The 144179-nt window shown below is 41.1% G+C and overlaps 2 protein-coding genes across 2 annotated transcripts in view; both read left to right on the forward strand.

Moving 5' to 3' along the window:
- Positions 1–49770: 49770 nt before the first annotated feature.
- LOC139691413 (uncharacterized) lies at positions 49771–117994 on the forward strand. The gene is made up of 3 exons (XM_071589211.1): positions 49771–50539; positions 57674–58190; positions 117945–117994. The coding sequence occupies exons 1-3, from the start codon at positions 50270–50272 to the stop codon at positions 117950–117952; spliced, it is 795 nt and encodes a 264-aa protein (XP_071445312.1). The 5' UTR covers positions 49771–50269; the 3' UTR covers positions 117953–117994.
- Positions 117995–143282: 25288 nt separating this feature from the next.
- Positions 143283–144179, forward strand: part of LOC139691411 (TWiK family of potassium channels protein 12-like) — a 39708-nt gene continuing 38811 nt past the window's right edge. The window contains exon 1 of the mRNA XM_071589209.1: positions 143283–144179. This exon is cut by the window's right edge and continues 122 nt beyond it. Coding sequence (XP_071445310.1) covers positions 143308–144179 — 872 coding nt within the window. The 5' untranslated portion in view covers positions 143283–143307.

Consider the following 144179-nt stretch of genomic DNA (forward strand, 5'->3'; position numbering starts at 1 on the left):
TTTGTTTGACATTCAAAAGTAGTTGAAAATGAGACCATCTTGCAAACGAGGAACTGTTAGCCATTAAGGATTGAAGTAACTAATGCCAGATGAGTATGCAGACTGCTAGAATTAGCTTCTCACATAAAAGGCCTCATCTTTGTAACATTGAAAGGAGTGCATCATCTCAAATAGTATTGTTTCACCCCATGGTTAGTGATGTGTGTACAGCATGTGACCACAACTGTTGAAAGTGGTATATTTTTAATACATTTGATGTTTGAAGTCTTCTACCTTTTCTTTCTCATAATAGAAGACTGAATATTTTGGATGATAATTTTACTGGTTTAGGAAGTTGCGTTATCATCAGGCACAATGTATTACATCATGTCCATTTTAATTGCCTGTATGTAGAGGGGATTTACAATGGTCAACTGGTAATGACTAGTCCTCCGTTATCATAACATAGATTATTGCAGTTAATGTTAATTGAATTAGAATATAATGATTTTTTTGGTACTACCTTATATGAAACCCAAAATAAATATCATTTAGGAAGAATAAGTTAAACATATCTTTTAAAGCCTATTTATTCCCATACATTGCATCAAACTCTACCTGACAAAATGTTTCCTTCCCATTGTTGAATATAAAAATTTCCATTTATATTAGGTAGGTTACTGAATAATAAAGCAAATGGGTAGTAAATTCAAAACACAAGATGAACTTTTATAACCTTATCTGATTCCAGTTAATCACATGTTGCAACAAGTGAAAGGACCGATTCACACATGAGCTTCATTGTCAATGAGAACATTTTCTTTTAAGAAATGCTAACAATTGAGCTTTTGAGCATGGGTCCACAGCATTTATATTGGGCAACTGTATTTGTATCATACTTTGTGAGGTGAATATGAATTAGAAGGGTTTTTAATTTAACTTCAGGTGAAGGAAAGTCAACTGCATTTGGAAATTTGAATTTCTGAAGCTGAAAAAGGTGTCCTTTTATCAATTAACCATCTAATGGGGCCTACTTACTGCTATGCAGTACACTATTACTTCATTGTACTTGCATTTTTGATCTAGGAGTGATATTTCTTGGGTAAATTGTTAAATGAATACTCAACTATTGTAATTAATCATAAGGAGTTGGGTGTGTTATTTTAGTAGCTAGGTGAATGAAATCTTGTAAATGTATAGCTCTGCTACCTTTGTAAGTGAATAGTTTGTCAAAAGACTGGGACAGTATGCTCCACCTGTACCTGATGATATTAAAGTTTGTGGAAAGTGATATGGCAACCTTGAATTTGTCATGTAATGTCTGAAGTATGTATATTGTAAATAAGTTCCTGTAACTTATCCAACTTTAATCTGTATACCAGCTAGCAATGCCTAACCAATAGGTAACCAGCTTCTGGGTGTTAAGAATGCATGAAATGCTGTACAAGTTATGAAAAGATGGAAATAAAGTTTAGTGAATAACTTATTGATTTAATTTTTCTACTCTTACGTGTTTCAATTGGATTAACACTGTGATTCATCCCATTCACATTTTTTTCCAATCATATAATATTATTTACCTTGAACTGTTAACATAACCTTCACATAATTGATGCTATTGGTTGGTTATAACTTTCACTACTCTGTACCTATCCATTAACTCCTTTCATTTAAGGCTCTCTGTTTGTTGCATCATTATCATTTTAGAAAACTAATGGAATGAATTTGTTTCTATAGTGGAGGTATAATGTTTATGACTTATTTGCTATGGTTTAGCATTTATTGCTAGAAAGTTACCAATGGAAATATTTTCATCAGCAGTTATCTAATGAAAATACAAGATTTGGAAATGGAAGGTGCGGCAGTTTTTCTTGGGAAAGTTTTTCCTTTCAAATGATCCTCATCTAGCTTGGGGCACCTACTGTCCTTCCAAATTTGATTTCATTGAGAATGCTATTCCCATCCACAGCCATAATTTAAAAATTCAACCGATTTGGAAACCATTATGTCTACTCTAAGTTTAGGGCAGTAATACTGTTAAAATTATGATTTATTGATTATGAATTCAAGATACAAGTGAAATCCATGGAGTCATTTTTATTTGGTGGAAGTATTTATCATATTGGTAGTGTTCCTATTGTGGCTTCATAATTTCTATTTGTATAATGCATGTGGTTTTGGTCATGATTTCAATCAAATTTCCATGTGAAAATTCAGGAATTTCTAAATGGGAGCATCTTATTTAAACTTTTACCGAGAATCCTCTCACTTTCCACCGATATATAGTGGGCAGAGAGGTGTTTGAGAGACAACCAGAGAGAGGAGATGAAGTACAAGACAATTTTGGAGTAATGGATATTTTGTTTATGAAAATATCTGGTAAATAATACTGACAAAGACTCCCCTTTGCCTAATGGGATTCTGTACCCACACTTCTGATTAAACAAAACTTGAGCTTCCCCAGTGTAAACACTCATCATTAACAATTGATTTCTTCTGCGTTTCAATTATAATAGAAGCAATTTAAAGTTATACTGGATGAAGTTAGCCATTTTTTATTCAATCATATGTGATCTTATCAAATAAGAATTAAATCACTATGCAACAATTTCATTGCCATCAAGTGATGGTGTCTCGTTGAAAAGACTACAGAGGCAATGGGAAACCACCTCGATTATTAATCCCAATATTTTAATGATCGACAGTTAAGAGAAAATGAGTCCTGACAACTACGGGAATCTGCCATGTGTCATGGCCGGCAGTGGGAGAGGCAAGGCTTCCACAGTTGTCATATCATGAAAACTTTATAAAAGCAAAATCGACAGCAGTAGAACAATATGCAGAAGAAGAAGGCCTAATGAATTAGAAAAGGAATTTGGAATGTTGAGGATAGGTGAATTAGAGAATATAGAGTGAGAAATGGAAAGAGGAAAGATAGATATTTTAAGTTAATGTGAGGTGAGATAGAAGGATAGCAGGAATTACTGGAGAGATAGTGATAGAGTAATATGCAGCGGAGGGAACCAGAGCCATCAAGGGTTAGCCATACTATTTAATAAAAACGTAGGAAGAAGCATAGTTAACATAGGGCAAGTAACAGATGGAGTATTACTAGTAGAGATAAAAGCAGACCCTACAAACTTTTGTAGTTATGTCATTGTACTGGTATAAATGCCACCAAACAATCATAAGGAGGAAGAAGTCAATAGGATTTATAATCAGTTAGAGGACATAATGGCGTGTGTTCCTACAGGGAAATATTTGATAGTGATGGGGAATTGAAATACGACAGATGGCAAAGGAAGAGAAAGTGATGAGGTGGAGGACTACGGTTTAGGTACAAGGAATGACCACAGGGAGTAAGAATTAGAATTCTGCAGGAGATGGGTTAGTCATCACGAACACTTTGTTTGCACAACAAAAAAGGTGTAGGTGTACACAGAATATGCCAGGTGACTCAAAAAGGTATCAGACTATATTATGGTGAGGCGCAGATTTAGGAACAGCATGATCAATTCCCACAGGTTCCCAGAAGCGGATGTGGACTCTTATCACAATTTAGCACTAATAATAATAATTTTATTGGTCCAGCGATCAAGTACATGATATAGGACAAGTCAGAAGATAGTAGAATAATATACAAATTACTAGAACAGAGCACACTATAACAATATTACACTCCATCATTAATGAAATCCACAACATTGTAATACATTTTCTGGAGTAACATTGCTTTAATTTTGGATTTAAAAACGGAAAAACTATTGATACCCTTTAACTCATTGGGTAATACATTGTAAAGTTTTAAACCCATTGAGTTTGGACCACATAAAGAACTTGTAGTGCGTACATATGGGATATAAAGGTCATTAGAACTTCTTATGAAGTGGCTGTGTACAGCACTGTTTTTATAAAATGTGGTAAAATTATTGTAAGTATACAATAACACACATAAAATATATGCACAAGGAAAAGGTAACAGGCCCAGCTTTCTAAAAATAGGTTAACAAGGGGCAAGATAATGGGAATTAGTTATTAGCCTCACTGCTCTTTTTTGCATTTTAAAAATTCTGGATGCATGGGGTGATGAACCCCAGAACAAGATACCATATATTGAGTGGGAATAAAACTGCCCATAATACAAAGTCAACGGCACATCTTAAGATACCGTGGATCTTAAGGATCGAATTAAAAAGCATTTGGCACTTTGCTTGTTAGACAGATTATTAATATGCAATTCCCAAGTCAATGAAGCATCGAGGTGTAGCCCAAGAAATTTCACCCTACCCACCTGGGGAATTGGCATTTGGTTAACTTGAACACTAATAGAGTTGCTTGTTTTGTTCTTATTATTTAAGTAGACAATTTGGGACTTCTCAAAATTAAGATCAAGGTGGTTGTTGGAGCACCAGTAACTTAAATTATCAGAAACTAAATTGCATTGATTGGAGACAGTGTCTAAGTCAGTTGATGAAACAAGAAAATCAGTATCATCTGCATACAGAACAGAAAGGGCACCAAGAATATTTGAGAGAATATGAGATAAACCATTAACATAGATTAGAAACAAAATGGGCCCCAAAACAGAACCCTGTAGGACACCCTGAGTTACCCGTTTTTTAAGTGAGGGGTAAAAGCAACCATTTAATTTGATAACAACTTGCTGGGATCTATTGCTCAGGTATGATTGAATCCAATTATTAGCTCTACCACGAATACCCAGACAATAAAGTTTTTTTTAAGAGTAGAGGATGATTCACAGAATCAAAAGCCTTGCTGAGGTCGAAGAACATAGCAGCAATTTCTAATTTACTGTCCAAAGCAAACAGAATATGATTAATTACATCAAAAACAGCAGAGATTGTGGACTTCCCTCGATGGAAACCATGTTGATTAGAAGACAAGAGGTTGTTACTTTCCAAGAATGATACGAGTCTATTGTAAAATACCTTTTCAAATATTTTAGAAAAAAACAGATTGGATTGATATTGGGCGATAAGAATTTAGATCTGAAGTATTACCTTTAGACTTGTAAAGAGGATTCACTTTTGATGTTTTAACCGTTCAGGAAATAAACCCATTCTTAATGACTCGTCAATTAGGAATAGAATTATACCTTTAATTACTTCAGTAAAGCATGTTACCAAGAAGTTAGGAATATCATCTATTCCTGAACTCATCTTAGAACCCAGTTGATTAACAATAGACATAAGTTCTTTTTCTGTACAAGGAGACAGGAAAAGGGAATTGCAAATAGAGGCAGATGGTTAGTTGGTACTAGTAGGAATATTTCTACTGCTTAGATCCTTGGCAAAGTGATCGTTGAACCTAGATGCTAAAACGGTCATATCTGTAATTACTTTGCCAGACCCATCCAAAGATGTAAAAGACGAGTTGAGGTGAGAATTACTTTTATAACTATTAATAATCCTCCAAATTTCATGTGACTTGTTGTTGCTATTAAGGACTCTAGAATCATTACACGTGCGTTTCGCTGTATTGATAATCTTACGATGATAAGCTTTCAAGGCATTGTATCTAAGCTTCAGTTCAGGGTTTTGTTTGTGCTGGCAAGAAACAGCTAAGTCTCTTAGGATAGTTGACATTTCACGAATTTCATTGGTAATCCAATTATTGTTAGTTTTATTAGGAGACAGTTTCTTAGACTTTAAAGGAAAAGAAATATCAAAATAATTCATAAATTTATCGTGAAAAAGATTGAATTTGTCATTAAAATCAGGTGCAGACAGAACATCTGTCCAAGACTCAACACTGAGAGAACTGAGAAAACTAGCTAAGTTAGATTCATTAAAATAACGCATGGTGCAAAATTTATCAGTGATATTTTGGATGATGGAAAATTTTGACAGGACTGCATAGTGATCACATATGTCAGAGGAAATAACTTTAGTGGTAATTAACTTTCGATAAATGTTGGAAATAATATCATCTAATAGGTTCCTGGTGTGGTTGGTACACCGAGTTGGTAGTTAACTGAATTTCGCCCACGACTATCTACTGGCCGTTGGAGCTCTGGATTTTTCAGTAACACCAACGTAATATTTTTGCACTAAGTAACTAAGTAAATCCCCTAAACCATTGCAGTAATCTCACTAAAACGGACATATTATACTCAGTGATACACCCTGTAATCACTTGCAATTGTAAGACCGGGATGATTTATGTAGTATATGATATACGGCCCTAGAAAGACGTCTACACTGAAGTAAGCCCAAGCGGTAGGTCGTCTTTTAAAGCAAAAACTAAGAGGTCGTAACGAAAACGTTTTCGACAATATCTGCTCAACTAGAAAAATACTTTTCTTGAAAATCACCAAAAACACTCCCTACTCTATCACGGCGTAGGCATAAAACCCACATCCATAGCCTAATTTAGCATCCAGGGCCCAGTGCAGTCACCAGAGTCGCCCTTTCACACAAAAAATAAGAAATGACTTCACAATATATCCTAAACCAGCACATTTTTTTCTAAAATTTGGCACAAACACTAACCCCTCTTTCCTCTATATTCAACCCTTCGCTTACCCCATGCTCATGGCCTAGGTTGGGACCCAGGGCCCACAATCGTCACCAGAGTCGTCCTTTAACAAGAAAAAAACAAAGTACTTCGCAATATCTCCTGAACTAAAACATATTTTTTCAAAAATTTGGCACAAACAATAACCCTTCTTTCCTATATATTCAGCCTTTCGCTTACCCCATGCTCATGCCCTAGATTAGTAACCAGGGCGCAATAACGTCACCAGGGTCGTCCTCTCACACGAAAAAACACGAAGTACTTCACAAATATCTCCTAAACCAGGACATTTTTTTCTCTAAATTTTACAATACACACTAAGCACAACACATACTTTCGGCAGTATTCGCTTACCCCATACTCATGCCCTAGTTTGGTAACCAGGGCCCAATAACGTCACCAGGGTCGTTATTTCACACGAAAAAAACACAAAGTACTTCACAATATCTCCTAAACCGGAAAATTTTTTCTCTATAAATTTTACAATACAAACTATGTACCACATGCACTTTTGGCAGTCTTTCGCTTACCCCATGCTCATGCCCTACTTTGGTAACCAGGGCCCAATAACGTCACCATGGTCGAAATCTGCAATTCAAGATTGAAATTATTAAATATATTCAGATCCGAATGTTTCAGCACCGAGGTCTCGCAAATTATTCGCACTCCTACATACATTGGTCGCTTGGATCTTGCATATAAAATTCGGGAAATTCGAGAATTCTGATGCCAGAACTAGCCGCCTCAAGGACTCCTTCTTCCCACGGACAACACGGGATAGCAACTGCAGGGTTATAGATAGCAAAAATTCCACTTGCCACCCTCAGCGTCTAGAGAATAATTAGTACTACTTAAATGCATGCTCTTTCACTAACCTTATGTGTTTTGTTATAATAACCCATTCTTTCCGAATGACCTCATTCGTATTCTGTTCATTTGTTTTTAAGTTTCCCTTTCAATCCCTCGTCCCTCTCCGCGGGGGGGAAATTCCTGCTACCTGCAACGCTGGGTCGCATTCCCTGCCTTTTAGAGTCTCCTCGGGGGGTAGAGTGTTTTGTGGTGCATGTTCATGTGGTAGTAGTGTTTCGCATTCTTGCTTGTTGTGTCCTGGCTTGCGTGTTGTTGGATGGCTTTCGTGCTGCATCCTGGGGTGCAGTTTTTTGTTGGTTTGCCGTATATGTGTTTGCATGAGTGTTGGATGAAGGGATTTTTGCATGAGTGCTTGCGCTTCTGTGGGTGTAATTTTCCACGTTGTAGTTTTGCATGTGGTATTGTTCCTTTTTACAGTTGGTAAAACTTTGATATGGAGCGTAGTTAGGTACAGTGTGGAAATGTGGTCACTGAAGAAGGATGATAGAAGTAATTCTTCTTGAGGTGGCTTTTGAAATGTGGCTGTGGAGAAGGATGGAGGAGGTGAAGTGGACCGAAAGGAAAGCAAGGGAGAAGGTGCCAGGTATGGTGAAAGGGGAGAAGAGGGAATGTTGGGAGAAATCCTAAGGAAGCAGGAAAAATGGATGGAGATGGATTGATAGGCAGTGGGATTTTGAAGACTGTAATTGAGGGGAGAATGTTAGGCAAACGAGGAAGGGGCAGAAATAGGGGCCTGTTGTAGAGTAGGATGTTGGGTTGTGTTTTGTTTGGAGGAGAAGTATTTTTATGTAGTTGTGTCCACCCAAAACCTGCCCTAGTGGGTAGATTACATAATAATAGGACCTAGTGTTTGATTTTGCATTAAGGAATGGCACTTTGAATCATCAACAAAAGAATAGAGAACAGGGCAAATGACTAATCAGGATAAGATCAATTTAGGTTTTAAAAAAGGGAGTAATTTGTTTGATACTTTAGCCAAAATGAGGTAATTGATAGAAATGTATACAGAATACAATTACAATATATTTGTTTGTTTCGTGATTTTTGAGATGGCATTCCAGGACAGCATTGTATATATTCAATATTAATTTCTAAGTATTATTTTACATGGATTTCAGGAAAGCACTTGACAGAGAGATTTGGGCACGATTGTTGAACTCTGGAGTGGAAAGAAAGAAGCAGACTGAAGGGATAGGTGGAAGATTAAAATTGGCCATTACCCTAATGGCCAATTACTTTTCAATGTACTTGTAGAAGAAATGATGGGAACGACCAGAAATGGGAATAATAGAAGAGGGAGGGGATTGAATATGTCGTCTACATTTGCGGATGGTCATGCTTTTGATAGCCAGTTAGCAATAGGATTTTAATTATTACTTAGTGATTACAGAACTAATATGCTGGTGGTGGGAGGGAAATCAGTCATTAGAAATAAGATGATAATATTATTTTTTATTTGCCCAGTGGATGATTATTCACAAAAATATACAAGGCAAAAACCACTCAAAAAGGAAAATTATGCTATATAAAATTTATGAAGAGTAAAAGTCATAAAATATAAAGCACATTCATATTCAAATAATTCACCTAGTACCATTAATAGACTTTTCACACATGAACTCATTGACAGAGAAATATATTTTTTCAATTCATCTTGTTTTCAATTTGGGCCTAAAAGAATGAATACTTTTCAACTTTTTCAGTTCAAGAGGTTCAGTAGGAAGTTTATGATACAGGTCCTAATCTGTCCTGACTGACAAGCAATATGAGACATATTTGATTCTTGCAAGGTGAAAATGATCATCTGAATGAAAGAGAATTTACCCTGGATTTTACATTTACAAAAGAGATAGCATACTTATACACAGAGAGAGAAGTGGGAGAATTTTTAATAAATTTTTAAAATATTGGTTTAGATGGTGAGCTGTTATGCTGAAAAAACATATTTTAGGCTATTCTTTCCTCAAATTTAAATATCATATTTAAGAAATGGGATGACCCCCAAAAACATAATGCTGTCTGTAAAGCACTTAAGAATAGAATTTACCATAATAAAGTTTTAGTATGACTTAAATAACTGTTGCCTGTCTTAGCTGTCTCAATGAAAGACATGCTGAGTTGCTAAAGCATGTAGTTGCCTGAGAGCATTTAGTTTTTCAGTTGTAAATCAGATTGCTGTTGTTCCCAGGATATAGTGAAAGAAATATATTTTCCAAGAAACTTACACATTGGCACCTATTTAATAGACACACTATCAGTTCTTACCAGACAGCTTTCATATAGGTAATAAGAATATGAGAACTGAATCATTTGAGTTTTATTCACATTTAAGCTCAAATGAGCAAAACCATTTATTTATTGCATCCCCAGCATGATTACCATTCTCAATAAGGTTAAAATAAGGTAAATCAGTCAAAATAACATTTGTATCACCTGTATTTTTTTCAATGTGGCAGATAGTGAAACTTAAATGGCTAATAAAGTTGATTTCATCTGGCAGTATATAACTTGCATCCTGTGAAACAAAAATAGACCTAGAAAGTGTTCCAATTGAACTAAAACCATTTTTAAATTACTAATTAATGCCTGTGATGCAGACTGGTTCTGTGCAAACTGTGAGATCCCAAAACCTTGAGGTCTGTGCATGGTGAGATACTTGCTCCTGGCTATATGGCTGTTAGTACTGAATTAAAGTTGAAAAAATGTTTGTAAGTTTAAAAAATGAACTTGATCAAATGAAAAGATAACTCACAGCCAAAAATTCTCTCTTGAAATTGGATCTAATATGGAAACTCTAATATCCTAAGTCAATGGAAAGCAGCATTGTGCATTAATCATTATCATTTACAATTGCATCACAGCTAGCAAAGAAGTGGTATAATGAATCATCAAAGATGTTGACCAAATGATTCATACTGAGAATATTAGAATCTATCGTCTGGGAAAATTCCAATACAGTGAAATTTGTCTCATAATGGACTACCTGGCCTCAGCTAGGAAACTATTCTCTCGTCAAACAGCGGCTTCCTCCCCAGATATCAAGATTGTATCAAACAAAACAAGGACCAAAAAGGAATACTTGAATCAATTTCACCAGGCTCTAGATAAGAGGAGAGAGAATAGTAAATCCGATTTAACTGTTAAATATCAACATAACTGTTAAAAAATCGTCAACTCAAAAGAACTCATTAAGCCAGCATCAAAACCAAATTTCTTAGTCCATTACCAAAATGTTAGAGATTTGTGCACAAAGTTACCTAATCTGAAAAATTCGGCTCTTTGCTATGATTTTGAGGTAATTACCCTCACTAAGACATTGCTTACTCCTATGATTTTAAGTAGTGAACTAAGTTTTGGTGACTTTAACATCTACAGGAAAGATTGAAGTGTTTTTAACAGCTCAAAATGCAGTGGTGGAGAAGTCCTGATTGCAGTGAAATCTAAATATCTGTGCAATTTAGTGGGATGTGACCTTAATCTTGAATCCCTTTTTGTTTCCATCATAACCTCTTGATCAAAAATATTGATTGGCATGGTTTACTTGCCTCCATACTCCTCAACCGATGCGTATCACGCTTATTGTGAGGCAATTGAAAATGTCATTGACCCAGATAATTATTCTGAGGTTTTAATAATGGGTGATTTTTATGTGACTCAAGTTTTTTCCGGGGACTTACTGAACTCTGCAGAACAGTCGTCATGTTTAGCCTCCTCTCTGTCTGCTAATTTTGCAGAGTAAAAATCTCATTTCTTAAAATCATCTTTGCACAACATAACATCAATTACCTGAATCGGACATTGCCATTGAAGGGAAACGTTTATGGCAAGATGATGGGGACAATAACAGGACAATACAAAGCATTTATATGCATTATTTAAAATATAATTTTGATTATAGAAAACCTAGAACACTTCTATAAATATTCCATTTATAGCTATTCAATAAGAAAATTGCCCCATTATTGATCACTACTTTATGTTATATGCCTGATATGCTGATAGGTGTTATACCTGTATGTCTTACAGTATGTGCTGATATGTGCTATATGTCTTACATGTTCTGTTTAATGAGGTTGATTGCATGCATATGTAATTACCAATTAAATTATTATTGTTATTTTTAGCTTGCCATAATATATAAATATCATTCTTGATTTTGTATTCAAATTAATAACACTCTACCATCATCCTGATAAATAGTCACTCATGCAAGATCTGTTTCACCCTTCCCTTGGCCTCCAAAATTGATATGGTGGAAGAGTTTGTGTATTCTGATGACCCCTAGAGCTGTGCTGGTGGGAGCCATCATAATTGCTCCAGGTAGGATCAAAGGGACAGGCAAATAAAGCTCGACCTGAACATACCTGAGACTGCCTAAGAGCAAGTGGTGGATTGAAAGTCAGGACGGGTTATGTTAGGAAGAGGGATGTCAATTATCACTGGTGATTTACAGCATATAGGTGGAGAAATAGTTGAAGAGGAATGGCAGGAACTGGAGGAAGTCAGCGGTGAGTTTGTAAAATCTTTAAGACTTTGGAAGACCAAGCTGACCAGTTAGCCAAGGTGTTACAATCATTGCTGGAGGCATCAAAAAATATGACTGATAGGTATGGTGATTAGAATTTATTCAAGTAAAACAAAGTTTATGAGGTTTTTGAGGAAATGGAATAATTAAGTATATGTTAAAATAGAAGAGCAAAACTTAGAGTCATTGGGGTAGTTTACCCGTCTAATCAGTATTTTGTACTGGGGCAGTCAAAGTAGCAAGGATGTAAGAAGAAGCATTGCATTAGGCAAAGAAGCTTTCACAAGGAGAAAGGTATTGAAAGCAGTAAAGTTGGGTAAGGTTGTTAAGAAAAGACTCATCGGAAGTGTGATATAGAGGGTGTTCTTGTACTGAACATAGAAGCAAGATGACAGGCAGTTCTTGGGATGTATGTTTTTGAGAAGGATGTCAAAGGAGAGGAAAAAATGAGGAACTGCTTGGCATGGTGGGAAGCTGAGAGGATTGCTAAGAAAAAACCAAAAGAGGCAGGAAAGTTGGATGCAGAGTGTTTTGATTGGCAGTGGGATTTTAAAGACTGGGATAGACGGGGGACATTGTGAGTCAGGAATGAAAGGGAAAGCCATGTAGGCAGGAAGGAAGGGAGATGGGATTATTGAAGAACAGTTTAATATAGTTTTTGGTGCTGGGATATATTTTTAGATGGATCTGATGATTTAGATGATCTGATGCTATATTCAGTTCTGAAAAGTTACCTTAAAATGTATACAACCAGTAATAATAGTGATAATAATTATATGTTTAAGTACCTGTATCATTTATTATATTCTGAAGGAGAGATCACGGCTAGCTACAATCTGCAGAGTTGGTATCATTATGGTCCCCACTTTACCTTCAGGGTGCTGTATTTGCTTGTATGTAATTTTCTTGGCATAAAGCTAGATCATAAATATAGAAACCTGCTATTTTTCAATCCATAGCTTATCCACTACCAATTTGAATTCAAGATATTAGGTCAGTATCAATTCATGGCCAGATGAGGGAACATAAGATAGTTCTGGCCAGAGTGCAATACATATTGTTCAACCCTGAAATTTTCCTCCATATTATTCAATAATAATTAAACTTAATCAATTTTGATAAATGATACAACCATATTAATTCCCATCCATATAAATATTACTTGAAGCATAAACACAAATTCTTAAATGTGATGATGATTGCCACAAAAGAATTTATTAACTGAGTAAAGTTGGTGAGCAAGTATCCAGGTATGTAACCCATTTTTGAAATTCAGGATGCAGTCCGATTTCAACTGAGTGGTCAGCCAGTGATGCAGCTAAATGTCCACATTATGAAATGAGTTGTAAGTTGTTGAAAGTCTTCAATAAGTAGTATTTAGATTCACTTTTCCCCTGCTGTTGTAATGAGATGTGTAATCATAATTGGTAAGTTTCTAGAATAACTTTCACATGAATCAGAGCCTTAAAAATATATTAACTAAATGCAGTCATGACTCCATGCCTAATAAAAACAAGGCTTGCAGGAATTACGTGATGGTATATTAGCAAGAGAACAAATAACTCCCTTTTGCAGTAACAAAATCTGTTTAGTACATGGGGAATGATCCCATTACTCGACACCGCAATTCAAATGACATTGAAAGAAGGCATGGTAAAGTGTTAAACGATATTAATTTGAAATGAGAAAATTGAGCTTTCTTAGCATATAAACAGCTTTACTCAGTTTATTACAGGTCTGACTGATGTGAGTCTCCCAGGTAAGTTTTGTATCAATATAAATTCCTAGTATGTGAGCAGTTTCAACAGTAGTTATTTTTGATGAAAGAAATGAGTAAGAGAGAAATAAAAAAGTAAAAGAAAAGAAAGAGAAAAAAAGAAGAGAAAACCTTTAGCTCTCACCTTTGTCCTAAAATATTGATTATTAAATTACAGCATATAGGAAATTCTGATATGCATATCATTTGCTTAAACTGAATTAGAAATTATGTTTATGGAAATGGTCTATTGATATATCTGATTAATTGTAGTAAAAGTTTAATTATGCATTTTTTTCCAAAAAGTTTCAGAAACAGGGAACATATTAACAAGTTCAGAAGAAAATGATTTCCTATCAATAAACTGGCTAATCACTAACCACCATTTTATCTTACGAAAAAGATGAATACAAGCTTCGGGATAAAATCTGCTGGTATTTATGGAGAACATTTTTATGAAGTTGTTTGGGCTCCGAGAGTGAATAGGTATATATTTCATCGATGGAGAAAATTAGGCCGGAATGAAGGGAAATGCGTTACCGCATGATGAGTATTTCGTGGAAGAACGGAGATAAATGAAAAGCTCATAAATTGCGAGTGAAACTAGAAGTCTATATGAGACAACTGAAGCCGAGATAACTTAAGTACCTAATTAAATTAGCCATGATAACCAGTTTTATTAAATAATGATGAAGACGAAAGCAGAAATAAGTCCGACATTCAGAAAGTATATAAAGTAGTGTTAGAAGTCAGTCATACACGGTAGTCTCAGATATTTGAAGAAAGACAAACTGGTATCTAGCCAATATTTGCCGAAAATTTGATTTTTAATTGGAAATGGGTGCCTTGAAACAGTACTTTGGCCTATTCCCACGCTCTTGAGCTTCACCTACGTATATAATTACTAAATTATCAACGAGCTAATCAGCACGCGAAACGTTTAAATCTTATCGTAACAGGCGAAATGTGAAGAAACTTCCTGTTTTTATCCTTCAAATCCTCTTATCCATTTCGCGCCCCACATAACGAATTTGGCTACTCGTTTGTTGCGGTTGGCATACCAATTTAAATGATAAAGCATTCGCTCTAGTGCTTGTAGGTCATATATGGTGTTGCGTGGTGATATGTTTAGAAATTGTATGCTTCCAAACTGCTGGAAGAGTTGTTTAAAGGTACTTATTTAGTCTTCTGACCTTGCAATGAAACACTTGCTTGTACTATCGTTTTTAATGTAAAGTGTGACATAACTTTGGGTGAGTATTGTAATGGCATAATTTTAAATTATTAAAATTTTATCTTAAGTTATTGTTGTTAACTTGCGAATCAAATACCGGTATAAAAAGCTCGAGAAATAACATTTTTTTCACATAATTAGGGATAGTGGTCAAGGGGAAAGTCAGTGTGCATCGTATCGTAATAACTATCTTTATTTACAACGAGCAGCACTTGCCAGGATAGATTTCGTCGAAAGAAAAACTTATGAATACACACATTCATTAACGTGGTGTGGAGGTACACATGTATTATAATTTCACTCTTGAGAAGTCCACTTCAAACTATTCACCTAATTATTCACTCGTGGCCTATGTTGTTGCGACTGTATTATGGAAACTGCAATTGGAGCGCTGGAACGCCAAAAATTAAAGAAGTTCCTCCTTTTTCAAAGTATTATTTACATACATGGGTAGGTACGTATCATTGACTTCCAATTTGCATGGAATATGCCGTTTTTAATGTCTAAATTCTTTTAATGTTAACACCTTCAGTTATAATGAAAATTTTATCAGGAAAGAGGAATACAGCTCATTGCGTGTAAGCTTCAGAAATTCGAAGAAATTACGTGTAAAAATTGTACCCAGAGGTTTATGAGGCTTAGGAGACATGTCAGGCACCATTTCTTCGCAATTTGGAACCTTTGGCAATTTTATACCAAAACATTCTCTTAAATAAGAATTCGGCGTTTACCTCCACATGCTACGGATTTAACCTTGTTTCATTTAAACTCTTCCTTTTGAACTGAATTTTTTCCCAGGATATCCAAATTTGCCTTATTATGTACCTGAAGTACTTAAACTAATTTTATATATCTTTGGAATAAAGGTCAAAAATCTTTCTCAATCTCTTGGTGATGTATGATTGGCTACAGGAGGAAATAGAAGGATAGGGCTCGAAACCTAGGTTTAATTGTGGCCCAGGTTAAGCTCTATCATGTAATACGTGGTAAACAGTATTCATACCTTTTTAGACTCAAGTAAACCAAGTATTCAGTCAGAATGTTGCATTTCTTTTAGGCGAAAATCCCTCAAATATCTGCTATGATTGCTGAGGTACTTATTTGAAAGTTATCAGCTTGTTTGTAGCATGGATACATTTGCTTTTTTAATGAGGGGTTTCTTTGACTCATTATTTGGGATTCTTTCTCAGTTTATTCTTACTGATTCCAAGAAACTGCGGGAGATGCCGCGACAGTAGCTTTTAACGTTGTCATCCGCTAATGTGCATTTCAATGCAACAATTTCAGAGTGTAAAAATAATTCGCCCTTACCGGGATTCGAACCCGGATCCCTCGATGCCCGGCCGAGTCCTTTAGCCAGTTAAGCCATCGAGGCGTCCTCTTCAACTATCTTACCGCGTGATCACCTGCATTCCATACATTTCACAGACATACAAAAGACTAAGAGACAATGCCCACATGCTGGTTTTATGTGGAAACGTCTGCAATTTCATGTGTGAAAAATGTTAATAATAATATATCCTTGAGAAGTTTCTTACTTAAATGTTTCCTTAATTTCAATGGTTTGAGGATGATAATTTACATACAGGTTCTTCTTATCTACAAATTTGTCACTTCCTCTGATTGGTAAAAGAGATTAAAAGGGAATATGGTGGTATTGTTTGCCTGTGGTACCGGTAGCCTTAATGTACTCTTTAACATTCCTATCAAGTGAGCATTCTATTTGAAGATTTTTTTACAACCAATTAAGGTGGGGACACTAGCAACATTCGCCGTGAATGTTCTGTGTAAATAGGGTTGTCAGACATAGTTCATTGAATAGAATGGTTTGACACATCACTTTCTTGGCAGCGATTCATATCAGAAAAGAAAATACTTTGTTCTTCCACAAATATATGTGGAAATGTTTTCTTTTCCAATTTTCGATTGATATAACACAGTCTAATTTTTTGTTTTATTTTTACATTGTAATGGAAGTATCTTTTGAACTGTGCAATACATGTGTATTGTGTTTGCATCACCAAAATGGTTGAATAAAAAATAGGCAAAGTGCTTACTTTGTATTTCTGTATGACTTGCTTCGTTTATTCCTTCACTTTATCCATAGGAGCTTCCTCTTTCCCTTCTTAGAGAACCTAAAATGTAACTTAGGTAGCCCTAGCTGATAGGTGGGCATTGTGCAGTGCCAAAACAAAGGAGAGGACAAATTGAGTCCACAGCATTTCCATTGGCTAACTAACCTGAATAAGTTTTTTAGGAATATGTACCAAATCAAAAAAATATTATAGATAATCTATGGCTCCTTAAAATTTATGATTAGCTCTGTCTTCCAAGCACTTTGTAGGCCAATGTTATGTTTTACAAGCACTATATCCTCAATCAGTTTGTTTACTTTCTGCTAGCCTTTATGCTTTTTAAAGTACCTGATGCCTTGATCATTATTCTGTTCATTATTCTGTTCTTCTTTCTTCCCACTATCCCCCAGTAACTTCCCATGCCTCCTTCATTTACTTTTGCTGCTTCCTTCGCATTTCGTCCTGCATCTTCTTCTCTTTCCCCACAATGTTTCTGACTTTAGACTACTCTTTCTTCATCTCTGTGGTCTGTATGGCCATACCATGCTCCGATCCATCTCAGTGTTTACTGGTCTCTTCCTTTTGTCTATACTTAGAATGCTGTCCTTCCTCTTCAAAATGCTTCTTTTGCCCATAAAGTTCTTCTTCCAGTATTTTCAGTAAAGCACCCTTTTCCTACAAAATGCTGGTTCCCCAAATATATGAACTTCTACATATATTCTAATGTTTAATCTTCTCCTATTTTTAAGTCTATATTAGCCTTACTTCTCCTGTAGAATCCAGTTGTCATTTCTGTTTTCTTGAGATTGATATTCATTCCTTTCTTTAAGCATTGATCCAATAATCCATGCAGCATTGATTTGACCACTTTTCTTTCTTTTGTTGAATGAAGCTTGGACACGTGCAATGTAATGTGTACCTTTATTGCAAAAAGAGTTGAAATTGAAGAAACTCTCATTTGACTTGATCAAGATTCAGAATTGGATGTGCACACAGCAGGTTGACTGAATTCAATTGTTGCACCATCATGGAGGAGTGTTTGTAAGGGGATTAATGTTATATAGATGTTTATGCTTGCTGGACACTCCTTAAACAGTACTGAGCGAATTGTGCTCAGGAAATCAGTCGTGGAGGGGAGTGCTAATTATTATGTTCTTGTAATTACTGGTTGGTTACCAAAATGAGAGATCTGGATTCAAATCCTGATCCAATCAAGTAATTCTCATCATCATGGGTATTCATTCATGAGCAGAGAGAGTATGTAATTGCTTGCGGGGTTCATTATGAAGTTAAAGATTTCTTTTTTGGTATTGTTGAAATTAGTGTTTTTTGTTTCATTCATGGTCACCTCCAATTATCTCAAATAGAGCAGCCTACATAAAATCATTTGTAATCCCAGATGCAGATACAAGTATTTGTATCTGCATCTGGGATTTCGGAATATCACCCTCATTTTTTCAAAGTGACCCTCCGCTTTGTCACTCCCCTTGTTGCTCTGCTTGGGTAAATTTGCTCAATTCATGGGGAATCATTGGTATGGAACACGACACGAAAAGGTAGACAATAACTGTTCGTTAATTTTCAAAGACGTGGGACTTGATAATGGAACTTCACGACTATTATCAGCTGTCGTTTTTGTTATTAATGTGATGAAAAATGTTGTCACGGTTCTCATGAATTATGCATCATGGATTGAAACGATATGATTCCTGGTTCTGCCATGAGCGCGGGGTTTAAATCATTTGAAGCCTGGTTCCAAGGTCATCAATCACCAACTGTGTGCACTATTGAGGAAGGTCTTGTTTATGCGTATGTATGAGTGATGATGAGCAAAAAAAGATCCATGTTCTCACACCTGGATTGTTAAAGGCAACATACACTCATAATCAGAATTGCCCTTCGAGCCTTCTAATTTTTTTTGTTGCAATTGCTGTTTTTTAACTTTTTATTTGGGCTTTTACGTGTCTTTTGATCACATAGTGAACACTATGAAATATTGATCCAGCTTCGCTCAATTTTCATATTTTGATTTAAAGTTATAAGCGTTCTCCTCAATATACATGTATAATCTACAGGAGGTAACTGAAATAGGGCACAATTTGTTCATTATGCAATAGCCAGGCCGAAGTCAGACTTTAGTGGCTGCTAAGATTGCAATAGCAAGTACCATTATATTGCTGTACTGATTGTTACTTTTAGGCATACAAGCATAAATTTGTATGCGGTCATCAATACATGTATTGTCCACTGTGGCTTTTGTAACCCATGTGAAAATGATAGTGATATTCCCATAGGGCCGTGGACAAATACTTAGCAATTGGTTTCAACAAATTCGGAGGATATGTTTTATGCTACCCTCTTGTGTTCAACACCTTGTGACGCCATCATTTGTCAAATAAACAAATATTTGGTTATTTCATATTTTATGCTCGCTGCCACTCAGGGTGCTCTGGCTTCTGATGCAGATTTTTGGTCATTGAAATGATGCAATGAGAAATTGTTGCAGTGGTAGCATTTCCAGTTACCAGGAACTGAAAGTAAAACTTGGGTACACTATGGCGGTCAAGTGATTAATAGAACGTGAAACTTGTGTCTTTTTTGCCAATTAGATATTTATCAATTTTCATGCACCTTAATAAATCTGAAGCTCTAGTCTTCGGTGTATGTTGTATGGATAATTTGCGCACCCTTTTTGATGGTCCATTACACCTAGAGCTGGTTGTAAATATGCACTCTCTTCTGTAAATGAATTCATTTCCAGAAAACTATGAACCTAATGAAGGAGTGAACTTCAATTTTCTTTCTCATACATAATCTCCAATCAGTGCATTTATTGTAACTTTATGGTTTCATTTACTAAAATTCCTTGTAAATAAAATTAAAAAGTGTTCAGTTTTCCATTGAATCCTGTAATTATGAGTGTGGCATAATTTGAAAGAAATTCTATGCATACTACCTTGATCAAAAATTTCCCGGAATTTATTCAGAAAATTAAAAATACAAGTTTATTCATCTAAATCTATATTGTCCCCTTCAAAGTAATCCCCATCGACTGCAACACACTTATGCCAGCGCTTGATCCAATCCTCGAAACATTTTTTATATTCGGTTTTCGGTATGTCCATCAGTGCTTCCTGCGATTTTTCCATTACTTCCTCTCGGCTGCTAAAACGCGTTCCCCGTAATGGTTTTTTAACTCGATTGAACAGAAAGAAGTCACAGGGAGCCAAATCAGGTGAATTCGGTGGCTGTTGGATGGTATTTGTTGCATTTTTCGTGAAAAAATTACGAATAATGATAGCACTGTGCGACGGTGCGTTATCATGGTGCAAAATCCACGAGTTTTCTGCCCACATTTCTGGTCTCTTTCGGCGAATTGCTTCACGCAAACGTCTCATAACGCCCAAATAATACTCTTTGTTTACTGTCTGGCCTTCTGGCAAAAATTCATGATGCACTACACCGTTGTAATCCATGAAAACCGTCAGCATTGCCTTCTTTTTTGACTGAAAACGACGTGGTTTTTTTGGTCTCGGCTCATTTGGTGAACGCCATTCACTTGCCTGATGTCTGGATTGCGTGTCGTACTCATAAACCCACGTCTCGTCTCCAGTAATGATCCTTATGATGAATGTGGGATCGGATTCAGCCTCGCAAATCATGTCTTTTGCGACGTCAACACGGTCTCTTTTTTGCATGAAATTGAGGTCTTTTGGCACCAACTTTGTTGCTACGCGACGGAAACCCAAATCATTAACCACAATGTCTTGGGCGGATCCATAGGCAATGTTCAAGTCCTCCGCTATTTCTCTGATGGTTAATTTGCGGTTATTGACCAACATTTCTTTTACTTTATCAATTTTTTCACCGACTTTCGATGTCGATGGTCTGCCACTGCGTTCATCATCTTCGATTGACTCACGACTACTTCTGAACCGCTCGTGCCACTGGTAAACGACCGGTTTTTTTAGAGAATCGTTGCCGAAACACTTTTCCAACATTTCCAACGTCCGTGCGCCACTAAATCCGTTTTTTACGCAAAATTTAATACAAGTTCGTTGTTGCAAATTTAAATCCATTTCTGCAATTGTAAAAAATCGCCAACACACACAGAGATAGATGTACTCTTGGCTACGTAACTTTTGCAAATGTCAAGTTATGACACTAAGATTTAAAGGGAATATCAACAACAGATGTACCAATTTAACAAAAAAAAACAGAACTCAAATCGGAACGATGGGAGCGCCACACGGTGGTTATTCCGGGAACTTTTTGATCAAGGTAGTATGGCAAACTGTTATCCAGATACAATTGGTTAATGTGCCCCCATGGCATGTCACAGTTGACGTAAATTGTTGGTTTCCTCAATATTTGTGGTCTTGATGGGCACTAATTCTGCCTACAAAAGTCAGTAGATCTTTTAACTACAGTCTTGTAACCATATATGCTTCATTGTGAGGAAATAAGTGCTTAAATAAATGCATACGGCATTCGTTGGTAAGGCTTCATTGAGGTTTAAATGGGAAATTAAAGGAAATATTAGTAGAGGTAGAATTAAAAAATAAGATAGAGAATAAAATTTAGTTTTTTAAAATTTATCATTCTTTTAATGTTAACTTTAATGGTTTTTAATTAATATTGGTTTTCTTGTATCATTATCATTAAAAAAAAGCAATAAGGATAGACTGTGATGATCTTCAAATAAAATTTGGCAATTGCAACTATTTTCATTTTTCACACTTTTTAGGAATTTCAACAGTGGGCTTCGCTTATTTTGCTCAACAACAGTCACAAAATTCCAATTTAGAGATAATATGCATGTTTATAACATTCACCAGGATGTCACTATTTTAATGATCTATGTTCTTTTTAATATTAGTCATGGTAATACATGTATGAATAATAATTTGTGGGAGTGGTAAGAGTCAAGAAAAATGTAAAAGGAGTGTGGATATTGATTGGGATGCCTCATCCATTTAAATAGCATGCATTAACTTGCAGTATGCAACATGGGCATATGTTGGAAACATGTTGTAAAATTAGATTAATTTTGTTTTTTATACCTAATTTGAAAAAATTTGATCGCAAGTAATTCTATATATTTTTGTAAAATATGAAAAGGTATTAAAAATTTTCAAATGTGAAACATGGTGCTGAATGTAACTCTGCTGTTATGATTCTCATTTTAAAACTCCAATTTGTGATTATTTTACAAAATCTCCTCCATATTTACCAAGTCATGCGTCATTTCCTGTGGAGGGCCCACTTTAACCTATCTTGTATTAACCCCCTACATTTCTGCAGTATTCCAGGTGTCGCAATGGGTTTCTTCTTGTAGTTGAAGTGTATTCCTCATCAGCCAAGTCTGGGAATTAAGGCACCAGAGGTGGGTCAGAGAAACAATTTTTCTTCTCCTTCTTATCCTTAGATACTCTATGCTTGTGTATCGAATTAATGATATGTATCCATAGCTGTCATGTTGAAGTACTCACCAAGTCCTAAATAAGATGCTTCGTAGTATACTTGGAAGTTAAAATTTTTTATCGGTCCTCCCAAACAAAGAGGCCACGGGGAAAAAGTGTGATGACACATCTTGTTTCTTGCATTGAATGTCTTCTTTAATATGTACATAATATATATAAATTATTAAATATTTGTTTTAGTGACATTTTTTTTCTATTTATTTGACATTGTTTTCTGAGCAATTAAAGTTTGAATTCATGAAGAACTTAGTTTCCCTTGATGAGTCTTTCCAGTATGACGATGGTGATGGTAAATTAATGTGCCAGTTGAATTTAGAAATAAATGGAATCATAGTTTGTAACTCTAATGCCCCTGGCAAAGGAAGGTGTGGTAAAGTTTTAGGTTTTAAGATTTTGAAAAGCTCGAGAATCAAGTCATTCAGCGAGCCTGATACTGATCTTTTCTGATACTCATTTCATTTGAGTTGCATGCTATTTTATCAGGTGTGGTTGATCTAGATTATTTTTACATCTAATCATTAGCAAAACCACATTTTGATTACCAGGGAAAATATTTTTGTGCTTGGATCTTGGGAATGAAAACTGGCCTTTCATTCCGCTCTGTGCCCTATCAAGTACTTCTTATTGCAAGTTGAACACAGTTTTCAAGTACATTTTTTTTAAGGAAGACCACAGCTAAAGCTATGTAGCCCGGCTATAATTTGTTGTGTTAAAATAAAGCTTTCCGTTATTTAATAAATGATGTTTGGTATTGGTGGGATTCAGCCAGTGGGTAATAAGTTCTATTAGTATTCAGAGATCTCAGGTTCAAATCCAGATGATGTTTCTGGACACCCATAGACATACCCTTGCCAAAGGATTTTTTGGATAACAGGCCTTTCTGGGATATCATTGTTGGAACAGTGAAATGAACTGCCCCCCCCCCCCTCTACCATGATTAGTATGTAACGTGCCATAGGGCTAAGAATTAGGTAAGGTCTACCCTCAACTTTCAAACAAAAGTTTGGTACAGTTACTTTGGTTTTTGTTATCTTTATCTTTTTGCATCTACATAACATGGGGGTTATTATCTTGTACCCAAGATAGCTCTGTTTTTGATTTAAAAAATACTTTTGTGCCCTCCCTCATTGTATATATCACTGAATAAGGGAATGGGATGTGGTTCATGTCTGTCGTACTAATATTTTGTTTAAACACCAATACATTAACTCTCAAATGATGTGCACAGCTCAGGATTAGGTAAGCCATATGGGCATAAACCCATAAGCACTTGTTTATTTAAATTTGACTTCATTTCTACGAGGTTTATGCTGCAGGAAATTTCTCTCATTTAAAAGTTTACCCATTGTCCATACTCTGGATGGTATTATTACATTGCATGGAAGAAACTAATGAGGAAGGCAACATGAAACCATCTTATTTATGTATCACATGGTAGTATTGGGGACATCAAGAGAAGAATTCCTTTGGTGAATGTATCATTTGCAAAGAAAAGTAAATCATTTGTAAGGTTGTTTGCAAGCAAGTTAAGTGATCACATAAAATGATTAGGAAAGGCCTTGGAATGGAAACTACAGGCAATACTTGAGTTGTCATTGTTTATGATGAGGATTTAGAACAAATTTGGTTATTCCTTGCAAAATTTGCATGCATTGATTACTGTGGAAATTTGTTGAGGTGAATGGAAATGATTTTCACTATCTCTGGAACAGAAAACTCAAAAAAAATCTGTAAATTGATGGTAAAAAGTGAGAACAGAACAAAGCTAAGCAGTGAGATTAATTCCTTTGAAAGGAAGCTTTCTCAGTTCTGAGATAATTACGAACATTGTCTTTCCTTCAATTTAGATTTTTTCTATGGAATGTATTCTTCCAAACAAAATGCTGGAGAAGATATTTATTCAGTTGCAGTGGCCCCATGTTCAAATTTGCTTCTGCATTGAGGGAGGATTAGATATTTCTTTCACTCCAAAGAACCTGATGAACCAACATTGGCTTCCTCAAGAGCCGAACCAATAATACTTGTGCACTTGAACCTTGGCTCCAACCAGTGAATCTTCCTTGCTCTTGTAGATGGAACTTTCTTTGCCTTCCAGGTCAACTCAGCCCCTTCATGAGATAAAAAGGGCTTCCTTCACAAGATTGAATGAAGGAAGCTCAACGTTTTTTTAAAAACCAGAAGTAGCTAGATTTTAAATGTAGGAGGAACACATTGATGAAAAAAAAAATTGGGAAAAATTTAAGCAAACACATGAGAGTAGATTTATTTTAGGAAAGAAATATAATATAGGCAATAGTAACATATACACTACTGCTTTGTGCATAGTACACTCGTACTTAGGTTTGCCACCATTGAGTCCAATGACACCATTGTTTCACCACCTTCTTGAGAAAGACTAATGATTTCAGAATGTAAGTTCAATATAAACGTGATAAACTTACCAAGAAAATAAGCTAAGTTTTCTACACATTAGAAACATTCCTAATGGCAGAGCCTAGAAAGACTTAGAGATTGCTTTAATTTGTCAGATTGATGAAACTGCTCATGAACTTAACAATTTTGACATTCACCGCCAACTTGGAAATGCGCTCTCTTAAGATGATTGGAAGGATTTTTATCCTTTCATGTGACGGTAAATGCAAGTGATATCATAGAATCTAAATGTCTGATCGGGATTCAAGAAATATCTGGATATCTAATATTAGGCCACATTCAGCATTAATCAATGTTATTGTTGAAAATGCTTCAATGAATAAGAGAGATTTAGTCGTAGTTGAATATTGAAATGGGACTACATAAATTAGAGCAGGTGGAACGAGTAATTTTTATAAAATGAAGGTTTATTAATTTAAACTTGCAATCCTAATTCAAAGATTTAGAATTAAGTTAAATGGTCCATATTGATCTTGCATGTAAAGATCTTCTAACCAGTCACTGACCTCCATTTATGAGAAGGCGAATTCCTTACCACAGGTCTCACTTTTATTGTTATTGGTATTCTGCCATTCAAGGTAGGTTTTGAATGGACACATACCATATGACAATGCATTCCTGTGCCTCTCCTTTCAAAACACAACCCAAAATCCTACTCTGACGACAAACCCCTTTTCATCTCTGCTTACTTCCTTCATTCTGTCCAACATCACTATCTTATTCCTGCCTTTTCCTTGTTCTCCTAACAATCTCCCCCTATTACATTCTTCAGCATCCCACTGCCAATCAATATGCTTTGAATCAATTTTTCTGCCTCCTTATGATTTTTCCCAACAATTCCATCCCCTCCCCTCTCACCAAATGCAGCACTCCCTTGTTTGTTATTCATTCTCTCCACTTCACCTTCCCCAGCCTCCTCCCCCACATTTCCGAAGCCTCTTTCAGTGACCATTTTCCTGCAATGTTCAGATTGACATTAATCGGTATTTGCCACCCGTGACGCCTCGTCGTAATGATAAATAATACAAACGGAATATACCTTTACTCAGAGGAACACAGGTATGGGGGGAAGGTAATGAGGGATGCCCAACATAAAAACCTTTTATCTACTTCTACGCTTGTATACTCTGCAAGTCACCACACTCGGGCATGTGGCGGTAGGTGTTAGGCCAGCTGTCACACATGCACAATTATTACATGTACATTAGTTTGAACGTGCAATCGAGCAAAATTGGCCACCGCCAGCCCCGTCCCATTGCCATCGAGAGGTTGCCCTCCCGCCCAGCGGCGCAAATGGCTCCGGCGGCCCACGCCAACTAATATGAAGATGGAATCATCTGCAGTCGCTTCTTTCCAAGCTTTTTTACGACCGCGCCCCTTGCCACGAAAGGAGCCGTCGATGAAGTTACTCTCCTTCCCCGTGACATCTTAACGCCCGTGTGTCTATACTTAGATAACGCGCAAGGAATGTGTGCATTGCTGAGCATAGTGTCACCTCTCTCAGGCTAACGTTTAGCCCCCGTGTGGGCTCGCCAAGTGGAAGAAAGAGACTGACGGGAAGTGCACCTGTTGCTGCGAAGACCTCAACGGCGTGGAGCTGATGACACCATAGTTCTCATGGATCATTGTCGCTTTGATTCGCACCGCATCGTCTACACTTGTGTTAGTATGGTACTCCACTGTATGCGGTGATACTACTCCAGACAATAAATGTCAACATTTAATGTTGCTTCTTCTGCAGTAACGTCTACAAGCGTTGCGGTAGGCGGTTGGGGGTGGTTCAACGCCATAAAGGGTACCCAACATTTAAAGTCACATTTTTCTTGATTTTAAGTTTCCAATAAGCATACTATATAAAAGAATTTAAATAATTGAGGTAGTTTTAACTAGAGGTGCCTATGCGTGAAATACTTCTCTACGCTCGCAATACGAGCTGCTGGTTCAAGAAACACAAAAAGTAAAGGTTAAATGGAATAAAGACGACATGCCTGGCTTCTTTGAACAAATAATGATAAATGCTTTTATTTTTCCTCCAGCGGGATTGCTTGCAGTTTTTTAGACCTCTAGCGTTCGTAGGGCAAGGGACAACTCAACTCTCTGTTCTGCACTTAATCTCTCTAATTCTGTTGACATCTCTCCTACCGTAGTAAAATGAGGCTACTGACACTTTTTCAGCGTTATTGCTGAAGAGACGTCCTTTCAAATTTTGCAAGAGTTTTAATCTGCAATTTAACCTTGGCTCCGTGAGTGATTCCTCTCCTAGTTTTTTGAAAGCCTTGATATGCTACTCACTGTATCATAACGTATCAGAATCCACCTCAACGCTAAAATGTTTAAATGTAAGGTACTGATTGAAGCGTTGCGTCATTCAAAACATGAGGATAATTTTTACGGTCAGCTTAAGTATAGTATGTCTTACGCACACGAAGACGGGAAAAGTGGGCGGAGGAAATATTGAGAGGTCTTAAAAGAGGCGATGAAGGGGAGAGTGTTTGGTGGGCGGAGTGGATGAAGGAAGAGAATAGGATTTTCATACGTATTGAAGGCAGACAGAATTTAGGATCAAATAATGTCGGGCGAACAGGAGGCAACTGTGCTCAGTTGATGGCAGTTTGTGTTCACGTGATGCACGAAACATATTAGTAATTCAGGACTGCACAGAACCTGCCTTTATTAGGTGACGTACCTTGCACGAACGAATGAACGTAGACTCCGGTGTCTAAGTTAAAAATACTACTCATGCATTGGGATCTGCTAGTTATTATTATTGGTATTGTACCGGTTAAAGCAGTTTGGGGCCCTGGCTATACGTGTATAACGGCACATTGCCTTACCTCCTTGCAAAACAGCCTGGCATCCAACATAAAATAAGCCCATTTTCAATTCCGCAAACTTCCTTCCTCCCTTCATTCCGTACAACAACGTCACTATCCCCATCTCCTACCTCGTTGGCGTAATGCTCTCCCCTCTATCACAGTCTTCAACATCCAATCGCCAATCAAAGTGCTCTGTGCCAAAAAACTTTCGTGATAGGTTAACTATTGGTAAGGGTTACCATGCAATTGTGGAAAATAAGTAAAAGTAGAAAATAGAGAATATATGTAGATATTTAAATAATTCTTGAGCAATAGAGTGAGCATAATCTGGAAGGACAACGCCCGACGTATGATAACGATTCCGTCACATTTCGCGGATATTTTCCCGCTGTACAGAGAGAGGGAGGTGTTTGACAAATGGGGTGTTGGCTTGGCCGACGATTCTTGTGGTGCGATCCAAAAGTAATGCTTTTATTTTTTTTAAGTAATTTATTGAACAGATTTGCACAAACATTTCAAATTCTTCAAAGTACTGTCCTTGGGCCTCTACACATTTTATCCAGCGACTCTGCCATGACCGGTATGCGCCCTCGAAGGCGTCTTCGGGAACCTCTCGCAAGGTCTTCGTCACGGCTGATTGGATCTCTTCTATGGACGAAAACAAGTCTGCTGGGGTGACATCAGGACTATAGGGGGAGGGGCAGCGTTGGCACCTGGTATTTGGCCAGGAACTCGCGGACTCGTAGCGCGTTGTGGCAAGGGACGTTGTCGTGATGGAGTTGTCAGGTAGCGGAGATGTATTTCGCCTTCGCGATGACCCTTTTTTGGAGTCTTTCTAGCACATCCACGTAGTAGGTAGTGTTAAGTGTCTGTCCTTGAGGAACAAACTCATTCTGGACCACATCTTTGCTGTCGAAAAAGACAAAGAGCATTGTTTTCACTTTTGAATTGCACATTCTTGCCTTTTCGGGCGTGGGGGACTGATCGGTGTGCCACTCAGAGCTTTGGCTTTTTGTTTCTGGGTCGTATGAAAAAACAGGTTTCATCACCAGTGATGACGTCCAAATAATCAGGTTCATTTTCAGTACGTTGCGAAAGTTCTTTTGAAAAATTCCGCTCGGTTGGTCTTTTGTGACACGGTCGGCGCGCAGAGGTTTGCAATAGCGGACGCCCTGCCGCTTCCACAGCTTGGAGAGCACTGAGACCGGTTTCGCGGCAAAGCTTAGTGTCCCCCTAACCTACTCCAAGTGGTTCGATCCCACCAATATAAGCGGCGCGAGAAATTCTATTGCATTACTTTTGGAACGCCCCGTGTTTATCACCTTTTGTTGAGGTGCATCTATTCTCACAGGGACGGTGTTAGAGGGTCGCGAGATGTGTATTTTGTAATTTCACTCGCATAAGATATTTCTTTCGCGTTGATCTTTGTTTCCAAATATCCTGTGCGATGCTAGGGTTAAGGCCATTCATGCGCCGAGACACCGGATCAGGGGCGATACCGAAACCAAGAAATGCCATCGGGTCTGAAGAAAGCGACTGCTATGGCGTTAAAACCTGCCACCTAGGGAATGGATCGAATGAGTATCAAAAATGAAATCCGATTGATTCGATATTGCACTCCAGTTTCAAAATGTAATTGTTTGATCAAATCAAAACAAAAAGCAAAACGTGTCGATCATGAAGTAAATTCAATCGCATGTCACTGTTCACCGTACATGGAACACGCACACAACAATGGCACGCCCTATGCTTGTTTGCGGTTAATTTAGTTCCCGCCGGGGATAACCATGTGTTTCAAAGGTAATTCAATAGTGGTTCCCCTTCAGGATTTATTTTGGAGATAAGAGACTTCGCTAACCGGTCCAGCGCACGGGTCGATTCGCGGGGATATTAATCCCACGCCAGGGACCGACTTGGAACACTCGTGCAGGACGAACCCTCAGGCAAGACGTACACTTTGCCTCTGGTGTTTGCGTGAAATTAATAGTATTCTCATGGGGAAGCCGTAATACGCTCCAACAACGCTTTCAGAAAGCACTGAATGATAGTGTGATCGAGCCTTGTGGTCGTTCCTGGATCGAGGTGGTATTTACCCGTGAGCATAGAATTGCGAATAATGTGCGCGAATACCGTGTCTGAGCATCCGTCCGGCCATTCATGTCCCTGCAAACCGCATCGTGTTCTCAGGACCTGTTAGTGGCGTCTTCCTTCATGGGATCCCTAGCAAAGTGAAAGAAAGGCGCTGTGCAATGAATCATCAACATGGAGGTGACTTAGACCTGTTTTTGTCGTGATAAAATTCACATCGGGTCTTCCACCGGATCAGACTCTCCAACTGCTGGTGGATTACTCACAAAGTTAGAAGCCTATGTCATGGATACAAATATCCTGACCTTGATTTAAGACTCTTTGGATGGTTTCGTACAAAGGGTAGTCATGGGGTAGATGGTGTTAGCTCTGATGCAGTAGAATTCACTTCGTGTGGTCTCCAGGGTAGTGTTATCGGGCATATTTAATTCCTATTTAAAGTTAACGACATTAACTCCGTGGTTAATGGTAAGATACGTCTATTAGGTGACGATGCCAGGGTCATCGGCAACCGTGAGGATTAAGCAGATGACCTAAAAGCTATACAACATCAGTGCGAAATTTGGGAATAAGAATGAAACTTAAAAATTTCGTGGTGATGAAATTTTTGGAAAAAGAGTAATTCCTTTCAGAACGCCTACTGCATCAGGAATACCGAAAAAGAAAAGGCAGACTCGATTAAATATCGTACTTAGGCGTTACTCTCACTCACGACCTCTCCTGAGTGAAACATACGCGGGGAATATGCGGACAAGCTAACAAAAAAATAGTATTTATTAGAAGAGTACTGCGGAAATGTGGCAAAAGTTTAAAGGGCAATGTTATCTATCGCTATTTAGGCGTCATCGGGAATTTGCTGCAAGTATATACAGGACAGACTTAACAATGAAAATAAGATATCCACGGGGATCAACCAAAGGGTAAAATGGGGTAACAAGGCATATTTTGCAAATCTAACACTCCTCATAATGAGGTTACTATCAAGGAATCTAAAACTGAAGATCTATAAAATGCTTATTAGACCCGTTGTACTTAACTTATGGAGCTGAGACATGGAAATTAACAAGTCAGGATGAAGAAACGTTTAGAAAATCTGAAAGAAAAATCATAAGGAGAATCTATGGCCCAATCAGAAAAGGAGAGAGATGGAGAATTAGAATGAACATGGAAATAAATGAACTACTAGAAGGAAAGGACATAGTTAGATTTGCCTAGTCACTGCGGCTGGTATGGTTGGGCCATGTAGAAAGGATGGAAAATGACAGAATGCCCAAACTGATGCCTAATAGCAAGGTGGAAGGGGTCAGAAGAAGAGGTAGACCAAGGAAGAGATGGCTACAGGATGTGGAGGATGATTTGAAGGCAATGGGAGTTACAAGATGGAGGCATATCATAGAGGAAGCCACGGCCCACACCAGGCTGTGAAGCTGCAGATGATGATAATGATGTATACAGGATCCTCACGAAGTGGGATTGATTGCCGAATTGGATCACGTGCAGCGTAGAGCAGCTATATTTTTAAAACTTTGTTATAATAAACTGAGTAGTAAAAAATAAAGAGATTTAACATTAACTATGTTTGGACATAATTTAGGGATAAAATTAGAGAAATTAAGGGTAGTACAGATAGATGGAAGCAGCCTAGTATGTTGTCTTTAGGTATCATACTCCTGGCCCAGTGGGCGACCCACGAGGAGGGTCGTGACTTCTAGAAGATACGTCGGGAGAGTGAAAGATCTTTCGTGTTGTTTCCTTGAATTGCATTATCCACTTGTGGATTGCATTGGCCTTAGAGAACTTCCAGTTGCCATTGCCCGTCGTTTTGTTACTGTGTTTGTTTTTAGAGCGACGTGTTACAGTTGTGTCTAACTAACAAACTCTGATTCAGAAACTGAAGCAATGCTCCCTGAGGCTGTTTTACATGAACTATCGAGCCGAACGCGTTATTTTGACCGGTCATCACCCCTTAAAATCGAGAGACATCATTTGATGACGAACAATGTTCCAGACAGTGATCAATTGTTGTGAATCATGGCACCATTGGGAATTTGTAATAAAAAATACACCAAGGTCGATGTGAAACCGGAACGACGTCGCTGGCACCATATAAATCTCTCATGGTCTAGTTGGTCAAGTCCGGTCGTACATTAGGGCATGGCACGCATTTCAGCAACATTTCGTAGACCGAGTCTTGAAAAACGAGCAATAAGAATGCCTATCGCTGTTCCATGGCCTGAAAAACACCCTCAAAGATGGCTCTAGCTCCAAAGAAGATTGATAATATGAATTTATCGATGTAAACCAAAGTGAAGAGCGTGATTTCAATGAAAAATCCTAAAATAGCAAGAGCCAAAACTGAAAGAGAATCGTAATATTTTTGTCATTACGTTTGCAGATTAAGCAACAATGGTAGTAGGAAGTAGTCTCCCGTTATTAGAATTTCTTGGAAAAATAAGTCATTTTACGAAAAGAAGGTGAAGAAAACTTTTTCGTGCTTGGGAATGCCACCCTTCGCCCTTGGCCTTATATTGTCCTTCATATGTGTGCGTGTGTGTGTTTCTGTCTCTTTTCCCTAAATATTTACGTGCCTAAACAATACGTATGCTTTCTCTGTTTGGCGGGTTGTCGTGTTTGAATATGTTAACGTGGACGACGTAGTCTTAGGAAGGTAGTGGAGGCGAGGGCAGTGTCAGAGGACGGAACAACTGAAGAGGAAGACCCCAGATGGAATGGATGGTACAGGTGTAATAATGACCCACGACCCAAAAAGAAGTGATGGAAGTGGGGGAATCAAGGGGCTGCCCGAGTACGGTACTTCAATGCCACCCGCATCGCAGCCACGAGGGCGTTTAGCAGAGCGCGTTTTGTCATCGGTCGTCTGAAGTTAGTGTCAATGGCGACTGTTGCTCATCCGTTAAGTTTTATTTTCAGGGAGTGTGGAATTGGCGTAAGTAATATTCGTAAAAATTGGCGTAAGTAATAATAGTAAAAATTGTCTTAGAGGCAGAACTCAAAAAGTAAAACTAGGGGATACATTTTCAAATGAGGGGAACGTTTTAGCAGGAGTTCCACAAGGCAGTGTTCTAGGGCCATTACCCTTCCTAATTTACGTAAACGATCCACCAAAAAATTTACATTCCCAAATAAGACTCTTTGCTGATGACTGCATTGTATATAGACGGCTAGAGCATGTAAATGACCGTGTAATACTACAAAATGACATCGTTCACCTTGGTGACTGGGTTACAAATAATAATATGGGCATTGTTATAAGTAAGAGTAAGCATATACATTTTTCAAATAAAAAGAATGCAGAAATGGAAATATACACCCTCTTTGGAGAAAGAATCCCATGTAGCAGTCATTGCAAATATTCAGGCGTTTACTTAACTGGGGATCTCGGCTGGGGAGTCCAAGTAGATAATATGGCACGGAAGGCATTGAAAGTACTGCATTGGGTAATGAGAAATTTAAAAGGAAGGAGCGCAGCCACAAAAGAAAAAGCATATAAGGTACTGGTTATCCCTATCCTATAATACTCCTCCATAGTATGGGATCCATATGAGGTGGGGCATATTAAAAATATAGAAAAAGTTCAAAGAAAGGCAGTAAGATATGTACTCGGAAGGTATAAAAGAAGAGATAGTGTCACAGAAATGTTAGATATACTGAAATGAGAGAGTTTGAAAAATAGAAGAAAAAGGAGTAGGCTAGGCGCGATGCATAGAATTGTTAAAAAGGACGAAGCGTGGGAAGATTTATGGAAAGAGATAGAAACGCCTTACTGTGAAGGGAAAAAACGACCATAGTTTCAAAATAAAAATAAGGACGCAAAGAACAAATAAGAAAAAAAACTCTTTTTCAAAGAGAACTATAATTGATTTGAACCAGCTGCCTGGAGGTTTGTTTGAGCCCTTTCCATCCAATTTTAGAAGTTTTAAGTTAAAATGTAAAGCAGCCAGAGGGTAATAAACTTCATTGTAGTTATGAAAATATTTGTAGGTGATGTGGACGGCATTTTGTATTTGATGTGGAAGTTTTTTTGTATGTGATTTGGAAGTGTCATTGTATGTAAAAATATTTTGTTTCTTATCTGTTTTTCTGGTGCGTGTACGTATGTATTTTTCGTTGTAAGAGTTATCTTTCACCAAACTTGACCGTTGCCACCAGGCACCTGATTGCAACGTAATTCTTAAATAAAATAAAATAATAGAGTCGTGGTCACGAATTGTTCGAGGGAATAATGATTGCTCTCGACAGCTCTGGTCGGCAGTCGATTCCCCTTGACATCTTGTTGTGGTCCCGCATGCCAAGGGCTTCAATCAATCTCTATGTGTCAATCGAAGCGAATGATTTGCATTTGTCTCATAGTTTGTCGTGTACGTAATCTGTGTGCTTCCAGTTGCTCACAAACCGGGCCATTCAATGCTGATGTGACGCTTTCTATCCGTTCATAACAATCCATTGGAGAGGTTCATCAAACAAATAGAATTGTGGACCTCCGGGATAAGATGATGGATAGAGAGAGAGAGAGAGAGAGATAGACTAGCAGTTACACCTGTTACACTCATTCGTCCCCCTCATAACAAAATCAAATCTGAGCACCCTCACATTTTTAGTTCAAAAAGCGAAATTCCAAGTTTTGCTCGTACACGCCCACAGTTGCGTGACGTGCGTAGACAGGCGTGCACTCGTGCAATTGTAAGTACGCACGTACTTGAATAAGTATGTCTATGTGTAAGCACATATTAACATTTAGCTCTAACTGCAAGATCTTAATGCAGAGATGATGGCTCGACCCTAACAGCTGAAGAGCTTGCGTTTGTTGTACGAAGGGTACCGTTGAGGGCCTTTATATGTACGTATATCGGGGTGGATCCCTATTCCGATTGGGCGTGGGGCATTCCCGAAAAGTGATCGCAGTTGCCAAGGAAACTTTCTTCGCAATCGCACCGATGTGGCTTTTACTCCCGGCAAAACAAACCCAATAAGCCCTTGGCGACGAGGGCAATCCGTGACTCTTTGTCATTCCACTCGCCTTGTTCTTGTCGCCGACTTTCGCCACGCACCCTGGGGGTGGGGGGGGGGTCCGGCTGGGGTTCTCTCGACTTCCGCATCGGTGGGGGTGGACGCCCCCTCCGTGCCTTCAACACTTACGCCCCCGGATAACCTTTTGAACTCCACGTGAGTATTATGAAGAGTTTATAAATAAAATCTTGGGCATTCAAATAGATTCTCGAGGAGTGCTGTTTGTCTTTCGAGAAGCGGGCAATGGAGGAGTCGATTTGGCAGAGTTTTTCCCTCTCCCCCCCCCCTCTCCCATCCTCACCCCCTTTTCGTAACCCATCTCTCCTCATTCCTTCATTGCTGTCCCTTTTCCAAACCCCCGTCCTCTTTTAAAACTTCCCCCTCGCTTCCTTCCTTCCTTTTGCTCCCTTCCGACCAGAAATAGAACTTCGGAATGACGACGACTCTTTTTCCTCCCCCGAGGCTCCCTTTGCCCTGCGACGCACAAATATTCATTTAAGAGGAGGAGCTACGCATCGGCCTGCGAGTTATTAATTGTCCTCCTTTTTTCCTCCCCTCCCCACATGCCTCCTGGAAACTGCTCCATCGAGGTGCGCCGTAGGACGGTTGTCCACCTTCTCCTCGCCCGAATTCTTCTTCCTTTTTTTTTAAATACGAGATGATCGCATCCCTTCCTCGTTCCCGTTCCTCCCTGTCTAATCATTTTCTGGTCCAAGAAGCTGCCCGCTACTATTTACTCCTCCCCGGCCTCCCCAGTTTCATTCAAAAAGGGATTTCACTCCCTGCACTCTTTTTTTCCAGTTACCCAACTTGACGACTCTTTCCCCTGGTTCGCGCGCACTTTGTTCAGCATCTCTCGGAAATAACTCTTACATCGTGGGCCCGTGTGCGGAGGCTTTTTAGTGAATACCTGTTCCTAAACCAGATCTTCTTGTACGAATAAAATGACGAATTCTTGCTTCCGGAAACTTAGTGTATAGTGCTTCGTTCGCATTTATAATTCACCGGTACTCATCACTTTAAGATGCTCACTAATTTTCGAAGAAGTGGTTGTTGCCTGAGTTGACTGGAGGTAATGAGGGCCATTCGACTTTGCATTCCATCTGGTAATTGAAATCCTCTTCAGTGGATGTACGAGGTAATCCTAGAAGTACCCTAATCAACAAAGAAAACACCAAAGTTTTGGAAGAAATTTATTTATTTTTCAACATAATATCCTTTCAGCTCTATACACTTTTTCCAGCGATGTTCAATATGTTCGATACCCTTTTTATAATAACTGTCTTGCTCCTCAAAAAAGCCATTAACTGCCGGCATCACTTATTCACGGTTGGAAAGTCTTTGACCACCGAGCTATTTTTTCAAGTTTGCGAACAGAAAAAAATCCGAGGGGGCTAAATTTCGCGGAAAGGGTGTATGAGGTCGCAATTCAAAGTTACATTCATGAATTTTGGCCATTGAAATAACTGGTTAGTGAGCTGGTCAATCGTCTTGATGAAACAACACTTTCTTCTTAGCCATATGCGGCCGCTTTTGCTTGATTACTTCGCTCAAACGTTGCAATAAGTTCGCATAATGCTCACCGTCGATAGTTTTTCCTTTTTCAAGATAGTCAATCAAAATTATCCCACGCGCATCCCAATAAAACTACGCCATACACCTTACCTCCAGATGAAACGGTCTTAGCCTTATTTGGAAGTGGTTCTCCCTTTTGAATCCATTGTTCTGATGGTTCTTTTTACGCGGTTCTGAATTAATGGACCTATGTTTCATCCATGGTTATGAAGCGGCGCAAAAACTCTCCTTTGTCGCTGTGAAACTTTGCTAAACACTAAATCGAAACATTTTCACGACACTGGTTTTGCTCGAGCGCGAGGAAACGCGGCACCCATCTTGCACACAACTTTCTCATGTCCAAATTTTCAATTAATATGCAATGTACCGCACTTGTTGGAATGCCTACTATGTCTGCTAGCTCGCGCACTTCGAGTCGACGATCATCCAGTATCACTTTGTGGATTTTTTTCACCGTTTCTGGAGTTTATTTGGTCGACCAATGCGATGCTCGTCTTGGCAGCTCGTACGGCCTCGTTAAACTCTGCTACCCAATATTTTACTGTTGTAAACAAAGGAGCAGACTCACCCAGAGTAGAATCCAGTTCAGTTTTTATATTGGTTGGGCTGAGGTCTTTACAATTAAAGTATTGTATCCCATAAGGATTACCTTTTCTCCATTTTCACAAATTCACTGACAACGTTCACTATTGATGACTGCCAAACAAATACTAAACAACTTAGGGTCTTCAAACTTGAAGCATATGCTTTCTAGATTGCTTACTTTTTAATACGGTGATATTTTTCAAACAACTACCGCCATTTCTAGATCAGGCCGGATACTTCTGGGCCTTCCCACGTAGATGTCATATTATCGAAACTGTTTTTTCTTCGTGCTATAGTAACCAAGACTATACAAGCCTGCGGCTACAGGTATTCCACGACTCGAAGTTTCCCTGGTGGGCGGATTCCAGAAGGTCCATAAGGGCACGCGTGCAAGCTTCTTTGACGGCACTTAAGTCTCATTGGTGGTGTCCTTGGAGGGATAATTTCACTTTTTGGAATAAAAATTAGTCTGCTGGTGCGAAGTCGGGACTGTAAGGGGGCTGGGGAATCGTAGCGATGTCATTTTTAGTCAGGTAGTCCGTTTCCTTGGAGCAGATGTGGCTGAGTGTAATGTCACGATGCAATTTCCAATTTCCGGCGATGGCTGGCCTCACCCGGTTTACCCTTATCTTCAATCTTTTTAGCACGTCAAGATAAAAAACACCATTCGTTGTGTTCTCCTAAGGTACGAATTCGTAGTGGACAACCCTGTCAAAGAAAATGATGAGCATAGCTTTTATTCTCGATTAGCTCATTCGAGCCTTTTTTGGGCGTGGCGTTGCCTCAGTGTGCCATTCGAAACTTTACCGCTTTCTTTCCGGGTCGTATACGCGAATATCCAACATTCGTCTCCTGTGATTCATGTTTCCTAAAAGTCGGGGTCTTTGCAAGTAGACACTCACCTCTGCTCTTGTTAGTCTGTCAAAACCTTCAGGACGAATTTAGCGCAGATCTTTCGCATCGTCAAATTTTCTGTGATAATTGTGGGCACTAACATCTTATCAGTGCCAATATCATCTGCGATCATGCGCACGCTTAACCGACGGTCTAAAATTCAGCACTTGCACGTTGCACGCTGTCGTCGGTTCTTGAAGTCGACGGCCGTCCAGCGCGAGGCTCGTCCTCCACACTCTCTTTGGGCATCTGTGAAGAGCTTGTGCCGCTTGAAAACTGCAGATTGTGAAATAGTTTAAATCCTTAGAAATCTTGGCAAATCATGTCCAACGTCTTTGTGTCCGGTTTCCCAGTCCAGCAAAGACTTTAATGGCATGGCGAAGTTCAATTGTTCGCTGTATTTTGCGATTGCACGGAGTCACTCGACAGGGGTCCACTAAACATACGATCTAGCTTGAACGAACGCTCGCAGGCAATTGGCGCTTGGCGTTAAAGGTCAGACCCCCCACCACCGCACATGTGCGGTGCTATGGCGCTGCAACCTGCAGTCACGTCAGGAAAAAATTGTTTCCGATATTTGTATACACACCTGGTTAAAGGTCTCCACAACACTCGGTAGGTGGCTTGGTCAACTGCAACAAAGATTTTGTAGTCAATGAAACTCTGCTCCCGAAGGGATTTGAAACTGAGGTGAATAAAATAAATTGGATCAAACAGTAGGGAGATTGCAATGCGACGGTAGGCGAAGGAAGAGATAGTGATGAGGTGGGGGACTACGGTTTGGGTTTGAGGATCGACTGCTAGGAGAAAGCAATTGAGTTCTGAAGGAGGCAGGGATTAGTCATCACCAACACTTGGTTTAGGCACAACAAAAGGCGTAGGTATGCAAGGAAAATGCCAGGTGACTCAGGAATGTATCAGTTAGATTATATTATGGTTAGGCAGATATTTAGTAGCAGTGTGATCAATTCGTCCAGCTTCCCGGGAGCGGATGCGGTCTCCTACCACAATTTAGGAGTTATAGTATCGTCCATTTCAAAAAGATAAGGTAGAGGCGGCGGGCTGGGAAATGGAATGTAGAAGCATTAAATGAATTGATAGGGAAGGAGTATTAGCTGGCTGTGTAGAAAATCATGGAGGACAGTAAAGAGGTGAGTACGTGCCGATTTCACCGTCTTCGCCTTCTTCGGAGCCGGATCACCTTTAGAAACCCACTACTTTGACTGTTCCTATGTCTTGGAGTGTAGTAGTGTGCATGTCAATGTTTCCTCCAAACTTACTAATATACGCAGAAACTCGTCTGGATTGCTAGCGACGGTATAGTGCCAAAACAGCCCCCGAATCGCCCGCACGATTTCGTTTATTCTCCGCTGAGAGCAGTGCGGAACTCATCGTGCCGAAGTTTTTTTCACACCCAATTTTTCTTGCAACATTGACAACACTGTACCTTTTTATATGCCTGTAGCATTTACTATTTCGCGAACTTTGATTCATCGGTCACTCTACACCATATCGTGGATTTTGTCACTTATTTCGGAGGCTTTTCTTTGTTCATCCAACGATAAACAAATTCTAGGAAGAAAGTCTTAAGATTATCAGCATCAATATCTGATAAACATTTTCCATTACTGCCACAAGGATTAACTGCGAATTCGGAATAAATGGACAGCAGCCATACCTATCCCCATCTAATCCCACCTATCTTATGCATAGATAAGACCTTTCTCTTAATTTATTTTGCCAACGGAACGTAGCCTTCTTGGCTAAGTTCTCCAAACTTTAGATTAATGGTAAAAATAATGCCTTATGCAAGCGGATTTACGCATCAATCGACAGCTCCAGCATTAACTCTTCCCGCTTAATGTGTTCGCCTTCAAATCGTCGCCGACATTAATGCACACGTCTGCAGGTTCGATGCTCTGAAAATCGACTCGATGGCGATTCGAGGGATCGCCTGACGCGTTCATCTCGTGGGTTCATCTCCAAGTCGGCCTGCTCCATCGTCACTTCCTTGAAGTTGAGGTCGTCGTTGGGGAGATTGCTCTCCTCCCAACTGGGCGTCAGGCGCACCGGCTCGGCCGCCGCCGATGACCGCTTGGACACGGACGACTAGGGCATGTTGGACATGGCCACCACGGACGGCGTCGCTCCTTCGGGAGAAAGAAGAGAGAAGAGTTGAGGTCGCGGAGGAACACACACGCACGGACACAAAGACCAAACAAATAAATGAGCGACCCTCCACACTCCTCCGTTAAGTCCCCCAGTTAATTATTGAAAGGGCGTCGGAGGTGGAGAGGGCAACTGCGGAAACAGAAAAGCACTCGCACCATCGCCGTGTTCTATGCTCCCATCCAGGTTGGCCTCGAAGACAGTCACACGAGAGGGAAAGAGCACCAACACCAAGGGCACACTCCAACTCCCTTCGTTGCGCACCCTCTATCTAAGAGGAAGAAGGAATTCGACTGGCTGCGGTCTTTACATCGGATGATTTCATGCACTGAGGAAGACTCATTCAAGGCGGGGTTGAGGAGGAGCAGGAGTGTAGGGAGAGGAGATGAGAGGGAAGACAGTCCGCGCAGTCTAGGTCTCGTGACCAGATGCCTACTAAGAGAGGTCCCGCAGACAGCCTCAGATAAAAAAGAATGTGGTTACCAGGATGGTGGTGGGTGCGAAAAGGCGATAAGCAACTGCAAACGTCGCCCTCCTCTCGCCCCCTCCATTCTGCCCCTTGAGGATGGTCGATGCCACGATCTGTTATCAGCGATTCCATGATCTTTGATCATAATGACCAGGGGTCGTTTTTCAAAGATGTAAGTTAGTGCTTGTGATTGGCGCATCATATGGAGGTGGTTGAGGGTAATTACATTGGGCATTCTGATCTAATCTAACATCTTAATTGACTTTTCGAATGGTCGGGTACAATGAGCAGTCATTGATGGACTTAACTCTAATGCAATGTAAGTTACTTCAGGTGTTCCCCAGGGAGGTTTTATCGGACCTCTTTTATTTCTGCTTCACGTTAGCGACATTGACTCCGTGGTCACTAGTAAGATACGGTTATTTTAGACGATGAATTTGTTTACAGAGATATTTGCAATCCTTAAGACACAGCAACTGTATCAGATAACCTAAATGCTATACAACGCTGGTGTAACACTTGGCAATTAAAATTAAACTTTAAAAAGTGCGTAGTAATGAATTTTTGGAAAAAGGGCTATTCCCTCCCGAAAATCTACTGTATGCATACGGAACACCGAAATGTAATGTGTAGACTCAATTAAATACCTAGGCTTTGTCCTCACTCACGACCTCTCATGGGTGAAACACATGCGGGAAATATGTGGATAAGCTAACAAAAAATTAGGATTTATTAGAAGAGTATTGGGTTAATGTGATGAAAAGATCGAAGAGAAATGTTATCTTTTGCTGCTTAGGCCTTATTTAGAAAACTAATTTGATGTATATATAACTCCAGGAGTACCACAGGGAAGTGTTATGGGGACATTGCTCTTCTTAATTTGCATGGGAGACCTAAATTCCCATGTTAGGAGCAAGCTTAGAATATTTTTTGGCGGTACGTTGATTTACGGAGAAGTAAGGATGCCGGAGGATTGACGGCCACTCCGTAGTGATTTGTAAAAAAAATCGTCATAGATTTTAGGAATAAAACAGTGAGACGAAACAAAACTTATGAAATGGATGGTATCATATCGTATGCAGTAAGTCAGAACCGTTTAAGTACTTAGGGCCACATTTGAAATACGCGGCAGGTATTTCGGTTCCATGGGAGGATAAATATAAATTACCAGGGGTTCAGCCGATGACATTAATTATTCATTTCCCTAATATAATTAATATTGAATTAATAATTCTAAATAATGCCTTGATGGAACTAGCATGAGAGCAAGAGGATTAGAACCATCAATACGTAGGTTTCTACTCTGCGTAGAAAAAGAGTTCGGTGTTTGTGGAAGCTGTGTGTGTAACGCAATGAAATAATGCGCATGACATATAGGGTTCGTCCGGAAAATAAGTGTACTGAGCTCAGGAAAAAAAAATTATAATACTTTTACATATCTTAAGCTAATATTCCTCAAAATAGGACCCTTGTGAGTCGATACACTTGTTCCAGCGGCGTTCCCATTCCTGGAACGCTCCCGCGAAGGCATCATCGGGAACCTCTCGAAGACTCGTCGTCGACCTCTTCTCTGCCCTCCACGAACATCTTGTGCCACCGAAAGATCATGTTTCTGGACATGGCTGACTCCCCGTAAGCCTGGTTAATCATACCGACAGTTTCGGTAGACGATTTCCCAAGCTTTTCCGCAAATTTGATGGAATCCAAAAACTTCGGCATCGCGTTCCGTGACGTGGGTCGAGCGTGGAGGTTCGCGTTAACAGAGCTCCTCACTACACCACAGCTCAGAGCCGACTGCCTTTTTCAGCGTCGCTTGCCAACATACCCCCCTCCAATCGCAGCCCGTCAGAGCGGTGCTGGGCGCGCCTGGAGCGGCGCGCCCAGCCCAGGAGTCAGTACACTTATTTTCCGGACGAACCCTGTACTATTGTATGCCGGCATCTATTTCTAAATCTAGTTCATTCGAATGTATACGTAAAACGAAACGTACCTTGATGTTGACCGAGTTTGCATGGCCTTATTGGCGAAGTTCAAAATCATTTCACCATTAATATCATGTCTCTACTTTGTCTTCACATTTAATTGGAAATTTTACTTGTTAACTTATTTTTATTTTAAGATGTTATTATTTTTAAATCTCCTTGTTTTTAAAATAATTTATTTATTTACAATTTTAGATTTATTTCACCCTGCTTTCAAAAAATGATTTTTCTTTTTTACTTTGCCTGTTCAGTATTGCTTGGAGTTGAATGCTTATTCGGAAGTCGAGTGCACGGGTCAGGAATGGAGGGGCAGGAGGCGGAGAATGAAGAGACTCTCGCAAACCTGTTGGAAGTGAAGCTCCGGCGGCCCGCGAAATTGCGGAAACAGGTGACAGTCATCCGGGTACGGACACTGGGGCTTGTTGCTTTTCTTTAAATTAACCCACTTTGTTTCTCCCTTGGCTCCTGTGCTCATCCCGCATCCTCCCACTGATTTTTATTCATTTACTGGCTAGGGGTTCCTTGAGAAGAATCCTAAACTGCCATAGAATACGACCGAAACAGCATTAATTGATGCGTGCGTCTACGTGATACCCTGCAACAATCGCTAGGGTTTGGGACGGGTGATTTGACACGAAATTTGGAGAACCAAAATCATATTTCGCTTTTGTTTCTAATGGAAATATTAAATGAAGGATGGAGTTTACTTTAACAACAGCTTACAAACACGCTGGGGCCTAAGTTTAAAAACGCTTTACTACGCCAGCGAGACATTGTGCTGGTCAAGAGAACAATTTAAGTACGTTAGATAAAGAAATGACCACGTACTTACGCTACTTGGTGCAAAAACAGACGGTGGCGACAGACCCTGGTAATCAGTGAATCGGGAAAATATTGGAGAATTCTTGAAACCAGGGCAAAGTCTGGGAAATGAGTGAAAATCGGGGACCGAACCGATCATCATCCGTAATTTAAAAAGAAGAATCATTTTTTACTATTCTCCACATTGCTGAGCTTGTTTTATTTAGTCAACAGATTTTGATTGAATGCATTGATATTTTATGCATAGTGTTGAGATTTTTCCGTGGGTCCTAGGTCTATTATTGCTGAAAATTATCAAAGCATTGGCGTACTTTTTGTAATGAATCCCTGTACATGGTTCAATAGATTGTGGTTTATTACTTTTAGTTTTTAATGAACCCAACCATGATTTGCTCTTATTTAAATGAATTCACTCAATTAATGCTTATTCATAGCAAGCATGCTTATTAAACTTCGACAGGTATTTGACGGGTGCAAAATGTCAACTTAAGCCTAGAGACTTGGGCATGTTTATATTTACATGTTATCCTGCAAGCCGAGCGTTGTGACGGGAGTTTTAGATGGCCTAAAAATGTTCCTGGAACGCCAATCACATTTCCTTCCCTCCGAGTCGGTAGCTGGAAGGGTTTCTTTTGCCAGAATTCCACTGCCGTATCTTTCTCAAATGTGATTGGATACTCCGCTTCTGGTACCAAGCAAAAATAATGCGGGGCATACAATGGAGTTTAGCTTAAGGCGTGAATAATATATTGAAATAATGTTAGATATGACGACAATATTCACATCGATTTATGATAAATGTTCTTCGGAATTTTTAAGGAAGAAAGGCAGGAATATATTTGTGTATAGAGCAGGTGGGGTTGGCATAAAAATGGTTGATTCTGTTAAGTAGCTATCACTGGGTTCAGTCACTGAGAGCTTATGAGGAACTACCAAGTTATGGAATACATTGAATACAGAATCTAGTTTAAAAATATGGATTTACTAAAGCGTATTAATGGAAGACGTTATCTGCAAACGGTGCTATCTGGATCAGTGTAAGAATAGCAAAGGCCAAGTAAAATATCTAGGAGTCACTCCATCGTTGGGCCTATTTGGGGTATTCAGGTGAACATTTGTTAATATCTGAGCGGAAAGGTTAGGAGGGACATTCTTTCGCGTAGGTTAGAATGCACGTCAAGGGTTTATGATTCTGCTCAAGATTCAATTTTCATGATCAGGATATAGGTAAAAGTTGCTCGTTTTGTGAATAATCGTAATGCACAGATAGAAAGCCTTATAATATCATTGAATAGTCTGGGTCGGGAAATACTGAAAGCGCAAAGATTACTTGCATGCACGTTTAAATAGATACAATTGATATGAGATTGACGCCGACCCATGAGAAATAATTTCAATTCCGCGATGAATTGTTATTCGAGACCTCGGCGTCACGGCACTGGAACATTAGTTCCCAACCGTTCCATATGGCATCTCCTCTTATCGCTCGCACAGTTCGACACCTCAACTGCAGGAAACATCACGTACGAGCAATCGAACTTCTCGTACGCCGTTAATCATCAATCACCGAATACTCTAATGGGTGGCGACCCCTGGTACATGCCCCTATTACGGATCGAAAGGTGAGATGAACGATGCCTTTAGGCTGAGCTGGATTAATGATTAGACGAAATATTTAATTCCAGCGTGAAGTAATTGAAAATATGGGGAGGTTCACTTATGAATTACAAGAAACTGCGGGAGATTAAGCCAGAGTAACTTTTCCGCGAATATGCATTTCAATGCAACAATTTCAGAGTGTAAGAATCATTCGCCCTGACAGGGATTCGAACCCGGATCCCTCGATGTCCGGCCGAGTGCTTCAGCCAGTTAAGCTTTCGAGGCGTCCTCTAACACTCCGAAAATGTTTCACTTACTCCCTTATGAAATTCAATTCATGGCGAAACTTTGATTTTCCAAAGGAACTAATTCTAAACCAGGAGAAACATAGCAGAGTAAATAGATTAAATAGATCCACTTTTCTCTCGAACGCAGTAAACGTTAAGAGAAACAACTTGAGGAAAAACCGAAATGAATCGAACTCGTTGGTGTTTACACCATGCGCACGACGTACTTCATGTTCCCCATTGCAGTGATGCATCCCTCTCCATGCACGTTTGGGTTCTCGCGTGGTGCAAATGGACCTGCATCCTATTTATTGACGTCTCTTCTCATCGCAGAGTAACCGCCGAGTTAACCAAAGATAACCCTCTGCCTTCTAAAGCTAGAAAATCCTCGTTCATTTCGGGACTGCTCAGAATGGGCGACTTTGAAACCAGCGGGATGTACTCTAAGGCATTTTTTCCAACTTTTTTTATTTTCATTCAGTTTCAGAAGACTCTTTGCAGAACACACACGATGTTCACTGCCGAAGTTGAAGGTTGGAGACGAATATGAGGACCTTAGTGTAAGAGTGACACCCGGTTTTAATGATTCGCTAAAAATGAAACATCACTTTGAAGTTGTAATCGGGTTAGAATTTGGTGAGAGGCCTCGAATCGGAAATAGAATTCACGATGCTGCCGTGCCTCTGCAATTAATGCGTCGGTCGTTTCTTTTATATTTTGAATGGAGATGCCTCCGCGAAGGAAGGCATTTTGCTTTTCAATGAGAGAGAGCGAGAGAGGAGTGCCAGTGTGCCTATTATTCCCCTTCAAAGTGGTCCGAGCGAATCTAATCATTTCCACACTCCGACTTTCACGGGCTGCTAAGTGAGTGCGAGCGCGACGCCCCGAGTTCCTTGGCCTGCCTGCGATGCCCGTGCGGCGGGTTAGGGAGAGAGATTGCCGAATGCATTCGGGAAAGAAATAGAGATGATCCAACAGTGCAGTCAACTCGTTAGCTAAGTACTATTTGGTACCACTAATTGGCGGTCATTATCTGTGACAACTGTGTCAAATTTTGGGCTAAATATACCCATAAACAACCGTCATTTCTTCGTGGATTTTGCCGGGCGGTGTAACATTTCAAATAAAGGAACTGAATCACACTGCTAGGCTCTCTTCTCCATACTGCGTGTTACTCCTCACTTCGGCTTCCTGAGAAAAATGAATCAACGTCAATAGCTGTAATTTGCAACATTATGTACGTAAGGATCGAGTAATATTCAGAAGAAATTTCATCCTTGCATGTGTTTCTCGGTTATTTCTTAGTAATAATTACTTAAGAAACGATTCCCCTAGGTTTAAACCGTCCTGTAAATGATAGGCGTATTCTCTCGAGGAGGTGTGATTGTCCCAAATGAAACAGGAGCAGGAATCCGGGGTCTATCCGTTCTTTTTGCCGTTCAGAAAATAATGGTGTCAAAGAATCAGCTAGAGAATCGATTTAAGTGGTCTATTTGAGGGAAGGGAGGAGGGTAACTGAGCGACCCGCTAGATAAATTATCATCCTTAGGGAAAACTGGGAGCATGGGTGGGTGGCTGCGACGGACCCCTAGGACCTACGGACTGAGGCAATAGTAGGGGCTCGGCCGGCCCTCGCTTCGTAATTTCGAGTCGGAGGTGAATTGCTCCTCGTAATAGACTGCACGTGCTAGTGTCGAGTGCTGCAAAGTTTTTCCTCTTCTCTCTCCGAAGGGGAGAATCCGATTAACCCCATGAGATACTAGTGCGGCAAACTGAATTGCAGCACCAATTAAGGGGGGAACAGAATGGGCGCCGAGGCGAGGTACGTATTAGCCTAGATTTAAGCGATGTAATTATTTGAACCGGGGCCAGCGACCGTTAAGACTTTTGGGCAAACCCTAAAGAAAATAATGAACGACAAGCTACAAATAATAAAATTGAGGAAACATGGGCTGCTCTTAAAATTTAGATTAGCCATTTGAATTATTATAATTATCATAATTAGGAGGGAGTGACGTAATTACGTACACATGTACTCAGTTTGAAGAACATTTCCGTGAACAAATGCTATGCTAATGGTCACCGCCCAATACGCTTCATAAGGGCTTTGCTTGCAATAACATGTCGGCTTGTATTTTGTAAATGTTTTGCAATTAATATATTTATTTACGCCTCTAGCTTCTGTCTTGTTACTTTTGCTGCTTCACCTTTCTGTCCTTAGATTTTTCGATGTGGAATTCTTACTTTTTAGTATGTTTTTGGTGGTTGTCATTTAAATAGCGTTTCTTCTCTTTCGTGTGCATACGTAATAGCAGAATCTTTTAACTATCAAAGAAAATGCGACGTATTTTTCTAGAAGTTTTCCAGATGTACATTTATGTTCGTATTCATAGGGTAATTCTATCGTCGCCTACGCCACATTTGCGCTACGTTTCCGAAATTGTATCGAGCACAAAAAATCAAAACAGGTCTAAATCCAATATTTGTTCGTTTCATAAAATGCAATAACTAATTATGATTTTTATGCAGAAAATTTTTTACCAAAATATTTAATAATATTTATTTTTTTAAGTACCTTCAAAAATGCAGAAATTACATGTCACGTCTGGGATTCGCCTTAAAATTTTTGCTTCTGTTAAGGAATCCACCTGGACTGTTGAAAATATAGTATGTAGTAAAAATGCTTTTCTTTGAGTGAATATTTTAGTTGGACGCAGTGGTTTGCATTCTGATCCGAATTGTGCTCCAGCAACAGTCGGCCAGCCTCTTGGTACGTTGCCCATCGGAATAAACAAGACCCATATTTTGCAGATCACCGCTGCATCACGAGGTCTGACCAATAAATACGCGAACTGAGGCCACACAAACTTTATTTTGCAAAATTTAGTCTGCATCAATTTTGTCCCCTTCAAAGTACTCTCTAAGTCTAAGTATTTTTCTCGTCGTTTCTTGCTTTATTGTGTCCACATCTACCCAGTGTTGTCCCCTCATCATATTTTTGCATTTTGGGAATAGGAAAAGGTTGCAGGGGGCGAGATCTGGTGAATACAGATGATGATCAAGGATGGTAATTGAATTTTTTGCCAGGAAGTGGCGAACAATGAATGCTGAATGTGCAGGTGCATTGTCACGGTGAAGGATCCATCCATCGCCTTGAGTCAAATTTGGTCACATACGACGCACGCGATCTCTCAAACGCTTTAGAACAGAAAGGCAGAACTCAGCATTTACTGTTTGTGCTCCAGGAAGAAATTCATGATGAGCTACACCTTCCACATCAAAGAAAACCAAGAGCATGACTTCGATTTTCGATCTCCTTTTTCTTGTTTTTTTTTGTTTTATTGAATACGGTTGAAAACGGATGTTTTATTCGGGGCATTATCACCCTAAACAGCTGTCAACATTTCAGTAATTTCTTGATAACTTTTTCCACCCTTCTTTAAAAACTTGATGTTGATTCTTTGCTCCTTGATTTCGTCAATTTCCATTTTCGGCAGACAGTGAAAACAAGAACAACATAAACTATCATAACTGGCACCATACGCACAGCTCGACGATCCGCCAAGCATAGACGGCTCATTGGGTCTCATGCAACAGGCGCCGCTAGTGGGCGGGGCTTTAGTCATCGTCATGGCCCCCAGATTGCACCAGTTCGCGTATTTATTGGATAGACCTCGTATAATGCAGGTCATCTCATAAGTTTTTCATTCCCCTTTATTAATATTTGGCAGGAATAGTTTCTGATTAAGTAATACGTATTTGAGACACACCTCCATAGAGACAATCACTGTCGCGGCTCAAAAGGCACAGAATTCCCCTGCAGGAGGCGCGCAGGCAGCTCCGCCCACCCCTCCATCACCACCACCATCTCCGCCAAAATATGCTCCTCTCCATAGTCATCGAGTGGGAGGGAAAAGGTAATTTAAACCGCGTATGTAAAAGTGGCCGGCGTCGTCACCCAAGTCCAGCGGTTTGAAGGTTGTGCCTGAAGGCTTGTGATTCCGGTGAGGCCCCGGCTTAACCCAATCCGCGTGATTTCCTGGCCCTGCCAAAGGAGCGCTGCCCCGCGAGGGTGCGGATTTCGCGCGCTCGGGATCAGCCAGTGTGAGGTGATCTCTGTGCCATCGCCGATCAAACCAACCATCAGGCTGATTGCTGATTGGCGTGGCTCTTAGAAGGAGTGACGGATGGGTTCGATTGAACAACGGAGGTGTGCGGCGGGGGAGGAGGTAGGGGAGTGGGATTCGGCGTGACTCAGCGGGGAGGGGGGCCAGGAGTCGTGGCAAGGCGAGGGGAACGCGGTGGAGGGCGGAATGGTTGTCGTAACGTGCCGTGTGCGTGGGCGGAGGGGAGACGTCTTGGTGGCCGTGCGGAGGGGCGAGGAGTGGGGTGGGGGTCACGGCATTTTGGAGGGCGCTCGGGGGGGGGGGAGGTGGGAGGAGAAGTCGTCACTCGGCTCTCCTCGGAGCTCTTCGATAGCGAGGCGGGAGGGGGCGAGAGGGGTGTGTGTGGGGCATCTCCGGCCGCGGGCGGCGGGGTTCAGATGCCCTGCGGTTGCCGTCGGGTTCGCTGCGACAGCCGATCTCCAAGTCGTGGGTCCGAGAGAAGGGAGAGAACCCACCTTTAAGAGGGATCGTTGCACATCGCCGGTTCTGCTCTCTCCTCCGTTCGCGCGAGATCCCCGTCGCTGACCCCTGACGTCATGCGACCACAGAGGGTGACTTCTTGAAGGATATCCCATCCGCTCGTGTGCGGTGCCGGCGTGGGACTGCTGAGTCCCCGGGGGTCAGGCTGGTCTCTCCTCGCGCTCGCCTCCTCCACCGTTCGCGTCTCCCTCCGGGTCTTCCCTCGTGCCCCAGCCGCCAATCGATAGGTCTCGGCCGTGGGACGACCGTGACTCTCGCCGCCGGGCACAGCCGAAAAGGCAAGGGGGCACGCTTTCGACGAGGGGCGAGAGAGAGGAGCGAGGGCCGGGAGAGGCGGTCAGTGTGAGTGTCCGCCGCATGTGGTGCCCTCGAGGGGGTGGTGCTCTTGGCTCCGGTTGATAGGGCGCGCGGGAGGGGATGGATGTCCCCGGGTCGGACCAGCCCCCTCCGCCCCGGCGGTCGAGGCTCCGCGTGCAGATCCCCTCGGGGGTGGACGGGGGTGGGAGTGCCGTGGGCGGCGGTAGGCCCTCCTCCTTCATCAGTTTTCCCATAGTCACCCCTGGACCGAGGACACCCATCACTCCGGGGGTGGCCGTGACGGGACCCGACGGGGGCCCTCTGGGAACTTTACAGTTTTACCCCGGCAAAGCTTCTGGATATGTCTTTCAGCAGTTCAAAGGTTTCAAGGTGAGAGCTTGTTGGTGTCCGCCGCTACGGTGGGTGCTTGCTTTCTTGTCTTTCCTCGTCGGTATGCTTACGTATTACCGCAAAGGGCAGCTTTACCTACAGTTATGTCTCTGGCGCTTCGGTTTAGATATTTTGCATAAGCTTTGAGGAAAAACGATGAGGCAACTGACACTAATGCCATTTATTCTGAATGTAAGACGCCCGTTCACCGCGAGCCGTACTTGGATTCATTTTTAAGGGATCGAGCTATGAAATGTCTTTAATGCCATCGTCATGGGATAGTTGCGGTGAATGAAAATCCATGACAAACACATAGACGTCCCTCTTGCAGCTCACAGCAACAGCGCACGCATGAGGCAGTGTGCCATGTGTGTTCCACCCTTCTGAGCGTGTTTTGGCAAGGCACGACTCGCAAGTCATGAGTTGCTCAGTGTAGGGTTCCGCAACGGTCGAAATGAAGGGAAGTTGAGGACAGAGGGACAAGGGGCACGTGAAGTGGTAGTGATATTCTCAAAGAAATGTTAACGGGATATGCGCCCGAACTGCAGAGGGGAAACGGATGCCCTCGATTTGGTGCGCTTGGAAATAATCTGTGAGCGGCCGTTGTCATCCAGATTGAGCACCAACCTTGGGGATCTGGGGCTCCAGACACCAAACGCTCTCGTCAAGATTCCAATGGGCGCTTTCTTTTCTCTTGGCTGGGTTAAAGATAGTCCGGGATAAACAGTTGTAAATATAACGTCTTTTTAATCGTTCGGTTTATTGTACTTTAGTGGGCGGGTCTCGTTGAGTTAAAAAAAATACTTAGATAAAGAATGAAAAAGATAAAGAAGTCATAAATCTGCTTTCTTAATATTCTCCGAGTACATTGCCGCAACCCTATAATAATATACCCTACGGTAAGAAAATGTGTGTGGAGTCATGGAATATCATCCGGGGTGCAATGAACAATTAAAAGGAAAAACTCCAAGAAACTTGTCGATAAACGTCGAGAAGATACCCATTCGGATGTATTCGTCGTTAGCTTAGTTTTCGCTTGTGTTTGGTGTGTTCTCATTCCTATCCCTTCTGACTCGACATTTTAATTTCAGAAGATCATTATTTTTCACTCTAGACGACTTGTTATTCTCGCCTCGTTCCAAGTCCCCTGGTTTTTTATGCGATGCTGCTTGAAATTATTCATTCCGCTCAGGACAACAGGATGGAAGTGGCGAAACATCGAGGCTCTTTTCTCTCCCAGAATTCTTTGCTTCCGTCCTTCGCTGCTGCTTTGGGGGGGGGGGGGCGTTCGCCCGCCCTCCTTCACTTATCCCTCCGCCCACTGCACACAGATATTCCCCCATTGCAATTCGACAGCGACGTTCCGCTTATCTTGAACGACAGCCAATTCCAAAAATGTCCATTGAAACAGTATACACGAGTCTTAATGCACGAGAATTTTTCATTGCTCGCGTAACGCTTTCTCCAGCAATTGAGCATTTCGATCCGTACGTAGTTTATTTTACCAAAGCGAATCATTTTATGATGGATTTATTACATTTAAAGTCAGTTGTTACACTTGAATACGTGGTCTGTTCAGAAGGTTCCCGAAATTTTTGAATAGCGCGCCTCCAGTTGTTTTTTTAAATTAATTTATTTTTAAATTGGAGGCGTTGTGTCCGCGCAAACCTCTTAAATAACCACCTTCGACCACTTTGTTTTGTTTATTAGTCACTGCCGTTTATGTGAGGGGTGTTCGTGGAATGGGGCGAGAAATCGGATCCGCAGAAATGAGGTCCCTAAAGGAGCAGCGTTGTTCTGTAAAATTCTGCGTGAAACTCTGGAAATCCTTCACGGAAACTTTTCAGTTGATCACCAAGGTTAAAGGTGAGGATGCTATGAAATGTACCGCATGTTATGAGTGATTTATTTGCTTCAAAAAGGGGCGGCATTCTGTGGAACACGACGAGCGTTCCTTTCCACGAACACCTACCTAAGGACCAGGCAATCAACATGAAGTACTACCTGGGGGTTATGAAATGCCTAGGAGAGAGGATCAGGCGAAAATGACCCGAACTTCGGAGTGGCGAGTGGTTTCTTCACCAGGACGACGCGACGGCTCATTCGTCTCTCAGAACTAGTTAGTTTTGAGCCAAAACAACACTGCTGTGCTTCTCCACTCACCAGACCTGGCTCCATGTGACTTTTTTCTCTTTCCCAAACTTAAAATCCTGCTCAAAGGAAAAATATTTGCCACCATTCTAGAGATAGAGGACGATGCGACGGAGGAGCTTGCGAGCATTGCGGAAGAAGCGTCCCAGGACTGTATCAAAAAGTGGAAACACCGTTGGGATAAGTGTGTACGTTGGGAACGAGACTACTTTCAAAGGGACCCTGACCAATAATTTGTTAGTGAAGTATTTTTAGTGTAATAAATAAAGTTTGGGAAATTATGGAACAGACTTCGTATACTTTTTTCCTTACTTAAGAAAAATTATACGAATGTTTGTGACCACTGAAATTTGAGGGTTCAGTGATTAAGGTCGATATTATTTCTTCTGCAAATAATTTATGTCCGATCCGATGATTTTTTTCAATCCACCAATGAACCGTTTAAGCATTTGGTGCATGCAAAAACTCATGCGTGTTGACACTTTTAACTTGAAACTAGTAAATGTCAGTACTTTAAAAGGAGAGGTAACATTTCTTTGTGTGTGTGTTTCCTTTTGAAGGTTTTAATAGCTTTTGTGGGCGTCTTAGGAAGACATTTTACTTCAAACTTTATTTATTACGTTTCCATAATTAGAAACAGTGTTGCTGAATTGTTTTTAAGAAATTACATTTTTCTTATTTTCCTTATAAATGTGTTGGTATTCCATCTTGAGATGTCTCTGCCTTCGAAACACTTTTTTGTCGTAGGTCTATCCCTTTAGGAGTTTATTAGTAATGATACGAACTCGCTCAAATAAAATAATTATATATTATATAATATATATAATTAATAATTATAATTTATGCAATACATATACACATACATACATGGGTGGCCTGAAACGTTTCAGACCTAACAAAGATACAAGACATTTTTTCTAAAATTTTTGAGGTCGGAAACTTTTCATACCACCCTCGTATATATTCATTGAAAGATCGCGTCAATGTCTTTCTTTAATTGTGAGACAGAACTGAAACAGCAACTCATGCATATTAATTACGAAGCTTTTAGCGCCGCTAAACATGAATCAATTCACTCCTGACAGTGTGCCAGCATATATATTGGTCCAACTTGGATAAATATTGATAATTCCTCTGTTTATCAATAATTAGACCATTTCTTTTTGTATGGTTGAGATAGACAGTATATTTTATCGGAATAAAAATAATTTTTTTTCTACTTCATTAAGATTATGAATTTATTGAAAGGTACGTATTTTATTATAATTTTCAGTATTAATAAAAATACTGTTTCAAGTTAATGTTGAACAGTGTGACAATGATACGAGAACAAATACAAGTTTCAATATTTACTATGGTAAATTTTGGCTGCATGTCTATTTATGCTTATTTTTCCATGCCCAATTTCTTTCTCGTTTTCATCGTCAGTATGATATAATTGTTTAATAATGTTAAGTTTGTTTTGCACTATGATTTTTTCTTCAAACTGGTTGCATTCTTTCATTCAAGAATATTCCATAGAAAAGTGTTAATTTTTATTTCAAATTTTTCTTTAATTTCGCCGATCCGTAGTTGTATAAGTTATGTACTGATTTAAGTATTTGGTTTTATGTGGCAAATATTTCTTACGGTCCGTCATAGCTTTAACTAACCCATCTTCGAATCTTGGAGTGGATATATCGCTAGACTGAGAGGAGGCAAAGCGGAGGGAAGTGGCGGGGAATGGATGGCACTGTTTTCGAAATTGATAGCTTTCCGCTGCTCTAAATTTTGTTCAACTTCGAGGTACTGCCTGCAAAAGTTTCTTGTACGCCGTTTTGTTCTCCCAACCTTATGATTTCTTTTGGTTCTAGTCGGAGCGTTCACGCGAGGGCCTCGTAATCTGAAGCGGTCATCTCCCAACTTCGGCAGGATAATTTTTCTGAACCCGCTAACTACAGGGAAAAATACATTTGCAATTTTTTCGCAACCATAATGGGAATTTTTGGGAAAATGTTTTAGTTTTCCACTATTTCATTTTTCTAAGGTAAGTGCGTGAGTAATAAACTTGCAAATGGGTTCAATTCTCTTACGTATAGCCATTAACAACACGCGCTGGGTATTGAGTAGCGCTGGATCATGGCGTCTTATCTATTGCAACACGCGAGGTTTCAACGACTTTAATGTGAGCGGAGGCAATTCACTGCAGTCGGATCCTCTTGAAAGCCATTTTAAGGAATCAGAAGTGGAGAGATACACATTTCAACGTTTCAGTAGTTTTATGATCGCATTAGATAAACACAACGGGGGGCAATATACTTTTTCTTCGTTTTTTTCCGCAACTTTGTCGTTAAAATTAAAAAAAAACGGCGAATTAACTTTTTGCTTTAATTTTTTCTAAAGCTTTATTTTAGTAATTTTTATATTTGATTTTTTTGTTGTTTATGGAAGTTATCATGGGATTTTTCCGACTTAGTTGTTTACGCAGGGAAGATGAATATCGCTGTCTCGAGTATGGGATATTTTCCTTCTTGTGTCTTACCCAGTGGGAAATGGTGCTCCTCTCTCTCTCTCGTGGCGAAGGCCCTAATGCAAGAACTTAAGCCAGATGACAAGTAATATTTGGAGTAGGAAGTGCACATTCGATTATCGAAATAGATACGCGGCCTTCTATTGTGGATGAAAAATCATCTTTTGGCGACTTTCCTACGTTGCTCTTGCCATAATTACTCTTGAATAGTGCAATAAAAACGCCAATGGAAATATTTTTATATTGGGCTAATCGTTACTGAAAGTAGTAGCCTCGGCAAAAAGGGTTCCGAAGCTTATTTGACCGTTGATCCTAGATGTTTTTTGGTAATTCTGTGGCAGTGTGTTCAACCCTGAGATTCACTCCTTATGGCAGAATCAAAGTGGAAGGGTGAAGACGCTATTGAAATGCCATTAAAATTCAATGACATATTATTCGTATTCTTTTCCTCGTGAATCGTAATAATCTTCGGTGTAATTAGACGTCTCTGTGCATTATGGCATGTGATAACTATAGAGTCTACTTTTTTTGAATATCCTATCCTAAAAGTTTTTGAATATTTCCCAATGCGCTGCACTTACCCTGGGATTATGCGCAGGGTATGGACTCGCGACCGATCAAAGTGACTGCACAATTATACACATTTCAAACTTCATTTTAACATCGAAATAATTTCTTCTCATTGCGTGATTTCAATGCTTTAATGCTTGGTTTCGGTCCTATGACTTTTTTTCAGAGTTGGCTCAATTTGAATCGAAAATTGCTGGAGAAATGAGATTTGTTCCGTCTTTCTAGCTTCCTTTATCTCATAATACTCTTCTTTACTCGCATGATTTGTTGTGGTGGCATTAGCGTTAGCAACGGGAATACTAATGCTGGATTCTTATTTGGAATATTTATTCCAAAAATATTTTCCCGTTTTGGCTAAATCCAAAAATAAAATACATAAAAATAGTACATTTTAAAATCCTGTGTTTGTGTTTTTGTTGAGTGATTGAAACTTACGGTAATCTGATGGCAGATACTGAGAATAATGCCTATTTGGAAACCAATGTTAATATCAACAGTTAACTTTTATTCGCGTTTTAGGGTTCGCTGTCGTAATCTCTCCAATTGAATCGACGGATCGCGGTCGAGAGAATAAATTACATACTGTATCTTTGATATCCATCCATCACTCTCAAAATCATTATTTTCATCGCCAACGTTTCTTGCACCTATTGCAGTAACTCGAAAACAGCTCTATTTATTTCGTTGGAAGAATCACGGATAGAAGTCACTTGGAAGCTCTTGTATAACATTTCATTGGTCTAAATTTCTCTTTTTCCAAAATATAATATTTTCGTCCTGATAATGTATGCATTTTGATTTGCGATGGGCATGGCGACGAAGGGAATGATATATTTTTTAGAATTTTTCGCATTAGGCGTTTTTTAAAAGTGAGATCAATGTTAATTGAATGAACATTGATAGTTATTGTTGGGTATTTTGAAAAGTAGTTTAGGGAAAGCCAGGGTAAATTAGATTTCCCTGGGTACCGTAATCGAAGGTTGTGTTGAACGGATTAGGTTTCGCTGAATGATGTTAAAAGGTGTATTGAAGTTACTTACCCGCTCTCCCTCCCTCCCTCCCTCCCCCTCCAGCGGCATCCCTCCCTCCCTCTCGCACTACGCGGACACCCACACGAATCGTCATACCCGTCAGCAAGCGTACTTTCTCCCCCCTCAAACTGTACCGTCGTCATCATGCAAAAGCTTTTAACGGCAAAACTTTCCCACTGGACTTCCTCAACACCGATCGTCATTGACTGACCTGTTAAACGTCTGAACGTATGATGAATTGATTCCAATGATAATCGTCATCAAGGGGTAATTAGTGTCCCTTGGTGTCCTTATATCTCCACCGTCTTTCCCAAGTTATCGTTTCCCGTCTTCCTTATTTCCTCAAGTGATCATCACCAACACATGATTCACAAGTCTCTAATTTGTAAGGTCAATTGATAATAAAGCTTCTTAATCTTGCCTCGAAATTACGCTAAGTGCTCAACCAAATGTTATTTTTTTCTATACAAAATACTTACAACTGTTATTTTGAGATGAAAAATTAACAATGATATAAAAATGAAATTGACTTTACACAGTTTTAAAGAAATTATTTAAACGTATCTTGATATCAAGGGCTAGCAATTATCTTCTCATCGTTGGGAAAGCAGCTAATAATCCTAGAATAATTACATTCTAATGATTTTTGAGCCTATTGTATTTCTCGTCGTTAATGAGGCATGGCTTCACCATGGCTTTGAGGTTATTGCGTAAAATTTTCATATCCTGAGATTCAAAGTGAGTGATCCGCTCGAGACGGGTGAATCCCCTTCGACGAGGCCCCAATCCATGCAACCGCACCTTTGTGCCCCTCCCCCCCTCCTCCCTTGGGCACTGATCTTGATATTCATTACCGCCGCCTCCGCTCCGAAGGACTTCACGCTGAACACGGCCAAGTCGGGGCTGTCGGTGGGCGAGAAGACGGCGTTCTGGTGCTACGGCCGCGTCCGCGACTGGTCCACGCGGTGGTTCACGCACATCTTCCTGCTCACCGTCGTGATGGCGTACAGCGTGCTGGGGGCGGCGATATTCGTGGCAGTGGAGGGCCCTCACGAGGACAAGCAGCGGGAGGACATCTTCCGCGAGAGGAAGGCCTTCCTGCACAAGATCCGCGACCTCAGCCGGGGCGTGGTGACGGAGCCGCTGGGCCTGGGGCCCGCGGGTGGGGGCCGCGGGGGCCCCAGCGTCGTCGCGGACTTCTCACCCGGCGAGGTCAACGTGGGCGCGTTCCCCGACAACGAGGAGTGGGAGGTGAAGGCCACGGCCAGCCTGAGGGCCTTCGAGGAGCAACTCTACGCCTCGTACACCCTCGGGGTCAAAGACAGCGACAAGAAAGTGTGGGGCTTCTGGAACGCCGTCTTCTTCTGCGGAACTGTGTTCACCACGATCGGTGAGTAAATGCGTCATGCTTTTCAGGTCATCCGAGGGACGGTGCATGCACTGCGCTATTAACAATGATAGCCGTAGGTGACTATGGTGTTCTGATATCCGTGACTCTAGTTCTATGTTACGCCAGTGTTTGCGTCCTTACCGCAAGGGTGCCGGCAGTTCCAGTGCACCGCGGCCCCTGGGACCAATCGCCTTCTCCTCCGCTCGAAGCACTCTCCTTTGTCCATTACTTTTGACATTTTCCCTACACCATTAAAAATGGGCTGGGGAGCATCTTCTCACTGGAATTATACGAAAATCCCGTTTCGATGGGTGAATATCTCCAAGTGTATCGTATAACGATCGACAACTACAAAGGCTTGATCATTGAACTGATCAGCTGAACGAGAACGGTTACTGTGATATGCTTGCCTTACTTTTACGTGTTGAGCGAATATTTGTTCGCCATTAAACACTGATACTCTTCATTCGAAATCTCACGTGGATCAAAAGTGGAAGGAATCACAGTTTCTTATGGGTTAACAAAATAAGAACCTAAAATGAGTAATCCTGGATGCATGCGTATTTCGTCGTAATTTGGCTCTATCGCTAATTGCAAACTATGCAGTTATTTTTTAAGTCTCAGATGTACTTCGGTTCTTGTCTCTTTGCCAACTGCTAGTTCTGAATCAATGCTCGTGAAATTCTTCATGGACGAAAAGAAGATAGTCATAAATTCATAATGGAAAACCTTATGACGAAAGATGAGCGTTTGCCAAGTCGTGCGAAAATAAAGTAGCTCCCCAGTGTATTGATCGACATTTTCATATCAAGTTTTGCCGACGCCACTTTAAAATTAATAAATTTTATAAAAACTCGTAAAACTATTAATAAATTTTGACGTAGCATACAGGGACCTTCAAATTTCTGTATTTTCTAGAATTCTGAAGAAAACACATTATGTGTTTGAAATATTTGTTCGCGAAAAATCTTTCTGTGGCTGCATGAAATGTGAGCCGGTACGTTATTGCAATGGTTTAAATGTTGAATTCATTGGTTTCTTTGAGTTCGTAAGTGTATTTATTTTTTCTTCATATTTATTTTTATGCGTATCTAGGAGTATGTCTGTGCGATCTGAGATATATATTGTGAAGTTTAACAAAATAAAAATTATAATACATGCAAAGTAGGTTAAATATCATATGAAGTAAAATAAAAGTTGGTATAATTACGTTAGGGATAATACCTGATTTGGTATGATATTTACGTAATGACAAGAAACAAGGTTGTCCATAAATACATTACTCCATTTTCAAGCAAAAATTCTTATATTATTTAGATGATAACGAAACTAATGTACAAAACACCGTATTTCCTGGAAAGCTTCGAGCTTATTTCTTATCGCAATGTATCTAACCTCTGGTTACAAGAAAGAAGCGATTTCTTAGAATGGACTGACAAAATCAGGAGATCATGGCCCGCCAAAGGATTAGCGTCAACAAAGAATCTCTCGGGGCGCTCCCTGCGGTTGCCATGCAATTTCGCCCGCTAGCAATTTGTTTCCCATCAGGAGATGTAAATTACAACCTGATGCGGCTTCTTACACTTTCTTCTCAGCGGAACGGCTAACTAATGGCATACTATAAATATATTAACGAGAGAATTCCTCTTCTGTCGCCTGCTTTGTTTATCACTTCAGTAGGAAGCGCGAGGGGGGAAGATCAGTCGCAGGAGATGGAAATGAAACCTGGGAAGCCTTTTTTTGACTTCTAGACTTTTAATTTCTTGGGAGAGCCTGCGAGACCTTCGAGTTTGGTAAACATAATGGCTGCCTAAGTTTCTCATTAACAGTCTTTCGTCATTACATGTGATTCCAATGCCAAAAAAAAATCTGCATGCCAAAGGAAATACGCGGCTCTACATTTGATTTGTATTGATTTGAAGCGAAATTGTGCCCTGAGTGAAGACTTTTTTCACCACGACAGTCTTCCAGGGATCGATTGATTCATCTGTATTTCCACGAATTACGTATACCCGGAGGATCTCATTTTATTTCATATAATATTTTTTTGCATACTTCTCTGAAAATACGTGCATTCAACGACGATGATAAGCGTCTAAAATTAGGGATTGATTCAATCACGGAAGAGTGAACTGAAAAACATCCATCACTGAAGATGAATCAAGGAGTCCAAAACCGTTTTGTCTTTACCTTTTCCAATATGGGAAATGTATCCAGCATAATGTTCGATTTGTATAAAAAAACATTTTTTTTGCCAATTTGTATCGAATCATCTCCGACTTCGTAGTACTCTTCGAAAATAAAACTGCTAGCTCACTGGACGAATTCCGCAATTGAGCTCAGTATTAAGCATGGGAAAAGGCTCATTGTTCAACTACCCGGAATATTCTCGAGAATATTACTCTAAATTTACCAAAGTTGGCTGGACTGCGAATTTTGTTTTTTTAGGTTTTATAAATTTTCCAAGTCATTTACTCGTGAAACGCGTTAAATGTATGTAACAGAATAAAAAACAGAATAAATTTCGTTAATGATGACTTCGCGGTTATGCTCAACAGTTGCCTTTCAAACCGATGGTAAATTCCATTACGCAAGTACGCATTGCTCACGCAAAGTGAGGCGAATGGTGCAGTTGAACTACCACATTATCTAATCTCCGAACGAACCCAAATTTTGATCTCTCGGAGTCACGTGACACGCGAACTATTGAAGCAGCAGACTTCCGAGTTTTTTTCATTCGAGGAGCTTTTATGAGAACTACAGCTTTCAGCGAAAGAAATTAAAGTCCTTTCTCTTTAATTATGCAATTCTGGATCCGTTGGCGTGCTTGGAACGACTTGTGTTAGCATCTTATATCGAGGGCATTTGTCTGGGATGATTCCACTCGCTACTAGCAAATGATGCGGCACACATCGATTGAACTCTCAGGAAAACTAATGTTACGTTACATCCTAATTACTTTTATATTTGCCTTTGTTAATCAGGTCATTTGGAGTTCCTTTGGTTTTTATGATCATCAATTGTAGTGAATTTTTATTTTAAAGCGTGTTTGCCGATTACTTTTTAGCAATAATCTATAAAACTTATTCAGATAGAACGTTGCGAGCTGTAATGGTTTAAAAAAGAATATTTTTTCCTATAGGCCTAGTATTTCTAATAGGGAGTCATTTAGAAATTTCGATGAGGGTTCATTTATTTCCAACTTTTAGCAACAATTTGGAACGGCAGAGATGGAAGAGTGGTATGTTACACTCAAGTAGATACTTCTTTGAAAGGATGACAGGTCTTTCGAGAAGTATTGGCCATTTCGAGCTAATCGTAAGAATGTTTAAAATGAATCCAATGTTAAAAACGCGCTTCTGTTGACATATCGGTTTCACAGAACTCTTCATTTCGAGACAAATGTGTCAAGAAATAAATCAGTTGCTTAATATTTTGGAAATAAAAAAAACATGAATTGCAAAAAATACCATTCGTAATGGGAAATAAGTTCTTTGGAGAAAAAAAACATTTCGTACGGCGGGGGTTGCAATGCATTGTATTGAAATCATTTGAATCCCCCCCTCCCCCCGTTTTTGGGAGTACCCCTTCTTCTCATTGTATTTCTTTATACGCAAGTGTGCTTTATTTCAAAATTTGAATTAAATATTTTCACGTATTTTATTGTGGACATTAGTTACTGAAACACATTGATTTTATACACTTTTATCAGTTTACGCCTTTGTTTGTTCCCTAGCAAATGAGATAGAGAAACTCATGTTTCCATAAGAGTAATCATTCTTTTCTTTTATTAGATCTCGCATAAATGTTTTTAAAATTGATATTGAATTATTTCACTCAATTATTTCAACCATTGGAAATATCTTCCAAATTATTCCTTGTAACATTCACGTTAGTTGGTCAATAATTAATGAAAACTAATACTTGTTGACGTTTAAAATATCGCCCTTCCATAAAAATGTACCATATGAGTAAAGTAAAAGTTAAAACTCTCTTTACTCATGTCCATCTATTATTTTTACATTTTTGTCTGATCTGCTTCGCTTTGTGTCTCTTTCACAAGGCATAAAAATATGTGGACCGCTATCAGCGCGCATAAACTAATCCACTCTAATGTTTACTTGTAATCGGGACGAACCAAGAATGTCTTACGGTTGGTATTCTGCCCTTAAGAAGGGTTGGAAATGTTATACTGCCAGAATTTGTCTCATGTATTCTGCCTGCGATCGTACTCATTGGTGCGAACTTCTTAACATTGGGGTGGTATCTAGTTACCTTACAAATTTCACTAATTTGTTTTATAAACCATTTAGCAACGTTCGCTAATAGGTGTTTGAGGTTCTATATTCTTCTCTCTTGCCTGTTAATTGACCTTCCCAGGTTCTAAGCCACACTTGACCATTTCCAGCATTAAACATTTGGTTGTCTCTGCGATGTCCTTCAGGATGAGTTCCTCCTTTAAAATCGTATTTGGATGGTGATTTAATTGTCGAAAAATTGAGTATCACGTACAAAATATATGTTTAAATAGTATTGCCAAAAAACAGGTCAAAATTTAACATTTGTAAAAGAATGAATGAGACTGACAACACCATAATTAATGGAAATTAATTCTATGGAAATAGTTTAGTTCTTAATTATCAGATACTCCAAGATTTTTGCCAATACTCAACTATACCCTGTCCCATCCTCAAACGGTTAAATTTTTCACTTGCGACTGCAAGGAGTTTGTCTTATTGATCCCCAGCGAAACATATCCCAATTACAAAGACAACTCCTCCTCCCAAGTCATTTTCTCCACTTCATCTTTAATTAATTAACCGCGTGAAATGCAATTAATACAAAGTTATATTTCAAACGAAATGTTATTCATACAATCTTGTAATAATGATAAGGGCTCTTATTAATATTAATTAAGCACATTGTCATGAGTGTAGTCAATATTATTTGCAAAACAAAACATCTTAATGACAATAATAATAGCACATCACAAAGCATTTAAACATTTCAATATTTAAATGTTTTCAATTTCTTACTTATACTTCCACTGAACGACAAATACATATTACTGATAAGTATGGTAAAAATACAGCTTTATTAATTCCACTTAGTTTTTCAAACTAACGACCTGGATTTCAATACATAGTATCATCATCAGGTACTTTTTTAAGTTTTACCTGCCATATACGAGTATGTAAATACTTTTGGTCATGGTTCACCCCTCAATACTTTTTTGGTAATGGGGAAAAAGTGTTTGGGGGTGAACCATGACCAAAGTTACGTATGTATAATTCAGGTAAAACTTAAAAAAGTACCTGATCATGAAACTTTGTATTGAAACTCAGGTCATAAGATTGAAACATTAAGTGGAACTAACATACCTGCAATTTTTATTTCCGTAATGGATAAGTTACAAAACGTCAAGCCAAAAACTACGAAGTTTATTAAATGGCACAGTTATAGGCATAACATGGCGGACGTCCTTCATAATGAAAGAAGCATTTTGCTTTTCCACGTAGAATTTTTTTTATTACGACTTAGGTTTCGTTACAGCGTTGCATCTTCAGGTCCTGACGATGTTACGCCGTAACGAAACCTTGGTCGTAATAAAACAAATTCTATGTGGAAAAGCAAAGTCTCTTCTTTCAGTGCGAAGTTTATTGCTAATTATGATTAAATAGTATTTACAACCTTTAGTGTAATGGATAACCTTTCTTCTGATGACATCGACAGACCTAAGTATTTTCCCTAATCACACCCCGACGAAGATTAATTAGCCAACTGTTATTCATGAAAAATATATTTAGTTCTTCCTCAGCATGTGGGAAGCGACGTAGAAATGGCCTTCGAGTATTAGTTAGCAAGTAAGTATCAGTATTAGCGTTTATGACGTGGGCACAATTCCTTCGGAAATATGGATATTGTCACAAAATAATTTAATTCCTCTTAGTACCAAAATAGCACTCACTTTTCATTTAATTCTTTTTAAAAACAAACTGTTCAGGTGAAAATTTACCCATTTGTAAACGTATTCAGTTTACGTACTCCTTTCGTGCAGCTTTGCTATAACGCTGTAGGCCATGTACCGAAGGTCTGGTTCACGCAAGCCGTGCGTTCTCTCCACTTGGAAGACGACGGTCAACTGTGCTCGGATTAGCATCGCGTGTCTCCTCGCCGCTCTCTTGCGAGCAAAGGATTCACCAGACTCTGGCGTCGACCGCCTCACCACCGATCACCCTAAAGGTACCTCTGGACTGTCACTAGCGACTATTGATTCTAAACTGGACTTCCACCAATCTATATCTCGTTTTCCCCTCAATATTTTCCTTTCCAGTCCTTCGTATGGTCTTCCAGTTTTCCATGTGCTCCATAAATCCTCTTTTTTCCTCTCCCTTCGGTTCTCTCCACTGCCGCCAAGCATCTCCTGCAGCTCAACCTAATCCGTCTGTTGAAGTTCACCTTCCTCTCTTTCTCTCTCTATTTCGAACTTCGTCGTTTCTCTCCAGACGACTAGTTTCTGTAGTTTACTTCGCAGGAACTTTTAGAATATAGAGCTCACGCTTTAGTTTTCCGTACAATACGGTTCCTCAGTCTATTTTAAACACGTCATTAATTCTTTCAGAGCATCCATACGCACACCTCCTGGCTTGCTCACCGGCAGTTCCCTCGGCTGAGTGGGTGCTTCCCTTGCCAACGTAATTCTTCCCGTCATATTCCTGCTGCTTTACCCATTTCCTTCCAAAGTTCCCCCCCGATACAGTTAATTCCCTCCTACTTGAACGCTTCGGTTAGCTTAACCACGCGATGAACCTGACTATCTAAGGCCTTTAAGTCTTCCTTAAATTTCGAAGGCTACTGATACTCTCTCTTGTATCGCAGTTAATGTGACTAATTAATGAAAATATTATAACTGGTACATGGGAAGGCCGATGTTCGACATGGGAATTATTCAGCGTAAGGTCTTAAGTATTTAAGCCTTGGGTGGTTTCGCATGTTTCCCTTAATCGCTTCTTAATCTGGTGGAACATCTTCGCACTCGCGCGGTTAGTCTCAGCTGTCGGCTGGTGTAACTGGCCCGTGAGGCCGACTCGGGGAGTTGATGGGGCATTCACTCCCGGGGAAATACTTTTGGAAAGTTACCCGGGGAGGATAATAATAAAAGAATTCGAGGAGAATCGTTGGCGGTGTCCGTTCGGAGCAAAGAGCAAGAGTACTCGGCGGGCACTCGGCATTCAGCGCAAGGTGGGCTCCCCCCCCTCCCCCTTCCTTCCCCCCACCCACCCACACCCCCGCTCCCCCCGAGCACGTCTATTAATGACTCCTGTCCTAACGACTTCTCCCTCAACGCCGCCTTCCCCCCCCTCTCCTCGCCACGACCTCTTTTGTGGACGCTTGACGAATGCTCTCTGCCTGTCTTTTCCTCTCCCCCCGACCACTTGTCACTCCCTTCTCAACGGATGATCTGACGCAGGTGTCAAATTGCTTTGAAAAGAGGAGGGAGTAAAGAGAATTCGATGGAAATACTATTTCGAGCTCAAGGAGAAGAACCTATGTTCAGAGAAGAACCTATGCCATGAGAATACCCATGCTCTGTGTGAGCATAGGTATTTCACTTTTACTTGCCAAACTAACGTCCAGCCGAGCAAAGGATTCCAAATTGAAAGGTTAGTTTCATTCATTTCATTTTATTTGCATTCGTGCAAAAAAATGACTATTCGAAGGAAGTGAACTATGCTGTAAATACTAAAATGCTAGTAAATACTATTTTATTTTCCCTGAGTGATATTCATGGATAGACCTCATATAAATCCATATGTAGCCGCTTTGATACGAAAAAGAAATCGTAAAGAACATTTTAAGCATCCATTTAAGAGAAAATTTTGAGAGTAAGTGTATATTCCGTTAGTAAGTGTATGTAAATTGATTTTTTACATTTGGAAATGCATGGAAGAAGTGCCTTGAGAGAGTAATAATTTTTCCACGAAGAGCGCACCTTTACAAATCGAAGTGATCATATTTTGGCCAGTAAACTTAGTGAATAGAATTAATTAGTATTAATATTATTTAAGCACTTAAACAGTGGAGGATTTCACCTCGTCTCCTCTCTGCTTCGTAAAGCTGTGTTGCATGCTCCCCTGCGCTCCTTGCCTATCGTACCATTCACTCTTTGCTCGCCCCCCCCCCCCTAGGGTCTCCCCCCCAGGGTCTCCCCCTTCCCTGTCCATTCTTCCTACAGTGGGCACCGCAATCCTCCGAGGATACGATGCTACTCTACCGTTTTCCCTCTCTCAGCTCTACCTAATCAAGTCTCAAGTTGGAATGATGATGTCGTTTCTTATGCGCTGTTTTCAGACAGTATGGAAGAATAACATACAAGAAGTTATCAGTGTCTTAAAAATAAACAGTAGCCACCAGGAATCTGGGACTCAGTTCCGTAGAAATACATCATATAGTCGTTAATGTATTTTTGAACTAACAACCTTGCCAGGACACGTCCAACGGATATTCCACCTAACTGACATTTCATCCCTTCAGCATGTTCCTGTCACCTCTTGGGACTTCGGGAAACATTTTATGTTTTAAGAAACAACTTAAAAAACAGTCGTTAAAGTTCATTCTTACGAATAATAGACAAGCATTATTTTTCCTAGAAACAATATTTAGAGAAGAAAAAAGTGTGTGGATCTTGTATTTAGCGCTCGGTGATATAAAAAAAGTCCACGATGACTTTACCATGATTGTCTCTTTCTTTTATTGTATATTTCTATTCAATAATTAATTTTTTAAGGTGTCTTTTTAGCTAGTTTTTGAATATTTTCTGTTGATTTAGTTATGTTCGATTATATTGAGGTTAATTTAGACTATGGAACTGTGCGACAGTGCGAAATTATTGCTTTGGACTAAAAAGGAACAGATTTATTCATTGTTTTTTTTCAATTTATTTCTTATAATATCTATAATTGTGTCCTTACCTACCAACATTTTCCATTTGGCAGCTAACTAGCTTTGTTTGTCCAAAAGGAGTATCATCTGTGTGGCCGTTGTTCAATCCTCTCTCCTGTCTGCTTTTTTTTGAACAATTTTCTTATAATTATAGCCCAGGTCTTTGCCGGAATGAAATTATTTGACGTAGTCATTCGCGACTGCATTATGCTATCTTTTTCCGTCCAAAATTACTAGAGGCATAATGCGATGGTTAACTTCTGCCTTATCTCTCGTCAATCGTCTTCTAGGTGCATTTTCAACAATGCTGGGTAATAACTGAAGTATGGCGCTCATTTATATCATGGCCTTCCAAATTTCAAGAGATATCGGTAAAGACATTTAACAATGTACTCTATGGTCGACTCGCAGCCCCTTAAAATTGTGATCATGGATAAATACGGCTTGAATTAAAATTTAATAAACAAAATTTCTAGCTGATGTGGCAAGAAAGAGCCATTTCCATTACTTCGGGAAAAATTCTATTTCAGTACAGTTAGGACGGAGATATTTTTGGGGAAGCATCTATTTATATGTGACAACCGAATGTGTCGCACAGGAGAGATTTTTCGTCGGTAGGCTATTTATTTAAAGATTGCGAGAAGCAGTGCATCTTCCTCAGAAGCATTCCGGGTGTTTCATTGAGCTCATTAGGTGTAAAGTTGTCAAGAGATTTGGTTATGATCAAGCGTCATGCTTCCAACTTTAAAGAGAAGCTCTTTCGCAGATAAGCTTCCTCCAAGCCGTAAAATCTTTTCAAAAGCGCTTGTAAACATTTTCCACCCTCCCATCACTTCCCGGCTCACGAGACGGTGGCGATTCCTGATTTAAGTACGGTTAACGAGCCTCCTTCTGAGAAAAAGAATTCAAGTGATAAATTGGTGACAGATGTACGAGATTTCTTGTTTTCTCTCGGATAATTTATGCTGTGCATCATATTTTGAAGTTTTTAAATACTGAGATAACGAGTATTTCATTGCCAGTAAATCGCAATATACAAAATTGGCTCTAATAATCGGTTTATGGGACTCAAATAGTGTTAATCCATTATCCACTGTATACTTATCCAAAAGAACTGAAAGCAGCAGTCTTTGTCGCATGCTTAAACTGTGTGAACACCAAAAATTGAAAATTAATTAGCCTTTGCTTACCTGACTATTACAATAGGGGTACTAATTTTTCACCTCCTATTTGGTCATTAAATTGTCCATGAGTAAGTTATACCCATTCAGTATATAAAAAGTATTTATAGTAATATCCCAAAAATAGCTCTATTTAAGAGGCCTTTTGAAATTCAATATGATTTTTGTGTGTTCTCTCACAAAGAACAGATATTCCCTCTCTCATTTCATTTGAATTTTCCTGTGGACTACCATTGGATACCTGTACTTTATGTGTAAATATTCGGACACGTTTGCTGTTATGGAGACATTGTGTATTCTCATGATTATTAGGCTGAATGTATCGTCGAAGTATTAGTAAATATCACGCTCCAAGTCATACCCAAGTCTTTTTTGTAGAAGTATTTCAATCTATAAAATAATAGCTGAGGCAAAACCTCCTAATTGTGATTAGACGGAACATTGGTGTCTCGTCTGTCTCGAAAAAGTGTCTCGGCAACGTTCCAATGGTTATTTCGAAGTTTAAAGCTTTCGTTTAGCGTAAATGGCGATAGTTCCTTATTCTAATGCCATTTTCTCCACATTTTGCCCTGCAATATATATATAAAAGTCTTCATTTATGCTGTTAACTTTTGCAGCTTTGGTTAAATAATTGCGCTGAAGGCATAATCTGAAGGAACAATACTGTGATTACATCGTTTAATAGCGCACCTTAAAATAAACTAATTTTTAATATTCCACAATGTTGGTGCATTGTCTGAGCCAGTTTGGAAACGAATTTACGTCATTTTCACGAGCGTTTCACACTATTATTAGTCTTGCATATGCCTTTTAAATACTTTGTGAGAGAAATGTGGGAGAAGGGAGGGAGATGCTAGGGGCGGAGCAATCCTGCATGAAAAAACAAGGATATGACCGAGGTCAGGTCCGTTTAAAGAGAGGAGAGTGTGGTTTATTTTCATTGTGTCAGATATGAACGAAACCGGTTCACTTACGATAGCCTAATTTATTTCCCAATAAATGAGTTCAGCTGTACATAGACTCTATTTCTACAGGAAAAGCCGACTATTTTGATGAATTTGGTCGGAGATTTTTATGCGATCTCCTTTTTACAGAATTTGTTTATCGAGCGCATACGCATTAACATAATACATAAAGAGCATTGTTGTATCGTGTGAAACATTATGTACATGCGTGTATGAACAAGTATCTTAAGACGGTGCTCAGAGTTCCGTCATGTTCACGGTGTAGGTTCAGTTTTGCCCCGGCGTTTGAGGGCGGTCCAGGGATAAGTTTCGCGATCAGATGTTGCCATCAGTGGCGTCTTTCACGAGGATCACAGGGACTGGTGACTGGTTTGAATTGGCATAGTAATATTTTTGGAAATGCGGTTCGAATCCGTGATTCGCCGCCTCTGGAAATGAGTGTTTCTCGACGCCTCGACGAAAAGTGGTTTCATTTTTGCTCTCTGGAGGTTTTACGGTGTCCTCTTAACAGCAGCCGAGCTCTGACCCAAAGCGCATTACTGCCTCGCTTTTCTCAATATTTATGTTCGTACGCATTTAGAGCGCTTTCGTCGTCGTCGCCGCCGCCTTTCACTGCTTCCGTCGAATTTCCCTCGGAGTCCTGCTGCTGAGTCACAATTTTAAGGAGCGGGCGAGTGAAACATCGGTTTATCCCCTCCCTCACCACGCGCCATCCCTCCCTCCCTCCCTCCCCACACCCTCGGCCGAATTTTCCTCTCTCTTTTCGCCACGCCCCGCTCCTTAGTTCCCTTAACCCCCCACCCCTCTCACTCCCCAAAATTCCCTCTTTCATCGTACGCATCTGGTATTCCTAGTGATCCACGCATTGAATCAAGCCCGTCTACGTGATCCCGTGAGGAATAAGTACGCTAAGAGTTTAAATGCATCCCTTATATGACGTGTCCATTAAAAATACACAATTTCTTCCACTCAATGATGTGTCCGCATGAAAAAATTTCTAATATTACAGCAGCAAGGTTGGATTTGATATCAAAGTGCTCAAAAATATTAATTCTTTTTTATTATTTTCTCATATGCCGTAAATCCCTAACAATATCACTCTAATCTAAATTATTTTTCATATAAAGAAATCCTCCTTAACTATCTTGCTTTCCGTCTTCATCTTTTACGCAAATTCGCCGTTCAAATTCCGTCCAGAACACGGATATCGTGTCGTCTCGGGATACCTTCTTATTCATACACATTCTTTTCTCACCGGAAACATTCTCTTGACACTTAAGCACTGCCACAAATCGTAAACATTTCAAGGCAATGGAAGGGCGCTCATGAGGCTCGGTTGGCATTCGCAACCGGAACCGGGATTTCTTAATCACTGATCGTCACTGCAACTGATTCCATATCATTCATTATCAGCCACAATAGATCGCATCGAAAGGGCGATATGGCCAGCGGTGCAAATAAAGCTGAGAATGCACGGTTAAACATCCGTTCTTCGTTCTCATTGTACGATCCTTCGTCGCGATCGACGTTGGCCACCCACCGTTTGACTTTCCCACACCCCTCCCGTGGAGGTCGTCGCTCCAGCACAACCCCGCCCCTCTCGACCGCCTCCCTTGGACCCGTGCTGCTGGCGCATTTCGACAGTCCTCTGTTTCCTTTCGGCACTGCCCCCCCCGCCAAATCCTCTCCTCAGCGTCAACGGCCTCTCGATCGCTCCGGTCGCTTTGACTCGCCGACACTCGACGACTTACAGTCGCGGGGATCGATTCTCCGCTGACGTCAGGGTGGCGCTGCGGCAAACGCCCGTCGCCGCATCATCCGCACAGACTGCCTCCTCTCCTCCAAAGAAATCCCGCGGCACAGTGTCCTGCTTCCCGGAGGCCGTAAAGTGGATGATCTGTCGCCTGCCAGTCGGGGGCGTGGATGTCGTGCCCCCCCCCCTTCCGCCGGCGCCACCTTCCCCCCTCCTCACCGGGAAGAAATCTGTCGCCCGGCCGCTCTCTCTCTGACGCCACGTGACGCCACCCAGGGAGGACGTGGTGGACTTGGATCTTCGCGTCTCGCGACTAACCGAAAGAGTGTTTTCACGCGAAAGAGGAGGCGGAGAAACTTCGAGACCAGAACCTTTTCGTCGTATTTCGCGGCCAGTTGTGATAGAAGCCGTTTGACTTTTTACGATTTCGAATAATTTCCTCGCTTGTTTATATTTAAAAATCTTAAGATTTCAAATCATGGTCGGACAGTCCATTTGGGGAACACTATTGCCTGCTTCCTCCGCCACTTGACCCTTGAAACTCACGGAAAGGCTTCCCAAATGCATCCCTTACAAACGGCCGTCATCAAGTAAGCTGATAAGGAAGTGTCGGAAATTCATTAGGAAGTTTGTCGGTTAGTACGATTCCTGAGATAGAAATATTTTAAAAAAATAATTATTGGAGCTATTTATCACTTTTATAATCCCCTTGGGGCATTTCTATTTTCACACATTCGGCTTTCTTAATTGGAATTTTCCTTGGTTTTCAATGGTATAATCTATATAAATTTCGCAATATCCACTTGGTCTGTAGTTTCGATTTTTTTCCGTATGGGTGCGATAGAATATAATATTGTATCAGTATAGTTCAGAAATTGTTTTAAAAACTGAAATAAAATTTACTCATTCTGCAATAAAAAACCTCATTTGAATTTTTCTAAGTAATTTTATTTCCAGTTTATCAGGCGGTGTTTGATTGAACTCGGAGGTTCGATGGGTTGTCCGCTAAGTCGGGCTCTAACTTTCGGTATCAATTGGAAAAACAGGAAGTTCGCTCAAAGTATTTGTGAGAGTCTCATCTTCAATGTTCGACGTTCCTTCTACATATTTTCTGATGCATAAATCTTGAAGGGGCGTGCTAGTCCATTGGGTGGGGCTAATAAGAGGAGGGCTCAGGTTCGATTCCAAGTGACTGCCTCTGGGTACTTTCAACTTCAACCAAGCTGTGAGATTTTTCTAGTGCCAGCCCTCTCTGAGGATCCATAGGCGGCACAGGGAAAGTAACTGGTTCCCTTTATTACCCTGTTGATGCGTTAATTTTACACGCCGTATAGGGTACTGGGAGAGCTCTATCATCTCCTATTTAACCAAACTTAGGGTTGATTAATGTTTTTGGGTCAGTCTTTAGTGTTTCAAATAGATATTTCTTCCGAAATGGATTCCCAAAGTAATGAAATATGAACATGATCATATATGTAAACCGGAATCCTCATGTTTCTTGAAATCCTGGTAAACTAAAGTTTGTTCACATCGTATATTTTATACTGATGTCTATGTGTATCAATAGGGTTTCAAACTTGAGACTTCACAAAACGCCAATGACCTCATGCAATCACTTTCTTGTTCAGTCGGAGCGAGGAGGCCTCGGTTCCGTCCCCCGCCCCTGCCGTACTCACAGTTCCGATCTGCGAAAGCAGGGCAGCGGTCGAGGACCGTGTGCGAGCGAGCATCGATTGCGTGCTCCAGGCCGTATCCGGTGGCGTAGGCAATGCACTGTTCAGATGCGAATGCGGGGTGCGTCTGCCAAGGGGCCGCCGCGATTCCACTCTTCTGCTTCCTCTCATCACAATGAGTTGAACTTCGAACCGTTTCACGCTTTTCTTTGGCGTGTCCTACTTTGTTAGGGCATTCAGTTCCGAATTCTAAAAATATCAACATTATTAAAAAAAAGGTTTTCTTTGGAATAAATTTCTGTCTAGTATTTTTAATGTGGAGATGAAATATAATAACCATAAACCATGAACACAGTAATCAACCCGATGGTCGGTGATGGTAGAGATCACCCAATACTAAGCCCTATACGGCGTGTGAAATTCACACATCAGGGTAGGGGGGGCCAGTTCCGGCTATGTTTCCCGGGAAGATCTGTTACCCGAAAAATCAAATAGCTTGGGTGGAGCTGCCGGTGCCCAGAGAGGCTTGCCCGGGAATCGAACCCGGGCCCCTCCGGTCAGCAGTCCAACGCTCTACCCCCTGGACTACCGCTACCCTATTATAGCAATGGAAATAATAATTTGTCGAGATTAGATTTTGATAGAGAGAATTGTTTTCGTCACAAAGGGTGTGTTTATCTCTGTTTTCCATTGTGTTGAGAATTGGCTGGGAGATTGTGCTAAAAAATGACAAATGAATAACGTATTCTAAACTGAATAGAATGGAAAAAGAATAAGCGTTGCAAATTCGTGAAAAAAACCGGCAGTTGCGCGTAAGAAATGTCCGGCTGAAATGTCCTTGCTGGTAATGGTTTTTAAGTGGCACATTGTAGATTTTGTTTTGTTTAATATTAGTGTCAATGAGATTCTTTGAGAAATGTGTAGATATATTTACTTAAATGGAAGAAAAAAATGAGGTAGCGAGAAAGTTTAAGTTCGCTAATGGCATGAGAAAGAGGTATCTGTTTCGCAGTTGAGGCATATACATGTTCATATAAACATTTTTCTCATAAACTATACTATTTATCATAGCGTAATGAATGATTGGCGAAAATGAAGGAAAATAAAAAGATACTCGCAGGTGTGTGGAACCCTCAATAGACTTATTTGTAGTGAAGGATGCTCGGCTGTGCGTGTGGATTTCGCGTGAAATTCTAAAAGGGTGTCATACTGAGTGGAATAAATAAAATTTCACTTTTTTATTAGTAGTCAATTTTAATTTTTTATCATCCTCCATCAGCTGGGTCGTAAATGATATTTTTTTTAGTAACTCCATGTCATTTTCATGAAAATATAACACCCGTTTAATTAACATTACTATGGTGAATATTACATTTCACTGATTAAATAGTGAATATTTTGATACGCTTTAGTTAATACTATCCGACAGAATGAAATGAAGATGTAAACTATTAAAAAGCCGGAGAATCACTCTTTAATACTCGCGCGCTGATTGCCGTTGACCTTTCCACGGATGCGTAATCCAAATTACCCCCGACAGTTTGATCGCTTCGATCTTTCGCTGCTATTGATAGATAGAGGTAATTGTGATTTTTTCTCCATGTATTTGTGATCGAATTATTCGGGGAACCCAATCTATAAGCATCCATGAAATTTCATATTTCTGCACGCAGTATGTAGTGTTCAAATTGCAATGTTTAGAATATTTTACAACCGCGTTGTTTCTCGGATGAAATAACAGTCAAATTTTTGTCCTATCTTCATAATCAGTAAAAAATGGCCATGTTAGTGCCTCGTCTGATGAGAATGACAATGCCTGGAATCTTCTCCCCGTATACCAGCAATGCGTATTTGCAATAAATTATTAATTGTGCGACTCGCCACCCGTGTGCAATATGCTACGATTAATCTGGAGGGCTCACCACGAATTGGACCATAAATGGTTAGCAACTCCGAATCCAATTCTCCGGAGCAATAAAAATTACCTTTGTTTTTATTTTAAAATAATGGTCATTTTGGCATTTAGAAATAACTTTTAATGCGGGGAGAAAGTTTCAAATTATTTTCATATGTTGAATATAATGAGCTGTCTCATCACTCTTCTTTAAAGCATGTTAGTTGTTGGGTATGCTTGTCAGTCTCATGTGACGTCCAATCTCCATGACTGTGGGATGGCTGAATGCTACGTTTCAAGTGAAATCAAGCATTTAATGCACTTGGCCGTAGACCTAAAAGCCATGGGATTTTCATTTGATACACATATTTGTTTCAGGGGAATTATTTTAACCACCTAATTAGTTTAGGAATGTCCTCTTGCTGTATTTTATCAGAAACAGCACATTTGATTAAATGTGTCGAATGCTTTTTAATAATCGAGAGTGAATTACGATTGGACAATGGAGGGATTCACGGAGAAAAGCCAAGCAAAGAGGGGGTGTCTCTCAGATATAAGGCGTGAATAATATATTGAAATAATGTTAGAGAGGGCGACAATATTCAAATCGATTTATGGTAAATGTTCTTCGGAATTTTTAAGGAAGAAAGGCAGGAATATATTTGTGTATAGAGCAGGTGGGGTTGGCATAGAAATGGGTGATTCTGTTAAGTAGCTATCACTGGGTTCATTTACTGAGAGCTTATGAAGAACTACCAAGTTATGGAATACATTGAATACAGAATCTAGTTTAAAAATATGTATTTACTAAAGCGTATTAATGGAAGACGTTATCTGCAAACGGTGCTATCTGGATCAGTGTAAGAATAGCGAAGGCCAAGTAAAATATCTAGGAGTCACTCCATCGTTGGGCCTATTTGGGGTATTCAGGTGAACATTTGTTATTTCATGTTGGTTAGACCTCGCCTGGAATACCCGTCGAGTTTTATAATTCTGCACAAGATTCAATTTTCAAGCACAGGATAAAAATAGAAGTTATTCGTTTCGTGAATAATCGTAAAGCCCGGATAGAAAGCCTCATAATATTATTGAATAGTCTGGGTCCCGAAATACTGAAAGGACGAAGAGTAAATTCTTAAAAATTTAAATACGCATATTGATATGTGGTCTAATTAACTAAAATTACATGTTTTCAATTATTACTTACATGTCATTCCTCGTCACTTGGCCCTCACTTGTGTATAGAGCAGGTGGGGTTGGCATTTCTCTATTTTACAGTCATGTTTTTTTAAAAATGCTAACATGCTCGCAGCCAAACCACGTGTACTAAGTATTGAAAACGTCCAGCGAGATACGTCTGATTTCATTGATTCATCGAATCAATTGAAACTTCATTTACCAATGCAAGGCAACAATATTTCACCATTTTTTAAAGGCTTTTTCTATTAGCTTTTCATTTTTCATTATTCTCGCAACTTCTACATAAATTGTCTTACCGACATTAATGGGGTAATGAAAGAGTTAATAATTTTTTTAATTGTGAAAAATATATTTATATAAAGGCTTCTATGTTGTGCTATCGTGTTCTTGTCGTCGTATTTTCTGCAAAAACATGCCACGTGAAATTACCTTTCAGTTAACGTATAAATAATTAATTGTTATTCGATGTTGTTCTATTACAGGCTGTTTTCATTGCTTTCTTGTGACTGAAGAGTTAAAACTATGAAACAAACAAAAATTAATTGGTGTACGCTATTGCATAGCTGAGGTCATCACCTGCAATAATCGGCGATTGCCTTGCACTAGTTCACTTTTTCTGTGTTTTTATCTTGGCTTGGCTTGGTGTGTTGGTTGCCTCAGTTTATAAGTTCTTTGTTTCTAAGTATTTTGTCCTTTCTAGTCATTGTCTTCGTTTCTAAGTCTTGGAGATATCGTTAAATTGTGTGCAAACGGAAACTTTAACGTGCGAGTGAACTGCAATGCGTCCTCGGAATACCTTTTGGAGAGAAGTGAGACTCGCATATCCGCCCATTTTGTCTTTCCAAATTCTTTTTTGTTTTTTTAAATTGATTGCGCCCATTGGTTTCGCCTTTTCGCTCTGCCAGGATATGCCCAGCGAACCTCAGACTTCGGGTGGGATATTGTGTGGTGTTTTGTTAAAGAATTTTAAGAAATTTGGCCTTCTGGTTGATCCTCTTTTAGGATTTATAATGAAATTTTAGAAATATCAGAAAGCATGACATCTTGAAGGGAAGGAGAGACGTTACTCATTTTTTATATTTTGTGTTGTCTCGAATTCATTGTCTCTGTCTTCAATAACAATTACTATCATTTCAGCTACCGGCATCTTTGGTGTTCGGTTTGACTAATTAAATTAATTATAATTTATAATAATATAATCCGAGAAGCATTGGTTGATACATACATGCATAGTCACTCCAATGAATAAGTACCTAATGCAATTAAAATTTATAACTCGAGAAACATGGGGCCCATATTAGATTCTGCATGCGAATGCAGTTTTTTTAGTAGATCTGCGAGCTTCCGATCTGAGCACCACTACTGCTGATTTTTAGGAGATGCAAAATGGTCGTAACAAGTTTAAAACATAATTTTGTCGTCAAATTATACAATTGATCATTTTATTGTCCTACTATGCAAAATAAAAATTGTTATCAATTAATGATTAGTGAAATTTACGTTCTTGGTGTTCGTTATTCCTTGGCGGCATAATTTTAATGAGATCTGCATTTAAATTTCACCCTATTATTTCACGGATGTCACCTCTAAAAATGCCCCTAGAAATGGACATCCATGTTTAAGACTGCAAATATAAGTTGATAATTAATTTGCGCATCTTTTACCGTAACCTTGTTATGCCCCCTGGACGGCATCCGTGGGCCATTCATCATTCTCACGGCAAGTGCCCCTGAGGATAATCCCTCGGTGTTCATTTCAGCGCCCTTTTCTGCGCTTCGCTTGCCCCACAAACTACTTGTCGGATGGTGATGGCGAAGCCTTGAGACGGGCGACCCTGGGTTTCCGCCGCCCCCCCGCCTTCTATTGTTTACTCCGAGCGAGAGGGCAAGTGTTCGTGCATCCAGCCTTCTTTTGTTTTCCCTTTTCGTTCGTCCCTCCCACGCATTCCCGTCTTCTTCGCTTTGTGGGCGTTTGTTTATCGCCGCGGCGGTATAAACCCCCCCCCCTTTCCCACACCGACACACAATTTGGTCGCTTTGCCATAACATTTCAAAGGAATCGATCTAGGGATCGTCAGCCGCCCCTCTTTCCCTAAATATCCACCGAGGCTATTTGCGAATCAAGAAAATGGCGCTCCTGCCCGCTTGGCTGATTTCATTTCTCACTGCGATTTCCTCGGCTCCTTCTCCCATAACTCATTTGCAATCCTCGCATAAGCTACCGCATTCCGTGCGGGTCAACGGCCTTGCCGACGGAAAATGTGCTGCTCGTCCTTTCTTATTATGACTCCCGGGTCATCCATACGAGAGGTGGCGGCTCATAACCCTATGACTTGTTCATCTGATTGTTGTTAATTACGTATGGGAAACCCTATTTCAGCTTATATAATGATACCTTATTAGTTATGCGTTGGCAGGAGATATTGGGAACTTGATTTTTAAATGTTAAAATACTGCGCAAGTTATGGTACCTCCAATCCCATTAATCATATTTCATTAGTCGTATTTCTGGCATGCTGCTCGAATTGCTCCACTACTTATATTTTAGATTAGGATTGGCTTACCCAGTATTATTGAATAGGACGCCAATTAACTCCATTCAAGCAACAATATAATTAAGCATTATTTCAGTGAATTCTCGCATTAATTAATATTGCACGGTTATAAATGTTCGAATACCTCCTCTAGCGAGCTTATATTGTCCAAGTGTCACATTGCACTCGTGGGTGCTTCTACATTATCGATATAATGCATAAATATATATATATATATATATATATATATATATATATATATATATATATATATATATATATATATATATATATATATATATATATATACACACCATAAACACAGAAATCAACCCGAAGGTCGGTTTGGTAGGTGATCGTAGAGTTCACACAGTACTAAACCCGACGACGTGTGAAATTCACACATCACAGGGTAGGGGGGCCAGTTCCTTTCCCTGTACCGGTTTCCCCGGGAATCGAACCCGGGACCCTCCGGTCAAAAGTCCAACGGTCTCCCCTGGACTACCGCGATATGTATATAAAATATATATACTCACACACACACACACACACACACATATATATATATATATATATATATATATATGTATATATAAAATATATACACACACACACATATACATATATATATATATATATATATATATATATATATATATATATATATATATATATATATATATATATATATACATACATATATATGGTAAATAATATAGAAAACTTGAAATACTGGTCACCAGGAGTGCGCTAACATTTTTATCTAACACCTCTTGACATCCGTCATTGGCTTTTAATTTGCATTTGGAGATTAAAATAAGAACCGTTTCCGAAGTAATGACTCAACTGAATGAAGAGATGTTGTGTGATTGAATTTCCTCTCATTGTCGCCAGAGTAGCGTGCTGACGGTGAGATACCTCGTGCAGGTGGTGTTGGGCCCATGAGTCATAAAACCCGGAGGAGCAATCGTGCCTGCCGCTTAAGGAAGTGAAATATTTTATTCATCCTTTGATTTCCGCCCAAGAAAACCTTTAGCTACACTTGGCAATTCTTAAATTTGCTTCATAATGCCATTTTCAAGGTTAGATTATTAGCCGATTACGACACTCGAAATTGTTCTCCTCTCATCCATCTTTGTAATCATCTCATCCGTGATCCGTGGTTTCCTAGGCCTTTTCGCGTTAACGGTTCCAATAGTGTCTTTTGCGGCTTTAGACAACCCTTTCTTGATACTTTCCCATTTTTCTTCGATGTTACTTAGCTCTTTACCACCCTCCATGATTTCCTCTACCGCCTGTTTGTATTCCTTCCTTTTCAAACCATTTAATGCTTCTACATTCAATTTTCTAACTCGCCGCCCCTGCCTTATCTTTTTGAAATGGACGCTACATTTCATAACCTCTAAATTGTGGTCAGAGTCCGCATCCGCTCCCGGGAATCTGTGCCAATTTATCTCACTGTTCCTAAGCCTGTGTCTAACCAGAATATAATCTAGCTGTTACCTTTCTGAGTCACCTGGCATTTTCCATGTATACCGGCGTCTTTTGTGATGTCTAAACCAAGTGCTGGTGATGACTAAGCCCTGTCTCCTGCAGAACTCAACTGCTTTCTCCCCGCGGTCATTCCTCGTGCCTAAACCGTAGTCCCCCACTTCATCACCATCTCTTCCTTCACCTACTATCGCAATCCAATCCCCCATCACTATCAAATGTTTCCCTGCAGGAACACACGCGATTATGTCCTCTAACTGATCGTACATCCTATCGACCTCTTCTTCCTTATGGTTGCTCGGTGGCATGTATACCTGAATAATAACCAAGTTCGTCGGTTCTGCTTTTATCTCTACTAGTAGTATTCTTTCCGTTACCTTCTCTATGTTGACTATGCTTCTTCCTACCTCTTCATTTAATACTATGGCAACCCCTCGTTGGCTCTCGTCCCCACCGCTGTATATTATTCTATACTTATTACTCCAGTAATCCCCGCTATCTTTCCATCTCACCTCGCATAGACCGAAAATATCTATATTTCCCCTTTCCATCTCTCGCTTAACATTCTCCAATTTCCCTGTCCTCATCATTGTCCTAACATTCCACGTTCCTATTCTAACTAATTTGGTCTTCTTCTCCTGCGTCTTCTGTCCTGCTGCTGCTGGTTTTACCTTGCAAGGGTTTCGTGGGATGACGACCGCGGAACCCCCCGCTGCCGGGCACGAGGCACGGCCGATTGGGCCGAGCCCCGTAGTTTCCAGGACTCAAAGTCTCTCTTGTGACCATCATATTTATTTTGGGAATGATAATTGAGGTGGTTTCCCGTTGAATAGGGTTTTTAATGTCATACCATCACTTACTGGCCACCCCTCTGGTGTGAGACGACATTGCTGGCGGCTCACTGAGGAACAGACGCTGCGTGGACTACCTTTCGTCAAGCTCCTAACCTTCGACCTATCTGGCATGGGTGACCCTACCAGGAGCAATTATTATTACCCCCGCCGGCACAGCTCTAGGGGTCATCGGAACACACAAGCCCTTCCACCACGTCAAGGTTGTAGTTCGGGGAGGGATCATATATATAATGTATATATATATGTATATATATATATATATGTATATATATAATATTTATATTATATATTGTATGTATATATATTATTTTATATTATATATTGTTTATATATATATATATATACATATATATATATATACATATATATATATATATATATATATATATATATATATATATATAATGGGCTGACACAATATAACACAAATAGAAAAGAATAGACACATTTAAAAGAACACTCACACGGTAAATTGTTCGAGCTTTCGGCCCTCTCAGAGGCCTTCTTCAAGAGAGACACTCTCTTGTCTCTCTTGAAGAAGGCCTCTGAGAGGGCCGAAAGCTCGAACAATTTACCGTGTGAGTGTTCTTTTAAATGTGTCTATTCTTTTCTATTTGTGTTATATTGTGTCAGCCCATTATTGTGCCGCTCGTGTGAGTTTTTCCGTACAATCGTTATATATATATATATATATATATATATATATATATATATGTATGATATATACATCTAATATGATGTATATATCTTTGCTTTCTGAATTGGTTAAGAAAATCCGAGCTTATATCAAAGAAGTCCTCACTTGATCTTTTAAAAACTCCAGCGAATCGTCGGAAATCTTTGATAGCATGTGTCGCATCGTAACTTCGATTCTTAATTTCCGATGTCTTTCAACGTAATCTCAATTGGTTTGCTTATATTACCTCACGCATGGATGTAGAGCGAAATTATTACTTAGGCGAATCAACAAATCAACTTCTCATTTGTAGTCACGTCACTCCAACTACCTTCGCCTTCGTCGTTCCTCCGAAGTAAATATTTCTAAGAGCCGCTGTGTCTGTCCATCATATGGGTATGAGATCAATGTAGGGGAATATATAATCGCATTAGGAGTCTGGTATTTTGTTCTACAAATTTGTTCGGTATCTTATGATACTAACCTTTGTTTTTTTTCACTGGTAACCTTGTAGTAATACTCTCAGTTAGAAAAGGTAGGGGAAAATTGTTTGAGTACTTAGGCAGAAGGAAGTACCAACTCTTTGTACTCACTTCTGCCTAAGTTTGTGTTTACATTCCTCCATTTCCTTCAATCATTTGTACTTCTAATCATCGCATCCGTGATCCATGGTTTCCTTTCCTTTTCCCAATAACGATTCCAGTAGTTCCTTTTGCGGCTTTCGATATCCCTTTCTTGATACAATCCCATGTTTCTTCGGTATTACTCAGCTCTTTACGGTCATTCCTGATTTTCTCTACAGCCTGCCGATACTCCTTCCTTGTCAATCCATTTAATTCTACTACATTCCATTTCCTAACCCTACCGTATCTATTTGAAACGGACGATACACTTAATAACACCTACATTTTGGTCAGAGTCCGCATCCGCTCCCGGGAAGCTGTGCGAATTGATCACGCTGTTCCTAAACCTATTAAACATAAAAATAATATAATGTAACTGATACCTTTCTGAGTCACCTGGCATTTTCCATGTATACCTACGCCTTAAGTGGTGTCTAAACCACGTGTTGGTGATGACTAACCCCTACCTCCTGCGGAACTCAATTGCCTTCTTCCCGCGGTCATTCATCGTGCCTAAAATGTAGTCCCCCACCTCATCACCATCTCTCCCTTCGCCTTCGGTCGCATTCCAATCCCCGATCACTATCATATGTTTCCCTGCAGGAACACACGCGATTATGTTCTCTTGATGGTATATCCTATCGAATTCTTCCTCCCTGGGATTGCTTGGTGGTAGTTATACTTGAGCAATGACTATTTTCGTCGGTTCTGCTTTTATCACTGCTGGTAACATTCTATCCGTTGCCTGTTCTATGTTGAGTACGCTTCTTCCTACCTCTTTATGTAATATTATGTCAACCCCTCGTCGGCTCTCGTTCCCGCTCCTGTATATTTTTCTACAATTACCTCTACAGTAGTCCCCGCTATCTTTCCATCTCACTTCGCATAAACCTAAAACATCTACATATCTCTTTCCATCTTTCGCGTTATATTCTCTAATTTTACCCCCATCTGTATTGTCCTAACATTTCGAGTTTCTATTCTAAGTAATTCAGTCTTCTGCGTATTCTGTACCGTGCTTCACGGCCGATCGGGCCTGGTCCCGTAGTTACTAGGACTTATTTTCTCTATGCTGTCCATCAAAAAATCTTGGGATTAATGATTGAGGTGGCCTCCCGTTGCCTTCCTGAAAATGTTTTTAACTTGACACCATCACTCAATGGCGTTGATATGGAGCGTAGTTATATACGGCGCGGAAACGTGGTCACTTAATCAGGAGGATAGATTGAAGGCTTTTGAAATGTGGGCGTGGAGAAGGATGGATAAGGTGAAATGGGCCGAAAGGAAAACAAATGAGGAAGTGCTAGATATGGTGGGCGAAGAGAGAGGAGTGCTCGGAGGAACGCTAAGCAGGTAAGAAAGATGGATGCAGGGCATATTGATTGGCAATATGATAAGGATGTTGGACAGAATGAAGGAAGGAAGAAAGTTTGCAGAGATGAAGAGGGTTTTTTTGTAGAATAGGATGTTGGGTTGTGTGTTGTTAGGAGGGAAAAGAGAATTATGTGGTTGTTGTGTTCATACAAAACTTAACAGGTGGATTACCTATGGTAATAATATGTGTGTGTATGTGGACTCGTTGCCTGTAATTAACCGTACCTAAAGATGCCGCATGTGAGGTGAAACCGTACGTGTTGCAATAATATAAGTTGAATTCTACAAATTGTTTCCGATTCGTCAAGACGAGTTTTTACAGGGCTGAGCCTGATATTATTAAATTAATTCCGCCGAGCCTCGATTTCGCATTTTTATATAGTTTTACCTGAAGAACTCTCGATAGCCATTTAGAGCTCAAATTTAGTTTTTAAACAAGTGATTTATATTCACTAACTTCAAGGAATGCTAGGTTTTTTTGCATTTTAAGTTCTTAATTCAATGAATTTTATCAATTAGAGAGGAAATGTTTAAAGTTGGTGGCGAATTAAAGTCACGTAATCGAGTCCGAACATCCTTTGCCTCATGAGTGCTATGCTGCGGCTTGTTGATGCAGTGGTCGGAAGGGAGATTGCAGCCGCAGATCGCGTTGAGCACACGACATATTTGATTCCTGTGATGTAAAATTGGACAAGGCTTTTAGTTTTCTCGCTATCTCTCTCATTTAAGACGGGAAAATTCACAACCTTGGCTGTTAATTGCGAATACTCTGAAAACGCAATGTCCGAGGGGTGGTAATGTCCTCATAAAATACGAGTACGTGGCTGTATCATTGCGTTCAACATGACGGCTTTTTCATTTTCCGTTCGACACGAGGGGTGCCCACTGTTTCGCACTCTCTCTCTCTCCCCCTCTTATTTTATGACCGCGTGCGTGAGTGCTTCAGGGGTGGCGACACTCGTGGCTCTTTAGATGGCTCGCAGTGACTGGCGCTGCACCAAAGTGTCCTCTTGCGCAGCGCGTGTGTCGCGAGGGCGCGCAATCTCGCGGCCCCGTTCGCTCGGCCGCGTGCCGGAGATAGCGATCGGACTCGGCGTCCCCCCTCTCACCCTCGCGTGCCAATTACTGCGCCCCTTCGCACCCCCTCCTTTGCTTCTTGGCCCTCCCATGTGGACCTGCAACGCGATAAATCCCCGCTGTCAATGCCTCTCGTATTCGAAATGCAGTTCATTCCGCCTCGAAGTTTCATTGCCGCTGGCGTTATCGGGTAGCTTCAAGCACGAGAGAGGTCTGGCCCTACGCGGCCGGTTCTCCCTCCTCCTCGTGCGTGATTTTGGTCACGCGTCCGCACCCGAACCCCTTGTCACCTCGAAATGTTGATGACATTAGCAAAGCGTCGATTAATCCCGCTTTAACTTTCCGTTAATGCGTTCGCTGCCCCTTTGGAAGCTGCATGAAGGCAACCGTTTGGAGCCCTTCCGTCGAAAAATCAATCTGTTGGCTCATAGAAATCATTTGAGAGGAGTACATATACGTTATTTTTTTTCATAATACCCTCAGGGAAGTAATCCAATAGATTTCGTCGTATTTTCTTTATTAATGGAGTGTTTCATTATATAAACCGAGTATTCCACGTTGTATAGCCGAATTTGGAAACTCTTATTATAAATTAATGACATAGTTGCTTCTTCATCTAAAATCAGGTAATGTATTGCATTTTAGCGCCCAAAATTTGCACAAATGCACGCACAATGCGTAAAAAGTGCATTGTTTTAAAAGCTCTTATAAAAACATTCGGCCAAGAGAAGAATACCATCTTTAGGTCCTCCGCTTCTTTGTTTCTAGTTTTTTTAATTCTAAATTACGAGGAATAGAATCAGTAAAATTCAAGTAAAATAGGTCAGATATTCTAAACACGTATATTGTAATAGATATTTTTTATTTCTTATAAAAGCATTCAAAGGAAATAAATATGTGGTACAGATTGGATGCTATCTATTTATTATAATTAAGTACTTGATGATGAACTTCTATTACCGTTTCATACTCAATGGGTAAGTTACCTCAATTGAATATGTCAGTAATAGTCAATTTCACATTTCGAGTTTTGGTCGAATTTTGAATGTTTCAAAAAAGGAGACGGTGGGGTTTCAGTTGAAGGGAGGCATGTTTTTTATGGGAATAATTCATTTTTAACGGTATTCTTTGATTTAATTCCCATTGAGCTTCTTAAAGAGGTTTCAAATAGCTTTCTTAACCTTGAACATCTCTGAATATTCGGAGTAGGAGGATGTTTATCGTGTACACTTTTATCTCGGTGTTGATGGCATGGGCAACATTCCCCGACTGATGGGAAAATGTTTGAAGGCTGCGGAAGTAAAGGAGTCACTTTAAATATTCAGCGAGGGCAACTTTGCACTTCACAAGTGAAAATGACGCGGTGTACCCATCCGTGGTAACCTCGCCAGTTAACGAGTATTCCCGGGCGTGCAACCCCCCGCGGGGGTCTCTCTTGCTTCCCCTTCTACCCCTGCGGCAGCCTTGTTGATCAACCCGGGGGGTGGGGGCCTTGAGGAGGTCACCTCCACCCCGGAGCCTCCGTTTACTCCGTCCCCACCCCCCGGCCTTTGCCCCACACACACACCCCCCAAGCCTTCCCTCGCGCCCTCCCATCTCCCTCCGCCGGGCGACCCCATCTTGAAGTTAAAGCGCTTAGGAGTTTACCCTAGGGTCACCAACTCAAGCTCACGTGTTATTCCCCATGCATTGTCTCTTTTTTTTATATTAGCGTTCTTTTTCAAACCACCTGCAGCCGTGGTTTTTGTGGTTTGATTTTGGCAGAATTATCTCACCCTCCCGTATGCATCTTCATCGTTTACTTTCCGACTGTTTTCGCTTTTCTCAAGATTGACTGACTGACTCCTTATTTATTCTCGTTCTCATCTTAATCTTTGTCTGGCTCGTTTCTTTTGATTATCCAGCTCCGTTGCGCATCGTCCTCTGCTGGATTGACTGGGTAAAGTGACATCGTTTGCTTTGCCCCTACTCTCTTTAAGCTCGCTCCCGAGTTCCTTGTATGAAACTTCGTCCGAAATGCACACAGGATGCGGTGCAGAGACTAAACCTGTGCTCTGATGGTGAATGGCGCGTGAGGGAACCCCTCCCCTTGCTTCTCCCCTGCATTTCCGTCGTTTGCCATGCACTCTGTCACCACCCCTGCCCAACCCAACCACCCCTCGGGCGGTCTGCAATTACGCGTCATCCCCCTGACCCCCTTCCGCGGCCGCCGTTTCATCTCTCGTCGGCCGAGATGCGATTGATGCACGCTGCGTCCTCTGTCGCGGTGATCGGAGGTGTTTGTTTCTACCTCTTCTTCCTCATCTTCACTTCAATTCTTACTTGGGCTGCCTCGTTGTTACATTACTTCGGCATCTGTCCCCTGCCGTTATTAATTACTACTGCTTTGTATCAATTTATAATTTTTTTAAGAATATCTGAAAGTGTTTCTTCCGAGATATCGCAAATGGATGCCTCCACGCAGCCGGTTGTACCATTTCTTCGTCTTCTCCGTTCAAACATTTCACCATTATGAAAACCTTTGGCCCAATTCTAGTTTTTAAGCGCCATTTCAAACAGTGGAGGACTTCAAAACACTATGTATTGAAAAATTTCAAGACACGGGTATCTCAAATGTTTTACAATTGAACGCATTGTCGTGTGGTACCTGACTCATTCAGTGACATCTACATCTACTTAATACCCCGCAAGCCGCCGCAAGAGCGTGTGGCGGGGGGTGTTAGGACACCACCCGTAATTTAGAAAAGAAAAAGAAAAAAAACCGCATGCAATAACCACAAAATCATATATCCACAAAAAAAAACAAAAAAAACATGGCATACATTCATGCATGAACACTTATACCCCACACACATGCAAACACTCAAACTACCAACTAACATACACATGCACCTGAAAGTATACCTAACATCTCTATAGTGTTTCACTTTGCTCCGACTTGTAAATTCAATGTTTTCAATATTTCTAAAGTTACTTCGGTTTCTTACTATTATGATTTCTGATTGTTCCGGGAAAGAATGAGTATTTGTACCTATCTGTCCTGGAATCTATCTCCCTTAGTTTATCTTTGTGGTCTGATCTACCTAAGTAGTGCGGGGCCATTATAATTCCTTCAGTGTCATAGTTAAACTTGTTTGTTCTGAACCTTTCTAAAAGTCTAAGCCTCGCTTGTTCTCTCCGCACTTCAAGTGGTTCCCAGCCTAAATCCCCTAAGAGACCTGTCACACTTGTGTTCTTATCATAACAATTTTTAACGAATCTAGCGGATTTTCTCTGGACTTTATCTAATTCTTTTTGCCAAATTTTCTCCCACGGATCCCAAATACTTGCGGCATATTCCAAATGAGGTCTAACTAGAGCAAAATAACACCTCTCTTCAACTTTTTCATTACATTTCCCCACCACCCGTTTTATGAAGCCAAGTTTCTTTAAAGCTGATCCGCATATTGTCCTGATATGTGCTCCCCATGAAAGGCGTGGTGTTAGAACAACCCCCAAATATTTAACTTGATTTGCCGTAGTCAATACTGAACCCTCTATTTTGTAGTATATATCCTGTTCCTCGCTTCCTTTGTTCCAAAATTTCAAAACTGCGCATTTATCTATATTAAGTGTTAATCCCCATTTATTGCACCATTCAGAGATATTGTCTAAGTCTCTAGGGAGTAGCTCGCGATCTAGTTGGCTCCTTATTTCCCTGTACACCACCGTGTCGTCAGCAAATAACCTCAGATTGCTACCAACGTGTGTGCTTAAGTCATTAATGTATATTAAGAACAGAAGAGGCCCTATTACACTTCCCTGGGGGACGCCCGAAGTTACATCTCTCTCCGTTGAGCACAACCCATCTATGACTACTATTTGTTTGCGGTTTGACAAGAAGTCCCTAATCCAATTAATTATTTTCTTTTCTCGTTGATCCCATAGTATTTAAGTTTATGTAACAATTTATTGTGTGGGACTTTGTCGAAGGCTTTTTTGAAATCCAGGAATTCTGCATCGACTTGTGTGTTGTTTTCTCCCGATCTACGTATATTGTGAATGAAGAGACCAAGTTGTGTTTCGCAAGATCTGCTTTTCCTAAATCCGTGCTGGTTGTGGATTAGTATTTTCCTACTATCAAGAAATCTCATAATGTTAGTGACAATAATGTGTTCCAATATTTTACAAGAGATCGATGTTAAAGAAATGGGTCGGTAATTGGTTGGTTTATCCCTATCGCCGCCTTTATAGATGGGAGTTATATGGGCTAGCTTCCAGTCGCGAGGCACTGAGCCTTCTTCTATTGATTTTTGAAATACAATATGTAGAAATGGGGCAATGTCTTCAGCTAATTCCTTTAATATTCTAGCAGGTATTTCTTCCGGACCAGGTGCCTTGTGTGCTTTGATACTACGGAGCAGATGTACTATTCCCTGCTTGGTCAGTGTAAGATCGCTCATGTGTTCCCCGGGTGGGTGTGGAGGATCATTTGGTGCGTTTGTGTTTTTGTTGTAGACGCTCTGGAAAAAATGGTTTAAAATATTTGCCTTTTTCACGCTATCTGTAATGATTTCTCCATTTTCCGTCTTCAAAGAGTGAAAAGTTGGACGTTTACCCTGTATTTCCCTAACATAGGACCAGAATGACTTTGGATTTTCCTCAAGATATTCGCTAAGCATTTTTAGATTTAAAAGAGTGTAGTACTGTGCGCATAATACTTTTCGTCTTACTACGACATTCTTTTAGTTGCTGTTTGGATGCATTCATATAAACTATATCGTCACTTTTTAAATTCTTTTAAAAATTTGACTGTAGCTTTCTTTGCCTTCTTAATGCCGATCTGACTTCCCCGTTGTACCATCTAGGTTCCTTACTGTCGCATTTGAGTTTGGACGGTATGTACGTCTTCATTCCTTCGCGTAAAATATTTAAGAAATAATTCCAAGTTTTCTCTGTATTGGTTGTCAGTGTTTTTGTCTTGTATTCTGAAATCGGATATGGTTCATGCTCATTGGGTGGATGATGTGGACTAACGTAATGATAAACGGAGTTTCCGATGACGGCACATAGTTGTAACGACATTGAAAAACATTTTTTGCATACTTGGTCGTGGTAATCGCTCTTCCATTTTCGTTTAAATCCGGGTATCCAAATATCCAGAGATGATAATTCATATCATCATAATTTTCAACGGTGTTTCCCTTTTAATTTGTTCTAGATAGGTTTTATAGTCTTGGAAAAGTTACTAATGTTGCTACCGAAAGAGCAACCGATGGCATGAAGTCCTATGACAATAGTGAGTGGAAATCACAAATAGATTTGATTATTCATTTGGACTATTCTTCGTATAGATGGTTATTAGTTTAGGAGTTTAGATGGAACTATATGAAATTGTTATTAATTGGTTGGAGTTGAAATAAAATTTGAATCAATGCTATGACAAAAAAAGATGCGAATCGTGAAAGTGTTTCCGAATAGTGTCGAATATGTTGCAGTGGATAATTATTTCTTTCGGTTAATGACGGTGAATGGCAGGTGTCATAATTAACGTTAATGCGTTGATTATTTCTTGCGGCATTGACGCGAAAAGTTGTAACTCTTACGTATTTACCTTAGATGATAAGACGACTGGCACTGATTGGGCACGCCTTCTCTTAAATTTCTAGTATCAGTGTCAAACGCGTAATGCTCCCTAAATTCCATTTGATTTAGCTGCTCAGAGAAACTTATCATTGCTTCAGGAGAAAATTTCAGTCTTTCGGCATATTCGCCTCTAGTCCTCCCGGATCATGAACTATGGAGCACTGCCCTCCGCCTTTCTACCCGCTTGCCCCTTCTCCTGCCATCCCCCCTCTGTTACCCCCCCTCCCCCCCCCGGTCCCAATCGACGACCTTGGCCTAGCTCGCGGGGAGGCGCATGCCCGCAGACATGTCTGCCATTCCTACGCCGCACCGCTCAAATTCCTTCTCGTGGTTTGCCGTCCTTTCTCTGAACGGTGCGAATATTCTTCGATTGGTTGCGGGGTTCCCTGGCCAGTGACCACTGCATACATAATGGAATGAGCATCAACGAGTAGACGCCACTTGCACGATGCATTTGCTGGAAACCATGAACAAATATTAGAGAGATAATGAACCTCGCAATAATTATTAGCTTCATTCTTTTCCCTTACTCTTGGTCAAATTTGCCGCATTTTATTTCGTCGAAAGGGATTCAAAAACTGTTCCGGTTGAGTTTTTCCTCTCTTATGTTGAATCTGTTTTAGCTTCTTTCCTCCTTCAATTTATTGAAATTGTTTTATTGTATTTTTAAATATTTCAGTATTATATTAATATTTCCTTTTTAATATATCCTTCATTTTTTGGTCCGGGCAATTTCAACTTTAATTATTAAAGTCATGATGGTGATTAAAAGTTATTTAGTTATTTTTTAGGGATTATTGTGATTAAATAGGCATTAATATGCGTAGGTGAAGAAACAAGCATAAATGCAGTCACCCGATAGAAATGTCGAAACAAATTAGTGGGACCATGAAAATTATATCCCGTTATTTCTCAATTATTAAAAATTAGTGCCTTCATAAAATAATGGATTAGCTATTGTATGCACATTTTGCTCACATTGTATTTTAATTTCCATTTAATCTCACTGTATTCCATGCACATAGCTCCAGACTGAGCCTCCAGAAATTCATGTTTATGAGCTTCTATTGTGACTCAAGTAAGGTTATATGGATGGATGGGCCCACCCCAAAGTAGAGTACTTGTCCATTTTTCATCCAGCTTACGATAGAATATTATCTTGATTTGAAAAAAATGGAGAGTTATTTTACGTGCTTTCTTATCTAGAGCCATCCTATGGGTTTCATCATTCATAAAGTTGATATGACGATACGTACAAGGAAAGGATTAGTATTAACTGTAAAACTCACAACTAAATCTTTAATTTGCTTGATGTAGGTTGTTTGCGTGATTGTCATGGATATTTAATGACTCTCGAATGTTATTATTGGGATGATATCCCGCTTGAACTGGGTGAGAGAGAAAAAATTGAAAGTATTGAAAAATGAGAAGGTGAGCGTCACTCCTTCCCCACTGAGAAAATGGCGCTTATCAAAGGACGGGAGGAAGTCCTCCAAACCCCGGAGTAGCCCTACGTTTATGAGGTGCCTTCTCAGATTACGTTGAATTTTACCTCAGCGTTGGGTCACATTGCCTGCCTGTGTCCTCGAGGTGGAGACCGTTGTATGTTGCATGTCCATGTAGTAGTGGAATTACCCCTTCTCGCTTATCAAATTCCAGCTTGCCATTTATTGAATAAATTTCATACAGGTGCAATTATTTGTTGGTTGATAGTATATGCATTTGCATTCGTATAGAATGAAAGGATTTTTGCATGAATATATACGCCATTGTGGGTATAGCTTCGATGTATGTGTTGATTTTGCTTGTGGATTTGTTCCTTTTTACGGATGGTGACCTAACACCCCCCGCCACCCACACTAGTAGCGGCTTGTGGGGTATTATGTAGATGTAAAATTTTGAAGAAAGGCGGGACTATGTTCCATGATTCAGGTGGTTAATTGTTACTCTCGGATTTACGTCCATTCGTATTAGCCTAATAATAACTATTACAGCCAAACAGTTAGGCTGGAACTAAGAGGTCCATATCCACATTGACTTATGACCTTGGCTTAGGAGCACAATATACTACAATAAGAAGCGGCCGAGTGAGAAAAATGTACAGTGAGGGTTTTCTTCCTGCGGCATCAACTGCTATCCCTAATTAATGCTCTCGCAGATATTTTGTTTGGCTGATCTAATAGTCATCAGGCATGCCACAGTAAGGCATTCCTCACCACTTTTGCATAATCTACTAATTGTAGCGATAGTCCAGATGCGGTAGAAGAAGAGCCCGTGAACTTTCACCCAGTGATTGTATCTTCGATTGATCGCCTGCTACCTCTCCGAATCCACACGCTATCCTTCTCCCTGGCATGTTGTTGGCAGTAGGCAATAGAGCTGGTAATAATCGCAGTGACCTTTGTCAATGCCCCCTCCTGTTCCGTTTTCATCTCTTAACAGTGAGCGAAAGGAATAGGATCAAACCGGTAATGACACTCTTTACTTCCGATTAGTCTGAGGATCGGAACTTTGTTGCCGGCAGACTCGCCGCCATGCCCTCCATTTCGTCGCCGAAGGGAGACGTCCTCTAGATCGTGATAAAAAGAATGGAAGACCTATTTCGATGTCCTCAGCGATGAGCCTATGCATGGATCTCGTATCAATGGAAATACTCAAATTCACGTTCTTTCCTAAAGAGCTAACGCTGATTCATTCCGCAGGTATGAAGCCATTCTGAGACAATTGGGCTTCGCACATCTATTTGGCCGTAGATGTCTGTGTGAATGCGTGGGCGCGAAAGGACCCTGCATGTTATTTACCACGGTCTATAGGGTGCTGCCCTCTCCCTCTGGCGATGTTGGGTCGTCGTGGGGGACGGTAAATGTACGTAACAACCTGTGGGAGTGTTCCTTTGACATGGCTTTCGTCCACGGAGGCTTCAGTGGCTCTCCTCGGCAATTCGCGTGTGCCTTGCCCGCCACTCATCGGGTTGACGACGGGGGCTGTTGTGGAGGAAAGTAGAAGCATCCGGCCACTCTTCTCTTCGTAGGTTTGCTTGATGAAATAAAGAGTTCACCAGTATCAAATCGTAAGGGGATCCTTGCCTGCGCGTAGACGGATGCACTTGCTGAACGCGGAAAAGGAGCTGCGTGTCTCGAGTCCCTGTCGAGTACGAACATCCGGCATGTTTCGCTCGCCCAACCCGGTCGCGTGCTGGCCTTTGATATGATGCTGTCGACCGCGGGTTTCCCCAACTATTCGCCATTCAAATCCCCTCCCGAACGAGGTGTTCGCCGCGTAGCCATGTGCCTACCATGAGCGTCGATGTGCGTTATTATTTATTAATTTAAATATTTATTAATTTTTCAATATTAAAGTGGTCCACTTCAAAGTTATCCCCCCCAGATATAATACACCTGTACCAAAGCTTTTTCCAGTCATCAAAGTAATTCTGATAAGCCTTTTTTGGCGTAGCCTCGAGCTCTTCAAGCGATGCAGTCTTTATCTCCTGAATCGTTGCAAATCCCCGTCCTTTCATACAGGGTTCGTCCGGAAAATAAGTGTACTGAGCTCAGGAAAAAAAAATTATTACACTTTTACATATCTTAAGCTAATATTCCTCAAAATAGGACCCTTGTGAGTCGATACACTTGTTCCAGCGGCGTTCCCATTTTCGGAACGCTCCCGCGAAGGCATCATCGGGAACCTCTCGAAGACTCGTCGTCGACCTCTTCTCTGCCCTCCACGAACATCTTGTGCCACCGAAAGATCATGTTTCTGGACATGGCTGACTCCCCGTAAGCCTGGTTAATCATACCGACAGTTTCGGTAGACGATTTCCCAAGCTTTACCGCAAATTTGATGGAATAACGCTGCTTCGGCATCGCGTTCCGTGACGTGGGTCGAGCGTGGAGGTTCGCGTTAACAGAGCTCCTCACTACACCACAGCTCAGAGCCGACTGCCTTTTTCAGCGTCGCTTGCCAACATACCCCCCTCCAATCGCAGCCCGTCAGAGCGGTGCTGGGCGCGCCTGGAGCGGCGCGCCCAGCCCAGGAGTCAGTACACTTATTTTCCGGACGAACCCTGTACGTCTCTTCAGTTTTGGGAACAGGAAAAAGTTGCAGGAGGCCTAATCCAGTGAATATATTGGCTGAGGCATGATTTTGGTGTTATTTTCAGCCAAAAACTCTCTCATAAGCAACGATGAGTGAGCAGGTGCATTATCGTGATACAAAAGCCATGCATTGCTTTTCCACAATTCCGGACATTTTTTCGTATTGATTATCGCAAACGGCGCATTACTTCAAGGCAATTCTCCTTCTTGACCGTACGACCTTAAGGTAAGAACTGCTGATGCACTACGCTACGGTAATTGAAGAAAACAGCGAGCAAAACCTTGACATTTGATTGAACTTGGCGTGCTTTTTTAGGTCTTGGTTCTCCAGGGTTATTTCATTGGGACGATTTGGCTTTGGTTTCGACCTCATAACCATATGCTATTAATTCGTCACCAGTTATGATCCTTTTGAGTAGATCAGGATCATCATTGACGTCATTCGACAACTCCTGAGCGATGCACATGCGTCGATTCTTCTGGTCAAAATTAGCAGTTTTGGAACGAACTTCGCTGACACACTTATCTCATGCCCAAAACATAAAAAACAATTGCTTAGCACGAGCCAACCGATATGCCAATGTCCTCAGCAACTTTTTTAATGGTGATTGAATGATTTTTTTAAACAATTTCTTCGCTGTTTCAACGTTTTCATCTGTTGTTGACGTGCAGGGGTGTGCCCAGAGCGAGGTCCGTCGGTGGCATCTTCTCGGCCATCTGTTTGCTGAGCTTGTGCCACTTATAAATATATTTTTTACTCAGACAGACTCACCATATGCCACCGTCAACATTTTTCAAGTATTTTGGAGTACTTAATTCCATTTTTACGCAGAATTGCAATCAAATACTTGGACACAAAATTTTAATAGTAGAGAATCTTCGAGCAAACTAAAACACGTCTAACATTTGTATCTGTCAATGACAAACTAAATATGCTATTTTGTTGAAACTTTAAGAAAGTGTTTGGGCATGCATACCAACGCAGTAAGACAAAAAAATCGAAAATCGAATGTATGTTTCCCGGGAAATTTGAAAAGTCACCTCACGTTTCGAACGCACCTCTTGGTGTGCATAATGTCAGTGTTAAGAGTAATATCGAATTATTCTATGAATGACGGTGAATATGTTGGTAATTTTTATTGATGGTTTGAAAAAACCATTGATAAATACAAATAATAAATTACACTTGATCATAAATGAGCGGTCAGAAATGAATTGAGCACTAATAGCAGTGGATAATAGTGAAGAACAATACATTAAATTCACAATCTCAGCATAGTAACTGGGGAACATAAAAAAGCTAAATTGCAAGTAGCAGAGGAAAAAGGAGGGTTTCAAAGATCAAGTACTTTTCATTCGGGAATCGTTCCTGTAAAGATTGAGACGATTTCCTGCAAACGTGCTGGATAAGCCTTCATCGTCACACGAAGCCCACTGGCGGGCGGGTGAGCAACAAGTCCTCCTTCAAACATCAAAACGGAGCTGCCCAGTACCTTCAAACGATTTGAATCTTCATTCGCTGTTAATTTAAGTTACCGAGACAATATTGTTACGCAAATGCCAGTCGTTGAGGTGGCCTTGAGTCTTAAAAATGCGCGTTCCGCAACTTAAAGAAGGAAAGAGGAAGCTATGAAAGCGTTGTTGATTCGATCGTGTTCCTGCCAAGAGAGAACTTTCGATCCGGATGCTAACTTCACTTTCTTCTCTCACAAATTCCAAAGAAACTGCGGGAGATGCCGCAACAGTAACTATTAACGGAGTCATCCGCTAATGTGCATTTCAATGCAACAATTCAATATAAAGTCCCAGTCAAGGCGAATGATTTTTACACTCTGAAATTGTTGCATTGAAATGCACATTAGCGGATGACTCCGTTAATAGTTACTGTTGCGGCATCTCCCGCAGTTTCTTTGGAATTTGTCAAAGTATTAAAACCGTAAGTGTTTAAAGTTGGCTTTAACCTCGTGGACAGTGGCGCCTCGCGCACGACTACGAATGCATGTGACATTGTATGTACGGTATTTCGTCACAACATCTAGTTCCTTTAAAAGCCCCAAAAATTTCAGAGTTTAAGAGGACGCCTCGGTAGCTTAAGTGGCTAAAGCACTCGACCGGATATTGAGGGATCTGGGTTCGAGTCCCAGTCAAGGAGAATGATTTTTACACTCTGAAATTGTTGCATTCTTCTCTCACATTTATCGCCTCTTCTGATGAGTACATTGGCGGAAAGATTCCCTCGGGTCTCATCTTCGAGGCTTTCACTCAAGGTTTGTAGGGTCTCATGAATTCCATGCTCGCAGGTGCATGCTATGCGTTTAAGCTGCGTGGGACGCACCAGTCCGCTTCACAAGGAAACGCAATCAGAGCGATTCGGAAGCGAAATCACCCCGGGAAAAGAAATTTACATTACGACGATTTCTCATTTCAATGTATTTTGGCGGCTCGCATTATTATGTTAACTTATTTTTTCTTTGTTTCGGGGAGATAGTGTGAATTGCACACAAATTGAGGTTTAATTAGAAACAATGATTTAATTTGGTTTTGAATAACCGAGTTACGCGTAAAATGATGACGGATTAAAACTTTATGGAATCGGAGGTTAAACAAATGAAACGTTGCAATATCCCCCCTTTGCCAATGGCAAGAGCCTAGCCGACATCGATACTGACGAATCACCATTGCAATCTTGTCATTGTAGCCCCTGTATAATGATGGTAACAACGCATTTTCATCGATTTTAGTATCGATATCGACCAGGTTCCTCTTTGAATATTGTGTTCTCTTCTTTTCGCGGCGTACAGGGTCTGTCCCAAAAGTAGTAGGACTTCGGAGACGGTTAAAAAAAAAAATATTGCCAGAATCGATGCATCCACTGAAACAGTTTTGAAGTACCACCCTTTTGCGTGGACACACCGCTGCCGACGCCTCTTACGCTCTCTGGAAGGTGCCGCTCGGAATGCTGCTAAGCTCCCTCGTCACGCCCTGTTGTAACGCTTCCACCGAGCCGTGGTGACGTACTTTCAGCACGAATTCGAGGCGGGGGAAGTGGAAGACGTCTGGTGGGGCATTGTCTAAAGAATTTGAATCCTCACTCACATGGTGGAGAAGCTCTTGGGAGATCCGCGTGCGAGTTTCCTTTTGTTCGTCCAAGAGCATTCGCGGATCCAACTCTCCACACACCTTATTCATACCCATGTTTTCGCTCACAAGTTGATGCACTTAACTTATGGGGATGCCAAGTTCATCAAAGACCATGCGAACACTAAATCTAATGGAACCCTGTACAACAAAGCCTTCACTCTTGCAAGATTTTCGTCACTTTGTGAGGTCTAAGGGCGTCCCGATGAACGTTCTGCATCTTTGACATCATCTCTACCCTCACGAAACAACTTGTGCTCCTCAAAAACACCAGATCCACCAATTAGCGTTATCGCCATAAGCTTCCTTGAGCAAGCCACGGATTCTCTTTTCCGGTTTTGCCCAGTTTCACGCAAATTTAATGGTGTAGCGCTGTTCCATTAACCGGTTCAGGACGGAGCGCAACGAGGTTACGCTATAGAGGTTTCGCAAACGAACGATCCGCCCTCCCCAGAGGCTGGAGCCACCTTCCTACAATCTATCCTGACTCCCCTTCCGTCGAACCCAGCCAGAGAAACCGCCGCCCGTCCGTTCGTCCGCCTATCCGGGAAAAAATTAAGTCATGCTACTTTTGGGACAGACCTTGTATGCGCTTTTAATTAGCCTTCGATTTGTCGCTTTATTAACATCATGTACCGGTTGAAATTTTCCTTGGGTAAGAAATGTAATGCATAAACCCCTTGAATAATCGTCACCTAATTTATACTCCCTTAATAATTGCGAGTTTAGGTGTTCCTGATGTCCAATGAAGGCTACCTAATTCTTACTGCCACTTGAATTCCGACCACAATTTAGTTCTCTTTTATTCTGAGAGAAACTTTCTATATTTACTGAATACATAACATTTGTGCACATCTCAATACTCTCCATTTTTATTTTAAATGGGAATTCATTCTAAATTTCATTTATGATGAATTGTAAACAATTTCATGAATACTCTTGTGAGTTGTGTTGAGAAGAGTAGTTCTCACAGAAATCAACTGCCTTGATCACTTGGGAGTGGATCTGGTTAGAATGTAATGAAAGCATCTGGTAAAGAATTAGACATTGGATTGCCGCATTTCCGTGCGTTGCTGCCATAGCCAATTGTAAAATAAAAACACCTGATTGTCTCTCACGTCACGGCCGCCGGTAGATCTGAAAATTTGACAGAAATTGCAATTAGGAATCGTTGTGCATATCCGTGCGACATGTATAACTTTCTGCACATTCCCTAGAGTATATCAAATCAATCTAAGATATGATTTTTTCCACATGAAGGAAAAATCACATCATAGATCTATTTGTATTTATATTTTGTGAGTATTTTAATTTTTTTATCCTAATTAGCCAAGTTTGCAGTCATTATATCATCTATCCATGGTCTTTCTTGTTGCAAATAGCTAATCTCGTATGCTTCGATAAGCGTGTTTCACTTAGGTAAACTTCACTTAGTGTATGTACCGGTGTTTATCATGATCTGAATTATTCTAAATGTGTATTGTAGTTAAAAATGAAGAAAACCCTAATTGTTGATGTAGCATGCCTGTTGTGTAATCTCATCTCATGCCACACGCCCCAGGAGTGGCTTTCACGATGACAGGGAAAACTTGATTATCAATTGAATTATCCGCAATTTTTACCGCTGCTGATTATCCCTCAAGTACGTATGCCTGCGTCCTTGGAAGAATATTTACGTAAGTTGTTCTTTTAAGCAGACTTGTACTCCATTGCAAAACCTTTGGCAGTACGGTCGTGCTAAACAACTACTTCCACTATTCGCCGGCTGACCCTAACGTCGTAACTTTGAGTCGTCTTTTAGTAATGGACTTCGTATTTCCGTAATTAGGAATTTTTTTGTGTTTGAGACCCCTAGTTACCCGAGTCCTCAGAAAAAAGACATTCCGGTCGGTGTGAATTGGTACGCCGTTGGTTGGAAGTCTCCCGTGGTACGTGTTTCGCACTCAAATTGTCATCGCCTTTTACCCTTGGGGATTGCTCATCATCCTTAATTTGGAGGCAAATGCCACTGGAATTTTTTACGTCTCTTTAAGAGTGTGGGAAGGGTTTAAAAGAAGTAAAATGTTTAGCATATGAGAAGATCTATGTATATGTTTCCGAAGTTTCCTTTTTCATTGTGACTCAAAATTTTCTCCTTCAATTTCCAAGGATAAAGTAGTTTGGCCTCATTTTGAACCCTTCAACTGCCCAGGGAATATTCTGGCCACTGGACGCTGGGCGATCGGCCTGCAATCGCATTCCGAAATCCAAATGTGTTCCGTGCATTGGCATTCAACATTCAAATGGGGCTGCAGCAATGGGAATCCGAAATGGCGCCAATTTTTACGATGCGTTGAGTGTGGTACGAGGGGGAGTGGCTGTGCCTTGTCTGCCTGGTGGGTCATGAAACTGTGTATTGGAGCACTTCTTTGAGATTAAACCTTCTCAGTGGGTGCGCGCGCCCCTGCCACCCTTCCTCCCCTTCCGCCCTCTCCCTCCCCAGTCACAGATGCCACGCTTCGCAAGGCAGGATCAGATGACGCTCAATGGTTGGGCGCCTTCCGCAGCAAGTGCCCATTATCGTAGCAGTACCCTTCGTTGGCATTCTGCAACCAGAAGTTGCAGAATGTTGTGAATGGGAATGGCGAAGCCGTATTTAGTGCAGATGCAATGACGCGTGTCGTGAGAGGCCTTGGAACTTGACCCAAGGATGGACAGGGGGGGGGGGGCTTGAGGCGAGGGGAATATAACCAGAATATACTACGTGATGTACGACAACTCATTTCACGAAATAATACGTGCGATGCATCTTATACGCAATCCTGTGAAATCGCGAAGAGTACTTGAATCTTGCTCAAAATTAATTGCACATATATTTTGCTTTAAGTATGCATATTATCGAGAGTGTTAATCTTTCCCAAAAACACATACTTTCGCGAAATAAATGAATTCTAGGCTTTCGTTTTTACGTTTGATTCGATTTGGCCACGTAGGTCCACTTTTCATCACATTACTGTTAAAAAAACTAATTATTAAGTTTATACGTTAAAGAAGCATATTAAAGTCATTTATATGATCTTATGAAAGAGAACAGTGAAATGTTTCGGACGATTGGGAAAAGGCGATATAAACATATTATTAAAAAAAAAAACATTTGTCATAGCAAAAAGAACAACACGAGTATTTTGACATGTGCCTGCCATGCTGTAATTCGGACGCATTAGGAAAACATTGACCAATAATTATTCATTTTAAATCCACACGAAATGGAATAGTAAATTGTATAAAATACAGCGATTCCACATCCAACTTTCTTTACTACACTTAGATTTCGATATCAAGTAGAATGTTTAGAGTAACATCTCGAAGATGTTATTCAGTAGCGAAAATTCAGTATCGCAAATAATTTTTTTACGTGGATATTCGTAGTGTTTGCCGCAATTAACCGTATATCGCAAAGAAAGAAGTTGAATCCATACAGTTTGCATGACACGAAATGCTGTAAAAATTACCGACAGAACCCTCCTCTTGACTACTACTAGTATCCATTCTTCAAATAAACCTATTGGCATGTCAATCCAATCTCTGAACACAATAAAATATGGCCGTTAGATGGACTTACGTACGTGAGAAGACAGTGTTCGCATTGTTGGTGTCATGTTAGAGTTAGAAGGGAGCAGGGGCGGGTGGAGAGGGGTGTTGAACCGGGGACGTCGCCCCTGCTGGGCGGAGGGCGCTCCTTCTTCCGCGGGATGTCCTCGCTCGTGGAGCGGGAGGAATGCCCTTTCTTCCCTCCCCACTCCCTCCCTCCCTCTCGCGCGAGATTTACGAGGCACGTCCCGCTCTTTCCCTCACTTCCCGCCCCCCCCCCCCCTCTCCCTCACTACGCGTGCGTCTCCCCCGCGGGGTGTGACGCATGCCCGGAGTCTGTGTGATTCGCCCAGGGAGAAGGAGCGATGCGATTTGGCCATATGTCGACGACCGATAGATCGATGAGCCTTTAAGATCATGTCGGAACCGATCGTGCGAGTCTCAACAATTGTCTCTGATATGAACCTATGACGATATTTTCGATGCGACGATATCGATAATATAGTAGATTCACGATGCGAGAAATATCGTCGATTTTACAATATTTTAATTGTAGAGATATTGTAGATGTACGATGTGAGCGATATTATCGAGAATACAATACATATAAACGATGTGAACGATACAAATTTTGTATCAGGAACTCCCTTTTTCTGTGAAAAACTGAATGCACCATTTACTTGCAATGGACTGGTGAAACAATGTACATCTACCCTTCGGTAGAGAACACATAGCCACCATATTGTCTACGATAAGGTCCAGTGAGAGAGGAATATTTTCAGGAAAATATAGGTGTGCGGATAGTTCAATGAGGATTTTCATAGTATTTATTTCAAGGGAGTCGTAAACAAAAAAGCTTTGGTCACATTAGTACTTGCTATCACATAACGGAATGCACTTTTAGTATCATATGAATATATTTTTCAATATCCTGAGAAATTCCTTGAAAACGTCGTATTCTCTCAGGAACTATGCTTAAAAAAAACTCAACTAATTATATTTACCAGAGATGAATGTCCTTTCATATGGAACCGTCGTGAACGCGGAAAAGCGTGATTGGCAACCCGTCCATGGCGTCCTACGATGCGTTGCACGCGATATTTCTCAATATTCCTCGCAACTTATTGTGATATTTCTTTTTGAATCGACATCCGATACTGGGAAAGGAATATCGGACGGGCCTGGGGAGGGTAGTGAGACGCGGGGAGGGGGGGGGGCAGAGAATGACGGCAGCGGCGTTGTCCGCCAGCGAGGGGTGTCGTCACCACTCCTTCCCTCTTCGCGGTGAGTTTAAAGAAGGAGAGGCGGCCAGCCATTTCGGGGGAGGTCGAGGGATGCCAGTTCGCCCAATTCGAGAGAGGGAGGGCGGGTGCGTCGCGTGGCCCGCGAGCCTCGCAGCCAGGCGGAGATCCCCGGCGGCAGGTTGGTCACTCGGACGGGAAAAAGAAGCCAATTTAGCCATTTCTTAAACAAATAAAAGTTGAAGTGCCGAATTTTCTAAGAAATCGGGAATTGATTCTGCAAAAAGGTGATCCGATATGGAAATCGGGAATTCCCTAAAGGCGTCAGACGGTCAATCAGTAGGAAAAAATTAGCATCTCTCAAAAAAAAAGGCAAAGGCCCGAATTTTTGGTAAAGGGAGGACTTAAATATTTGATATAATTGATGGTTTCCGGCGTAACTTTATGGAATCAATTCATATTGGAAATGAAAAATAGTAACTTTGTGATTCCGCTGAAAAATTTTTAACTATAAAATTTATTTTATAATTTTTAATGAAAATTTACTAAAAAATTTTCAGTTGAATCACAAAGTTACTATAGTTCATTTCCTTTAATATTTGATTCAGAAATTCCTGATGTGAATGGTGTTTCTTTTAAGGTGCGAGATCAGATCGAAATACAATAAAAATAAATCCGGGTGAATTGTGTATTGCAGATAAAAGTACTACAAATTACTAAAACTCTTCAAAACTAGCACCCCTTTTGCATCGACGCACCGATGCCAGCACATTTGGCAGTCGCGCTGCGCTTCCTGTAAGGCGTCGACGGGAACCTCGTGTTCGGGAAATTCTTCACGGGTTTGTTCCAGGTCATCCATCGTTCCAAAATGTTTGCCTTTCCAGCTTCTTTTTAGTCTTGAGAACATAAAGAAGTCCGGTGGGGCCACATTAAGGATGTGGCTCACTTTCCCTGCGATCCAAGGGATCACGCGAAATTGTTACCAGAGTAGCCTTCCGATCTTCCGGCAGCACTATGGGGACCATCTTGACAAATAACCTTTCCCATGGCTAAATCTTCTTTTAGAATGCGATGCACTTTGACTTCGGAATATTGCACTCCGCCTCTATCCTTCTGGCACTCAGGCGTCGAGTATGTCTCTCGCTTTTGGCGCATTTTCCTCGCACTTTGTCGTTGACGGACGCCCTCGTCGTAAACCTTTTCTCCACCCTCCGGGAACGTCTTCTGCGAGAGGAAGGTGATTCCTTGGGACATTCCCTACAAGTACGCGGGTCTCCAAACCCCATTTTCCAAGTTAAACGCAGAATTTAATTGCGTATCGTTGCTCCATTGAATCTGGCTTAGTGAATTCGTGACGCGAGCCTTTAACAGAGGTGCAGTCTAGTAGCGATCCGCACACTGTAACGACCCGCATGCAAATGACGTGGGTCGTGTTTCATTCCCAAGGCCTCCCACGACCTTTCCCGCCACAGATCGCCCCACTAAAGCCGTCCACGTAATCGGTAAAAAATCATTCAATGTACTTATTTTTGGGGCCGAGCCCGTAAAGTAAGATCAATTTCAGTAGAATCAGCGGCTCGGGAAGCCGTGAAGGGTGATGCCTCCAGAAAACACTCGATCATATTCCAAACACTCGATGAGGGAAAGAGGATGTCGTTTCCGTTGGGAGTGGGAAAGTGGGGAACGAGCGGCCACCGAAGGTGACATTCGCCCGCGGCGTGCCTTCTCAACTCTCCCCTGGCGGTGCGCCGTGATCTTCTTATGCCATGCTAAGAAGAAGCGAACATTTGCTGTCAACATTATCCTGGAAAGGAACCCAAGGATTTTGAAGAACTGTGGTGGAGCCACTGTTTTCGGGGACGAGAGATAGAGCTAAGTCTAGAATGGGGTGTGGCGATTCGGTTAAATAATCAGTGCACTTGGTAAAAATTAATTATTAGAGGAATTTCGTTGTTGTTTTATGTTCTGAGAGGCGTTGCGAATGTTGGAAATAACAATAATAATAATAAAGATTGAAGTAGGGTGTCACTCGTCGTACTTTTTGGCCTATAAGGGTTTGCATGGTGATTGTATTGAAATAAAATTAGAGAATAAAGTTCTGTTTCAAAATTTCTCACTCTAATGCAAACAAAATAAAACTTCATCACTCATTGATTTTAGATATTCCTTCATAAAGGAAGAGTTTACTTATTGTTAATCTTATTGGAAATATATAATCAAATAAATAAATATTTTTATACATATATATATATACCTGTATATATATTTGTCAGGCGAGTAGAAATCCAATTGTAGATTAAATTAAAGGTCGAACATTTCAGTGGTCGTATAAGTAATACATCAAATCAATATACCAAATCTATGAAAATAATTTGCAAATCAATGGAAATTTATTTATAATATGAAGACTTTTAATTAAAACTAGAACGTGGGTGCATTGTTTCTCACCCCACATTAGACAGTATAACGAGGTGTTTCAAAACAACAAAATCAGTCCTGATTTTATTTCTTTCTCTAGGAAAAATAGATTCATTGATCGTACTTGAACAAAAGCTTAACATTCTTCAAAATACTCTCCCCCTGCATCAATATACAGGGTTCGTCCGGAAAATAAGTGTACTGAGCTCAGGAAAAAAAATTTATTACACTTTTACATATCTTAAGCTAATATTCCTCAAAATAGGACGCTTGTGAGTCGATACACTTGTTCCAGCGGCGTTCCCATTCCTGGAACGCTCCCGCGAAGGCATCATCGGGAACCTCTCGAAGACACGTCGTCACGGCCTCTTTGACGGCGTCCAAAGTCCCGTATCGCGTTCCTTTCAAACTCCTCTTTATCTTCGGGAACAGAAAGAAGTCCGGTGGTGCCAAGTCCGGGCTGTAGGGCGGGTGCGGCAGCGTTGCCACGCCGTGCTTGGCCAAGAAGTCCGACACGACAAGCGCGGTGTGAGACGGCGCATTGTCGTGATGCAGCCGCCAGATTTTTTTGATCGCTGGCCGGACGCGGGCGACTCGTTTTCGAAGATTACACTGCTCTGCTATCATCCGAACACTAAGACGACGATCAGAGTTCAGTACATCGCGAACTTTTCGCACATTTTCGTCGGTGAGTGTCGTTGATGGGCGTCCAGGCCGTGGTTCGTCGTCGACCTCTTCTCTGCCCTCCACGAACATCTTGTGCCACCGAAAGATCATGTTTCTGGACATGGCTGACTCCCCGTAAGCCTGGTTAATCATACCGACAGTTTCGGTAGACGATTTCCCAAGCTTTACCGCAAATTTGATGGAATATCGCTGCTTCGGCATCGCGTTCCGTGACGTGGGTCGAGCGTGGAGGTTCGCGTTAACAGAGCTCCTCACTACACCACAGCTCAGAGCCGACTGCCTTTTTCAGCGTCGCTTGCCAACATACCCCCCTCCAATCGCAGCCCGTCAGAGCGGTGCTGGGCGCGCCTGGAGCGGCGGGAAAAAATCAGTACACTTATTTTCCGGACGAACCCTGTACTCGCGGAGACATGAACTGCCACGCCTGGAAGGGCGCTAAAATTCCTCGACGGGAATGGCTCTCAGGAATGTTGTAGCATTCGTTTGGATGTTTTTCACGGTCTCCCAGTACTTTCCTTTCAGCTCTCTCTTTTTTCGGGCAAACAAAAAAAGTCGAACGGAGCCAAGTCGAGACCGTAAGGGGGTTGGGGGATTACCAGAAGGATGGCGCATCGGGCCAGGAAGTTGGTTACGATGAAGGACGTGTGACAACACTTTCGTTGCAAGCAGACCTTGCGCATTTCTAGATCCTCGGTCACTCTCCCATGTACCACAAATGTGGACATGGGTAGGGTGTCATAAATTTGCTGGATGCTCAATCGAGGGTCGGGACGCAAAACTTCGCGCTCACGATTCACGTTTTCGACGGTTCTGGCCGTTGTTGGGCGTCCAGAACGGGGTTCGTCGGCGACCTCCTCCCGGTCCTCCTTGAACGCCTGGTACCAACTCCCGGACTGTAACCTTGAAATGCAGTCGTCCTTGAAGGCCTCTAGAAGCATCAGGAATGTTTCGGTTGCATTCTTCCCGAGCTACACGCAAAAAGTTGATGACGTATCGCTGTTCAAGCGTTCGCGGGGTATTACTAAGTCGAAAAACACACTTGAGGCGGAAGTACGTCTTTCCGCTCACAATAAAATTATACGGATTACTTTCATGATGGGCCATGTATTATTATGCCTTTGGGATTATTCACGAACTATTTTAGTGACGACAAGTCGTCGTGGCGAATATTTCTGGAGTGGCTGAATGGTGTTTCGCGCTATTCACGAAGCAGTTAAGAAGCATTTTGGGGGAAAAAAACGTGGAGGCTCGAAGGATGCCAAGCCTACGTCATGGTTTCAGGAAGAGGGCGTCACTGCTGAGCTGAGATGTAAAAAATAGAGAATGACTCAAGGAAATCTACCACGCCTATGTCATGCTCTGCTGCTTGCTGAATTACGGAAAATCCCATCAAATCTCAGTTTGCTATATATACATATTCTGCGAGCACGGAGAGCATTAATGTGCCCGTGTTCGGTCCTCTCAGTGGTGTTGGTTTTTCAGAGCACGTATCGTGTGATAGCAAAAATTATCATCTGCGCGAACCAGCTGATAGAGTTAACATGGATTTCGTGCAAAGCGCGGAGCTGTGACCGGGTTGTGATCAGAGCTATTGGCAATGGACAAGAGAGTGCATTCGTTCTGGGCCCAAGGCTCAGTTGAGATTTGCCTCCGAACTCTTTGCCTAATTTTCCGACATCTGCGAAGGAAATAATTTTGAAGCACAACTCTTGTACCGTCTCTCATGCTACCAATGGAAATACATGTTCTATTTCATTTTGAATATTAAATTATAAGAATTTATTAAAAAAATAATGCCAAGAGGGGAAATTAGCTGTGATTCTTAATTACAAAGTTAAAAGTATTTCTGGCGTCATGATTTCAACAAAACCTGACTTTTTATGAAAGGAAAAGTAAAACTATATTTCTTTATTAAAACGTTTAGATGTGGTCCCTGAACTACAACGGGAATTTGGATAGTAGGTGGAAAAATACGAGAAGGGAGTTCTAAAGCAGTTGGAACTATGCTTTTGGCGAATGCTTGGCATATTGTTTGAAGAATCGGTCATCTGGAAATGTTGGGGGCATGGAGGAATGATCAATGCAAATCGAAGCTGGAAATAAAACAAATTGAAGGTATTTGAGCGACGGTAAAATAGGGGATTAGTATGGGTTGCGTTAGGACGGCAATTAGGTGAAAGAGGACGATGTTGCGGAGAGTCTACCTTGATCGAACTACGTACCAAGCACTTTGGAGCCTGCATCCATCATCTCGGTCCCTCCTTTCGACTCTTGACGGGAAAATCTGATCGCCCTTTCCCTGGAATGATAGTGCTCGGAAAGTAATGGATTTGAAATTCTTGAGTAGTAGAGACCCTTGGCCAACTACGTGGGGTTATCGAAGTCACCCTTTTATCGATTCATTTGTTATATCCCAGTTATATTCATTAAATGTTCCTCTCTTATCATTCATCAAATGTCTCCGAATAATCTTTCAAGTTGTGTTCGCCAAGAAACTTATTGACCATGGAGATTGGTGATATATATATATATATATGTAAAATTAATTTCCATTGAATTTACATGCATGCAATACAATGTTTATCGTTTATGAAAAGTGTTTGCTCATTTCTTTACCAAACTTGAATGACATTAGAGTATTGATATAGCCACCAGTTATTTTTTTATTTTTTTTGTTCTAAATATGCGTAAATATCTCTTCTCTACCGTCCACCCGCTTTGCAGATTATTCTCTTTAACTCGAGAGAGTTAAAGAGAATAATCAAATCCTATGTAGCTCTTGTTTTAACTTTTCCATCATTACATTAATGACTATAGTGTCATCAATTTTGAATCTTTTCTTCGATTAATGTCATGAGAAAAAATTTAAGTCTACCTCAAAAACCTTTCATCCATCTTGCTACCCCGGAATGTATATTTAGTATGCATCGGCCACTAGCACCCTTGGGTCCAACCGCACCACGTCATTGTAATATGTGGGAGAACTCTGGTGAATGAGGCATCACCTTACGCTTAGTTCAACCAAACAGTTTATTCAATAACTCGCCGCCTTTGCCTAAGATAGTTTAAAATTGAACCTAATGACCTCAGGATAAGTCGGCTAGCACTGAGGACCACCAGCGTCGGGTCTTTGTCAAGGAAAGTCTGGATTAATTCTGCTCAGAAATGTTTTAAACAGTCAAATTTGGATATAATATTACCCTTGTTGTCCGGGGTTATCCCTTACGCCCAGCCACGAGTTCCAGATATAACGTAGTGAAGGAACTCCGTGAATCGAGTCGTGACAGGACGTGAATTATTGGTCCATCCACTAATTCCCCTCCTGTCCTGCTAGGTGGCTGGATTCCAGACTCCCGCCCCCCCCTCCTCCCGCGCCTCATCCTGGTCTCTTTCTGGGAACATCCAGATACTCCGGCTCCTTTGGAGCGAGATGGATAGTAAAACTCTTCCAAAACATACATAATGTGTGCGTGTGCTAAATGAATATAGCGAACCCTTATCTATTTTAGTCGAACGGAATCCGCTTTTTTAACCCAAGCGTTCACAGGTTATTTCAGAAGAATGAATCGCGATAAGGTATATATGTATAAAAGTGAGAAAAAATGCTTTCTTTAATAGCTTGTAATTCCGTTGGCTTACAAAATAATCCAGGGATTTGTGACTCCATTATCAAGTCTATAAGTGGTTATATTCCACCATTCAGTTTCACCGTTGAAGAAGTTTATTTTTAGATTGCGAGCTTGTATTCTTCACCAATGAGTGGAAATTATTTACTAGTAACATCGTTTAAATACGTTTTCCATTAAATCCCGAATGTATGTCTTAAAGTTTACTCTAAAATGAAAATTTAATGCATTTGTCACTTAGAACTTTTTGATTAATTGGCTATCGTTTGCTTTAACGCCTAAGTGTTTAATTGAGTCCACACTTATCATTCTGGTGTTCCCGATTCAGTTGGCGCTTGGAAGGGAATTGCTATTCTTCCATAAATTTATTACTGTGCACTTTTTTGTGTTTAATTGTAGTTGCCAATTGTTTTATTCTAATTGCCAAGCTTTAGCAAATGACATAATAGCCATTAGGTCATTTATGAAAGCTGCTTTATCCTCAAGAATACTGATAGCTATGTAAGTCACGGCATCGTCGACAGATAAACGTATCTTACTAATGACCCCGAAGTAAATGCCATTAATGCAAATCAAAAATAAAAGAGGTCCGATAAGACATCCCTGGGGAACACCCGAAGTGACTTGCACTAAATTAGAGCTAACATCGTCAATGACTACGCTTTGTACCCGAACATTCTAAATGTCTTTAACCCAGCCCGGGATATATTTTAACAATGCCATATGCTTCTAACTGTGAGAGTACGAGGGTGGTCTGAAAAGTTTCCGACCTCAAAAATTTCAGAAAAAATGTCTTGTATCTTTGTTAGGTCAGAAAATTGTCAGACCACTCATGAAGTTTGCTATGCGGCACTTTGTCGAAAGCCTTTTTAAAATCTAGAAAAACCGCGACCACTGGGGCATTGCTCTTTCCTGATCCAAGAATATGATGAACAAAGAGCGCAAGTTGTGTCTCGCAGAATCTACCCTTTCGGATACCGTGCTGATTTGCAGTCATTGACTCCTGATTATCGAGGTTTCTCACAGTCGAACTAGCAACTGTTTATTCCATGAACTTGCATAGTATGGATGGGAGGGAAATTAGTTTTAATTGCTTGGTTCCTCCTGGTCTCCGTCTTTAAATATTGGTGCTACCTTAGCCGTTTTCCAATCTCTGGGAACCTTGTGATCTAATAGTGACTTCTTAAATATGAGAGCGGGTAATTAATCGGGCCTGGAGGATTTATTAGGCTCAATATTTTCAGCAAACGTTCTATTCTATTATATGAGATTTCAATTTTGGGCATCGGTTGGCGGGAACGATTAGGTAAGCTATCGGAGACATTCGGTGAGACATTGATGAAGACGCTTTGAAAGAAGATATTTCATATGTCAGCCTTTTCCAAACTTTTGGTTACTCTTTCACCTTTATCATTTTTGAGTGAATTAACTGGTGACTTATTTCCCTGAACCTCTTTGACGCTAGACCAAAATGTTTTCGGATTCTCTTTCAAATTTTCCGCTTTTCTTTTCCTTTTGAATTCGCATAGTGCTTTCCGAAATTCCTTCTTGGCACTCGCCCTAGATAACTTGTAATCATAAGAGATCTCAATTTTTTTGTCGCTGGAGGTATCATCCCTGATATTTTTTATCTTGGCAAGACTGTTGACATTGTAATGACTTACTAACATCCGCATTGTATCATGTAGGCTACGTGTGATCTTTTAAAATTTACTGGGAATGAACCTGTTAACTGCTGAGCGCGTGGTGTCAAGGAAGTGATTCCACGTATCCAGAATTAGTGATTACTATCTTCCTTAAAATCAACAAATTTACTCTGTAATACACATTTTAACCTATTATAGTCCTTCTTCCTTTTTCCCTGTGTCCTCTTTGGAAAGAGGGTAGGCTGAAAAGTAATGCACACATGCTTTTAGAGCGCAAACAAAAACAAATATCAAGATCGGGCAGAAATTGAATTAAAATAAAATTCTCAAGTTTGAAAATCATGTATTCATTTTTCAACATAGTCACCGTTAAGGCTAACATATTTCTCCCTACGTGTAACAAGTTTTTTCATTCCGCCGCGGAAAAACTCTTCCGACTTTTCTCGAATCCAGGACTTGACAGCTGCCTTCACCTCATCGTCCGAGGTGTAATGATTACCCTTGAGGTGTCTCTTGAGTTGAGGAAAAAAGTCGGGGGAATAAGGGGGGTGTGGAATCGGTTTAAATTACAGGTTTCGCAGAGCCTCTCAAGTTACACGCTAGGTGTGTGGACGAGCGTTGTCATGTTGCAAGATTATTGGCGCCAGGCTGCCTTGTGGTATTCCAGTATGGTTTTCGATACGCTATTGAGTGATCCGCCGGTCATTTTTAATCAAATCTTCGACGAGTTTGCGATGTTTATCGTCTGTGGCAGTGATAGGACGTCCGCTGCGTGTTACGTAAAAAATTATGGCTTTTCCAGGCCCGCAACCACGAAATTTCACTACCCACCGATTTGCAGTAAATCTATCAACAGCATCGTAAGCAAAAACAGCCTTTAAACGACGATGAATCTCAGTAAGATTCACTTTTTCAGCAGTTAAAAATTCGATAACAGCATAGTCTTTAACTCGCGTTGGCATATCACTAGAACACGTCTCCATACTTCCGCTTTTCGAAATACACCGGATGAATTAAACGACCTCAAACCTTCGCATGCGCGTTAAGGGGGAATGTTACTTCCGCATTCCACCAGGAGTGCTTCTGAAGGTCATTTTGTTTGTGGTCTACCAGCACGTGGGCATTACTTTTCATCCTACCCTTTAAGGACGATCTGGTATTCGAAATAGCATACAGTTTTTGTTATATTATGTATGTTAGGTATCCTGAGGCATCTCTCAGATTTGTGCAGAGCATTTCCTCCCCCCTACAGCGCTACCACTAAATTGAAATATCTCTCTTCAAAACTACGCGAATTCGTATGAGAAAATCAAACAAGCCTACCCGCTAGTCCGGTTGAGTTGGCAAGCTAAGGATTAAAATGCAAATTGTAAATTCGTTCTCGGAAATTGATAGTTATTGCAGCAAGGTTCGTAAAATTGACCTTCTTTGTGTTTTGCCACAACGATCTCAGTCGTGGCACAACTAAATATATTCCGGCGTGTTCGCTAATAATATTAAGCATTAGCGAAACTTCTGAAGGTCATTGTGATACTGTGGTCTCATCCTGCCTTTTAGTTGGCGCTTATAAAATTACGATTTTTTTTGGCCAATTTCAGCCGAATTTGACATGCACATGCTGTCTTTAGGTATTTCCCAGCCGCGCATTTTGATTTCGCATCGGTGTTTCGATAAATATCACTCAAAAATCTTTGCATGAATGACGGATGGTTCGTAGCTATACCGTGACTCCCCTCTCACCGTGATACTCTCCGCACGGCTGTGGAATGCTCTTGTTCGCGGCGTCGTCGTGCGTCGCCTGCCGAAGTCGCGCCAAACTCTCCGGCGGCGATACGGCGTCCGATCGTCCGTCCCGCTCCTCCTTCCTCTCCCATCGAGTGATGGAAGAGCAGATGGCCGTCTTGAGGATTCGTGGGTGGGTTGGTGGAGTGGACCTCTCTCTCCCAGAGGCCGTGCGCAATTCTTGTTTCTGCATTCTGGCTTCCTGGTGCAGTGTGCTCGTCTGCCGGTGCTTACCTTTCTTACTTCTCCGAATCTGTCGACTGGAGCGTGGCAGTCGAAAATGTTCTCTCGCGGCCTATAATTTATAGTATGAGTCAAGCATTTGCTGACCCATAAATTAAAATAATTTTCTGGGATTCTAGGAATATCGGGATTGATTTGAACACCTCTGAATATCGTGTTTGGTTCTGAAATCAATTGAAAATTCCTCTAACATCTTTAAATCCGGGCATCCACTATAAGAAACATGGGTTCATTAAACGGATGGTGGGGAAATGTAATGAGAAAGTTAAAGAGAGGTGTTAATTTGCTCTAGTAAGGCCTCATTTGGAATAAACCGAAAGTATATGGTGTCCTTTGGAGAAAGTGTGGCTGAAAGAATGGGATAAAATTCAGGGATAATCCGTCAGCATAGTCGACAAAAATTGTAACTGTAAGAAAACGAGTGTGATGGGCCTTTAACAGGAATCAGGCTTGGAGCCACCTGAGATGTGAAGAGAACAAGCGAGAATTAGAATGCAAGAAAGATTCAGAATAAACGAGTTAAACAATTACACTTGGGGAATTATTATGGCCTAACTAAAGCTAAGGAAAGCTTGCTCATCCTTAAAAATCAACTGATTTTATGAATACACCATCGAATTTCATTCCGATCTCCTCTTCTTCCCATGCCTTTGACTTGCCATCACCTTGAAATGGAATGGAAAAATATAGGTGATAATGGACACCCCTGCCTTGCTCCTGACACTGCCTATCCTACTACGACCTCTTTACTGTTCTATCAGGCTATATATTTAACTATTGTTCTTTGTATTTGTATGTATGTATTGTACTATATGTTTCGTTCAACTGATGTTAAATTATGTCTTGTTTCACTAGTTTAGAACCAGTTTCACTCCATAGGTTTCAAAACCTAATGTAACCTGTATTCTGCTCCAAGGGACTTTGCTCCCAGAGCAATAAAAATTGTTTATATATATATATATATATATATATATATATCCGGACTCTCCATCCCCCTCTCGCTCTTTCCTGGTAGTTAGATATAGTAGTATTTATATTACGGTAGAGTAGTCGGTATGTAGTGAGTGCCGTCATGACGCACCTGAACACTCAAAAATATGCAGGTTCTGTACATCTTCATAATACCCTGAAAGCCACCGGGAAGGTGCGTGGCAGGGGGTGCATCCTCACCAGGCATGCAGAGCACGCGAACAAAGTCACGCACCATGCATTAGACACAATTAATGAAAACATTTAACGTATAGATAATTAGGAAGCGCTAATCGGACTCGAGAGGAATGCACATTGTACCACCACCATTTCTAGTAAAGCCTTGCGACAAGAGTGATATGTTTCCTATAAAATATAGCCTCAACTACATTAAATAAATGTACGCATACATGTGTATACGTTTCAGTCACACACACGCACACACACTGAGGCAAGCTTGCATATTAACGCACGAAAATACGTAACTCCTTCTAATCCTATATAATAACGCGCGAACTACCGAAAGGGCGTGTGGCGGGGGGTGTTTGGTCACCAGTCATGCACGCACAATCTCAATTATGTTAAACTCTACACAAATATTAGTTTGATCATGCCCTCGAAAAATGTTGATTACACAAAAGGAAGTATTTAACATGCAACAATAATCAATGACAGGATATGCAAATCATTCTGTTAAAAATATGTGTTTATTAAATAAAAAAAAATAACATGCAGGATATCGACAAAATATCTACACCGCCAATACTAATTAGGTCCTACGCAATTACTTCCATATCTTCAGGTTAATCTCTAATGGTTCGAGGAAAAATCGACATTTTAAATCTATCCGTTCGACTATCGTCTCCCTGATTTTAGGTATGTGATATGATCCATAATGCTAAGTAATCTGTTGATGGTTTCCGGCGTAACTTCATGGAATCGATTCATATTGGAAATTAAAAAAGAGTAACTTTGTGATTCCGCTGAAAATTTATTACGATACGACTCGGGTTTCGACGTTCAACGTCATCTTTAGGATCATCCTGAAGATGACGTTGAAAGTCGAAACCCGGGTCGTCTCGTGAGAAATTTTCTGTGGAATCACAAAGTTACTATTTTTTATTTCCAACTTAGTGATCTGATATCTTCTGTATACGTAAATCGCATATTCCTCTAATTTACGTACTCCTATCTTCAGTAACACATTTATTATTTCTACCTAAATTACTCTATCGAATTCTCACCTGCTTTGATTATTATCGTGTAGCAAATGCGTCCATCATGAATGTGTTGTAATCGTCGAATTCGACGGTTTCAGGCTTCAATTTGTGAAAATTCATCATCACTGGATGGATAACTTTGTATTTTTCGCAAACACTCCAATATAGAAATGCTATTACCGGTTTGTAGGCATAGGTGACACCATTAGGAATACCCGATGACAACCGCCCATGCGTTGAAACTGTTTGTAGTGGACGAGTTAGTTAGTCGTGTAGTGTATTCAAGTTGTTGTGAAAAATTACAAAGTTTACTTATCCAGCAAGTTTAATCGTCACTTAATTTTGCATATGCTGGGCAGATGTGCCTTAGATGTCAACAAAGTCTTTTATTAGTTTTCAGGGATTCTTCCAAACACGACTCCGTCTCTTATTACTATTCGTCAGTCTACCGTTCAAGGTACGTCGACTCCGGATGGTCACAGACTGAGCACGCCCACAATTCTTAGCTGCGCTTAGTAAGAGACGACCTTTAACCCCACACTGCAATCAACTGTGTTTCAATTCCGCATGCACTCTATCTCGTATTTTCTAATTAAATAAAAATTATTACTCTGTATCTCTGTCTATTAGACTTCGTTAAATAACAACCAGGCAGTTATTAAGGTTGAAGTATTGTTCACAAAAATGACGTACGTAGACTTAGTTCAACCAATTAGGAATTACCTCTCAAGCTCACCAGTTAGAAATCTCTTTATGAATTATGCTTCTTCCTTTCTTAATTGATTAACTTACGACATCTCTCTCCCTCGTTATTTCGCAGTTTCACTCAAAGGTCGATCGCAAGGGTACTTTGTATTATGGCATCAGTGACTGTTAATGCGTTCCGGGTATTTCCTAATCTCAATTGTACTGAGTTCTTACTTTCCCCGTGGTCCGATATGAGGGTATTCCGAAAGTTCTGACCAGTCAGAAAAAGATACAATTTAAAATAGCGCGGACATCGATTCTATAGGATGTACACTTTGGAATTCATTGCCGCTGCTGTAATTTGACTAATATCCGAACAGTTAGTCCTTGGGCTTTGCAAACACTGTCTGTGTCCGGTGAGTGCACCGCTGAGGACTGCAGAGAGAGTCATCTCCGCTCTGCGCATGCGTGCGACCGCGTGGTTCGTTCCTGGCACGAGTAGTAGTAGTAGTTTTGAGGGGAGGCGACCGACAGCTAAGGTCATTTGCGCCATAGGAGATGGACAGGAAAGGATGAAGGGTGGAGAGAAACCCGGCGTCGGCATTAGCCTACTCTTTACGAAAGGCGCCAAGGGGTCCGCAGTTTAACGTCCCATCCGACGGACGGCGTACTCACTCGAAGTGCCCTCCACAAAGCACCTATAGTAGGGATCGAGATACCTCTGAAAAATATTCAACACCGCCGGGATTTGAACCCGCGCCCTCAGGGTGGGAAGCCAGTACGTTAGCCCCTTCACCATCTCGATCCCCTCCTGGCACGAATGGCGACTGAATGGTCGGGGGGAAGGAAAGGATGTCTCCAGTACGCTCTAGTTGAAAAGCACCGCAAACCTGTGCACGGGGTCCACGGCGGGATGAGGTAACTGACAGCCGCACGCCCCATTATTTTGTGCTTTCTTGGCTCAAGAGAAAGCGAGGCGTGAGGACGTGCGGCTGTGTTTCTTTAGGTGTATTTGCTGTCCGTCCCTCCATGTCTCCCCCCCCCTCGGTCCCCTGCCCTCCCAGGCCTCTCCTGAGGTCATTCCCCTTCTGCTCGCCCCAAAACCCCACTCATTCGCCCCTCTCCACACCCTGAGACGATTAAAGCCTCCGGTGGACATACGCGAGAATGGTGGTTGCCCGCAATACGAGGTTTGCTATTTATATTTTGAGCCTTGACAACACTAAATGCTTTAGGCGCCATCTGACATTTCCATCTGAAAGTTTGACCCTTTTAACGCTATCTGTCTTCAGAACATTTTGTCGTTTGATCATAACTTGTGTTGTTTACAGTGACTCGAAAATTTTGTCTCAGCGAAAAGATGGAGTTAACTCTTAAACACTTTCTTGCGATGATTTTTTTACGACTTTCGACATGGATTATCAAGACAGGAGTGCATCGATCAACTTACTTCCACTTTTGGCGATGAAGCCTCATCCTTTGCCACTGTGAAATGCTGGTATAACGAAATCCATCATGGCCGCCGTTCGCTCAGCGACGAAAGTCGTGAAGGTCGTCCAAAATCAGTTGTTGTGCCAGAGAACATTGGTCCTGTGGAAGAACTAGTGAAGGAAGATCGTCATGTGACATATCGTGAAATTGAGGAATCCTTGGGGATTAGTATGACGAGCATCAATAAGATATTGCATGAACATTTTGGTGTGAAAAAAGTTTGTTTGCGTTGGATCCCGCATAATTTGACGAAAGCTCAAAAAGATGCTCGTGTCAATTGGTGCAAATAAATGCTCAACAAATACAATCTCGATGAATCGAAAATTGTGTATAACATCTACTCAGGTGACAAACCTTTGATCTATGCGTTTGAGCCCAAAACAAAACAGCAATCCACTGTATGGGTCTTCCAAGACGAGCAAAATCCGACGTAAGTGATTCGTACATGAAGCACATCGAAGCAAATGATCGCCTGATTCTTCGGAGTTACTGGATATGAGTCAATCGTGCCGTTAGAGCAACGTAGAACCGTGAATTCTGAAGGGTACACGAGCATTTTTTACCGGAAGTGCTTGGTGAAATACGGAAAAAGAAGTGACAACGATTCTTCATCATGACAATCTTTCACAGATCGGCTGAAGCAACTACCTATTTGACTGGCCAAAACGTCGAATCGATGGGTCATCCTTCGTACAGCCATGATTGAGCACCAAATGACTTATTTTCATTCCCGTTTATCAAGAAATAATTGCGTGGCCAGCGTTTTTCGGCACCTGAAGAAGCCGATGATGTATTCAAATACCATGTTTTGGAGGTACCTCAATGCGAGTGGAAAAATTGTTATGAAACTTGGGTCTAACGCATTCAAAAAGTATTAATTATCATGGAGAATACTTCGAAAAACAATAAATTGCTGCCTTTTCATTATTAAGCTCAAAACATAAATAGCAACCCTGGTATTACGGATTTTCACGCACACACGCGCACATATTTTATCGTCATGTAATTATATCAAAATTAGCGACTAAATATGGGGAAATCGTTCGGTAACAGCGTCTATTTCATTTTATTTTGTAGCTCTCTAAATGTTTCGTCTCCCGTCATTGCGGTGCCTCGACCCTGTCGCCCTCTGCCTCGGCCACTCCGGCCTGAATGATGTCCTCGCGGCATCGTAGACACGACGTCTGGTGGAGACGTCTGTCCATTTGGTGAATGGACGGGTGCAATGGCTGACGAAGGGGTGGGTTCCAAGAGGAAAGGAGTGATGCGTGCTCAGAGGGTATTTTGGAACGCAGTGGCCTGATGAGCGTGGTCAAAGAGAGAAGAATGAATGGGAAGAATTGTGAGGGTAAGAACTCGGATGTAATGGATGAAAAAATATTGAAAGACACGAAGGAGAAAGTTATGAGGAGTTAAACGATGGCAGAATTCAGGGGAGATCTGCGTCAAATGACCGTTGTGTGTAAATTATTATGAATTAGTCCACGCTGATGAGGTGGAGACGTTTTGGTATTGTGAAGATGCCAATTTCCGATCCGTCCCCCCCGCCCCCACCCCTCATACTCTTCTCCGCCACTCCTCCTCGCGCCGTCCTACGAGGACAGTGCCTCGGAGGCAGGCGGCTCTCTCTACGTATTTGCTCCCGCTTCCTCTTCTCCCACAAAGGGAATTCGTCGAAACGAGGGCTGCAAATATTTGTCAGGATGATTCGGTCTATCCAGATTTACCCAAATGACCGTTTTCCGACGACTCTAATCCAAATGCGTGTGTAGTTCGCATAACTTTGATCTCAATATCCGAGGGTTCCAATCTACCTGAACCGTCGTTTATTTGCATTCTTATATCCGGATCCTTAATTACCGGTGGTAGCATGAAACTTGAAGGAACGTGATGTGAATCGAGGATGTGAATCTGAAAAATGGGATTGACTATACAATGTTTTCCTTCCTCTTCGCAAGTTCTACTCCTTTATTATGCGTAGTTGCTGAAATTTGAGAGTTTGCCTCTTATTTCATTTGAATTTCTACTCGTCACTAAAATCCACGCCAAGTTAGAGATGGTTTATGTTGAATAAAAATTGCAAAACAGTGCTGTCGAGAATATATGATGCGATTGCACCGAAAATATCGAACGCTTTAAAAACTGTAGCATTTATCAAGATCATTCCAGCCTACGCTAGAGGGTATTGTGTGTGCCATGTCTCAAACCAGCTGCCATCGATGGGCGAAAGTGAGGCGGAGGTTGCGACGACATAATGGGCCCTTGAACTCGAATTATTCCAGTGCCCACACTCAAGTTATCGATTAATCCGAAGAGTAGAGGAAAAAAATGCAAACCTCTGTTAGTAACGCATCGTGATCCTTTTCGGAGCCCTTCGCGAAACAGACATCGTTTGCGTCGACCGGAAGTCGCTTCCAGGGAAGAGGCAGGGGGATGAACTGTTGCCGACTAAAGACAACGTGCGAGACGGTAATCCCGAAAGAAGTGTGAATCCAGCGATCAAATACTCTGCAAGGGCGGGCACCTGTCTGCACATCTAGCTTTGAGTGCGTACTGCGAGCATTTTATTTGCATCGTCGTCTTAGAAAATTATACGGAATCACGTTAAAGTGCATATATTGTGGAGCGTTTAGGTATTTTCGCCAGAGCCGCGATGAAACTGTCCCGTTCCCTCGCCTTCGGGCATCGCCTGGATCATTTCTTTTACCCCGTGTCAGGTTCGGTTAAAGTAATCTATGAGTGGAATCTAATCCTCTGAGAAACGTACCGTGGTATCACGTCTCGTGGTTGGCTCGGGGCTACGGAAAACCCGACGTTTTGTCCACGTATATTCTATGAATAAACCCCGAGACCGACTATGCCACCCCCGAGTAGAATTTATCGCATATCTGTTGATAGAAAATTACCGATTTGTAGGTTGACATTATGTAGTAATTTATAGCAAAAGAAAATCGCCATTAATGGTTATACATCGATGAAATTTTATAAAATTACACAAATGTCTCAGTTGATTGTAGAAATCTCGTGGGAAATGCGCGCAAAGTGTGCATTTGGTGTGTATTCGCGGAATGAATCGCGCGCGCGCTCCCGTCCCCTTTCCTTCGTGCCGCGTGTCTGCGCGCGAGGCCCGGAAGGGCGGGAGTTGTAAGTCTCCATCTCGCGTCGCCACTTGACAGAAGCTGGTGGTCTCTCTGTCCGTCCACGGAGGCCTCGCCCCACCCCCACCTCCAGCCACCGATGGCCGAATCCTCCTCTCTGCTTGTGCCCTCCCTCACCTGCGCACTGGATGACCCGCCGCCGAGGGAGGAGTAGTCACGCCTCTAGAAATAGTCCACTGGACGAATTCCTCCGCCTCGCCTCCCCTCTCCTTCCCTCTCTCTCTCCTCGCACCTCCGATCACCCCAGTTTCCCATTTCAACGAAATGTGCCCGCCTCCCCCGCCCTTCCCCCGCCACCCCCTTTGGTCCGGCCGTGTCAACGAGAGACGCCTCCTTCCGCTCTCGACCACCTCCGTCCTCTCCTCCTTTGCCAAATTAATGCCGACTTTTTCAAATGCACGGGTTATTATGCCATACGCTGCTAATTTTTAGGTATCATTAATAATAGTACTTGGTATGCCATGCGAAATAGGTTTTTGAAGAAAACGCCGCTGATAAACTTTCAAGCCCTGCCTCACGTCACCATATACTACCTTGAACAAAAAGTTCCCGGAATAACCACCGTGTGGCGCTCCCATCGTTCCGATTTGAGTTCTGTTTTTTTTGTTAAATTGGTACATCTGTTGTTGATATTCCCTTTAAATCTTAGTGTCATAACTTGACATTTGCAAAAGTTACGTAGCCAAGAGTACATCTATCTCTGTGTGTGTTGGGGATTTTTTACAATTTCAGAAATGGATTTAAATTTGCAACAACGAACTTGTATTAAATGTTGCGTAAAAAACGGATTTAGTGGCGCACGGACGTTGGAAATGTTGGAAAAGTGTTTCCGCAACGATTCTCTAAAAAAAACGGTCGTTTACCAGTGGCACGAGCGGTTCAGAAGTGGTCGTGAGTCAATCGAAGATGATGAACGCAGTGGCAGACCATCGACATCGAAAGTCGGTGAAAAAATTGATAAAGTAAAAGAAATGTTGGTCAATAACCGCAAATTAACCATCAGAGAAATAGCGGAGGACTTGAACATTGCCTATGGATCCGCCCAAGACATTGTGGTTAATGATTTGGGTTTCCGTCGTGTAGCAGCAAAAGACCTCAATTTCATGCAAAAAAGAGACCGTGTTGACGTCGCAAAAGACATGATTTGCGAGGCTGAATCCGATCCCACATTCATCAAAAGGATCATTACTGGAGACGAGACGTGGGTTTATGAGTACGACACGCAATCCAGACATCAGGCAAGTGAATGGCGTTCACCAAATGAGCCGAGACCAAAAAAACCACGTCGTTTTCAGTCAAAAAAGAAGGCAATGCTGACGGTTTTCATGGATTACAACGGTGTAGTGCATCATGAATTTTTGCCAGAAGGCCAGACAGTAAACAAAGAGTATTATTTGGGCGTTATGAGACGTTTGCGTGAAGCAATTCGCCGAAAGAGACCAGAAATGTGGGCAGAAAACTCGTGGATTTTGCACCATGATAACGCACCGTCGCACAGTGCTATCATTATTCGTAATTTTTTGACGAAAAATGCAACAAATACCATCCAACAGCCACCGAATTCACCTGATTTGGCTCCCTGTGACTTCTTTCTGTTCAATCGAGTTAAAAAACCATTACGGGGAACGCGTTTTAGCAGCCGAGAGGAAGTAATGGAAAAATCGCAGGAAGCACTGATGGACATACCGAAAACCGACCGTGACTTTTGCAAATGTCAAGTTATGACACTAAGATTTAAAGGGAATATCAACAACAGATGTACCAATTTAACAAAAAAAACAGAACTCAAATCGGAACGATGGGAGCGCCACACGGTGGTTATTCCGGGAACTTTTTGATCAAGGTAGTATGAATACAGGGCCTGAAATCAAACGTGAGAGTAAACCATTTTTAAAAATACGCATGTATTCTGCTTTCCAAATCATGCCCGCAACGCAATCTTCTTCTTAGCTCCAAAAAACCTCTCTTCACCTCTGAAGCCTAGAACTTCTTTTGAATGCTCGCGTCTGTACTTGAATGAAAGCGCGCGGAAAGAAGCTCTAGGGGAAGGTCTGTGCGTGCAAAAACCCGCCTAAAAACGAGCAGGCATTCGCAAGGGTGCAGATATCAGGGTAAAGGATAAAAAATCACAAAAAGGATAAATAAAAGATCATTGGGGAATGTGCAAGAGTCCGGAACACAAGCGGAAATAAGTCTCCTTGACCGGGACATGAGCCACCCAACTTCGGCTTTCCAAATACCAAGCCCGTGATACTACTCCTGGTCAAGGAAACATTTCTCGACTGTGGTCAGCATGCTCTTACTTTCTATATATTTCAAAGGTAATCTACCGGTTAAGGTAGGTTTATGGATGGACACAACTACAAAACAAACATTTTGTAATTCGTAACAAAACACAAAATCCAGCATCCTACTCTACACCAGGTCCCTCTTCATCTCTGACTACTTCCTTCCTCCCTTCATCCCGTCCAATTTCCCTATCCTGTTCCTTCCCTTTCCTCGTTTGCCTAACATTCTCCCCTCTATTACAGTCTTCAACATCCCACTGACGATCAATACGCCCCTCATCCATTTTTCCCGGCTCCATAGAATTTCTCCCAACAAACCACTCTCTTCGCCCACCATATCTAGTTTCCTCATTTGTTTTCTTCTCTGTCCATTTCACCTTCTCCATTCTTCTCCACACCAACATTTCAAAAGCCTCCAGTCTACGTCTATCCTCCTGCTTCAATGACCACGTTTCCGCGCCGTACATAGCTGCGCTCCATATCAAAGTTTTTACGAGTCTTTTCTTAATACCCTTACTCAACGTCCCTGTCATCAACTCCCTCGTGCTTTTGAAAGCCTCTTTACCAAGCGCAATTTTTCTCCTTACGTCCCTACTACTTTGACCGTGTTGGTCCGAAACACTACCGAGATAAGTAAACTGTTCTACCTGCTCTAGTTTTTGCCCTCCTATGTTAATGTTTAGCTTAGCCTTTTTATTTCTAGAAAATCGTATAACCTTGTTTTATTAATATTGATTCTCAACCCATACCTGTCGCACTGAATTTCCAATTCACTCAGCAATGCTTGCAGCCCTTTGGCTGACTGACAAACTAAAGCTTGGTCATCAGCAAACCTATCTGATTTTACGAATTCCCCGCCCACTTTCATTCCTACCTCCAGTTCTACCCATGCCTCTTTAATCATTTCCGTCCCATACAGGTTGAGCAGCAACGGTGATAATGGGACACCCTGCCTTAAACCCCTTCCTAACACTGCCCATCCGGACTCCCCGTTCCCCACTCGCACCAGAGCAGTCTGAGACATGTACAGGTCGCGGATTAGCCTCCTATCCCTCAAATCTATTCCTATTTTCTTCAATATACTCATTAGTTTTTCCCAATTCAATCTATCAAACGCTTTTTCGAAATCTACGAAACAGGCAAATACTTCCTGATTGTATACTATATTCCTCTCGATTAATAATCTCATTACTGCAATAGCATCACGCTCTCCCCTTCCGAAATCCAAACTTATCATCCCCTAAGTAATCATTTGCCCTACTCTCTATCCTTTTGTTGATGATCCTGAGAACAACTTTAGCTGCGTGGGATATCAAACTTATTGTTCTGTATTCCTCACATTTATTTATTTATTTTAAAACATTGTTCACATACAGCAGTAGCGCCATTTTACATTGAAAAATATAAGAAACATGAAAGAGGACAAAAGGCAATAACAACATAACAATAACAACGAGAACCAAGCATGGACCGGGGAAAATTTTAATTTACTGAAAGGTGGGATGGGAGCTTGGGTGGTGAAGTTGCTGCATGATAAGTTAAAGGGGTCGACAGTGTGAGGGAGTGAATTGAGAAGGGAGGAGAGGCGAAATAAAAGTGAGCGCTTGATGAGAGATATCCCAGGAATAGTAGGCAGATGGAGTAGGGAGTGGGTGCGGGTGGATTGGGTTGGTATCCTGAAGTTGAAGAAAGATAGCAGTTCAGGGCAATCAATAGCCGAGTTTAGGGTCTTGTAGAGGAGTTTTAAATCAGCTTCAAGTCTGCAGCTTTGGGGACTAGAAATGCATAGGGAGGAGAGAACAGAATTTGAGGACATATTGCGGTAATGTGAGACTCGGTGTTTGACTATTTTGGCAAAGAAGTGAGAGATGCAATCAAGGGATTTAAGATTAGTTGGGGATGAGGTGGACCAAATGGGGGAGCAATATGATATGATGGGGAGGACATTATTGAGAAGTATGAATGGAGTGCAATTGGATCTTTAATTTCTGTGAAGCGGTAAAGAAGGCCTAGTAGGGACATTGCTTTATTTTTTAAAGTCTGTATGTGGTCGGAGTAATTTAGTTTTTGGTCAATTAAAACGCCAAGGTCTTTAATGGTTGTTACTCTATTTAAGGGAGTTGAATTAATTGAGTAGTTGAACATTAGGGGTTTTTTTTTCAGAGCAAGATGATGAAGCATTCACATGATGTAGCATTTACCTTTTTCGGAATAGGAACTAACACTAATCTCACGAAGTCTTCTGGCCAGACTCCTTCCTCATAGATACTACGAATCATCCCATATAGCCTCTTCCTCCCACATTTTCCTAAACATTTCAGTAGTTCCGCAGGAATGTTATCCACCCCCACGGCCTTATTTGGCCTCATCTCCCTTAATGCCCTTTCTATCTTATCGTCGAGTATGCTTGGACCTAAGCTATCTTCCTCTACGTCATGTTCCTTTTCTATGTCTAACTGTGTTGGTCTAAGTTCTTTACTATAAAGTTCTTCTATATATTCCTTCCATCTCTCTTGGATCTTTCCTGTGTCAGCTATTATCTTACCCGCCTTATCTCTAACTGTTAGCATAGCTCTTCCTTTCTTACTTCCCGATAACGATTTATCTTTGCTGTACAGCGCACCGATTTCACCCTTCCTCTGCAGACTTTCCATATCCTCGCACTGCGTCTTCCACCATGCTTCTTTTGCTTTATTTGTGGCCCGCCTCAATTTATTATTTAATTCTTTGTACTTCATTTTGCCTAACTCCGTGTGTACATTCTTCCATTTTCTCCTCTCATCTATCTTTGTAATCATCTCATCCGTGATCCATGGTTTCCTAGCCCTTTTCGCGTTAACGGTTCCAATGGTATTGGTATCTTTTGCGGCTTTCGATAACCCTTTCTTGGTACATTACTATTTTTCTTCGATAGTATTCAGCTCTTTACCATCCTCCATGATTTTTTTATATAACATATATATATATATATATATATATATATATATATATATATATATATATATATATATATATAGATTATACGGAAACACTCACACGAGCAGTATAATATTGGGACGGCACAATAGAACACAAATATAATAGTAACACTTAAAAGGACACTCACACGGTAAAATTTTAAGCTTTCGGCCTTCTCCGAGATATTCTTCAAGTAAGACTGATATTAGTCTTCTTCAAGTAAGACTTATATGAGTCTTATTTGAAGAAGGCCTAATATATATACATGTATATATTTATATATATACACACATACATACATTCATACTCATTTTTTAAAGTATCCTTCAACAATATTCCTATTTAAGAAGTATCGCGACTTTTTTGTTTTTTCATAAGTTATTTATTTATTCATGAATATCTATTTTGTCCCCTTCAAATTAATCCCCATGAGATATTATACACTTGTGCCAGCGTTTTTTCCTATCCCCGAAGCACTTCAAAAAATAATTTTTTTTTATCTTGTTCAGCTCCTCCTTCGATGCAGTGTTTGTCTCGTCATCGTCGCGTAGCATCGTCCTTTCATGAGTCTCTTCAGTTTCGGGAACAAGAAAAAGTGACGGGGTCCAGATCTGGGGAATACGGTGTATGCGGCATCATTAGTGTGTGTTGTTTTTTTGCCAAGCATTCGGGCACGATGTAACGTAAGTAGCGATGTGTGAGCAGGGGCGTTGTCATGGTGCAAAAGCCAATTTATGTTCTTCCACAAATCAAGGCGTTAGGCGGATTTCTTCGTGAAAATTGCGCATAACTTGCAGGTAATATTCCTTTTTTGCCGTTCTATCTGGTGGCAAGAACTCATGATGCACTACGCCCCTGCAATCGAAGAAAACTGTGAGGAAAACTTTCACATTCGACCGAACTTGGCGCGCTTTTTTCGGTCTTGGCTGGTGCGGCAGCTTCCATTGGGATGAATAAGCTTTGATTTCCAGTCATAACCATAAACCCATGATTCGTCACTAGTTATGACCCTCTGGAGCAAATATTCGCGACAGAGTCCAACACCTTATTAGCAATGTTAATGCGTTGCTGTTTTTGGTCGAAATTTAGCAATTTTGGTACGAATTTCGCGGCGACCCGTGTCATGCCCAAATCATTGGTAAAAATCGAATGGCAAGAGCCAATCGACATATTCAGGTGGTCAGAAACTTCTCTAACGGCGATTCGACGATTGGCCAATACTATTTTGTTCACTTCATCAATGTTATCGTCTGTTGTTGGCTTGCTCGGGCGTTTGGTACGCTCTTCGTCGTTCACATTTTCTCGGCCCTCTGAGAGCAGTTAGTACCACCGAAGAACGTTGATTCGGTCCAAGGTAGCTTCTCCATATGCCACAGTCAACATTCGGAATGCGTCTGCGCTCTTAATTGTGTTTTTCACACAAAAAGTGATACAGAGTCTTTGGACCATTTTTTGGAAAGGCAAAAATCGAAGACAAGCTAAAACACGTCCAAGCAAAACAGTTGTCTACAGCTAACTGGACCTTCAAAATGGCCGAACTTTTCGGCATAAGTGAGAGACATATGTACCAATCTAACGTCATAAAAAAATCGAAAATCAAATATACGCAACCCGCGAAAATTTAAAATTCGCGATGCCATTGCAGTAATGAAGATCACTAAACGAGAGGAATATCGAATACAATCAGATAGTAATTGCCTGTTTCGTAGATTTCGAAAAGGCGTTTGATAGAGTGAATTGGGAAAAATTAATGAGTATATTGCTGAAAATAGGAATAGATTGGAAGGGAAGTCGCATCACATCACTAATTGTATCATCTTCTTCTTTTTCCTTAATTACTCTTGGCTTTTTCCTCTGCACCACAATGTCAGAGCCATCTGAATCCGAATTCATATCGTCACTCAGATGCTCGCTCTCATCATATTCCTCAGAATAATTGTCATCACTTAGCGATGACAGGAATTTCAACAATTATTCATCTACTATATCTTTCGAAATCTTTTTAGTTGCCATCCCAAGTGACCAAACCGAACGCATAAATAAAAACGTAAGTATTTTCTTGAAGTCGCGCTTGATTCAACCGCACCCCCGCGTTTGATTCAACCAAAAGAGAACCAACTGTGTTCTTCGCATACTACCTACAGTGCACTCTATGTGTCGAAGCAGTGAAGTAAACAAGCCCCATTAGAAAGAGAAATCCTCACAATGTCCGCATTACGAGGAGCCCAAATGATTACCTAGGACGGAAGGCAAGAGAAACCAAAATGTTTGCATAGTAATGCTTTCACTAGGTTCGTATCGCCCAAGTCTTAAGAAGTTTGTTGTATCAAAAGAGATTCATCACAATGTATTCAAAAGTGTGCAAAATTAAACAGATTAGCCTTGCAGTGGGGTATCATTGTGAAGAGACCACTCAGCGAAAGAAACGAGCGTAGCGTTAGACTGAGTTTCCCCTCATTCAAACAGGTCCATGTAAAAATTACGGTAAGATTTATACTTTACGGGAATCATTTAGAATAGAAAATAAAATGTAAAAACATGTCACATAAAGAAGAGAAGTCATATTTTTGATACGAGAAACAATACACAAGATGCAGTGAAAAAGTAATAAATTATATCGATTTAAACAATAGATTACGTTTGAGTGGTTATATCGGCCCACCGCAATAAAAGCCACCTCTCCGATGAAACTGTCTCATTGTTCATAGCAACATTTCACAAACCTAGCTGCTCCACGTTGCACTCGATCTAATTCCAAAATTAAGCCTGCTTCGTGAGGATCCCACACACCCACAGCATACCGTAGGTGGGGCCTAACTAACGTGAAATAGCAAAGCTCCTTAACCCTCTCAATGCTTTTCCCTAATATTCTTTTTATGAATCCTAACTCTTTTTATTTGCCTTTTCGCCAATTTAACGAATGTGTTTTCCCGAGGACATATCCATATTTATCGCTGCACTTAAGTATTTTGCCGATTCTACGTTTGCTCAGTCGGTTCCCTGTTTTGTGTGTTTTCGGATGAAATACTTCTCCTCCAAAAATTTATCGGAACACATTTATTCAAATTCAATTCTAGCTCTCATGCTTCCTACCACTTTTGCATTGCATTTAGGTCGTCAGCTAACGACACTCCATCTTCATGGCTGGATATTTCCCATCACTGCAACGTCAGCAAATAGACGAAATTATATTTGATATTGTTTGGAGACTTTTAGAATTTCGTATTATTTCGTTCTGTTTATTGTAAGACTCGTATTTGCGCGATCTCCTCAATTTTGAATACCCTTCTCTTTGGTGTTTTAATGCTTTAATACGTACGTTCCACGTTGTGCCATCTAGGTTCCCTCTTGTCAATTTTGAATTTACCAGGTATGTTTTTTTCCATTGCAGCCCGCGTGACGTCGACAAAAGTACTCCACGAACTCTCACTGCTGCTACTAATTTCCTTAAATGCATATTGAAGTATTTAAATGGAAATTGTCCTTAATGTCACATATGAAATGAGAATAGAGTGAAACGTCTGACCGCATCCGTGTTTATTATTTCCCGTGGTATTGATCGCGATTTCCGACCCGTAACAAAAAAATCGGTTGCCCTTGGAGACTCGCCACGAAGCGAATGTTTTTAGATGTAGCTTTCTTGATCGACTAACGGTCCAAGGACCTCAACTAAAATTCGAAGGCTTTGAAATCACAAATTTAAAAAAATCCAAAGTGTTTTCCGTGAATGCAAATAGCATCAGTCGACGAGGCACCTAAAAATTAAAAGAATACTGAAAATGTCCGTCCGTGGATCAACGCGTGAGACCGACTCTTTCCTCGTCACTCTTTCATTCTCCGTGCGGGTGAAATCTGCGTCCAGATGGGAACACTGAACAAAGCATATATGAGGGTGGTCTGAAAAGTTTCCGACCTCAGAAAATTTCAGAAAAAATATGTTGTATCTTTGTTAGGTCGGAAACGTTTCAGACCATCCTCGTGTATAGGGTCGCACCCAAAAGTGGTAGGACTGATTTTTTTACAAGAATTTTATTGACGATATACTTACATCGACTTAATAATCTTCAAAGTATGCTCCTTGAGCTGCTACGCACTTAGTATAACGTTGCTCCCATTCCCCGTACGCCCGCTGAAAATTTTCTTTGGGGATGCCGTTGATGACCCTCGTCGAAGCCTCTTGAACGGCCTTTATCGAGTCAAAACGTCGTCCCTTGGGCTGTCTTTTCATCAGGGGAAAGAAGAAGAAGTCCGGTGGTACCAGATCGGGAGAATAGGGCGGGTGCGGCAACGTGGCAACGCCGTATTTGGCCAGGAGCTGTCTGACGACGACCGTCGACACTCAGAATTTTCGGCACCATCTTGGCGCACACCTTGCGCATGGCCAAATCCTGTGAAATAATGCGTTGGACGTTAGATGCAGACAGACCCAACTGGTCTGCAATTTCTTCACTGGTTAAGCGTCGGTCTGTGTTCAGCAGTGTCCTCACTCTGTCCACATTCGTGTCGGTTCTTGCCGTAGACGGCCGTCCGGAGCGATGATCGTCTTCAACGAGCTCCCTACCCTCTTTAAACAACTTGTGCCACTCAAATACTGTGGAACGGCTTAAGGCAGTGTCCCCATAAGCCTGCTTGATCATATCGAGGGTCTGAGTTGCCGTCTTCCCGAGTTTCGCACAAAACTTCACGGAATAACGTTGCTCTAAATTCAGATTCATTTTGTTTTTCGACGCGGACAAAAAACTTGCTTCACTAAAAACGGTGTCCTCACTCAACGACAGCCCGCAGGCGACTGAGGTTGGTGTCGGTCTGTTTCTAAGAGCCCCCTCCACCTTACCCTGCCAGGCAGACCCCCCTCCACCGCTCCGTTCGCGCCAGAGAAAATCAGTCCTACCACTTTGGGTGCGCCCTGTATAGGTCGTGATAAAACGCGTCCGATTCATATTTTAATCACTCATGAGAATAATCTGTTTTTCTGCTTCATTTCACCAATGGCAAGAAGCCATCATATTACTGTATCCGAAAACGAATGTTGAATCACGATAATCCGGTGGAATGGGTCTCTGTGAGATTAACTTTGCTCGAGAAGGGGAGGCGGGAAAGGGTTCGGTGGCCGCGTCAGATATTGTTGGCTTCCGGCGTGAGTGGGGGGGGGGAGGGGTTGAAGCGGTTTCGAATTGGAAAGCAAATGACGCTGGTGGCTGCGGAGCACGGAAGGGGGGAGGAAATCGGTAGACCGGAGTGCGCTTCCCCGTGAGATTTAATCGAGTGCGGTCGGAGAAATGATTCCCTGAGGTGTCCGAGGAGGAGATGACTTTGATGATGCTGATCAATTTGATTAAAAAGGAGTTGTTGAGAAGGTAATAAACTGATTGTCTCCTTAAACGGTGTTTGCTCTCATTTTCATTTTTACTCATGACTTTACTTAGAGGTAGGGGGTTGGAGTTACTCGTTCAAAGGAAAATTAAAATCGAAGGCCAAATACGCGTAGTCTTAGAATTTTTTCTGTACTCCTTATGATTATCAAAACCCACAGGTAGCCTATTCACGGAAACTTTGTTTTAAATTCCCACTTTTGAGCGAACAGGGCCAAGAAAGTTAAAAGAGTTTTTAAAAGAAAAGTTGGACTGCTAGTTTGTTGGAATTCAGAAAAGAGTCGAGATAGATTATTTCAGATCGGAATTAGTGCAAGCACAAGAAAATTGCGCCTCTCTCAGTGCGTGACTTTGTTCAAATTCAAAATTAATTTGTTCATCTTTACTCACGAAGGGAATCTGCGTGGAAAGAGAGGAACTAAATGTGCCATTTGACCGTAGCGAAGCACTGTACCCTCGGCGTCCACACAACTCGTACACGCGGCAAATGCAACGCTCTACCATCATTCACGAGTCTTCCTTTGACCGTTCTACTGCGAACCTTCCTTGTGCCTTCCTTCGCGAAGTGTGAAGGCAGATTCAAGTTTTATCCCCCCCCCACCCCACACCACCGCTTTGTCATTCATGTTTTCATCCCGACAGAGTAAAAATTAAAATGTCAAATAGAGCCCTACAACTACTAATATATGGTGAGAGATTGAATAATTTATCAGCAAATTTATTCAAACAAAGCTACAAAAAACAAGAGCAGGACACAAATATATTTATTCGAGAAACAGCTTAAATAATGAAAAAAAAACTAAATAGTAACATTAAAAGAGTGAGGATCAATACATGATCATTTACCTAGGAAATAGATTGAAGCAGTCCCTCAAGTACTTTTTGAATTTATTGTAAAATATATGTGAGAATAAATACTTTGCATGTCATAAGGCAGATATGTGATAATAGTCTCGTACCAAATAGGTTCAATGCCATATCTCGCTGAGAGTGAGGTGTAGGCTTGTACGTTAATGGAAGCTCTTCTACCGCAGGCGCGCACATGAGAATTTAGAATTAGTTCGCTATTTGAGTGTGACAGGCCATGGTTTAATTTAAAGGCATGGGTTGGTTGACTTTGAATAATTTCAATTCAGCGTACGTGGTATCTCTTGCTATTTACGTATTCATGAAATATTTTTCAAACACCCTCTCTATGCATTATTTGTATACATATTAATGATTAATGCATCATTTGTAAACATTCTTATATAGTTTTATATATATAGTTTTATAAATATAATAGGCACAAAAAAGGAGAAGAATTCTTTGGAGGATAGTGTCAATCTAAATGAAGTCGAGAATTATTTTTAGACTTGTCGACACACCTTTCTAAAATCGCGTGATGATAAAATGACTGATGACAAACATTCAGTCGTGAAATTACAATTAATACAGTCAAGAGCGTTCCGATGCTTCACTACCAAAGGGATAATAATTTATACTTCCACTCTCCCATTGGAAAAATACTTCATTTTTTTGCTCGTCCTATTGGTCTGTTTTCAAATCCCCTTGTTCCCAATTTTAGTACTGAATGGAAATTCACGACCACTGAGTTGTAACATATCTCCCTCGTGAGTTTTGTACATGTCATCGCATATTTGAATTAACCAGCAATTAGGCCAAACTTGCTCGTAGAACTCTTTCGTATCTCAGTCTGAAAAAGTCATGAATCATTAAATTTAAGCGCGTCGGAATTATAATTGATTCCTTCTGTGTGGTCTTCTTGATGCCACTTAATAACTGTCGCTTGCGGCGGAAAACATTCTTGGAATCGCGCCCGTCGAAAGGGATGCGTGCATCTTAAAAGCCTGCCAAAAAAGTTAGCAATGTTTGGCTCTTCTATCATCTGGCTTAGAATTCGGATGGTCCGTAAGGGTATTATACCTGGAGAAGTATATTTCTCGTTCCTTTTATGAAGTCGAAACGCTAATGTTTCCATATCGTAATATATTCAAGGAATAACTTGGTCCATGCTCGTTCAATGTACTGTTACTTAACAACCCACGTGACCTCGTTTTTGTTTGGGCATACATTTATGACCGCAATTCGTTACAAAAACGAGCACGGGAAAAATCGCATCGTTTGAAAAAGTGTCACTCAATTCTATATAAATCGGCGACATTTGCTTGGATGCTAATTTCTAATCAGGTCGGCTCCCGATCAGAGGGTTCCGGGTGTTGACCCTTGGGTCTCGAGCCTCGGGTGGCGGTGGGGGAGCGGTGGGGAGCAGGGGGATGCCCTCTTGAATGGGGGCGCCGTAGTCATCGTAGTGCCAGTTGAGTTAGGCCCATCCTCACATGGACGTTGTGGTTACTTGATTGATGCTTAAGGAACTCGGCTGCGGATGTGTTGCTCCCTGTATCGACAAAATGCGAAATTAATGCAATGGGCCTTGTCATTCTTTATCCTCTGTTAGTACTTGTCGAATCTGGCGTGTGTGTGAACCTCTCAATGCATCTGGTCACTTGTTAATCGATTGTCATCATAATTTCCGCAGTGTGATGTTACAAGGTATTTTGAAACTTAATGCGAAACGATGATTATTGGTATTAGTTTTTCAGACTGTTTTGTCTTGCATTGTGAATATCCCGAAATGGCGCCCTCGTCTGGAAAGTTGGACATTAATTCACCTTGAGACCGTTTCGGCATCTTTGAAGCCCTGGGAGCTTTAAGGAAGCCAATTTGGTATTAGTAGTATTTAGGGGAGGCGACCGACAGCTGAGGTCATTTGCGCCATAGGGGATGGACAGGAAAGGATGTAGGGTGGAGAGAAACCCGGCGTCGGCATTAGCCTACTCTTTACAAAAGGCGCCAAGGGGTCCGCAGCTTAACGTCCCATCCGACGGACGGCGCACTCACTCAAAGTGCCCTCCACAAAGCACCTCAAGTAGGAATCGAGATACCTCTGAAAAATATTCAACACCGCCGGGATTTGAACCCGGGCCCTCCAAGTGGGAAGCCAGTACGTTAGCCCCCGCAACATCTCGATCCCCGGAAGCCAATTTCCTTGAAAACCTTTTCCATTGTCTTCACTGGAAGCAGTTATTGGTGCAGCTATAAAATGCGCCAATTTTTATGAAATATTCAGCAATAGTAAAATTATAATATTCAGAAAATTCGGTTTTCGGAAATGAATCACTGCAATCTCCACTATTTAATGCGTTCTCCATAAATTCTCCAGAATAATGAATTATTTTGTAATGCTTTTGCGTAGGATGGGCTCTTTAAAAGGAAAATAGCAAGCATTGTGCGATTTATAGTAGTGATTACAAATGTTTTGTATACATATTATCAAAATCGTCTTCGATCTATGACGCTTATCTTTTCAAAGAATGTCTCCAATTCTATGGGGAAATAGTCTAAAGATATATAAAAAAGGAATATTAAAATTTATTATTTTGAAAATTCTTAAAAGTACGCTGTCGGAATGTTATCACCATGTGGCTTACTTGCCAAATGCTTTCTTGATCTCATTTAGAAGTTAGTGCGCACTACAATGCCCCACTAATTACTTTAATTAGCAATATAAAATTGCAGAGGGGAGTAGTTGAATTACTTTTTTCTAATAGATGTCTGATGCTTATCTCTCATTTATAGTATAGTTACCAATTTCTACAAGACGAAATAAAAACTCGGGAGTGCTGAATGAAAATGATCAAAGCGTATCTTTGTGAATTTCATGTATATATATTATATATATATATATATATATATTTATATATATTTTATCTATAATTTTAATTAATTTTAATTTAATTTAAAATTTTTATATATATATATATATATATATATATATATATATATATATATATATATATATATATATACATAATATAAGCTAAAACCGTTACATAAGCGACATATATATATATATATATATATATATATATATATATATATATATATATATATATAAACCATAAACACAGTAATCAACCCGAAGGTCGGTTTAGTAGGTGATGGTTATGGCCAGGGATGGATGGTAGGGGTGGTTATGGTTCCCCAGGAAGACCTGGTACCCGAAAAATCACTTCAGCTTGGGTGGAGCTGCAGGTGCCCAGAGTGCCTCGCCCGGGAATCGAACCCGGGATATATATATATATATATATATATATATAAAAATTACATTGGCACTGGCCAATGTTCTACCCACTGGACTACCGCGACCCATATATATATATATATATATATATATATATATATATATATATATATATATACATACACATATATATCACATCATTAAATAATTCCTGGGACTTATTAAATTGGATATATGTTTGAGATGCGCCAAGTACAATTTACATCGACTGCCTTTAAAAAGAAAAATCTATCGATAGCGACTATTACATTGAGTTTTTGGTACTTTTGGGGGACGAAATCACAAAAAACTACCGAAATGAAGGAGGAAAAAATCATCTTTCATCTAGACAATACACCGTGCCACAAGTCAATGAAAACAATGGCCAAATTGAACGAGTTGGGCTTCAATCTGCTACCCCACTGACCTTACTCTCCAGATATAGACCCCAGGGACTAGTGGTGGTTTGCTGATACATTTAAGTAGTTGTTTTTCCCCGATTCAGCGCATTTAGGAAACCATTGAATTCGGTTCAAACACATAATTTTTCCGATGGGTTATATCTAAATGGCACTTTGCAGTTGTCGCACTTCGGGCGCGGATAACGGAAAAACTCAAGAGTTATTTATACCCTAAATATCACTTCATCAGAACATTATTGATTTAGATCCATAATTTCACTCCTTCCCATGAAATGAACTCTAAAATTTATTTTATCGCGCCGCGCTCTCTCTCTCTCTCCCCCCCCCTCTCCCCCCCTCCCCCCCGCTCCCCCCCGCTCCCCCCCTCTCCCCCCCTCCCCCCCGCTCCCCCCCCCTCTCCCCCGCTTCACCCTTACGTATGAATGTCGCAAGGCTTACTACTTGATGAGCAGCCTTCGAGCTGATGACAGTATTTTTTTTATAGGATGCATGTATTTTCGGGAAATATGGCTATAAACACACGATTGTGTCATCAGTTGCAACTCTTTGGCGTGTGAAGTGGATTTCATTTGGAGCTGGTGTACGCTTTCGCCAAGATATGGGCCAGAAAATGAAAAAACGCCAGAATGGGAATTTTTGTCAGAAAGAATGTCTCTGACGATGGGAAATTTCCTTAGTCGCTAACGATGAAAAACGTTCTCGAGATTGCTAATACCCCTTTTTTTTAAACTACCTGGGGAAAATATTGAATTAGTTGCCCCTGTTTGCGTTTTTTTTAAGTTAGTGTATAACATAATGGTGTTGATGTCTACCAAGAAAATTAGTCGAGAGATTATTTTTCCAAGGTTATTATTTCAAGGATCCTGTTCTGCATCATTGAGATAGGTTTCATATTTCAAAATAATTTAGCTGTAAAATGACATTAAGTTCAGTTTTTCCTCCACCACGAGAAAAATAAGAGATTTAATTTTAAGGTTAGCGGTGTTGTTTTGAAATGACATGTAGTATGATCTCATGGCCGTCGAAAAAAGCAACAAGTTATTGTTACTCCAATACCTTTAAAGGTTAAAGATTGCTTTTAATTCATTCATTCATTTGTATATGGTCGAGTTTTACTTATTTGTACTTGAATTAGAAATTAAAATTAATAAGAGTCTACTTTTCCTTAATTTTCATTTCCAATTACTTTGAAGTGAGCTAGAAAACGAAATTACACATGAGCAGTCACTTATACATTTACAAGTGAAACGTGTGCAGGCGTACCCATAATTTAACCGCGGTAATGAATTTATTATGATTCACGAATCCCTTATAAGACTTTTGATTTTTTATAATTTCCCTGAGAACGATTCTATGTATCTATTTCACGATTAGTTTTAGATGCAAAAGTTTAATTTCACTCTTAGCTGGTGAACAGATGCATGTAATGTTAGCCGCATGTGCTTCTTAACGCTTTTGTGCGTTTAATATTCTATGGTTAAGTCGAGGTCAATATCTTACACAATGGAAATATTGAATGTTTCCTTCCGCAATCCGTCTGCACTGTGCTGGTTATTCATTCGTCTGGTCGACTGTCGAATCACCGTGTGATATCTTATCTGATTGAAACTTTTTTGCAGTTATTATGGTAAATAACCTTGTTATGTTCTACTTTCGAATGAAATTTATTCAACAACTCATTTCGGTTTCACTAGCCATTATCAGGTTTTAACTCAAGTGAAAAATTATTTATCCTCAAAATGTATATATTCCACTATATCCCGAGCAGTTGTTATTCTTAGTCTTGGACGTTAGAGCGCCGGAAACGTGGGCTTGCTGGTGGGCGCCGCCGAGTGGAAATGCTTACCCAATGATAGTGAAAGAATATTAAAAAAATATGCGTTGAGGAAACATTGACTTGATGAAAAATATTCACGTGGTTAATACTCAACAGCGTCGTGTGAGAGAAGGGTTCGAGATGACATGCGAACGATTTGACGTAAAAAAATGGGAAAGACGCGGAAAGTGTCTCTCACGCCATTATGGCTACGTTTTCAAAGAGTTCTCATCAATTGAGTGGCTGTCGGGGCATTCTGAATTGGTGCACGCCTCTCTCAAACCTCAATACGTTTTATGAATCGGCTGAGTTATACTTATCCCAATAGTCATTCATATCCGTTGGGGGATCGTCATCGTCTTAGACCTCCGGCGTCGGATAAGCCGTAATGTTTCGGGCGCCCAGCCAAAATAAACGAAAAAACTAATACTTCCCGTGGGCCGGAGATCAAATGAAAATAGCGGCATCCTTTTTCACCGTGGAAACGAGATTTGTGTGATGGCTGCCTAACGTCTGGGAAACAAGGTCGGTTTTCCTGCGTTCCTGTCAGTTCGTCTGCTTTAAAGATCCTCAGCTGAATGGTCACACGGAACTAGACGCCACATTTAAAGGTTTCACTTTTCATTAGTCCCTTGCTTTAAGGTCCCCGTCTGCAACTCCATCGTCTTTGAAAAAGCTGCAAGAATTATCGCAATTCTTTAAATACCCTTTATAATTAGCACATGTTCATCTTTTACGATTCCGGAACTGTTCTAGTTATTAACGCACCTATTTCCATGATCGGCTTGGCCTACTACCTATTTCCTGGAAGCCTTATTACCTTCATATTCTTACGATTGATTCCCATCCCATCCATACTGATTTTCAAATGAGCTCGCCAATGATTTTAGCCCTTTGACTAACTGGCCAATTAACTGGCTTGATGATCGGTAAACAGCTGCTTTGATGAGTCCACCACCTGCCGTATCATTCCCATCTCCCGTCTTTCCCGCGCCTCTCCCCTAGTCTGCGTGCCTTGCTAAACACGGTGCTAATAGGCACCTCTATGGGGGCGTTTCTAGGGATAAAATGTTATCAGGAAGCCGGTAAAGATTTAGTTTGATTCGCTTCTGTTAAGAGAGACGGTGGAGGACATAACAGTGCTTCCGGTAAATCTGATGCACGCCTGCGTGGTTGAACGGGACTTGAGGTCTGCCCGTCCCTCACCTGGCGTGAAGGGAAGGTAATTTTGCAGGTAATTTTGTCCGTCAGTACCGAGATAATCCCTACCCTTCGGCGTCTGTTGCTTCTCTTGGCTCCATTATCATACGGACCAATAAATCCAGTCTCAGCCATGAGTGTAATGCTAAATAAGGCCAAAACCTACGTATTGGTTGCAATGAAAAGGCTCGTGGATCGCTACCATTTGTCATTTTATCATTCATCATTATTTTGTAAGTTATTAAGTTTTTCCGCACACGCCATATTTCTTCTTCGAATAAGGTTTTCCTTAAGACGATGGAAAAAGGTTGGTAAAATAATTAATAAAACTCTTAATAAATGAAAAAGAAACACTTTGTTCCAATCCACCACTTTATTACAGGTACGACTAGTTTCGACGCAACGGCATCATCCTCAGGTACTTTGCCGTAGCGTCGAAACTAGTCGTACCTGTAATAAAGTGGTGGATTGGAACAAAGTGTTTCTTTTTCATTTATTAAAATGAACTTCCACAAAGTTGAGGCTGAAACTATTGAACTAATAAAACTCTTGATTTAATTCTAAGGGGCTGTTCTGCCTTTTTGTTACTCTTTGATCGATACTTGGGACATTCTTCTAATTCTGATTCATGTAGGAAAAAATTATTTTCCTTAATTTTTATCGAAAAATATTGAAGTTAATGCGGGAATTGTGGCAATGTAGCCGCAGCTCGCTCGCACAGCATGAATATTTCGGCGGCTGCAGTGCAGCGGTGCTCGCCAATCTAGGTCGCATCGGAGTGGGGGTGGACACGGCACGGTGCATGGACCAACCCCCTTGCTCGTAAACATGTCTGCCGTGCTATTTCGTACCTACCTGTGTCCTTTTTTTCGTTTCCATTCCTCCATCGTTGTCGAACATGATAGGCTGCCCTGATAGTAGCACCAATTAAATCAAACTGAATCCTGCATCGTAAACCACTTAAATGATTTCCAAGATGAAGCCATAATCTAAACCGGCGCTGCAAGTACCCTTCAGTTGGCTGTAAACCATTAGTTTGCAATCTTCCATGAATATATGTAGGTGATATGATTGAAAGTGGAAATGAACCAGTAATGACACATTGCTGATCCTTTCCTACAAATTCACCTGCCATAGGTCATCCACCCAACATTCTTAAAACTTTGCCTGTTCACCGTTGGTGCTGCTCCGTTTCCTCTTAGACGGCAATTCCTGCCCTTCGTGATGAAGTACGTGAAGGACGAGAGACGAAAACTCCTTGCATCCGGGATATCATCCCCCTTGGGATAATTACGGAGGTTCTGAGTTGATTTAATCGTTCAGCGAAAACGCTGATTTTATCGAGTGCTTGCATTCCATTGAATCACTCGCTATGCTCATTGAAATGCAAAGTTAAATCGTGGAAGTGTATGTTCTCCGTGTCGCAATTTTTTAAATAGAATCTCCAAAATCAATAATCCACGAACTTGCGTCTGCGTGATTCAGTGGAATCCGTGGGTATTTTTCTGTGCACATCGTGATGTTAGAATGTTAATTGCCCATAATAGGTAATCAGAGATTAACCTCTCTCTATCCAGACATTGGATCGTTATTCATCGGGGAATCTATCCTTTGAAGTCAAGCCGAAAATTATAAATTTATTAATCTACCAAATAAAGCGTCCGTATTTGCTGGAGTCGGAGTTGGCACGCTTAAAAAGTATGCACGTATTAATCACTGGGCATGGACCCAATTTTTAGTAATTGCATGCCTGTTTGTTTACTACAAGATGCTCCGATTGAGAATTTTCCACCCGATCCTGTTCAATAGAAAGAAGGGGGCGTGGGACTAACGAATAACATTTTGAGGCTTTTCGTGGGTGTTCTTTTAGTGGTGACGACTTATATTTTGGAGAAATCAGCAATGGCTAACTGCCAGCTGTCGAAATTCGTAACGGCTCCAATACGTAGAATTTAAATTGAAGTCTAATGTGCGTCATCCTTGACGGTGCGCCCGTCATAGATCGCAAAGCGTCGTCATCATTATAGAAAATAGGGAAGTCTGAGGAAGTCATTCATTTAAATGGATGCACTCTGTGGAAATCTTAAAAGTACATTAGACGTGAAATTATTCGGCACCCTCCAGTTCCCGCTAACTGGCGATTAATAAATTCATTAAATTTTTGCCAGTAAGAACTTAGAACTTTTCATTGTGACATTTAATCAACGTTCTAATCCCTGGCGTTGGATGGCATTTCCCTTTTAATCCTTATGATGGTTATGGGGTTAAAAACAATGCTGCATTTAGATCCTGCGAAAAAAACATTTTTGTCTATCTAAAATAAATCAATATTTCTATTATTTAATGTTCAAAGAAACTTCTTTGACCACTCAGTCATGAAATGTAGATTAACTTTATGATACCTCATTGCTATAATGGCAAAGAAATGTATCGCTCTACCGTTGCATCGTCTGTGCCCAGCCGAATCCCAAGCTGAACAGTAGAATACCAATAATAATTTTAATGATGTCATTAAATGAAACTAGAAATATTGACATGGCTTGAAAAGCCAAAAACCTCTTTTCCTGTACTTCCCAAATGTTATAAATAAGAGCTTCCTTTTCACAAACATTAGCTAGGCATTTTTGATATATATTATATAGGAAGGAGCCGATCTCCATTGAGTAAGATTTTTGGCTTTCATACAGTCAAAAATTAATATTACTGTCTCGACACTACTTTCCAGCGCCTTTTTGCCCTAAAGCATAAAATTATCCACATCAGGGTTCGTTTCGGTCTCTAAATTAGTGCGATTGATTGCAAATTTAACTTAATTTTCAAATGCATCTGTAGGAAAAAAGGTAATAAATTATTTTTGATCTTGTAAAAATATCCCCCTCCTCTTCTTCCTTTCTAACGGTTTCCTTGGCCTTCTACGCATGCGCACGCAGAACTTTAACGCTGTTCAATTTCGGCGAAGGCACTGCCAAGGGGAAAAAAAGCTTGCTACCGTTAGGTTACGAACTTAGTCTCGCCGACTATAATATCGTCCGTATGATCTCCGCATCTTTTCTCCTCCGCCGCATTCAGACGCCGTGTCTACATGTTTACTTCCTGATACTCTTAATATGGTACTCCTTGTCTTCGCTCTCCCCTACCACCTTCACCAATTATTTTCTCGGTGCATCTCTTGCCGTTCAAAGCACTTGCTCCTCTCTCTCATGCACGTTTTGAACAATCATTTCAGTTTCAGTCTGTTCGCTCGTTGTTGTTTCCTCCCCGAAAATCAAGCCAGTAGAATTGGAGAGGGGTGGACACGATAGAAAACCTTGATCTCAGACTGAAAGGAACTCAACTTCCAGTTGGAACCAATGGCCTGGAACGCTTTGCTAACGGAAATAATGGTACTGAAATGTTGGTACTTTTTTGCGAATATAAGCGAATACCAGAGGCTCCCGGGTCCAGCGGGGTAAGTTTCCAAAATAAGCCAGCGGTGCAATTTCCTGGAAGCAAATCCTTCGTGGAAACTACTTGGGAAAAAAAATCCTGGGGCATTACCGTGCTTTTTTTCTGTGTTAAGAATGCCTCTTCATTTAATCGGAATCCCTGAATTTTTCGCGAGTCTCTGCGGTGTTACAAAATCAATATCGAGGAAGATTTTCGCAAATATCAGGGATTTAAATTCATGAAACAATTATTTTTTGGCATCCAGTGTTTAAAGTTAGGTTTAACACCAAAATCATGGAAACATTCGCGTATATATTTTGCATTTTAGGGTGTACATTTGTGAAAGGAAAATAATAAAATCAGGGAAAAACCACAGAGGAAAATCATGTGGAGCACTGACTAAAAACGAAGAAACTAACGAAATGAAGAGATTGTAGGAAAGAATTAACTTTGGGATAATTATAAAGCTTTTGTCAGTATTAGCTGGGAATAATTTAAAAAACTCTTACAGGAAGCGGTTTATTTGTCTCATTCGTCCTTGTGGAATTTTGAAAACTGATGGTAATCACTGTAGCATTTTACTCGTGAACTTTCAGACATTTTAACTAAATACCAACTGCCCGAAGAGGACGTGTTGTCTTACAGCAGGCATCCGTCGATGTCAGTCTTTTGTTGGCTGGATTTATGTCCCACTGTGTGGTATTCTCGATGGATAACAAAAGCTTTTTGAAATGAATTATGGGGCTTGTACCTTGGCTTTGAGAAAGAAGCCTCTTGTTTTCCTTCAAGAGAGATGAGATCTGCATGTGATATCGAAAATGAAACAATTTTTGTGCTCCATTAGGCTGCAATTGTACACCTTCCGGGTCAGATTGGTTATGCCAGTGAGTGAATAAGTAGTGACCTATAAGGAGAGTACTATAAGTAGAGTAGTAGCGAATACAGAACATCAGCGTGACTACAAAGACGACACGACGAAAAGGGTATTTGGCTGACGACGTGTGCACGTGAGAGTCGAATGGTGGAGGGAGCGCTTGATCAATCCTCTTGACGTCGAAGTGCGGTCCCGTTTCGAACCCTCCCGGGTTTATATCCACCCCCCCTCCGCGAAGAGTCAAAGCCGCCATGTGTCCACGCGATCCTTTTCGACTGACGCCATCTAGTGAGATGAGATCGCACCACCTCGAGTGGGCCCACGCACGCACACGCACTGCTTTCGTTAACTACTTGGTGGCTGTTTCCCCGTCGTCTATTTTTACGACAGGTTTGCAGCGCACAGAGGCGGAGACAAGTCTGGGGTCGCAGTGGGTGAGAGGGGCGGAGGAGCGTAGGTGTGAGCGGGGGGAGGAAGGAAATCGCGACGCAAGAGCGCGTGTTACGTACTCCAGCGCCCAACCAACGGAGGCGGGGGGAGGAGGGAGTGACCCGCGGAGTGGGCACTGCGGAGAGGGAGGGCGCCTCTCTGGCGTCCTACGGTAGGCGCCCGCATCGATTGTGCCCTCTGCAGGCGTTCCACTGTGGGGAGAGGAGACGGGCGCGGTGCAGCAGCATCTAGGAGAGGGGAGGCCGGCGGTTGGGATCGCGTCTGGGAATAGGAACGTGGCCAAGAGAGGGGAGAGGGAGGGAGGGAGGGAGGGATAGAGCGAGAGAGACCCCTGCAGTCACGACGCGGCAGCCATGGCGTCGAGCGGCGGAGAGGTCGAGGGGGATCCTCCACCCGAGAGGGACGACCAAGGAGGAGGCGGCGAAGAGAAGAAGGAAGAGGAGAAAGATGCAAAGAAGGTGGAGGCGGGAGAAGTGAAGAAGGAGGAGGAGGTCTCATCCCCGCCGGTGAGGAGGAGCGAGTCCGGGGAGGAGGGGTCCCCGAGGAGGCCTCCCGAGCGGAAGGAGAGGACCGCCAGGAGGTCCGCCAAGAAGGAGGTCTTCCAGGACGCCAAGAGCGTAGCGGCGGACGAAGCGAAAGAGGGCACCGCTCAGCCCCCGGGGCCCGCTCCTCCCCCGGGGGTGGTGGCCAGTGCCCCTCCCCCGGCCACGGAGGAGGCGGCCCCCAGCGGACCGACGCCCGCGGCGACCGATGGCGACGGGGCGAAGGTGGCGAGGAGGAGGAAGGTCCCGGGGTCCAAGGAGACCCCGAAGCGGAGGCCCAAGAGCCGGGACGACCCCGATAGGAGGCCCGCGCCCCCTCCCGAGGAGGGAGGGGTTGAGGAGGGCGGCGTGGTGGCGGCCGCCCCGAAGAAGGAGGAGGGCCGGCTGAAGGCGTGGTTAGGGGCGATGAAGCAGTTGTCCACTCACTGGAGGGCCTTCCTGGCCGAGGAGACGGTGCAGAGGGACAAGATACGCGCGCAGAGGAATCGATGCGTGGGCTCGTTCATGATCCTCATCGCGTACGTGGGCATGGGGGGGATCGTCTTCCGCTTCACCGAGGGTGCCTTCGAGACCTTCTACAAGTGCGGCGTGAAGAGGGTGAAGAGGGACTTCGTGGACGGCCTGTGGTCGGACGCCAGGTCGCTCGCGGAGGACGAGTGGAAGTCCCGCGCCCGGCGAAGGCT

This window comes from Hetaerina americana, unplaced genomic scaffold (genome assembly GCF_022747635.1).
Source record: "Hetaerina americana unplaced genomic scaffold, ioHetAmer1.1.p SCAF_34, whole genome shotgun sequence".
Lineage (NCBI taxonomy): Eukaryota > Metazoa > Arthropoda > Insecta > Odonata > Calopterygidae > Hetaerina > Hetaerina americana.

What these genes read in the sequence shown, in the direction of transcription:
- LOC139691413 (XM_071589211.1), top strand. Translation starts at nt 50,270, where the DNA reads ATGGATGTCCCCGGGTCGGACCAGCCCCCTCCGCCCCGGCGGTCGAGG. An exon ending in AGCAGTTCAAAGGTTTCAAG is followed by an intron (nt 50,540 to 57,673) that starts GTGAGAGCTTGT and finishes TCCGCTCCGAAG; the next exon opens with GACTTCACGCTGAACACGGC.